Here is a 136673-nt window from a genome sequence, read left to right as displayed (position 1 = left end):
ACATCCTAAATAAAATAAATAAAATATTATTAATTTACTACGTTACACTACTATAAAGACTCAAGTCTTTGGTTTTGACCATATAAAACGTAAATGGCGGGCCCTCGCGCATACGCGCGAAACATGGCGGGCCCTCGCGCATACGCGCGAAACATCGCGTGAACCCTGTTTCCGTTGCAGAATTACAGTTACAGTTACAGTTAGCAGTACGGTTCAATATTACTCCAATAAATATTTGTATTCTCATCTGCACATCCTCGTCAATCCAGACTATTTCCACCGAAGATGCGCTAGAAGAGAATTGAAGATTACCCGTACAAATTTCGACTCGCGTCTCGTCGAGGACTCGCGGTACTTTCGACGTGCAATTTAGCATTAGAAAATATAAATTAACGATTCTCTTCACAGTTGTGAGTGATTTTGCTACTGTCAGGAGAAGATAGTTTTTAAAACAAGTATTAAAACTCAGGGGAAGAGCACTGCAAACACACAATAGTATCTGGAATCCGTTTTGTTTCACCAAAACAGACACTCAACAACAAAAACACCCTCTTCGTTTCCCCGCCCAAAATTTTACAACTTCTACTTCTTTACTAGCCGTGGCCTCTAGCGGCGTAATTAGTAATCATAAAATTAAAATGTCAATACAATTATCTTCAAAACAAATACTTCTAATCATTTTCTAATAGTTCTAATTGCATTCCACAACTTCCGTATTTATATAATTTCAATGTTCAATAATTGACGAATTAAATAATTATAATTGAACGTTATGACTATGACCAAAGCATATTAGTAAAATGTGACGAAGCTCCAAAAGGAACTCGCGGCTACTAGCAGTATGTATATACATGACAATTATGAACTTAAAATCAATATGAATAAAAACAACTATTCAAATTATGCAATGGCCTACAGCATTTTGATAGATACATAACTTGTAATTAAATATTAATTTAGTATTTAAATAATTATAATTTACTACTGATGTTTAATTAATGTCGTTTCAGTAAGATGTGAAGTGAAGATCAGGCTTTGAGTGAATCTTGTAACACAAAATCAAATTTTAAGAACATTATTTCGATTACTCCCACTAGTTCGTTGTAAGGAAGGGCCTTGCCGGTCCCTTAAGCAAAGATCGACATTTATTTACTAAACTCGTCATATAACTCAACTTTAGTTATTCTTCTAAGATAATCACAGTCAAGGAGATCAATAATCATAGAAAATTTGGCATAATCAACATTAAAAAATATATATATATATGTGACCGGTGTTAGTCGCCTGGAGGGGTAATGGCGGTCGTCATGTTGGTAATACTGGTCAAATTGTACTTAGGCATAAATCACATATATAGTCATCAGGAGAGTCATATCCTGAGCATTCAGCGTGACCAACCGTGACCCAAAGACCACATTGCGCACATCTAAACCAAAGCTCATTATGACGTCTATAGTCATAGCAGATAATACACTTGTTCTCCGAGTCCCCTTCAACATCAGTATCATCATCTTCACGCAAGTCTGCCATATCAATACCGGAGTTAGATGATATCATTAATATATTTCATATTATTTCATATACATTTCAGTCAACCGTGACCATGGGACCTAAACGTTAAGGTCCCGAAACGTCGGTTTGTTTGAAAAAACAAGTATACGCGATTTAAATCCGGAAAAATAGTTTCATTTCCTATTAATATATTTGTCTTGTAATACTCTCTTCTTTACCTTTCTTACTTTGAGCGGACATTTTCTTTTTTTTTGTTTTCTCATTTTTAATTTTACTTCCCGACTCTTTTTTACTTTATTTTGCAGCTCTTTTAATTTCTTTCTGAATAACCGTTCCTGTTATAACCGTTGCATGCTGTTTCCGATTCATTGTTTTTCAGACTTTCTTAGTGGATAAAAATGGCACGCCAGTAAACCGCGCTGCTTCCCTTATCGGTTTTCCTTCTTCAACTAGTTAAAAAACATTAAAAATCATTTTGGCCCCATTTTATTTTTGAACGTACTTTATTCGGCATTGTCGACATTCTGAAACAATGACAATCAAAAACTAAATAACAAAATATTCTCAAGAAAATAATTTTACTTATTTATGATGACAATAAGCGAGTAACACCGGTCAACATGACCGGCATCCTCCCTTCTCATCTATACTTCCAAATAAATATTTTTTGACCAAAAACCGTTAGCGTTAGTGTTTAAAATCTATGATAATATGAGAAGGCAAATAACTAAGCATCAATTAGCAATTCTAATAATATAAGAAACACTATAATACTAAAACTCACCTTTCAAATTTAGATGCTGAAAAATAATAATGATTTGGCGCGAAAACTAAAAACATGCCTTCTTCCCAAACGCTAGTTCGGAACTGAACGAGGGTTGATTTTCGTGCGCGGTTGAAGATCGCTCCACTCGCTTTGTATGTGTGCGTGCGCCAAATACATCTTCCATTTCGCGTTGTGTAAACACCGCGAAAAAAAAAGATATTGTGGTGACCGGCACTATCACTTGAATGCCATTACCCGCTTTTACCCTACAGTTCTGTAGACTGAAGTACAACTTTCCTTCCAATTTGTTCTGTTAATAAACAAATAGTTCTCTTCACAGAACTACTGAGATATTTAGTGTTTAGTTTATTAGAAATAATTAGTTTAGTATTTGAGATATTATAGTGTTGTACCTGTAAATGTTGACAATGGGCACATGGTATCGGTTAATATCCTAGTTTCTAAGCTATACAATCGAGATCACTTCAAGCTTGATAATTTAGACTTTGGATCGTTTTCTTATTCGAGATCGATACTTCTACAATTCGATTGTATTAATTGAGCGGATCATTATGAACCAATTTATATAGTTGTAATATATTTCGAAATGGTAGGGGCAACATTGGGCGATACATTTGATGTCCTTAGATTTAATTTAGTTAAATAGTTTATAAAAGTTGTACCTAATAATTTCCATAATTGACAATTCAAATTTAGATTGATCATTATCAGTTTTATATACAGAACCATTAGATAGAGAAGAAACCATATTCATAGTATATTCATTAACATACAGTGCATGGTCACAACCACCAGTTTGTCTTCGAGAAGGAAGGGGTTTGAAGAAAAGTTTTTTTTAATACCTGACGGCAGATGATTCCTCTCCACCTGATGTGACATGAAATGGAACAAGGAATCCAAACGCGAATGTACCTAGTGCAGTGTTGATACAATCACTGCCCTAGCCACCTCCACCCTGCATGCCTACAAGACGCCTCTTCAGGCCTCGTTTGAAGGACCCCATATCGTAAGACGGAGGATACGTGCCATTGATGCGAATAACTGTGCAACAGACGAAGGTGCCACAGGTGCCACCAAAGCTTTTAGTTCGCAATGGAATATGGCGAGTAGTAAACTGGTGACTACGGAGGCCGGCAAGTGTGCTTCGGAGTGTGCTACCTTACGCCGATTGCCATATCCTTTCACCACGAGGGTACGATATGAAGAACTCAATGTAGCAGGTTGATTTTCTTTCCTTCCGAAACGAGATTTGCATTATTTAACCTCACAAACGTTGAGCGATTTTTATGTACCATTTGATTTTTGTAAAAACAAATATGATTTGACATCAAAAGTCTTCCGTCATAAAAGCTAGCATGGACGCCATAAGTTATAAGTTATTTACTATGGATTTATTTAGAGTTATGTACGTAGTGTCTATGAGTTATATTCTCCTTGGATGCCGTCACTAAGTCACAATACCATAGATGCGCACATCATATCATAACCAATTTAAGATCATTGATCATAGAAGCGCGAAATAGTACAGTGGCCAAAATAATTTTATAATTTTTTTATATCAAAATACCGACCTCAATTTTATTTTTTTTCCATCTTCTAAGACTCAATGATAGAGCTCCTCCGGCTCTATCAATAAATGAGAAAACTGAGTTTAATATTTTAATAAACATCTTTATTAAAATATATCCAAAACAAATAACGTGAATAAAACATAACTTGACGTGAAGAGAGTCCTACGAGGTAACAAAAGTAAATTTAAATTTGAAAAAGAATAACTCTCAATGTCACACCGGCCAGTATGTAAAAGATTGCACATCCATGCTCTGACACTCCTCCTCAATTATTTACACCTGGCTTTCCTTATACTATCAAAAAACCTTGTCAGTCATGAACGCTCGGTACATACCCATTTCTCAGCGGCAAAACCCATACTTGCCCTTTAACACTGCTTTCTTTAAAACATCAGCAATCACGCACTTGGTTTCTAAATACTTGAGCTTTATAGTATCCCTTTGTAATGCTTCTCTAATAAAATGATAGCGAAAATCAATCAATGTTTTGTCTCCTGATATTGCACCGGATTTAGGGCTATTGCCATAGCAGATTGACTGTCTGTATGTATCGTGATAGGCAACTCCTCCTTGCCCGTGATTTCATTCAGAAATCGCTGTAGAAATATGGCTTCTTTTGTAGCTTCTGATAAGCTGATGTACTCGGCTTCAGCTGTTGATCAGGCTGTACATCTTTGCTTGGTGCTCTGCCAAGGGATGGCTCCATTTGCCATCTTAAACACGTTGCCGGAATATGACCTCCTGTCTATTATATTTTCAGCGTAATCAGCATCTGCAAAACATTGAATATTTCTACAAGCCACGTCTTTAGAGTATACAAGTCCCATGCTCTTGGTACAGTGCATTTCATCATAACAAGTGCAGAACTGACTCATGAAGTTTACTGCATGTGCTATATCTGGCCGTGAACATACAGCTATATACATCAGTGAGCCTATCAGCGCTCTGTAGGCTAAGTTTTCATTTGTACACTCTTTCCCTTTTTCAAATCGTTGTCCAGGAGCTGCTGTTGTACTAACTGCCTTACAGTTTTCCATCTTGAACCTGTGAAGAAGCTTTTCAATGTAACCCTCTTGCTTGATTGTAATGCAACCTTTTTCTTGTTGGATCTCTATCCCCAGAAATAGTTCAGCTTTTCCAATCCTTCATTTCGAATTTTGTTTTTAAATCTTCCTTAACATTTTGCATCTCCCTCTCATTGTTATACAAAATGAGAAAGACATCTACATAAATGGCTAATACTATTAAGTCTTTTCCTGTAGACTTTCGTGTATACACATGATAAAGCCGTAGAAAATCAAACTACGAAAATTTTCACGAGTTAAATCCATGGTGATGTAGACAACCAGTTTCTAAAATGACACCACAATGTAAAAACAAGTGACAGTCAGATGAAAGAAACTGTATTTCACAGTCAAAGTGTTCCATTTTCAAATGTTGTAATTACTTTTTAAATATTGTTTATGTAAGTGGCCAGTTCCGGAAACTTATAGTGCGCCAATATATAGGTATTAGCCGCTAAGGCACCAGAATCGCACAAAGCGAAGAATTAGTTAACAGTTAATAGAAAACGAGAGAGAAAATGAAATATAATTTGCACTGCAGGACTCACGAACTTTGCGTTTTAATTTAGATACTTGCACGGAGTTTGATTATTACTTACGTACCTTACTTGAATACTAATACGGGTATTTTGCTGTATACGTCGTGTACATCTTAGACTATGGAAACCATTTTTTTTTCACCCCATAAGGTGTACATACACAATGTATTTTTTTTAATAAAATTATGGTCGAAACCATGCCGATTTTCTCTCAATACTCAATAGTTTATTGCATACCATAATGTTATTTAAGAGGTGGTAGGTAACATAAATTAAGTTCATTATGGACCCCGTAAGGGCACAGCAAATAACAAAAATCTGATTAAGTTAATTTAATTCTAACCCTATTCTATTTACTAAAGCCTTAAGATTATTACGGATACATATTGCTCACAGTGCATTTGTTGAGATTTTTTCTAACATAATAATACAAATTGTCTTTTGCTTAATATGATTTATGGAACATATTATCTGCAATATATTAAATATAATAATCATGTATATTATTAATTGGACATATCCCTATCATCTAAGTATTCATGTACTGTACTTTTAGCCATTAGATATGTTTTTAACGCTTCTACAAATTTTGTTTCGCTTGTTTCTGTTTTTATTATTTTTGGTAATTTGTTATAAATTTTAATTGGCATAACAAACGGACTTGATGAATGCAATGTTAACCGCGATTCTGGTAGTATTAATCAGTCGGAAAATTTTCTGCCGGATCAGAGCAAATTTTTGCATATCCCTTTCCTGTCTCTGTATAACATTAAACAGAACCACGAATATTTTCTATGTAGTTTATACTTTTATGTGGAGGTATTTTTAAGGCTTTAGCTCTGCTACTTAATTATCATACTTACTTTATTTTTCAAACCCATGTTTTCCAATTACCGTAGCCTGTCCGGACGCTACCTTTGTCTGCAAGTTTACTTCTCGCAAATTAGTCCGGAATGGATTAGGCCAGTACCATTCAAGATCCTAGGTAGCGAAACACTGCTTATGTAATCACATAAAAATATAATCCACGACGACCGTTCTTTTGACATCTACCATCGCCATTCCTTTTCAAAGTGCGCATCCCTATATCAAGAAATACTTGAAAGTCACTAAGACCTGACCTGAACTTTAAACATTGCATACTATTTCGTGTCAGTATAAAGCATATCCAAACATATTATGATACAAACCAGACTTCTAGATAATTAGACCTTAAAATCAAACCTAATAACAACATTTTTTCCACACAATGAGAAAACAAAAAAAAATTTGAAAATAAAAAAGAGCCCGAAACGTCGGTTTGTTTGAAAGACAAATATACGCGATTTAAATCCGGAAAAAAATTCGTTAGAATGACAGTTAAAAATCATTAAAAAAAGTCTAAAGCGAAACAAAATTAATTTCAAAGCATGGTGTAAAAGCTACAAGAAAAAATATCAACAACACCTATTTCTGTCGCCAAGCAGTAATGTCACCATCATCACCATCATGTGTACCGGTTTGGAAGGGTGCTGGTGAAATTACAGGCACATGTGACTTGTCAACTTAAGTCGCAGGGTAACGCGCGCAGTGGCAGTGCCCCTCAGATCTTTGCGATATAAAGCTCTTGAGATGCACTGGAATTGTTATGGACAGGCGTGTAGCTTGCCATCAAGTGCACGACTTGTTCGTACTTATACAACTCGCTTGGGCAGCCTTCGGCAAATTAGACCACGTGTGCCAGGCAAAAATCCCACAGTGTCTCAAAACCAGAGTAGGCAACCAGTACGTCTTACCAGTTATGACCTACACTTGTGAGACATGGGTTGACTGCGGGGTTGATTCATCGCCTCTAGGTCACCCAGAGAGCTATTTAACGAATTGTGATCAGTCTCTCTACGCGATAAGATATGGAATGAAGCAATACGTTTACGAGTATTTCTGCCGATAAAAGTGCTATTCCGGATTTTTTTTTTAAGGAATTTAGGGTAGTATTTTTAACAATCACTCTGCTGTGCCCTTACAGGGTATCACATGTACATTTTCAAGCCACTGTGCTTAATATAATGTAAGTGTGTTAAGTATGGATAACGCACGGAACGGCGACGGCGATATACCAGTTGCAGCAAGGGGCGCCAATGCAGCGGAACGTGACGACAGCACAAGCCACCTTCACATCAACTTCGGAAACCGGACGTGTGCCATCGTCACTTTTGATTCTGACATCGATCATTAGACATATAATTTTAGTTTAATAATTTTATTGTAATTTTTATTTTAGATTAAATTTATATCAAAGAAAGTTGCATTTTCGCAACTCTTGGACGCGCTTCTCTTAATTAGTGTGACAATGTAATAAATTCAAAAATAAAAAGGTAAATAAATAAACAATTAACAACAAAAAACCTTTGAAATTTTTAAAGAAATATCGGAAAAGTATTTTGTTTCGGTGTATTTAAAACAGAAAGAGTAGAAAATTCAAATGAAACTTATTTATAAATTAAGTTGGTTATTATTTTTAATTTTAATTTTTGTGTTTTCTTAAAAATATTCGAGATTTCTAATTACCGCAGCCATGTAAAATACACAATTTCTAATTACCGATGCCATAAAATATTTGTAAGACACAAATTAACTCGAAAACTACTTACTTTGTCTATTCTAAGGCTATTTAGAGATATTAATAGTTTAACTTAAGATTGTTCATATTTCTATGTTATTGGGTATATAAGAGAGAGGGAAAAAATGGCTACGGTAATTAGGCAGAGAACACCGAATTGTGAGAATGGCCATTGTATGGTGGCGATATTATACCTCCGTACAATTTTCAACCGAATCAGAGTAAGTCTTTTCCGGCAGCCGTTTTTAAAGAAAAAACGCTTATGTGGCAGCCTATTTCAAAATGACGAAAACACTTTTGATCCCCAAATTATGATTAAGGACAGTTGACTGTTACCCTGTATGACATTGTTCCTAGCACCTCCTATGTATCTCTAATAGGTTTCATGTTAAAAGACTGAAATTTGTATGGCAGCCATCTTGTTTATTTGAATTCCGGCGGAAATTCTACGAATATCCCCTCAATATAAAATTATAGTTTTTACAGGCCGCTGATCACTCTTATATTTTCCACATTCACGTCATCTCGTTTTTGTCTCTTTCTCGCTTTGGAACCAATCTGCGTACAACGGTACGTATAAATATCTTTTTTCCACCATGTCAGGAAGTATGCGTACTATTTATCTAAGTGAGTAAGAACTTGTAGCTTTATTATATACACTGTGTTTTTTTTAACTGCGACAGTATAGGGAAGTCCGAAACACAGAAACTGTCTTAGGAAAAACAGTAATCAATTTTATTCATTTTCATGGACAACTCACACTTAAACCATAAAATTTACTACGCCAAAATTGTTCTCACAATTATTAATTTATTATTTTTAAATAATATTTTATTTTATTTATAAATTTAAATTATTAACGGTTTCTAAGACAGATTCCCTGTATCGCCTATGGTTTCTGATTTCCCCAGTGCTAGTTCAAAATTTTTCCCAATTAAAAAACACACTGTATAATGTCTCAATAGGCTTACGGTCCAGATTACGACCTTGAATCAAATCAAATAAAACCTTAATTAATTGACCTACCACTGAACATAAACTGCTTTCTTAGAGGATGGAAAAAAAATAAAACGTTCCATAGTCTAAGACTGCTTTGGTATATTACTTAACTAAAAAAAAAAAGTGACCATAGCGTCATAATCTCTTTAGATACGGACACTGGGAAACAAAAGAATTCGTTGGTTTGATTCTTTTATTTTTTTTTCCATCCTCTAAGTTTGATCCTCAAATTTGATTAAGTTTTTGAGGCATATTTATTCATGAAAATTTTACATTTTTTTTTACACTGAGAACATGCTAATGGAATAGTCGTAGCAGGCAAAGTGTCAAAATGTCCCAAATCGAGCTTCAAGAACAGCAGCAAGACAATACCGCTAGGTTGGTGATGAAAACCTTCTACAGAGTGACGAAAGAGGAAGGAGCGACACCGGCGGACGTTGTACGATATTTGCAATCCAAATTCGGGGACGTTTGGAAATTAGGCGTGTTAACTGACATAGCAGAAGATACTTTGAAAAAGAGCGAGGCCTTGGGTTTCCTATATCGCCTAGGCGACCGGTACATATCGAAGCTGGCACGGAACGCAGCGTGCCGCACCCGACGGAGGAGACAGCAGCGCTGTAAGCGAAGGTGTTGTTGTTGCTGCAAGCGAAGACGCCGACGCCGCTCCCGTCGTCGCCGCCGACGTTGTTAAATACCTTTTCAATTAACGCATCTTTTTAAAATAAAGCCTCAAGTAATTTAAATAAAATATAGAGTGTGTCATTAATAGTCGCACGTGCGATAAGCAGGCGTGATGATACCAACTTAATATTTGCAACTAGCAACGATGCGCCCAAATTAACATTAAGTGAGAATATAATATGTACCTACAGCAAAGGTAGGTATATTTTCCGTCTGTTTGTAGACTCGTACTCTACTCGTACCTACTGCGTCGCTTATTTCCGCGTGGCCATGGTCGAGTTTTTGAAACTTGTATAGTCAGGTATAAAGTTGCCATTTAATAGGTTGCATTCGCATAAAATTAAATTTAATATGTTTGCCGTTCAAGTTATCAAGGGTGTTTTACTACCCACACTGGAATAGGATCTCGAGAACCACAGCTCCTAGCTAGGATCTGATTAACCTGTAAAAAGTGGTAAACAAAGGTAAATAAAGTCTGTACTAATCCCAAAGTTTTAGAATTTAGTAGCGCCTTAGTTCAAAAGATATCGGAATCCAATTCATTTCATGCATTGATAGATACATTTACGTAGAAAAATCGTACACGTCCTTGTGCCAAATGTGTCCATATGAGTGCCACCGCTGAAGCTGTTTGATCCTCGTGAGATCAATGAAGATTTGCATTCGTGGTGGTGATTAAAAAATATCCAACATTTTGATTATTGGTTTTATAGCCGTGTTTGTTACACTTTCTGGTAACTGTACCTACTGTTGTATTTACTTATAAAAGTGCGTTTAGTTTTGGAGTATAAATAAATATTTGGAATATCGATTTCAAGTCTAATTTAACCGTAACATCGATTTGTAATTGGAAATAACTTAACTATGAATGAATTTTCGTCGTGTTCGTAATTATAATATCATTCGGTTGATTTATTCATACGTTTAGGTACCTACAGGTGTATTATTTTTTCTTAGGAAAGTGTGTACTGCAAGCAAGCCACAAGCGTAGCTTTTACCAGTATTTCTTAATAAACAAATATAATTGAATCCATTAACTATTTTTTATTTCTGAAACAAGAATAAAAGCTGTCAGGAATATCATCAGCACGTACCTATATACTTTAATATTAACACCAATAGTTTGTTTAAAAACGATGACAAGATATGGCGGAAGATATGATTAGTAGCTGTAGAGCTCCTTGAGAAGTACTGCCACCTTGCCAATTTCAGCCGCCAAGCTGTAATGGGAGCATTACTTTGTTCCGGGTTTTAAGGGGTAAGAATGCTGCTGAAATTAGACACATGAGACTTGTCAAGTTTAGGGCGACGGAGACACTGTATCTGTTATGGGCAGGCGTGTCGCTTACCACCAGGCGCACGACTTATTCGTCCCGTCGCTTGACGTTATAAAAAACATTCCTGACTGTGTCATAGTACTAGGAATAGTTGAAATGGTAGAATGGAATTTCCTGGACGTTCCTGACAACTTTTATCCTTGTTTTTTGCTGTGAAATAATATATGCTTAGAAAGTTTCAAAGAACAATATATTGTTTTTTTCCCGACCGAAAAATATTATCTATAATCTTGAAATATAATATGTGTGGTCTGCTTTGCGGATAGTTCCAATCAATTTCTACATTTCTACCAAAACAACCACGTGCAGGTACTTGCAGTTTCGTAAGTACCTACCTATACATATAGGTAAAATTTCGGTATTTTTATAGTAGGTAAGTATTTGTTAAAACAGTACACAGTATCTACTTAACTAGCCGGTTACTGTTGTTACAGCGTCTAAATTACACTAAAATTAATAATTGTTTCATTAGAAATATGGGTGCGTGTGTGTGTACCTATAAATAACAGAATTTCTGACGTGTCCTTAGGCACATTATTTTTTCATTGATAACTATATCAATTTTATAGGTGAGTCGGAATTAGTAGAGGCGCCGTAAAGTTGCCTGCTTATCGGTATTCTACAGGATATAATCACGAAGAGTGTGCGATGGAATTACACGATTTCATTCCGCCTTCCCCTTTCCATCATCAGGGGACTAGACGTAGGCTTGGGTTTCACCCCTATGTTGTGGATATTCCAAAGATTTTACGCTTCCAACGCTTCCGAAGCGTTGAGCTTCCACATTTATATGGCGAACGGCTACGGAGTGAAATTTGCCTTGTATCATTGTAAGCTTCTGTATTTACAAAACCACCTTTGTCCAATTGAAGCAAGAAATTACGAACTAAACTCAAAATTTTATATTAGATCTTTTTTAGTTTTGTAAATTCGAACACCTTGTCTTAATATAGTAAATGTGAATGTTCGTTTTGTAAATCTCAGCCTTAGCATCATTTAGACTCAATTTACATTTAAATTCGCCACGAAAAGGCGTGCAGTCGCGGGAACGCTCGAGCATTTCTAAGAACTCCCGTGACTGCGTCTTAAGCCTAGTAGGTGTTCAGTTGGTTGTTTAAGATACCAGTAAGACTAGCCCGACAGGGCGCGACTAGCACGAGAGCCACAAAAAGCGCAAGATACCTACTGCTACTTTCTGTCGCTCTCGCACAAGTCGCGCCTTGTCCTACTAGCCCTACAAGGTGTGCCTTAATTCCAGCGTGACCATGGTCGACTATTTGAAATTTGACTAGAAAGTCGCTATTTAGTCGGTTCTAGTCGCAAATAACTAGATTTAGTCAGTCCGCCGTTCAAAAGTTATAAGGGCGTTTTACTGTCCATCCTGGAATAAGCTTATTCCAGCAGCACCATTGCTCAATCTCGAGAACCACAACACCTAGCTTAGATCTGATTGCACTCAGAAAAACTCGTGAATTAGCCGGTTCTGGTCGCAAAATTAATTATTCGCTCCAAAGCCTACTTACGGACGTTACTTCGCTATTGTCGAGGCCCGGAATTGAAGAAAAGAATCATCAATGATTGAATATTATATTCTAAAATAATATTTACACGTCTTTAAAACATATCCATACAATAGTGATCGAAACATTTAAACATTCATTGGGAGTTTACAAGTTCAAGTAAATATTGCTTCATTTATAAGGCCTTTAGGCAGTCAGCACATATACACTGTCACCAAAATACATGAGCACACTTCATCACAAATCAATATACCTTAATGTAATGAGGACAACCGTGCGAACGAGTAGTTCCCACATTATTAACAGTTTTACTGTACTTTCACATACCACACTTTCAAATTATGTACAAGGTGTTCATTATATTTCGTAAGTAGGTAGGTACATAGCCGAGAGCGAGACCAACTAGAGAGCAAATACATAGTAGATAATTCACTTGCTTACTACCACATTTTTTATGTACTACTGTTTCAATTTACTTAATTATTTATTATGTACAGTCTGCATCAAAATCATTTGAACTTGTTATTTCTTTTCCACAATGGCGGCTACTAGGTTTGGCCAGGGTCAGCCAATTTGAATTTAATTTAATCGATTAACCTACTATTATTTCCTTTATGGCGGCCACTAGGCTCGTGCCATCGTCAGTTTTATAAGAATAATATAAAAATTATGGGATCATCGCCAGTTAATACTGACAAGTACTTAAGAACAAAAAAACTCGATTAACCTTACCATAAATAACTACACATGCAAAGTTGTCAATTCTATCATGAGATTTAGTTTCGAGTTTTGCCAAATATGCAAGTTAAGCACTTCAATAGAAAAAAAAGTGAAATGATTTTGGGTATACATGTACAGGGTCAAAAGCACGTCAAGCTTGACACTTAAGATTGAAATCCAACTCTGTGCCGCTTGCGATAAGAACGTCCAAAGCTCAAAGTGTACAGCTTGATGTGCTCTTAACTGTACATATTGCCGGTTTAATTGACCGTTCAGAGAACTCCAATGCTGACTGTACAGGCGCATAAGTACGTGTAAATCGACAGAAAACTCGTGAAAAATAAACTAGCCACCAGCAATTTTGGCTATTTGACAATAAAAATTTTCACAATTTTGGTAATAAAATTTTCATCAGTAACACAGGACTGCGCACGTTAGATTTCCGATATTTCAATCTACATTGCGTACTAAAATCTATACATTAAATAGACTCGTCTGCGCCTGAAGTCTGTCTGGCTCTCACAACACATAGATAAGTTATTCTCTTCAAAACTTTATAAGTAGTTTTATTTCGTTCCAAAAAACATAAATAATGTTCTACTGACAACCCGCCGTGAAGTGAGTGAGTGAGTTTTTCAAAGAGTCACCGATCGACCTACGACTTCTGTCGTACAGTTTACGCACACGAGTAGCGTGGTTGTGAAGTACCTGTACGTTTGCCCGCTTCTCCACTACTTACCGGGCTTCGGACTCTCGATTTCGAACAGTTTCGAAACTGACACCAGTTCCCGCCAAAGTAGTGGAGAAACACCAACACGTAGAGCAAGAGCGTGAGACGCACAGTGATTTTGGACTGGAAGCACACTTAAATACTTAACACCGCTCGGGGGTCCGTGGTGATGTACTCGCCCGGTCATCTAAGATTCTAGAAACCCCATGCCACAGAGCAGTGCCTGAATACCTCAATTGGGCAGTACAAACTACAGTACTAGTTAAACCAGTCAAGTACTCTAATATACGACTGAAGAGCTTGATTCTAAAACAAATCACAACGTCCACGCTAATTTGTTTTCATCGTATAATGAAAAACTAAATTACTACATACCCTTCAAGACATGCACGCGAAAAATATAAATGGACACAGGTATTTCAGTATAAATAAACTTAAAAAGGAATTGATAAAATTAAATAACCAATATCATAAAATTCCGTAGTAACCTTTTTTGGAAGAAAACATATTGGCATCATGCTTAATGAAAACACTCAATAAACGTACACTGTAAAACTTTAAATAAGCAGCGACACACCAGGCAAAAGTTCCAAACAGTATCTTCGTCGCAAACCAATTACAGCTTTTGTACATGATGCTCCGACAAATGGCGGCGGCGTAAAGTGACGTCCACAACGACACGTGACCGTGCGCATGCCGGAGGAATTCGCAAATCGGTTGCGAGGCGTGTTGCTTCACAAAACATGCCAAATAGAAATTAAGTCTATACAAATGATTATATTTTTGTTAAAAGTAATAATATATAAGTACATAAAATACTAAAAACTCTTACAACCATAAGTATAAACTAAAGTATAAAAACTATTATCTCATAAAACAACAAAATATTGTAATTATTGAAACGAACATAATAACAAGAGGAGACAAATGTGAAGCTAGTCAGCGCTACACATTTAAATAATCTTGAGCAATTTACATTACACGTAAGGGGCACTCTAAAACAGAGTCTGTAAAAAGAGTAGCAGAACCTGCCCTCGCGACTATTGCCCGTCGGCAAGTCGGCGATTGCATTTATGTTATTTTGGCTGCCAATTTACCACTACTGTCGTGTAAACACTAGTAACAAGTTGACAATTGTGGAAGCAGGAAGATTCCCGTTATTCTTACTGCTTTGCAATAATTGCCATTGCAATGATAACGCCACCTGCAACGTGCATCCGAACAGCAACTACATCACCAGTGCTAAAAAAAGGCGTGTGCGCTCTGCTCTCTGTATAAGAAATTTCAAATGGGTACCTGTAATGAAATGTTTTATTTTGTCCAATCAAAAAGTATGTGAGCCGATTACCATCAGTATGTGAGCGTGATAATTGCTAACTTTTATTTACGAAACGCTTGATTTTATTCTTTACATATAGGTATATACATACGTAATCACAGTTTTAAAGTTTTGCCTATGTAACGCTTACTTTCTCAAATAAAAATAGAAAATCGAAACTATGAATCTCATAAGAATTAACATTTGTGTTAAGAGTAAAGAAAGGTGTTACTACACGAGTAAATATCTTGCAACATTAGGTTCGCTACGTTAGGTTTGTTACGTGAGCGCAGCAGCCCGCAACAATTTTTTTTTTTTAACACAGCTACTTTTAAAACGGAAAAAGGATTTTATAAACTGTGTTAATACAATTACAAGCGTAGTAGAAGACATTAAGTTGCGAGTCGCGGTGAGTAGCGTATTCCTGTGGAGATTACTGTTCTTATTCGGTTACGTATTTGTCTGGTAGTGTTGTTAAAAAGGACACTTGCTTCGAAAATGTATTACAATAAAAATAACAAGTAAATTACTATTAGTACAGATTACTCGTTTGCATTCTATATTGTCTTATTTTTGTTAAGCACTGAATTATAAAACATTACAACACCTTCATGTAAGCGCTGTTAACGCCAAGTGTCTCTAGAATCTAAACTTATATTGGACTGCTATAATTTTAAGTTTCATCATTCAAGCAATCGAAGAATTCGGGATAGGGAAAGCGAGGCCTCGTCAACGCGATCTTGCAAAAAATACAAGACGATTACGTTTTTACAATTGATTATATTGATTGGTCTAATTGTTTTGTTTGTTTATAACCGACTATAAAAACAATGAACTGTTAAGGCAATCGATCCAATTTCATTATTTTCAAGAATTTACGTCAATGAATACTTAAATTTTGAATATGGCGTTTATATAGCCAACAGTTATAGAGTGGAATTCCCTGCCTACGGACTTGTTCCCTGAGGTACAACGTGGGCCTTTGCAAGGCGAGAGTAAATAGGCATTATCTAGGTGTGCATGCGCCATCGTACACTTCATCGTCACTTTCCATCAGGCGAGATGGAAGTCAAATGCGCACTCGTATTATATATATATATATATATAACGTAATCTCTAGTGCAAATAAATATGTAATTTAACTGTGTTAGTTTGCCTTCTTTTATCTTATAGATGGCATGCTAGAATGCTTGCAATTATGGTCAAAATCAACCGCTGCGCCGCACTCGCCGATTGTTGCCCAGGGTGCACACCACACGTACGTAATAGGCTCAAAAAAGTTTACCCAATAGTAAATTGATTATATTCCTCGTTATAAATAGTCATAGTAGTCACGCTTCAATGGCCGAAAGAGACTAACGCTGCGAGAGACTTTCTCGTGTAGGCGTTCAAAGATCAAAATAGAAGAAACAAATAATTATTAATTACATGCCATCTTTCGCGTAATTCCCGTTGTCAAAAAATAGATAAGAAAAAAAACAAAATTTGACCATCGTCTTGTCCATATGACGCAGGCAAGTGGTTTGAATAAACATTGAGCTAGCGAATTGGGCATTTCACTGCGCTATTTCTTCATGAATTACGCGTCGGCATATTCATTATCTCCTTATTTACGTTCCGACTTTTAAATGTTCCGTCACTTTTAATAATATACTATATTTTCTGGCATGGATTGTATCAAAAGTGAAATATGACGTCAAGGAGCATGTTCTTGTCAATCATTGACCTTTGGTAGGTCAATGTTGTCAATGCAGATTTATCATTGTAATTCCCAAGCAAACCTCTACAAGTTTACCCTGTTATTGAAATGTTGTTGCTGTAGCAGATTTTTTTTTATTTATTTAGGTATATTAAACTTTTTGACACGACAAATATTTACGGTGATTGTAGGAGCTAATTACGGGCCACGCCGTATGTCAAATGACAAACATTTTGTTGTATACACGCCATTTAAGACAATAATAAAAAGACGTCGTTTAGTAAAATGACCATACCTTTAGTCCTGCTGCTGAATAAACCATTTGGCTGTGAAATATAAATTACAGTGGCAATTCAGTGCTATAATTATCATAAATAATATTATTCCATTACTGAAATATATAATCGAAAACAAATTTAAAAAATAGTGACACTTTGCATGTCAACACGTCCACTTTACTAAAATACAAAACCACTATGAATTATACTAAAATCTAACAAAATTTACAATTTGCTTGATTTCATCGAGAAATTAAAAAAAAATATTGCGTCCTATACTTCATCATCTTTGGAAAACCGGCAATTTGTCACCATGTGGTATAAAAATTTGTTTTAGCTGTTGGAACAGTAAATGCAAACCAACTAACAGCTTTAAAGACTTTGCAAGTATAAAAGTCAAAAATTAATTATGTCACTATTTTCTTTTTAGAAAATACAAAAATAATAAAAAAAACTTTCTCAAAAATCTAATATGTCTACTTGTTACAACGTTCAAGTAGTAACCCTGAAGCAGCATTTATTTGCACTCCACTTCAGACACACAATATCACGTACAACTTACAGAATTATGGCAAAAAGGACACGCGAGGGGAACACTGACGGGGTGGAAGTTATGCTTACACAGATATACAGTATGTTTTCCTAAAATACTCAGCAAATGATTAAATACCAGTTTCACAACTACCAAATACACAATGATTATTATATTTAACGGTAACCTAATGATTATTGTAGAGGCTCGGGACACCCAACCACATCATCGATTGATTATTACGTAAATGATTGCACTATGTTAGTATTGAATAAATAAGTTAAAGTAAAACATTATGAACAACATTTAAAAATTGCACATTACATTTCAGGCTCACAATTACTATCATTGTGATGTTCACAACATAACCTGAAGGAAGATTCAAAACACGTTGGCCTACGTTTAGTGATAAGTCCTTGGAAAGTACTAAAGCTCACTTTATTTACACATATTAACTGAATATTATCAATATAATTATATACGCGTAACTCGTTACGAGTAACGCGCAACGAGTGTCATTGCCACTATCGTTATCGCAACACGTCACCGAGGAAATGTTATTTTGCCAGTTTATAAAAGGAAAGCTTAAAATGATCACAAACTTCACAAGTTACGGAAGGACGCCTTAAAATTACAGTGATAGAATTACATTTCAAACAGACGAAATACTTCGTTTATCATACATACCGAAGGCACATACGAGGTCTAGACGTTTTCATATAATTATGTATCAGTTGGCAACACCTAACTACCATCTTCGCCGACAAGAAGCATAATCTCAGTCATTTTCAACTACTTAAAACGACCTGGGCATCCCAATAAGCACTGCGGGCGGAGAGAGGTCCCGGATTCGATTAATAGGACCAATTCGGGAAACAAAGTTCTAAATTGATTCTGGTCTGGGTGTGCTGAATAGTGCCCCGGAGTTAATTTCGTTGCTCTGTTACTTAATCAATAGTACATGAGGTTCCCTAATTTGACACCATGTAATTACACATGGTTTTTATTTAAAACGTACAGCCAGCGGCTAAAAAGTATTCAAAATGTTCAAAATATCTGAACATTGGTAAAAATCACAAACTTGAGGTGCACAACAATTGAAAACGCTTAAACTCATTGTGACAAAGTTGATTTTTACTAACGTTCAGATGTTTTGAACATTCAGAACAATTGGACGTCAACAGTTCATAGAAATTTGTATGTATGAATAAACATTCCAAATAACAATTTTATACAAACAAAGCGCATTATAAATATTACGTAGAAACAAACAAAGGCCGCCAATATCTACGCTACTGTCTGTAATCGAAGTGCATGCAATAGTGCTAATTTATAACGGAAATATGGTGAAGTTTCTATAAAAAGCATGAGAATGTACCTAGAAAAGGATACATGTAGGAAAGTCCGATTATTATAATATCGCTCATTCCACGTCAAACCGAACAAATTGTAATCGACGAAATTTTGCACACGCGTTTTAGACACAATAATCAATAATCAAATCATATTCGCAAAAATACGATTTTTTTTAAATATGCACGGTTGTAATTGCAAGATGTCACAAAACATGTCCCTCGGGTGAACATTCGGCTGTATTGTTGGTCCCATTAATCATACAAAAAAATGCAAACGGTACATTTTAAGATTTGTCATGAGCTAAATTTAAAATTTGTTTTTGATATTACAAATCTATTTTGTACTAATACGTTTGAGTTTCAATAGCATTTTCAACATCGACTCATAAATTGAACATTCTAAAGAAACAGTGAAAATGTCTGATCTCAAACGAACCAAAAATTGGACCTCAAACGAGGAACTCGATAGGTCTGACGATGGGCTGGTTTGAATGTTCGCCCGCGATCGTCGCGAACTTATGACCACGCAAATCTTCTTAAAATACCTTCAAATTTTCAGGTAGAGGTAAAAACCTTATATTCCACTTCTGATAACCTTTTTTATCTTTGTCTGGAAAAATCAGTCTACTTCAGCGAGAAGTATAAGAAATAGGCGGGTTATAAATCTTACATCAGGCTCTGTTGCTTAAAACGCAGACGCATACAAATTGATATTGTACACGCACAGTGTCGGCTAAATTCGCACACCTCGTATGCTCCATTAATGTGAAGTTTGGAGTAGGCACAACAAAATATTATTGCTAGAAATAATTTTATAAGACAACCATGATTATACCTTTATTTTATAACTAAAAAGGGTCTACAAATTATATTTTAAACTTTAAAGGTCAGATAATTTGAAGAATAAAAAAGGGACGTCGTCCAAAAATAGACTTAAGAGGTTTTCAAATTTAGCAGACGAAGGCTTTATCAATGGCCCTAAATTCAATAAGACCCAAGGCAAAGGTGCATTCCACTATTTGATGTGTAGAACATGTTTGCAATAAAAAATCACATGCACCAACTAAAACAAGTGTTTGGTTTGACTTGGAGAGAGCGACGTTATAAATCGTCATTCTAAAATGCTAAGTGAAATAACACTAAACTGTTACTGATTCGATATGCTACGCGACGAGACGCTTCTCTTTTTGGCTGTGAATTTGACAATATCGGTAGGTTACGGCGTCAAACTAAATTACAATGTCGATGGATACCATCAGCAGCTGTTCACCCAGCATGGTTTGAATCTTTAAGAGGCTTTGTGCCCCATTCATTATTCCTTATTCATAAGTCATATTGACTGAAATTATTACAGATTATCACAAGGCGAGTTAGTGAACACGATGCGACGCGAGGCGGTCACCGCTCACGCTGTGTCGATGTCACCCACGTTAATTCTGTCTTCGGCTGCGGTCACGGAGAAACCTAAGATATTACGCGCGTCGACTTTCAGCATCTTATTCTTCTTTGTTTTCTTGCCTTTGCCCTTCAATTAAATAGAGGTTTAAATCCAAAGGCTTTCGCAACATAGAATTACTTTAAAATAAGCTTAAACATACTTTGACTTCTTGATAGTCCGATCCCGAAGTGGTGCGAGGATTAACGGCTATAGCTGGCGAGCAAAGGTCGTCAGACGGGGTAACCATCCCGACGCGCAGCAGCTTAGACCTGAAAATATACAATATATCTATCACTCATGCCATTTTGGAACACGTCGCGTTTATCCATGATAAACGCGCATGCGCGTCATGCGCGTGTCAAATCAAATCCTTACCTCCTCTCGAGGAACTGACGCGCAAAATCGCTAGAATCTTTGGATTCTCCCAAATAACATTTGACATAATCCTTGACTTCATAAGGCGATTCTATGTCTTTCAGGAAACCAACAAAAGTCGGGACTGAAAAGTGAAAAAAGAAGACATGACGTCTCAAATTCGTTTTTGAATACATTGCACTAGAACCATAACGACAAGAAACGTTTTTAGATTACCGTCAATCTTGGAGCTCCAAGATGTCAGGACAGTGGTGCACCACATCTCGAACTCGGCAGCTGGTGAGGTTTCCTTTTTCGAAGGAATGTTGAGGACCGGGAGGTTGATCACCGGCTTCTTTATCATCATTTTAGGAGGTTCCACGACCTTCGGTACCTCAAGTGGTTTAGAGGTTGGTGTCGGCTGCGGGTCCCAGAAGCCACCTACAGCAAATTAGTGTTAATTAGTAAACCTTTACATTTTAATAAACTCTCTCGAGGAGGACATACATATAGAACATTGTGCATATAAATATTCCCTTACAAAATGTACCTCCGTTTTGGTTATTTCCCCAAGGCACGTGGTTGACGGGCAGCAGTGGTGTAGCTTGTGCCTCTTCCAGGGCTTGAGTAGCTGCCGCCGCCGCGGCCGCTGCTTGCTTTCGAGCTTCCACCTAACAAAATCACGAACCAGCTTATTAGCAAACAACGCAATCCGCACGTTAACATTATGCTATTTGCCATATGCTTATAATAGAAGCCAAAGCAAATACGTAATATACTCTCACCTGGATTTCTGCCAAACTCTGCCCTGACGTAGGTCCTTTTTTCTTTGCCCACCCAAGGCCAGCCTGCATTTCCTGCGACACGTGACATACACTCGTTAGATGTCCAACCACACATCACAGTTACTTTTGAGTTAACAAGGTTAGAAAGATAGGACCCTCCATGTTGGAACACTTCTGCCGACGACGTAAAGATCGCAACGACGTGACGTCGACGCTCTAATTAGCTTAAATAATCCTTCCCTTGGAAATATACATAATAAGATTAGATTACCTGTTCTCTGGCCAGTGCAGCGGCCTGCTGTTGAGCGATGATCTGCATCATTTGCTGTTGTTCCTTTATTTGTTCTAACTTCTTCTCACGCTCCAGCCTTTGGATCTCGGCGAGAGTGAGTCCGGCCATAGAGGTGGCCTGCAGTGTCTGGTTGGCCGCTGCCGACCAAGGCGCTTTCTTCAGGGCAGACTCTGCCACTTGGCGCTGCTGTTGTACGTCCTGTCAATGACAACCGAGTTTATACATTCCCGCTCTTATCGATTTTACGGAGTATTTTAAAATTAAATTAAGCAGGTACCTGTTGCTTTTTATGTGCTTCAGTCTGTTTCCTCTTCTTCTCTTCCTCTACCGCTCTTTCTAATTCTTTCCTGTGAACAGTATATTGTAATTCAAATACGGGTTCATGGCATAGGCAGCGCGGTTTATATGCATAATAATACGGCTACCCCATAACAAAGCCTAGTAAGGGCTTAAGTCAACATTTCACTTTATTATTTCACTTTATTCAACTCTTTTTCGAGCGCCTAGGGAAGTTAAGTCTCCTGTACTTGCACGCTATGCTTGTAATTTCTAAAGTTAAAAACTAAAACTTTTCCCTGAATTAATGATTTTGACAACACATATCAAATGAGAAATAATCAATTGGATTTAACAAAAAAGGTTGAACTGTAAATATCCGCGTAAGCAAATAATATTTTTATTAGCCTTTAGAATTAATAAAAAAAATTGAATGATATCATTTTTTACATTTCTTGATATAGTTGTTTGTTATCAATCTCGTTTACGATCATCGACTGAAGAACTTTTTGTAATAAACCCAATGTACCTTTTACGCTCTGCTTCTTCTGCAGCTTTCATTTCTTCTGCCTTTTTCTTGAAATCCTTGGTCACACTCCTTTCGGATCCTTTTACGATAGTGAACCCTTCTTTGATCCATTCCTATAAATAAATAAAAAATAAAATACAAATCCAATTGTTCCTGTAAAAGTTGCTTGATAACGTGTTCACCTTTTTTTCTTTCTCTAATTCTTTCTTGTTCACTTTATCTTCTTTCTTGCCTTTTACGGGCGATACATCTTCCGATCTTTCCTGAAATAAGTCATGTAAAATACAATAACCTGCAAAAGCGTTTATCTGTCCCCCAACGAATCAGTGAAGCCAAAAGAACCAAGTTATATAGGCCATTTAAAAAAAAGTTAAAATTGAAAAAATTAGCGACCAGATTCCGCGCTGTAACTTTTAAATTACGCTCTTTCTCGAGTTTGACACACGAAAAGCGACAGCGAGGGTCGGAGGCCAATTTATTTTACCTCTGCCCTGGTGTCTTCTTCCTTGGACTTTAACTCAACTTCTTCCTTCCTTTCCTCTTTTACTTTCTTGCTCTTAGTTTTCGTGACATTATTCTCCTTATTCTTAGGCAATTTCTCTGTTTCAACTTTAGCCTGCTGCTTCACTGGTTTACCCTCAAATGCCGGTCTGCTTTGAGCTTGTTGTATTTTTGAATTAATGGTCTCAGCGGTCTGGTCAGCTTTCATTTTGTCCTGTTGTAAGAGACAAATAAAATGAATATTCCATGTGATTGAATATGTCAAAAGACGAATGTTATATATGTGATTTGTAAGGCGATAAATTTTGGCCATAAAGTGTATAGAGCTTTCAAATAAAGTGAACATTAGTATAGAGAAGATTGAACAATCAACAGTGTCCATGCACGGGGTGAGCAGCCGCCTGATTGAGGCATTGCATAATTATATGTGGTTAACTCCCAGACGAGTTACTCGTAAAATGGTCGTTTTTCGCCGAATTCGCCAGACTCGCCAGCAGCGAACACGGCATTATGTATTTGTTATTGCAGCTTTTAAAGGAAAGCGAATATGTTGCGAGTAAGACGAAAGTTGTTGATTGCAAGGTAGAAATGTAACAAGAAATAGTTTATACAGTTCTTTTTTAATGCGACAATATTTATGGGGGAACGGTATTATCGGTTGAATAATTCACCATAGTTTTATTGTATCGGATTATTATTTCAACCGAATTCGTCAGAACCGTGTCTAGTGGCGATAGTTTCTGCCTACGTATGGAAAAAAATAAATCTCCATATACTGAAACGTTTTCTCACGATAATACTCAAATATTAACACTTTAGTATTGAGTTGCATGATGTGTTGGTAGTTTAAAAGATTTAATATGTAATATTTATTGACTATCACGATGTGTACTACTATGATATTCAATTGTTTTTGTGAAATTACTCCACTAGTTTGTAATAATTATGAATACAAAGGTTTAACATCAAGAAAAATTCTTTCGATCCGGCTGGACTCGAACCAGCGCCTTCAGCATACCGCGCCGACGTTATCCCAACTGACCTACGGAAAGAACCAATGCCAATTACAATGAAAAAAATTAGTGTGATTTAAAGTTATTTGGAGGGTGGGTGGAACCTGACAATCGAATATGGTTTTAAAGTGCTTGTGGGCAGCCAGATTAAACAGAATCAGGAGCGTGCTAGTTCCAACGCGCTGGAGAATCCTTTAAGTAGGTACTTAATTTTTGATGAAGAACATAAAACAAAGCTGTACAAATATGTGTGTGGTATGAGCGCAAAAAAATACGAGAAAAATAACAGTGTAATAAGAGCGGTGTATCATGACATGAAAGATATATTAGCGGCAGTGCAACGAATACTGCAATGACTTCGCCTAATGAAAAGGATACACTTGTCCAACTAAGATATACGTAACAAAAAAGGCGAACTGGGTTACTAGTGGCAGATGCAGAGATAGGAGTGGCAATATGTATATCATATAGTTTACCTGGTGCTCTTGGCTCTCTGTCGACGCTTCTACAGCTGAACTAGGTTCCTTCAGGGTATCTTCTCGGATTAGTTTCTGCAACTCTTCCAAATTGGGCGTCATACCAACATTGGGGGGGAAAACATCATCTTTGGGTGGTGGTGGTATAGGGGGACCTGGTTCCCTGGGTAAAGGTATATTCTGCAGATTTATGTTTTGCGAAGCTCTGAGTTGGGCCAAAATCTCATCTTCAGTTTTCATTTCTTTCGGCATCTCCTCAGGTAGAAGAGAATTTGAGGTGATAGCCGACGGCTGGAATGATTTACATTATTTTTGTAGTAGCAAGGTGTAACCAGCCATATTGTTTGCCTTTGCAGAGGTGTTCATAGTGTGGTTAACTATATCTAATGGAGAATGCCTTGACGACTAACACGAGGCGGGGTGTATCAAAGTAGTGCCGTAATGAAACGTGGTTAGTTAGCAAAGCCCGATATGTTGTGTACAGAATAAAATCGACGGTTAATTCCTCTTTAAAAATGTAACTCTTTGAAAATGTAAACGTCTACGTACTAGGTGGTAAAGGAATTTGTATCCTGACTCCGTATTCTTATAGTGAAAGATAACGGAGTAAGGTCTATGTTTAAAATGCAACAACAGATTATGATTTGTTTAATGTTTATAAATTTTCAAACATTTATTTCGCATAAATATGTTACAAGTTTTATGTTGTGGCACATGAAAATAACAAGTAATAGCCCTAGTGAAGAAATAACTTAGTATGTAAAGAATATCAAATAAAATAGATAACAAATTTTCTTAAATAATAAATTATTCAGTCAGATACGATCAAATCGCTAGAGCTTTGCAACAATGATATCCTTTAGCCTTTCAATGATATCGATTAATAACACGATGGCTGCGATATGGCCTTACTTGCTGGCCGAATATAAAGCCGACTGGCGCCCTAGTAACCCGGTTAAATAAGACTTGTAGCGATTTTTAATTAGTTTATTTTAGTATGTATACATACTGAAAGTTTCAAGTTAACGAGATAAGCGTGATTACGGGAGCCCCGTTTTTTGTTTATTTCCATTACAACAGGATCTTGTGGGCCACCTCGCAACCCGCTTACCCCGGCCGTTTCCTCATGCTCCGACTGGTAGAAGCACGTGGACTAATATGTCCTTATGCTCCTACTGACGGACCAAAAGGACAAATATGTCCTCGTGCTTCTCCTAATGTACTGTCACCTATATATATTTCTATCATATAAATATTAGGTAGGTGCTGGTGCTGGAAGGAATGTCATAAGAGGGTACAGTGGTCAACTGCTTAAGTCAAAAAAAAATTCAAAATGGCGGTCAAAGATATACTTGCTTCGATCCGGCAGAAAATTCACATGGTCTTTAGGTGTCCTTAATCAAAATATGGGGTCAAAAGTTTAATTTATCCATTTTTTTATATGGCTGCCATACAAGCGTTTTCTTTTTTTTGTTAAAAATAGCTGCCGAAGGGGACTGATGATTCGGCTGAAAATTGCCATATGGAGGTTTCTAGAAGTTTCTAGTTTAAAGAAGACAATAATTTGTGGTCAAAATTTGTTGTTTGCCGTCTTCAAATATGGCCGCCATAGACGCGTTCATAGGCGACAGAAAAAAAAGTTGCTCTGATCCCTTTGAAAATTGGCATGGGGGGTCTCTAGGACTGCTTGATAATCACTTGCGATCATAATTGGTTTTTCGCCATTTTCAAACATGGCCGTCATACAAGCGTTTTTTTTTTGGCGGCAGAACAAAGTTTGGTCTGATCCCTATGAAAATTGGCATGTGGGGTTCTCTAGGAGTACTTGATAATAATTTATGATCAACATTAGTTTTTCGCCATTTTTCAATATGGCCGCCATACAAGCGTTTTTGCGGCAGATAAAAATTTGCTCTAATTCGACTGAAAATCGGCATTTGAGGGTCTCTAGGAGTGCTTAATAATAATTTGTGTTCAACATTAGTTTTCCGCAATTTTCAAACATGGCTGCCACATAAGCGTTCGTTGGGGGCATAAAAAAAATTGCTCTAATTCGACTGAAAATCGGTATGTCGGGGTCTCTATGAGTGTTTAACAATAATTTGCGGTCAAAATTTCTGTTTTGCCATTTTTCAATATGGCTGCCATACAAACTTTTTTGGCGGCAGATAAAAATTTGCTCTAATTCGACTGAAAATGGCGTGGCTTCAATTTCGGGCGAAGCCAGAAGCGTCCGCATACCACCGTACGTAGATAGTATGCGAGACTCTATTACGAGAATAAGATTTCAAAATTGTTCAAAGTGTAAGGCACACTTACTGATGTAGTGGAACGAGATACTTAGAGCGTTGTTGTATCTCGATTGTCTCTGTTAAATTCCAAGAGAACTTGGAAGCTATGCCAGAGAGAAGTATTTAGGGGAAAAAAATGCCAATCACACCAAAATTCTGGACTCAAATAAGGGAATTTCCTGTAGTATGAATACCAGAACAACGATCACTCTATCACAGAACACCCAGACTAGAACCAACTTAGAAATATCCGTTTCTTAAATTGACCCAAATCGGGAATCAAAACCCGGAACCTCCTCATCAAGTGCCCATAGTACTAACCGCTGTGTCACCGAAGAGCAAAAGCGCACCCTGCAGTCTAAGCCCGACCAAGCGCCGCATACCGAGCCCGACCCCACCGTACGCGTACAGAGCTCGTATTTATATGTAATTGATCAATATCAATTAGTACTCGTCTAATTACAATTAAGCTATTTAAAAAGAATACGAATACTTTAAGACATAAAAACTGCGAGGTTGATTTTCTTTAGTTACTTCCATAGTTTATGACTTGGCATTTTGCTTTGGGGGTATTGCCGATATTAATAGAATTTTTATACAGGAAACATGTGTTGTTAGGACAATTTACAATCTGGGCCCCTGAGCGTCTTTGAGAGATAAGAAGAACAGCAATAGTCTCTTTATGGAAAATAGTGACAGACATACTAATTAATAACATTAATAAGTGGAATAAAAATAAACAAGTTGTTCTTGATATCCGTTTTCACAGTGTCACAAATTCATTTAAGGGGCAAAGTATACGCTTCTATCTACGTACATAATAAGATTTCGGTTGATTTTCAAACTTTGCCATTAACAAGGTTTAAAATTATAGTAAAAGAAAAACTTTAAAAAAAGGGTTATTATACAACTTCTGCGTAGGTTCTTGGATGACAAAAATCTATGGTAGTATGTACATTTAAATTACTATTAATTTTAAAGAGCAACCCCAAGAGTTTCTTGATCATTCTTTTCTGGGGAATCTGCCTTACGAAAGAGCGCAAAGTGACGTTTTCAAGTGTAATTTCCTTCTTACGTACGAAATAAAGACATTTTAGAATTTTTTTTTTTTGATATTTTTTTATTCTAGTTCAGTGTACTTATTAGATACAACGTCACGGCAGTAGAAGCACGAGGAAACTGCCCTCACCCCATATGTTTAGTACGTAAGATTGTTAGTGTCCACCTCCTAACAATTGCAAACCAATCCAGTGAGGTGAGAAATGCTAAGCTGGCTATTGCAACTCTAGACCCATTTTTGAGCAATAATTGGCTGGGCTATGAGCGATTGTGCCAATCGCTAACGTCAAATGATTAAATGCAAACTTAATAGTTTTGTAGATCTGCCTGGCGCTCCGTGGAGCTGAGTGAGCCCGTATTAAGTTATTTGTTTTTCATTTCATCTTTATACAAATAGAAACGTTGGGTTTATAATTGTTTTAGAACTTTGACCAAATGACCAATGTTTTATAAACTTTCTTCAAAGGGTGCTCACTCAATGCACACACACGCGGACGCGACGCCGTCGCACCTGTATCGCACGAGGCCACGCAACGGCTGCACAGTTAATCATCGATATCTTCACAAAGGCTCAATACTAAACTAATCAAAAGATAACTTACACTTTGGTAACTAAACAAAATACACACAGCATAACAACCGTTTCGAATTGGATTATATTAATATCCATTAACACATTTCCAGACTTCCAAATCACCATTTACCTCATCAGTCTTTGGCCACAATTTCACAAGAGCGCTTAGTCAAAATACTACATCTCTTACGTTACGATCACAATGTTATGTTACATTACCTTTGTTTTAATGAATGGTATTATAAATAAAAAAGAAGTTGGCAAAAACTCAAAACAAGTGTATAACAATTATATAAAAAATACACTTTATTTCGCTATGATGTACAAACAAATATTGCTACCGCAACTTCAATCCATATCTATCCTCTAAGGCTCAACTCACACTGGCGCAGAGTCGAAGCGTTGCGAAGCGTCATGTTTTTCGCATTAGCATATTCATCTCTATTTTCCCATCATTAAGGTACAAATTTGTTTTATGTGAACATGGAATCGTGAGTCGACGCGCGACGAAGCGCCATCGCGCGTCGACGTATGGTCGAGCGGACCACACTGTGATCCAGGCGCGCTAATGCGAACGTCGTCGCAATGCGTTGCAGTTGAACAAAAGGACCCGACGCGACGCTTCAGCTCTGCGCCAGTGTGAGTTGAGCCTAATTGAGGCTATTAGCACAAAAATGGGATACAATAACAATATTATTCTTTTTTTACATTTTTCTATTATACTATTTTCATGTATAAATAAAAATATCTGTAAAAAATATATAGGCGTTATTCTACATTCACTGATATATATGATAATTGGTAAGAATGATAAGTTATAATATTTGATCGTGATAGCGATAATGTGATAAGGTAATAGACGGATTTCATTGTAAAAGGAACATAATGAACGTGAACTAATACGATTTACTCGTACATTAGTATCATTTCAAGTAATATTGTAAAGAAAAAGCGAATGTTGTTTACACCACTTTTGCGCTGATAGCCTCAATAATTCAATGAAATTTCGGGTGCATACCGATAGAAAACTTCCGTTTAGTACATACACACGTCAAAAAGTCCAGTTATCAATTGTGCCGTTTATAAATTAGTATATAATGTATGTGTGTGTGTATGATACATACACACACACATATATATATATATTAAACCAACATATACGAATAGTGAAAATAACCAAATAGTAAATAAGAAGGACATCGGTAAACTTATGCTTACCCAAGAACGAACGAGAGAGAGGGAGAGAGTTTACACGGGCATGCCTGTTTTATTTTACACCCTCTTCTAACATTATCCTCCTCTCACTCTCTCCCTCCTCCTCTCTCTCTCTCTCCTTCTCTCCTCTTCTAACAGTACATATTATAAATTATTACAATAGTTTGTTAATTCATAAAGTTTACTATAAAATGGAATTTCTAAAAAATCTAAATACCTGTTAGTACAACACCTAATACTCAAAAACCCTTTAAACATTTCTTCCTTTGGTTCAAAACCAAGGCGTAACACGATCAAAGCAATATTGTAATCTCTTAAGAGATAGTAACTTTGACAAAGTACTTCACCAGACCAGAATATAATATGCAAATGCTTCATTCGTATACAGGATTCCAGTTTAAAGATTTTTAAGCCTCGATGTAAAATCGGGGTTTAAAAATAACTAAAATCAAGCATAATGATTTTAGTGACTTTTTTTAGTTAATGTGCATATTTAATCATATACTTGAATATTTCAACTGTTACATGTACTATAACGCTACTTGCATATTAAACTCAACATTCTGCATAATTCTAATCCGGTTCGTCGACTTACAAGCAAATACTTAAATGAAAAGCAAAATACAACAACTAGCATTTCGTCAATGACACCTACTTTACGCCGTACCTATGACTAACTTAAACTTGATACCTACGGTACACACGGTAACAGAATTTTATCAGCTCCAAGGCTATAAGCAGGGGACCCAAAGCATTTTTAACTCAACGACCTAAACATGTTGAATACGTCATTTTCAACAACTTTGTGGAGTGACCCATGAGAGATTGTCAAAAAAACAAAATTATTTCAATTTCTCATACAAATCGAGAGTACACTGAGCAAATACATTGGCATCTTCAACCGACTCTTGCTCTACAACTATAAAGAAAATAATAGACAACTCGCTTTTAAAAAAAAAAGAAATGCATTTTTTTTTGCTCTCTCTACAAACTAATTTGAAAGAGCATACAAATATACAAAAAAGTCTAAAATAGCAAATAGTGTTTTCTTTAAGAATGCGTCCTGACTGAAAATTACACAGACATATATCTATATAGACGCCGCCATAAGTGCCCAAAGTAAGTGAAATTCACTTACTTGCCGCTGCTACACTTCTGAACGTGCCCGACCGTTATTGTAGATAAACACGAGTCGAAAACACGAAAAATGCATAATTGTGGCAATATTAACTGCAAAAGCATCGTAACTGTGGGTAAACGGGTTAACAGAGACGTTTGCTTCCACGAGCTAATGATTTTGTAATTAGAAGATGCATAATTTATTTGAAACACAATTATTTTAGTTTTGTATGAATTTCGCAATCAAAAAAAAAACAATCGATTTAGAGCGAGCGAAGGAGGTTTCCATCACTAAATAGTTCTTCTTGTGACGTCATAGTAGTGTCACGCTTGGTTTTTATACAAATGGCTGTACTTGCGGCGTCTATATAGTTATGTCTGTGGAAAATTAGTATTTCATAAATACCTGAGATCGATAAACGCAAATAAAAACAATGTACGATACATAGCGAGCAATCAAAAAAATAACCTAGTGGGTACAAAACTGCACTGTAAGAAAAACCATCCCCTAACCTATACTTAATTAATTAAGATAGAGTAAATGCACAAGATAAATCTAAAACGCGAAACTCACAATATCTAATATTTCACCTTAATAGTGAATAAATATACAGTGTGTTGATTTGCATGCTCGTCATACTTAAGAAATTAATAATAGAAATAATGCTAAATCATCTAAAAATATTTAAAAAAAAATTCTGTTCAATATTCTGGCTAATTGTATCTAGTAAAGTTTAGTAAAATTGTCCCCAAATGTATTCACCGCGGAGGACAGTGACCCCGCCACTCGCTTTCACCGAGCGATACGTAATCTTTCTCAATCGCTTATTTACCTATTTAGGTAGGTAAATAGCTCATTTACGTACCTAAATTGTGTTTATGTACTAGTATTGTTATAATTTCCAATTATTTAAATTAGTTTAAAAAGTTGACTGAAAAAAGATATTTGTAACTCAGATTTGGTACTTACCAACTTTAGGTTACACGAAAATAGTGCTAGAAGAACCCAGCTCCACAGCTGGTGGCAGGCTCCGTACCGGACCCAGTCACAGATATGCAGTTTCGTTTCAACTTAGCACATTCTTCACAACAGAAAAAGCAGAAAGAAACCAGAGACGATTTTTGTACGCAATTCTTCGACACTAGTAATCAGTTTAAACTAAACGTTTCACATCATGCCATAAGAACGCACTTGATGGTAATCCAAGGTCTGGTGAACATGGTAGCGGTTTTTTTTTGCACTAATTCTTGTTTGCATACCAAACAACTTTGCATTTCGTGAGAAACTATAACATATGCGCGATGTCAGCGGAACGTAGACGCTATACGCAAGGTCGACTGATGATCTACCAATCACGCGCTCGATAACGATACTCTCCCCCGTCCCTGCCCGTACCCTACCACCAAATAGATCTAAAATGCACATTTTCTGCGCACAGGTCATTGTTCAAATGGTTGTCGGTACCTGCGGCACGTGTAGTGCAAGTCAATGACCATTGGTTCAAGCATGGTTACCGCAATTAAATTAAAAATGTAGGAAATTTTTATTTCGAAATATTTTTTAAGTGTTTTGGGTTCAGTTTCGGATATAGTATGACCTCTGTAAATATGGCGAGAATGCAAATCAACACATTGTATAATTAAAGTTAAATAACCTAAGATCCATTATCCATCAAAAGGAAGACGAGACTTGTGTTTAAACATTACTTCTCCTCTACGTTTTAGGAGATAATAGGCCTAACGGGCCTAATCCTGTCACATGTAAAGGCACATGCTGCATGGATACGGATCGCGTTGTCTGCGAGTTGCAAGAACACTTTCGCAAACCAAGTACGTCATATTATACGATATGAAAATACAATATTCCTTGCAAGCGACATATCCTTATTTTAATTTTAATTTAGTTAATAATAGATTCACAATAATCCACGTTTAGTAAGTTTTTCTTGTACCTATGTAAGCACGAGTTGTTATTTTGTTCAAAAAGCCTTTTTTAACAGTGGTTGAGATTACCTTATCGAGAGAAATACATGTACCTGGTTTGCACAAGATTACTTGCGATGTAGCTAGACCTTGCAGATGCGTCTTTACCGCTGGCTGATCTTAAGTGGAATTCTTCGCCGTTCGCGAGCGGTACAAATGTCAATGTTACTTCAATATTCACCAAAAAACACTTGGAGCGTCAATAAGTTATCGACGCCAATACGGGGCGGGGTTTCCCGTCCGTCCTTAACAATTACTGTCAAATAATACTCGACCACATCCAAGATAAAATGTCAAGTGCGAAGCTTCATTCGCTTCATGCCTCTTTTAATTTGGTCGTGTATTATTTCTAACAGAAGTTGTGAAAGTGCAAGGTTGAAACTAGTGGCATCAAAATTTAGCTTTCTAAAATACAGACCATACGAATCGAGTACTAAAATACATATACATGAGATACGTATTCGTCTGTTTCAAGTATACCAGTGAATGAACCATGAATGATATCTTATTTGCCACATAACCGTTTTACATAAGGTAGTACACAGTAATAAGACAGTCCAGTCCGTATTCTTAAACGACATGCAAATCTATTTTCACATTTTCCAACTAAATAATTCTAAAGCAAATCCAATAGATTTAAGAGAGTTCATGTTATTGTCATGTCGATGCTTATCAAGAATAGTGACTCAAGGCAAAATAGTACAGTACTTATTTGTCTTTATAACACCACTGCATTTAGAATAGGTTAAATTTAATTATGAAAAAAAAAAACACTCCCGGTTTTTATAAACACGGTGGAATTTCACATAATTAATTGTTTTTAAACAATCTTTCTGATGAATTAGGTTGATTTTGAGATACGCCGCCATTCTAGAAAGCCCTCGATGCCATAGATAGGTAAAAATTATAAAAAAATGTGTAATACATTTTTGTTGTTTATATATTTTAAGGAGAAGATTTTTATCCATTAGTCATGACATCAGCTTACGTTTATATAGAAGATAATAACTGTTTATAATTGTTATACTAGAGGGTAAGGCATTATATATAATTATCAGTGATCGGAATAGGTAGTTTTTTCGAGGAAATTTTTTAGGTCCTAGTTCTTTTCGAGATTCGGGAAATCTTATAAGTAAGTAAGTATTAAAAATAGACGTTACTTGGTATAGATAGGTAGACTATATTTATCTTATTTTTGCGACAAGTTGTAGCAACACCAATTTTTCGGTAGGAAAATTCCGACAAAAAAAATCTTACTTAATACATGTATTAGAATTATTAAGATGTGTATTTGAAACATACATTTATTTATTTATGTACATTTATGTACATTCCCTCGGGATCCTAAAACTATCGCATTGACTCTGCAGTTCTAAGCATACGTTTTAACTTTCTGACTGGACTTTCACGTCATAATTAAAAAGAAGAACAAAGAGAACAATGGGCCCTGGCTAACAACTACAGTAAATGATATTATACTTGTTATTTATTTACTGCAGACTCGGTCGTAAATCATCGGAGCGAGACAGCGATATCCAGACAGATCAAGATCCAGTACCTGAACAATATTGTCGTAAGGCAGTCTCCATATTCTGTCTATGGTCCTGGAAGTTTAGGCAAAAAAAAAACTACCTTTTCCGATCACTGATAATTATATGTATCCTCAAATATCCCCCTATTGTTTCTTGTAGAAACAATATATTGTTTCTTAGTTTAGAACCGCTAATCTGTCTAGGATAGTTAATTACGTTTCTGACTTACCGTATGCTACAAAAAGTTACTATTATTGTTTAAAACATTCAATGCTACGAAAATTTAAGTACAGGCGGCGTAACACAACATTAAATAAAGGTTTACACGATTCTCGACGTCCCACAAAGTTCCTCTTTTGCTTGCTAAAAATAATTTTTGAATTTCCCATTACAGCAAGCCAACATTGAAGTAAAGACGCTAAATACCTTTAAAAGGCTTCTAATTATAGTTAAGACTTCCTAAACTTTACAAATTTAATTAATTGAGATTTTCAATAATAACAATAGCAACAACCAAGATCTCACTAGGCTCCGACCTACAAGCTCAATTACATTTTTAGTTACTCCTTTCTTCCTTTACCGACTACGCGAAGCCCTGAAATAAAATCTGCCTGTAATGTTACAATCAACTTGCCGGGATATCTTGCGGCCCTACAAGGACGATCCTTCACTACGGTTATGTCTATAAAGATGACATTTCTGTTTTGATCCATGATTTATTGTATCTGCACTGTCTTTGATTTAAAGGCCAGTTCCATGGTCATCTATAAACGATGACTGTGCGATCGGCCTAAAACGCTGTGCAAACAATTAAATTGGATCGGGTTCAATCACAAAAAATAGGAAAGATAACAATTACTTATTAGTGCAGTTATGCAAAGACAATAAGCTCTTTCATATCTTCAACAGCAGTCAGTTTGATCCGTTTATATATCCTGCAATAAACCATACGGTTTATTTAGGCAACAGTTAATGGACTACACAGTACCTAGTTAACATTTCTTGATTAAATCTCGGTTTACATTATCTCAATAAGACTTAGGTGTAACGAATGAAAAGACTGTTTCACGTTTTCCTTCAGTTTTTAGTTTTATTTTTTTATCGGGCTCCATTTTTGGTCGTTGACGTACTTTATGTTGGTGACAAGTTTTTTTTTTTCTAAAAATAATTAATAACGCGATTCGCTCACGTACTAAGATAATGTAAATCAAGCTACGATTCTATTCGTGTGTATAGGTATAACTCGAATACATTCAGCGGCTACGCCACGCGGAAGATCGCCTGGTACCTTTTTATGATGCGAGATAAGTGTAGGAACAGTGCTAAGTTGAATAGCCGTTGAATATTGCAATTCGAGTACACCATCGGTGGCATTAAAATCGTCCCTACGCCTACGATGCACAGAACACTGCGAGAAAAAGCAGTCGTGAGTAGCGAATCCAAGGTAGCTGTCTGGCTGTGCCACACATTCAAAGAGAGCGGGTTACATTTTTTTTTTTTTTTTCAGTTCATTAACTGACATTAACTTTCCGATGCACATCGTAAATTCTTCAAAGAAATCGTTTCACTTCATCGTTTTATTGTACTCATAGCAAAAGGCTAGTCCTGCCGTTCAGTGGTTGTCCATCGATCCATACAATTGTAGCCAAGCTTTAAAAAACCGCGCCATTACTTTTATAATTTGGTCATGTTCGTCTCAGACACGGTGATAAAAAAGTGTAATCTCAAATAAGGGGCAATAAATTAAAAAAAAGAAACTTGAAATATCATGTGGGACATCATTGAACTGGGTGTCAATGAAATAAACAGCGTTAGCATCAGTTGCGTGATCCTCTACAGCCAAATAGATTTAGGATATCCAAAACGGCGACATTAGCATAAAGAATGAAATTATATTCAAATTATTTCGAATTGAAGGCCTGTTACTTAACGAATTAATGCTGTCCATGCAATGTTGGTCCCCGTATATTTTCGTCCACTTCACATTTCAAAGATGGTCGGAACCAACTGCGTCGTAATTTTGAAAATCGTTCCGTTGGAATCTACGGAACCCTAGTAATGCATGGCTCTGTGGTAGGCCAGGCTCTGCGCCCATTTTTGCATACTATATTCGCTTGTTTGTATGAACCGATATCTATGCACAAACCCTATAAAAACGGAAGTTTGAACAATTCGCTGCCACGACCTACCGCAAAAAGGAATCATGAACTGTAGCAACAATTTTCACTTTGACATGTAACGTAGACCGAATTACTATTATAAAACATTTATAATCGCAAAATTATGCATAGGAGCGCAACGGTAAGCTGACCACATAATTGTGGAAAAATAAAGTCATTGTTATATTTCATCTCGTTCGGCGAAACAACGGGGATTGCTTTTCACAGGCCACAACCTCCATCGTGTCTTTGCTCGAGAGCTTGAAAATTCAGTCGCGCGTGTTCTCGTTGCACCCCTAATTTAAAATATACGTACAAGCAAATCCTAACATTCGTGAATACAAACAAACTTTACTTATACTATAAGTTAGTATATTGGAAAAAGAAATGTTGACTTCCGGTAAATCGTTAAAGCAGCTAATGTAACACATACAAAGTTCCTCGTTAGATGTGAATATTTCCAAGGCCATGATAATAGAATTCAAGAAAACAATTAAACAGGAAACCGCTAACCATTCCTTCCGGAGAAATCATTAAAAATCACAATTGTTATGATGCAAACAAATGGCCCTGAGAACAACCGCACCTAACGAGGAGAACCCCACCAAAGTATTTTGGGTGGATACTTGAGATGGAGCAGTTCGAGGATTGTCCTAATTGTTGCAGTGGCAGTCTTATTTCGCTACGTATTGTATGGGAAAGATCATTTTTGTTATTTCTGCTATAACTGGTACCACAGTCTCAAACAAATAGAATCGCAGATACAGACTTGACTGCTTTCATTGATAGTTTCATTAATTAGAAACCAGTAAAATGACAAAGAACAGTCTCTGAATACGAAGATTACTTCATGTACGTTATACTACAACTTTCAATGATTCAGGTAAGTAGTCATCCGGACTGCCCGTCTCAAGTTTCCGTACAGTACAACAAATGAACGGAACGGGTTCATAAAGTCACATTTAACCTTTCTAAGACACCCTTGAGGATTGTGAAGACAATTTGCTATATGATGAAAAACACAACAGACATTTCAATTTCTGTATATTATTTCTCTGTTATTATTTTTTGACGGAGTTTATTGTAATGAAATACAATAGAAACCAAAATGTCATTGGTGTCGTCTTGGCTTGACGGATCGCTTAATAAGGTCACAGTGTTGTTCTGACGTAGCAGCGAACGTAAAATCGCTTACTATTGAACTTTGTCAGCCGTACTAGATCGAGGTTAGTCCTCCAAATGTAGAGAGAAAATATGTGTTTTAGAATTTTTAGTAATCTTACGTTTTGAGTATTTAAGCCTTTTTATATTACATGTCGAATAAATAAACAGGAATGACTCAATACAAGGACCCGAACCCATGAATTAACGAATTTTATTTAAATTCTTAATCAAAATAAGGGAAAACATACTTGTTTTGAGAAGGAAATGACACTACGTTATTAACAAAATACCCATGGATACATCACTCTCGCCGCTGCGCTGGCTGCAATGCGTGCGAGCGATTTGTATGCACTGAATGCTTGCGCTTAGAGGCGCATTGAGAACGTTATAGCAAATATTGTTTAAAACACCCATTACTCTCTGTTGCCGGTGCTTCACAGTCCTCTCATCGGTAATGTCAATGAAATCGACGCCAAAGAAAGGTTCTTTATGAATGAAATCGACAAATCCACCGCATGCCACGACCCACCACGTTAGACGTTCAATACCCCTTTCGATCCTGGCATCAATTTTATAGACAACCTGTATGCAGAAACTACGCGTAGAACCCAAATAGTAGATAAATTGTCAACGTTGACGTTCCATGTACATGTACCCTTAATTTAACAGGAAAACATTAATTCGATTAAATATAAACATATGGCTTGTAATGTAATGACACAATAATAATAATAATAATAACACATTTAAAAGTAACAGTTAAAGTTACACTTTTAGATAAAGCTACATATATTAATTCTATTAAAATAGAAAAATATTTCTAGGAATCAACCGCCGATTATACTCAAAGCAACAGTCACATATTAGCGACCAGCAAGTTCACTCATTCCTACTAGGTTTTTCAGTAACACCCAACGCACAGCTATGAAGTCCTAGTGTTTAGATGCTTATTTAACATCAACTTCAATCAGATGCAGGAGGACAAGGAAGCTAATTTTGCCAATTCTCTCATAAAGGAAAACGTCCACAAATGTAGCGTTTGATGCTGTTTATTAATTCTGTCGAGTAATGTATTTTCTGGTGGTCCACGAACAATGTTACCATATTGGCGTTGGTTACGATATAGATATTTATGCCATTTGGTGTAAAGTGTATAATATTTATAATATTGTGCCAGACCACCACACCAATTACATGGTCTACAAGAATAGAATCCCCTGTACTATATAAGAGTGCCAGAGCAACAAAATTCAATCCCGGGCACTTTCTAGAATACCCAGACCAAAACAAATTTAAGAAAGTGAATTCCCAAATTGACTCTACTGGAAAGCACCCAACCGTTGGTGCACCGATGCCGTCACTATGGAAGTAACAAGAAAAATATAAACAAATAAAAATTTTCAAGGGCCTTCAATAAATTCTCGTACATTACAATACAGAATGATCACTGTTTACTTTAAAAACAATTTAATTGCCTAAGTTGGTTGAAGCTTACAATTTAGGTATAATAAAATGCATTTAGTCATTTGAAAGTAATAGCTTTTTTAATTTCACAAAACCATTTTCGAGACTGGTTTCGGATATCTGTTAAGAATGTTTGTATACAGACGTGGGAAACAGCCCCATACATTACAATTGCAATGACCTGCTTTGCCACATGTAAAATAACGCAAATGTTATATGGTTAAGAAAATTAATATGTACTAAGATCACCGAAAAGCTAGAAATTGCAAACAGACAGATTTAAATAAGAACAACCGTACAAGTTTTGTAAGCTTTCCAGAAATTACTTTTCAAAAAACTTTATAAAATATTATGATAAGTTATTACCAGATATCGAAATAGGCAGAATATGTTTACCTACACTTCGACGCTTATTCCCGGTTGTCACCACTGGCTTTGTTGCCACTAGCGACAAATGGGAGGAAAAATAGTCCCATGTGTTACCAAGAGGTGACAAACGGGATAAAAAAATCCCAGTTGTTGTCAGTGGTGATTTCTTCTGGCGACAAGTGGGAAAAAAATCCCATACGTTACCATGAGGTGACAAACGGGATAAAAAAATCCCAGTTCTTACCAGTGGTGATTTCTACTGGCAACAAATGGGAAAAAATCCCATATGTTACAAGGTGGTGACAAACGGGATAAATAGATCTGTAATATATATACTTTTATCATACAACTCGAATTTTATTTTATTCTATTTCGGTGGCCTCAATAAACTCCCGTTAATTGAAATTTTTTATTCCATTTGTTTTTTTACCACTGGCAACCTACTGAGATATTTTAAATTCCATTAGCCGCCAGTGGCAACAACAGATCTTTTTATCCCGTTTGTCACCACCTGGTAACACATGGGATTTTTTTCCCATTTATCGCCACAGGAAATCACCTCTGACAACAACTGAGACTTTTTTATCCCGTTACGACCTAGTAACATATGAGATTTTTTTTTCCATTTGTCGCCAGTGGTGACAACTGGGAAAAAGCGAACTTCGAGGAAGCAATACACATAGCACTGGATAATGCAATGAAATTCCGTAATTGTTGTATTGTATTTCATTCCTTATTCATATGTAACTGCAAGAAGTTTCGTAATTAGACGTGAAAATATAAGCATTTGTTTTTATACCTTTTATATTTAACAAGTACGGCATTACACATTCTATGTGTATTATTTGAATTTTAGGTAAATATACTCGACCTATTCCGATCACTGGTTATTACGTAATTTCGGAGACTTGTTTTAGTAAACAGGTTAAAACATTTAGTAACGCAAAAACCCCTTAACAATAAATACAGTTGTGTTACGTTTTCGTAGCCGTCACAAAAAGTGCTACGCCTCTTTTATGTTACAAGTGGCAAAATTAGTTACCAAAACTTCGAATGTATGATAATTGTACACTATAATAAACATAAATAATAAATAAATGTGCCAGCAATTATAACAATCTGGTCTAAAAATAAGGAAATCCCCATACGATGAATGCCAGAGATAGGATATTAAAAACTCCTCTTCTGGTTCAAATGGAAATCGAACCCAGGACCTTCTCATGTAGTACCCAAGCGCTCCACCACTAAGCCACTAATATTTAAAGTATAGTGCATAAACCACGAGCTAGTAACGTGCAAACGGGGAGGAGTATAGCAGTTGCGCAATAAAATAATAATATGGAACATACGCAAACCAGTGCAACGCTAGTAGAGTATTTGGAAAATAATACAATAGAATATATTTCATTACGCCACGGAACATAATCGGGTGTACGCCTTTGTAGCTCGACTAAAAGGAATCATGAAAGTATTTGAGGGTTTTACTTACAGTAAAACTATTGTACTGTTTGGTATTTCTCCAAATATACATACATATAAAATAACAATATACACATAAACGTACAGTATAATTAAGTTATAAAGCCATGATCAGCGAGAAAAATGCAATTTGCAAACAAAAACCTATGTTACATTCTGTTGCCTCGCGACACTACTGTCATGCGGCACAAGCACGCCAGCCACATTCGTCGCGACAGTTGTAGTGCAACATTAAATATCAATCAGGTATAAAGCTACCAGCAACACACGCCTCACTCGATCCGTCATCTGCCGCCTAAAGCGCGTGGCTAAAGCAATTTCACATAACACCACAGTAAAAAGTATGTCGTACAGTCGGACGCGTGCGGCGGGCAACCAGGTCTACGTGAAACTTTACTTTACTACTAATTAGTAAGTACAGTTTTTAGTAGGCCACGTCTACGTAAATACGCAAATGAAATTGTACGGTAGAAAGTAAAAAAAAAGAAAATATTCCAACAACCATAATATGCATACATAACTCTTTTTATGTTACCGTAAACCGTAATAAATTACCTTCATGAAATTGTAGGCGAACGGTACAAAGGCACCGATCAAATGTGTAGTGAAAATTAACAAACTTTCAGTGTGAAAATATTATGAAATCGAACTACTGGATGTCATTTTTATCGCTTCTCATGACACTAGATTTTTTCAACGGAACTAATGCATGCCCATGTCGTTCATGATTCCTTGTTGCTTGGGAAGCGATATTAAAAAGCAAGTAAGCCTCAGTGTAGTTAAGAAACAATGAAAAAACATTTGTGCTATTTCTATCTGCAAATTAATCAGATTGTTACATCGCATCGTAGGGCAAAAATTGTGTAGATAAATATACGCAAATAAAAAATATCAATAACATTTTTACGTTCAACTGCCCTTGAAATAGACTAAGTCATTAATTTCATACAACATTACAAATTCAAAATTGATATTTTTTGTTTGAAATAATCATATCGACAACCCATCACTCCGAGATTAAAAATATTTAAGAACATAATAATTGTCCACATGATTTGTAGATTATCGACAGTGTTTTACGAACTAAATCACAATCGCAATTTGATTTCGGGTCGGCCTCCACTTGTGATCACGCTTCAACATTAATTATCACCAAACATCATTTACAACAAACTTTTAGTAAACACGGTTCTGAAGCGTGCTGACAAATTGACCCAACCTGTATTCATCTCTGTTTTCGTTAGATCTTACCTGTTGGTCCCAGAAAAACATTGGCAGATTGTTGACTCGAGTCTCGTTACGCGCGTTCATCGCTTGCTGCATCCACATTAAATCTGGAGAGGGAGACGGCTGGCTCCATAACGAATCCTGGAATAGCAATGACGAATGTTGGGCAAAGGACCATGGTTCATGCAATAAATTTGTATAAGCTTAATACATTTTATTTTAAGTAGATGTGAATTCAGAACAACAAAATTCTTATATTTTGGGAGTTAACGAGGGGTCGCCATATTTAGGTTGTTTGGTTTCTGTCCAGGACCCCGATTCAGAACTCTTCGATATTTTAACCGAATCGTTCGATTGGATATCGTTCTCGAATCGAAGGGCGCTTTCCGAGCTATTCAGAACATTCGACTTAAAATTTTCGATTCGGATATGATATCGTTATCCAACAACGTTTATGGAGTTAGTCGGCGAATATAGATTATAAGAAAAATTAAATTTAATTATATGTATAAAATTTAAATGTTATATACATTTTTAAGACTTTAAAGGCCTAAATATAGGAATTCATTAGTCTCGTATTAAAACAAATTAATAAAATTGAACAAAATCCAGATTTTATTTAAAATAATAAAACATTTTCTTATTACATTCTTGCTTTGTAAACAATAGTACATTCGGTAACTTTCATTCGATAACAGTGTTCTGAATAACGTTTCTAGCCTTCGCCGGTCGAGAAGTACGAGTAATTTAATCGTACGGGTGAGGCGTCATTTCGATTCGGTTTCGAATACGAAAATTTGACGTTCGATTCGGTTATTGTGTAAAAGTAAAAATGAAAAGAAATCGTGCTATATCTCATCGAATCGGTCGACAACAAAGTTATCGCAAGGTTCTGAATCGACCTGCTGAACTCCTTACTACGAACTAATTTAAAAGACAACGGTCGGCTAAACACAAGAAAATGTTATAAGGCCAAAAATGTCGTACTGTTTTGACATTAGTATTTGTAGTAGAAACACTAACGTTTGGGCAAATTCATAGTTTTATAGAAAACACGGTTATGTTATACAAAACACCAATTCCATTTTTAACGATTAGCAGCCGTGCTACGGCTACGGTGTTACATCGCATGCTATATGATAAAATGTATCAATCTCCCGTGATATGTTTATCGCAGTTGATAAAGCTATATTGCCATTAATAATTTTTATTTTTTTTATTGCGAATATTTATACATTTTGAGGAACAATGATAACGGTATGAAATTGCGTATATAACTATCTTTGTCGTTTGATCACCTCCACGAACATTGAAATTCTTTTAATTACATCGTTGTAAAACGACAACACAAAAAATGGCGGGTTCTTGTAGTTACATAAATAAAAAATTTGGTTTAAGATTATTACGTTTTAAGTTTCTTAATTATTTGGTACCTGTTTAAGCTGATGGGTATATAACCAATGCTCAATAAATTAATAATAAAAACGACAGAAAGCTTTCATACGCTTTCAAAATTTGCGAATGCCACACACAAAGTCTTTGTGAAAAATAACGGAAAAGTCCATTTCGGCTTATTTTATAATTTTCTAAGCACTCGATCCTCTTATCCTCTCGACATTTTCGCTGAAACATAATATAGAACCCACACTAGACAATTTTAGATTACATTAGCTATTATTTACGTATATCAAATTACTTTCACGTATAAAACTGTATTAAACATGTTCTCCTCACCTTTTTCCAACAAATAATATATAACAACCTGTTTCTTTTTATTACTTCTGTTTATGTCTGTAGGTTTGTCGCGCTCAATTATTACGTAGATAAAATTACTGCGCAGAACTGTCAATATGTTTTAAAATGAGCTGTGATCTTCGTTGGTCGGAGACATTGATCGCGACACGCGCTTTGCGACGAAAATGTGGCCTCACGGTGCTCGCCATGTTCGCTATCGCGATAAAATTTCAAAATGATAGCATACTACGGGTGCAGGTTAATTACAGAATAAGAATGAACACCACTGTAAGGCTAAACGGTTTTGATAATTTACACCTGATTTGCCAATGAATAGTCGTACGTAAAACTTTTGACAAGTACTAATGTTTTGTTAGCCAAATATTAGAGTAGATAGTAGAAAGTTCGCGACTTTTTATACAGTAGGTAGTATTTTTTAAATAGAAGATTACAGCGGGCCGTAAAGTAGAGAGCACTGGGCGGCAACATGCACTGCACTGTCTGCCACCATGCCGTACACGCACTTTCTAGGGGAGCTTATACGGAGGTCACAATCCGCGACATTACGGCCACAGTAGCCTATGCCTAATCAACTTAACACCAAGTCAAGCCCAATAAACATATTTATGATAGATATAGAGATAGAGCGGTCAAAAGATATATATAGAATAGGAAGTTAACAATATAGGAAAAGTGCATGAACCTTTTCATTGAGAACATACGAGGGGAGGTCCAAAAGTCCGCGGAATGGAGGGGGCGGGAGCCCGCTAATTACGCTTGCTTGATGTGGTACTAATCAGATACTCATTAGGGGTATATATATCAAGCTTCACCCTTTTAACTTCATTAGTTTACGAGATATCGCCCTACAAACAAGTAAATCCGGAAGAAAACTGCAAATATGGAGCAAATCGAGTTTCGTGCTGTCATCAAATTCCTTACCAAGCAAGGAAAACCTCCTCAAACCATTGTGAATGAGATGGAAACTGTTTATGGGGATCAGTGCCCTGGTAAAACAATGATTTACAAGTGGCACGGTCTTTTCAAACATGGCAGAGAATCAATTGAAGACGATCCTCGCCCAGGACGGCCAGTTGAGGCCACCACATCAGACAATGTTGAAAAAATCGAAAAATTTATATTGGAAGATGCCCGTCTGAAGAAGAAACAGCTGTTTGCATTAGTAGGAGTATCAGACACTACCATTTTGAGGATCCTACACGATCATCTTGGCATGACGAAAGTCAGTGCAAGATGGGTGCCGAGAATGCTCACGCCGTCTGAAAAGCAATAAAGAATCGATGCATCAATGCACTTCTTGGAGCTGTGTGGCGCAGAACCTACCCCAATTTTGGAGCAAATTGTTACTGGAGATGAAACTTGGGTTCATCACTTTGAGCCCGAGTCCAAACAGGAGTCAATGCATGGCATAAAAAGGGTACACCACCCCCTAAAAAGTTTAAGGTGTCGGAATCGGCTGGAAAAATCATGGCTACGGTTTTTTGGGATTGTGAAGGAATTTTATTGGTTGACTACAAAGAAAAGGGGGTCAATATAACGGGAGAATATTACGCAAGAACATTAGAGAGACTGAAGGAAGCTGTCAAAGAAAAAAGGCGGGGAAAATGGACAAAGGGTGTGTTGCTTTTGCAAGACAACGCACCGGTTCACAAGAGCAATGTTGCGATGGCTGCTCTACACAAGTGTGGCTTTCAATCGCTGACCCACCCACCTTACAGCCCGGACCTAGCCCCCAGCGATTATTATTTGTTCCCAAATTTGAAAAAAGAATTACGTGGGAAAAAATTTCGCGACGATGAAGAGGTTAAGGCAGCAATTTTAGCTCATTTTGAGAGCAAAGAGAAAAAATATTTTTTCGATGGCATAGAAAAGCTAATTTCGAGATCTAAAAAATGTATTGAGCTCACAGGTAATTATATTGAAAAGGAAAAATAGCTTATTGTTTTAATTATTTACAACCCCTCCATTCCGCGGACTTTTGGACCTCCCCTCGTAGTTGACATTTAATTAGATATGTTTGTAACAACTCTCGGCAACGAGGTAATTTACTACGCATTTAATATTAAACAAGAAATATTAGACAACACCACATTGACCCCGAAGTAAGTAACTAAAGCGCTTGTGTTGTGGAAATAAAAAACGACGTCGCTACAACAAACACCCAGACCGGAGACAATGTAGAAAAATTAAGTGTTTCTACATCGACATGGCCGGGGTTAGAACCCAGAAGTTCCGAGACACCATGAAAACCAGTGTGCAAGTCACTCATCGAGAACAACAATTTTACCATTTGCTGCTGGCCAAAGGATGGGTTTCTCATTATCCCCACTGTGCCGAATTGCATTGTATCAATCGCGGAGTCGTTCATGCCAGACATCACCTAAAATATAAATAATCAACCTTTATCATCCAATCAAATAAAATTCAGACTAACATGCAGATCCACTCACGTACGCATTAAAAGGATCTAGCGCTTCCACGAAAATATCCAATGAACTATCACTGAGCGCTGCAACTTGTTTCACCAATAAGTGGATTGATTGGCACAATCCATGTTTAAATTTACAACACTTGGCGAAAATACTGGAGACAGTCACAGCTCCAAAAGGCCTGGACTTGTATAAGTCCAGGCCTCAATTTCGATTTCAAGTATTTGAAATCGAATAATAAAGAACTTTAAAATATATATATTATAGGTAGTATAATCATAAAAAGGTTGCACATGGGCGAAAGTTATTATTATAATTATGTTTATTCCTTAATAATAAGAGTCAATAATAGTTATTTATGATTAAAGCACAATTACCAGCGGACCCCGCACAACGCTCTAGGCTTGTATCACGGAATCCAAAAATGTGTGGAGGTGTATGTGTATAAGTGCGCAATAATTGTGTTCTTTTTTAAAATATCAAGTGACGGGACGAATAAGTCGTGCACCTGATGGAAAGCTACACGCCTGTCCATCCTGTGTTATGCAATAGTGTGGCAAGATTTATTTATTATTTAATATTAGATCCTCAGTTTGTTGATAGTCAGTATCTAACAACCAATTTTCTATTTTTTATTTAAATTGTCGTATAATCAGGTTGTAACTTCAGGAAGTTTACGGCAAATAGTGTTGTAAATTTGTGGAAGTAAGTGAAATGGGAGTCTTTGGGTGAGACTGGTTTTCAACTCCAGAGTGTGAAGTTTTTATATGCGACGTTTTAGGAGTGTTTCATATTCGCTCAATAACAAAATATAATATTATCTCTCGTCTCTTACTTCTAATCCAAGTCCTTGTTGTGAATTGAGCATCGATTCGTGGGGGCCTTGATTGTGGGATTCGAAGGGGAAAGACAATAAATCCTGGAACAAGCAATAAATTTGTTACCCAACCAATCATACAATTCATTAATGTGCATCATATTTATCTTACCATCTGAGCAAAAGGCACTACAGCGCCGTAAGAGCCCAAAGGCCGCATGACTGCGTCACAGGCCCTGCGTACCATTAGGCTTGGGCTAAAAAACCCAGCGTGATACCAGCTATACATTTCCTTGGAAGAAAATGGACCCTGAATAGTTTTCTTTGGATCTTCGTAGTACCATTGTTCCGCTAGATTCTGAGAATTAGGAGCTGGAGGAGGAGGAGGTGGTTGCTGAATAATGTTACTGTAAATGGAAGAATTAAACGGTGCCTGGGCTCCAGAGTGTTGCAGTCCATGCATGGGGAAGAGGGTATTAGTTTGGTTTCCATGATTTGGCATTGGTATATCCCCAGATGACTGCATCTGAAACAAAGGTGTATTTAAAAACACGCCCATACCAGTCTTCCGTCAAAAGCCGTTGGTTTTTCAATATAAAAAAGTGCTCAATCACAAAAATGTACCCTCTGCTGTACAATGTACTTCAATCTTCTATAAAATTCCAATATTTAATGTTAATTGGAAAAAAAAGTACTTTTAAACAAGTAGAGAAGCATTCATTTTTGTAATATTATACAAAGCATGTGTTTAAAGTGGCTAAATGAAAAACTAAATTTTAACATTCCGATTCGCTATGCGGGCGTGTAACTATCTGTGGTAATCGAGGCATTGTCATTCCATAATATTTCAAGGGGACTTACAGCGTTACTATTACTTTGACCTATATTTGGCCCCATAAACAATGAACTGTTAGCGACATTTGCATTCGACATTCCTGGTAAATTGCCACCTGTAGGGAAACCAGGAATTCCCATCCCTCCACTTGGAACTCCTGTGGCGCCCATATTTGGATTTATCATTCCTTGATTAGGCATAACAGCTTGCGGAATCCCCTGAATTGGAATCATGGTTTGTCCCATCCCACTGTTTGATGGACCAAGTGGTTGTAAGACGAGTGGCGTGTTCAATACTGAGTTACCAATGCCAACGGATTGCATTCCTGGATTCTGGATTCCAGTTGCTTGCATCCCATGTGTAGATAAGTTTGGCTTCTGATTCATAGCATGTTGATTTGGAAGAACGGGACTGGCAATTCTCAGCTGCATAGGGGAATTAGGCATTTGAGGCAAGGAGTTCACAACTGTTGACATTGATGAAGGCAAGCCTGAGTTAGAAACCATTGAATTTGATCCAGCTGATGGCAAATTTGCAAGCAACTCTTTATTCTCCAAATTTAAATCAATGACATCTTCAACCAGTTCTCCCTCAGGGGTAATTTTCATCTGCTCACTGAAGTATAAATAAATAATTATATCAGCATAAAATCACAAAAGAATTTAGTCAAATATAACGATGGCATTGAAGGGAACATCAACTAAGCTTCTCGCTTGTTCTTCTCGGCGAAAACAAATTCAGAATGAACGCAAAATATTAATGAAGCAAAAATGAATCACATTTTTTGTCTTACCTGTCCAAGGGCTGATTAGGTGTCTTGTTTTGTAGGAGCTGGAGTAATCCGCCTTTACGATTTTGGTTCTTGACAGATGATGCCACGATGTTTTGGTGTTTTTGACGCAAGCTGTTGTTAGGCGTTATCATGACTGATTGGAAATTGCTTCTCTCGTCAGTGGATTCTTCTAGATTTATATCGGATCTCATCATCGCATCAAATGTTTTACTCTCGGCAAACCTGACGCTCTTTTTTGAAAATGAATCCTCAGCGCCAAGTGAGTTATCTGGCGGTTCGACATTCGACGCAGCTACATCAGATTTTTCATGTGCCTTTTCATCTTTGTTGGATGTTTTAGAAGAACTCGCACCAGGCAAATCAGGGATCACTGCACTCTGCTAAAAGAGACGACATGATAATTTGATTAACTTTTATCTCAAGTTTAAGGTGTACCTCAGAATTCTGGGTACCGAATACCATTATAACAGGACTGAAATTAAACTGTATTGCGAGTATTTACCTTTTTAAACTTGAGGTCACTGGTATCAAATCTCTTTGGAGACAATTTCTTTGCTTTTTCAGAAGCCCACCACTCTTCTGAAGACTCCTCAGATGTTCTTGATCTTGCGAAGCTGCCATGTGTGTGCGACCGAGTGAGAGCTAGAAAAGGAATATAGAACTAAATCATTTCAGAAAAGCGTAAAATGCGTCACTGTATCCATGTGTGCATACTAAAAAACACACATTCATATCAATTCAATTCAATATCATGTCCCTTACACAGAACACGACACAAACACGACAATTTATAAGGTGACGGCCATGCATAAATCCCATATAAGTCAATAAGGGGCATTAACATAAACAACAAAATGTTATGTGAAGTCATTAAGTGTACTGGTTTTCAAAACATTATTTATCGGTGATGAAGCAATACTACAAGAGCAAAAAGAAATCAGTATTACGTAACATACAAACGGAATAACATCACCAAGGTATAATTTCGTGCAATTACCCATTTCAATAACACCAAAGAAAAGTTTATTGTAGGACTATCATCAAAAAGAATGTACGTATGCAGCGAAGCAAAACAGTATCCTTTTACATTTACCATATGCAGAATCTTGGCTCTTTGGCAAGTTAGTGTCATCATTACTGTATCCATGGAAAGCTCCTGAGGAGTCAAACGTTCCTCCATGAGGCGCTTCTGCGTTGTCAACAGCCCTTTAAACACACAAACAAGAATTTCACTTAAAATACAAATATTGATCTGTACAAGGTCATTTAAATATTTGTAAACACATATACTGTGTGTTGATTTGCATTATCGCCATATTTAAGAAATTAATAATAGGAATAATGATAAATCAAATAAAAATATGAAATAAATATTATGTTCAATATTCTGGCTAATTTTATCTAGTAAAGTTTTGCAAAATTATCCCTAGTCGTATGCACAGCGCGCGAGCAATGACAACGAGCGATACGTAATCTTTCTCAATCGCTTATTCACCTATTTTTTATTTACGATTATGTACCCGTGTTGTCATAATTTATAATTTACTAGTTATTTACAATAATTAGAAAAGTTGACTGAAAAAAGTTTTTGTAGCTTAGATTTGGTACTTACCAAATTTAGGTTACATGAAAGTATTGCTGGAATTACCTAGTTCACACATGAATTGTGTTTCAACTTTCTTAGCACATTCGACTTCACAACTTCGAAACCAGAGACGATTCTTCGACACTCGTAATTTCCTCCGAGTAAACTAAACGTTTCACATCATCCCATAAGCAATAGTCACGCACTTGCACTTGATGGTAATGCAGGATCTGGTGAAACTGGTGGCGGTTCTTTTTTGCACTGACTCTTGTTTACATACCAAACCACGTGGCATTTCGTGAAAGACTAGCTAGATCACTTGAATTGTGGCAAGATCGGCTATCCCACATAACTCTTGTGCGCGAGGGAGCACACTACTTAGGCAGGCGCGTGCCCTTAATGGGTTTGAGAAAAAGATAGCAATATTTTCTCAGTTCCTGCGGCTGCGCTATAAAGTTTGGTAGCACGTGCTGTGCAAATGAATGACCTTTGTTTCATACAGGATCAGGCGATTGTGAATCAATCGCAATTAAATAAAAAATAAGAATTTAGGATATTTTTTTCGATTTACATTTTTGTGATTTGGGTCCAGTTTCGGATATAGAATGACCTCTGCAAATATGGTGAGAATGCACATCAACACATTGTATGTATTATAATTCAAAAACTTTCTTCGACCAGCAGTGGAACACAAACATGGCTATATAACTAAATATTGTAAGGCACACTTTTTTCGTTTTTAAATGCAAGTAGATACAGCCAATTAATTAGGTAAACGCACATGTAAATGTGAATGTTTGGCACACTTACCATTCGGGTAAATTGTCTTCATTTTGTGTATCACCACCCCAACCCCGGCGATTTGAATTCCAAGACTGCTTATCTTGCGGTGGCCTGTCGCCCCAATCTCTCTCTACAAGCGATGTACATAATTTATTGGCTAGTCTTCTTTGATATAAGTAATAAATATCTCAAGTCAATATTATTTTCAAAATATTTTTTTTCATGATGCCAAATGTGGGACGAACAAATCGTGCACTTGGTCATATCACTCCTTATCACATACTAATAACGTCAATACTAACCCCACTGCTGTTGTGAGCGTGATCTGTTTGTATCTGACTGACGCCACTCCTCGTCATCACGGGACGACTGCCTCCAATTGGTATTAGCGCCGGGACGTTTACTGTGTACAAAGTAAATTACATTGACTAGACGTAGTAATAATTAAAGACGTAGTAATTATTAACACCTATCTTATTCTCGATGTTACGAACAAAACAAATAGTACAAAATTTGAAAATTGTCCATACTTTCTAAACATTTTATTTGAGGCCCACTCGGCCTGATCCCCACTGCTTCTGTTGGCGGCATTCCCTCCATTGCTGTTATTCCAAGACCGTAATGAAGGAGCGGAGTCTTCGTCTGTCCCACCACTGTAGCTGGGCATTCTGGGTGCTCCCAAGTGCCACGAAGTGGTACTCCTGCCGTAGTTATTGTAATTCAATAGATGTAATTCAATCAACTCTTTTTAATTGGAAATAGAAACTGAAGTTGGCTGGTGCTTACCTTCCGGATGACGGCTGGCGTGTGAACGCCATGCGAGCCCCACGACCACGCCCGGATTCGTTGACGTTAATTCCTCTGCCCATGCCACGGCTCATCCCCCCAAACCTATCCCCAGGCGGCATTGCCCCAATCGGTGGTCCTGTTCGCATAGAATCTCGCTAAAAGCAAAGTATAAAATTTATTAAAATTAATACTCTTTCACCAATAAAGCAAACTTAAAATTGTATGACCCACCATCTCATCTTCAAATGAATTATTTAGCGCAAACGGGGGTTTCCCCGTAGGCTGGTACAGTATGTCAATGTACTTTAGTTCTGGTGGAGCTTCTGATGTTCTATCATATAAAGCCAGCATCTCTTCTCTACCATATCTGAGTTTAGCCAACTGAACTTTAGGAGTTGTGTTTGAAGTGTTTGTCATTGTGGATGTACTGGTGGCAACTGCATTCGACGCCACAGCTCCAGAATTACCAGGTCCTGAAGCTGTGGTAGCGTTCTGACTGTTATTGCCAGAACTTCCAGCATTGCGCTCTCGTGGCAAATTACGGAGCCACTCAGGTCCAAACATTATGGGATTGTTGCGGTCACCCATGGTATCAATGAGTGGAGGATAATCAAGAAAGTACGCAGTAGCAGGCAGCGACTGGAAAAAAGTAACTTATTCAAGTATGCAACTAAATTATGAACATAATAATAATAATAACATTCGCCCATGCACTACAATAAGTCCATCCGTATTGAGTGCACACAGAAACAAATTGCAAGATGTCGAACCGTTATTGTAAACATTAATATGAAACAATATTCTCCCCGAACTTAGTTATACATAATCAAGTTGTTCTAAAACATATTATAATAGATAAATGGAAATGATATTGTGCGTGTTACTAATCCTCGGACGGCATGGGGCTGCTGGGCATGTCGACTAGTGGCAAATTATTTATAATTATTAAATTAAGAATTTGTAAATTAAGCTATGCGATGGGATTTTGTATATATAAATATATAACGAATGATTATTTATGTTATTTAAATATAACGGCCATTGTCCAGACAATTGTTCCACCTTTAATTATTTGCGGTGTTCCATTGAGGTGCGTAAAGCAATTTGAAAGTCTTGAGCTCAGAGACACGAAAAACTTAAATGACAACCTAAACATAAGAAGAAAATACACAGCTTGTCATCGTGTAGCTCAAATATATACACAAGCAGTCTGAAGGCTCACAAGTCTTACGCATTCTGTTCAAAATGTGTTGGCTTATAATAATGGCTCTGTTTCGGCTTCCTCGCTACTGTAAGGCGTCCGGCATGTTTGCCGACGTCGCGTCGGTGTAGCCGATTTTTGTGCATTGATGCGAAAGAATGTGTGCATCAGTGACGGAGTGAAGATATTTGTGTTTTCCATCCGTTACTCTCATCTCTGGACTGTATTCGCACTTTCCATCAGGCGCGGTGCAGTCATTTTGCCGAGTCACAATAAAAAATAAAAAAAATAAAAAATCCTGTCTACAAAGTGTAACAGAGCTCGAAGAGTTTTCAATAGAATAGATATTTTGGATTCTGTTCTGCTCGCAAGGTTTACTAAACTTCACGTACTGGGAGCTCAGTAATCGTGGCAAGAATTGTGTCCTGTTCACTTTTTACTTACTCTTCTTATTATTTGTTTAATTTCGTAATTAAGACCCACAAACAAATTTTATGTAATTTACTAACAAAGTGAACCTGATATAACCTGAAATAAAACATTTCTGTTTTATATCTATCTATCCGACCGTGTTCGATCAAGGCGACCACTTCGACTCCTAGTTGAGTTGGCGTTGATGCGCTCGAACATGACTAATGTAGCCAATCTTCGTGGCGAACCCTCGTGCACATTGAGAGCACGTGAGTTCACCGCCAACGTAATTACTGTAATAGCGGAAGGTGGGCCCCTAAACGCTTTACGCCGCTCTTCGAACTTGTGGACTTGCTTCTTCATAATCCCCCGCCATTCAAGGCGCAGTGCAGCCAAATCTTCCCATTGAGACGGCTCGATGTTGCATCTTCTCATATGTCTCTCCTGACCATCTTTATACCTGAGGAGTCGACCTGCCTGCTGCCCTGCCTTCCCTCCTCGAGTTCAGAGTAGTAGATGCGCTTCGCCAGTGTATCCTCCGCCATACGTGATACGTGACCGCACCATCTAAGCTGTCGATGCATTAGGTAAATTCAATGCCTTAAATATTGGCTCGTCTCAGGACTTCGGTATTACGCACTCGACCGTACCATTAAACGTTCGTAATGGAGCGCAGGCATTTAAGGTGGAAACGGTCTAAATTGAGAATGTATCTTCTTTCATTCTCATTATATTTTATATATTACAAAAAGGTAAACAAATTACTCTCATTCACATTTTTAACACAGCCTATAATCATTTGTAGAGGACAGACGGACAGACAGATTACGTGCAGAGCGCCTGAAAATAACATGTCTATCGTAACCTCCGTTTCTTACTTAGATAAGCGGAGTACTTGCCTTTCTAATAAATCTCTCCTTAGAAACTGGAACTTTCCAGATAAAACTCTCAATCCCACGGATGACCATTGCACAAAAAGGGAGACACTACAGACATTACTAACTACAGACCTATCACTTTAGATTCCAGTTTTTTCAAAAATATTTAAAAAGGTCAGGTACAACCAGCTTTTATTAAGATTTAATCGTTTCAAAATCATACAAGATTATCAACATGGGTTTCAGAAAAACAATTCAACAGCACATGCAGCGTTTTACATAGCTGAGATTTTACAAAATGTAAATAAAAACCTGTACACAACGGGCCTATTTTTGGGCATGCCTAGGGCTTTTGATTTCGTTTCACACGACCTATTATCGATTAAATTAGAGCATAACGGAGCATAACGGCACTAAGCTGTTTAAAATTCTACCTAACAAATAGGTTACTACACACACTGTAACCTGTAAATAGTATTAGTAATAGTAGAAATAACCCAACTTTCCGCTGTATCTTAAAGTCTACAACGTTAAGTAAATCCTCTAAGGCGAGGTCAACGAGATACTTGGTCCATGGAATTAGCTGCGTAGTACCTATTCCTTAACCCAGCACCATAAACTGTGCGGCATCACCTACCACTCGCGATTCTCGCCGACACGCTTCCTCTCCTTCCAGTTATCAGTTGGCAGTTCGTTTGGCCGCACAAGTAAAAACTGATTAGGTGCGAGAGCCTCTCAATAGTTCAGATCTACCGACATGCGAGGGAGCAGACGCGCCTTTATCTGTTTTACGCCTTCGAGAGCAGGATAAGCAGTCAAGAGCACATCAAGCTCGACACCTTGTTCTTTGAACTGTTCTCATCGTAGGCGGCATAGAGTGGGATTTAAGTCTTAAGTGTCAAGCTTGATGTGCTCTTGACCCTGTACCACTTCAGCTTTGGACACCCTACCGTAAAACACAAACAACGGAGAACGTAGTTCTCATTGATCATATTAGTTGTTTCAACGCGCCTGTCTGGTTTGGCTGGTCAGAGTCGATGTCATCAAATCTTCATGTTATTGTGACAAAGCAAATTCGCTGAGTTCGAGCTCCCATTCTCTCTCTTACAGCCGCTCGTATTCTCTTCTTTGGTGCTCTTGAAATTCGTATACATGAGACGCAGCCAGCCACGGTTCGGTCCGTCTCCACAGAGCCATTATGACGGAGTGCGTGGACAATGACGCGGCGTGTACTATGCGAAACGCGCGTGTATTCAGACACGTGAAACTTACACCCCAATTCTTCTCGCAGTGCCTACCAATCATACGTGAGGCGCACTATAAGTTTCCGGAATGAATAAGAATAAAATGCTATAAATGGGCAGAAATGAATTTATTGTTTCTCAAAATATTCTCTATTAGCGTTAATGCACTTTTTCATATGAATGAACCAATTTTGAAAACATTTATGTCACTCCTCCGTGACAACCTCTGAAACACATTTTTCATACTCTTCGACAGCCTCTTTTGGTGATGAAAATCGTTGGGACTTTACGCGTGATGGCTCATAAGGTCAACGTTGTTAACTTTCAAAAATTCATTTCTCTCTCTGGCCGTGTGAGAACTGGCATTAATTGGTGCAAGATAATACGGCGTTTACTGTTATTTTTACGGAGTTTGTCAATAACCTCCGGCAAACAAATGGTCGCGTACCAATCACGGTACAAAGATTCTCCAAACGTATCCAGTTTTATTAAAAAAGAAGCAATCATCCGATTAAAGGCACTTTGTACGCGCGCCACTTTGGTTGTTTTCCTCTCATCTGGAAAGACCCATACGCACGATTGCTGCTTTCTTTTGGGATCGTAACCATTAATCCATGTTTCGTCACCTGTTATTATGTCCCACACCAAATTTGACGCCCCTTCGTTGAATCTGGTAAGCATGGCATTGCACCAAGTGACGCAATCCGTTTTTTGAGCCTCAGTCAAATTGTGTGGGATCCACCGAAAGCACAGCTTTTTCACACCCAAACATATGTGTAGTATTGATTGTATTTGACTCATGCCTATGTCTAAAGATGCCCGAATCCCATGGTATATCACATGCCTGTCTGTTTTCATCGATGTTTTTGTTGTTCACAGCAGTGGACGGGCGACCATCACGACATTCGTCACTGAGATTCACACGACTGCGTTGGAATTCTGCAAACCAGCTATATAAATCGTCTTGCATGGTGCTTCATCGCCAAAAGCAGTTTGAAGCCGAGTGAAGCTCCGCTGAGCTGTTCAATTACACTTAAAGTCGTAGAAAATCATGTCAAATCAAAATTTTCTCGAGATAAATCCATGGTGACATAGACAACCAATTTGTAAAATGACGCCACAATCTAAAAACAAGTGACAGTCAGATGAAACAAACTGTATTCCACAGTCAGAGATCCATTTTCAAATGTTGTAATTACTTTTTAAATATTGTTTATGTAAGTGGCCAGTTCCGGAAACTTATAGTGCGCCCTATGTAGTAGTGATGAAAGAGACTATTCTTTTAAGGCGTTTTATAGACTTACAGGACTCGACTCTAAAATTAAGACTCGAGGTTCGAGTTTTTATTAATAAGACTCTGTCGTTATACTAAAAGATTTAAAAGACTTGAAACGACTTATACGACTTAAACGACTCGAATTGTTTGCAATGGACTTATGTCTATTTTGTCTTCTTAAACTCGAAGTTTATAAATAAAAATGACGTAGTATGTAGTAAATAATCACGTTTATTTACTTATAATAAAAATTAGGACTCAAAGAGTGGTTTAAGCGATAAGTACGAGATTTTAAGCCCTAATTATATAATGATTGCATACAATACTTTTTTCTAGTTTTTCCTAGTCTTCAGTTTTGTTTTAGTGTTCTGACTCAAGAATCGAGGGTTAAAAGACTAGACTACTCGTGAGGCGTTAAAAATTAATCGAGGTTTTTTAAAAGGCCTTAAAAGACTCAGTCTCTTTCATCACTATATCATAGTCGTCTTAAAACAGAAAGTTATTCACTCCGCAATTCATTGTTAAATTGTTAAAGGGAAGGCACGTTCCTGAACCGGCACGAACGACGTACTTTTAGTCAAGCGGCGTGAGTTGCGCGCCCGTGTACCAGTGTGAGTGCAGGCGATCGTATACGACTGATCGTAAGCATAACTATTACGAGCTCCAAATAACATTATTTTCTCTTAATAGCCTAAGACGTTCAGCCTCCCCCATGGGCCCTAGCGCGACGCGGCTCGAACGCTAACGCTCGAGCGGTGGTTTTAATCGGCCATTAGAAATGAAAGAATCGCCTTATATCAGCTCTAATTTGCTATACTCCTGCTCGTTCGCGTATAACGTGGTAATCACGTCTTCGATCATTCAATTTTATAGAACTGCGAGCCCTACGAACCATGTGTCAACGTGTGATATACTAATGCGCGAACCAGAGTTTTTGCCGCGGCATGAGTCCTTAATTACTCCATTCCTATACGTTACAGTTGTGTAGTTTAAGTTCTCGCTGGTGACAGTCAGCTCTAATACGGCCCGATATAACCAAATATGTCAAATTTGTATTTTCGTCCAATAGAGCGCCATATGTAGCCCGTGAGCACTACCACATTGACTAAACAGACTATTGAGTCAAACCGATTTATTTCGCGAAACGGCGACGTGTTAAGCGCCGTTTCTAGTAATTGCACTGTTCAGCAGTCGGTCTATGCAACGTCACGTGGAGTGGATGATAGCATCATCATAACCTGCACCTAAACGGCCTACCTCTATACCGCTGTAGAGCTGGCACGGTAGGGCGCGACTAGCACAGAGGGACCTTAAGACCTCGCGCTTTATGTCGCTCTCGCGCAAGTCGCGCCTTATCGTGTTAGCCCTACTGGTGCTCGTCGAGTAAGCACTTGTAACACACCATCATCCGACTCGTCTGTTTTGTACATACTAAACTGGGATTCCTTGAATAACCCATGTAATTAACACGTAAACAATATTTTGTTACATAATATTGAAACGGTGAAATTCGTGGCAGAACTTTGATGAATTTAATAGTGTGATCTACTATTATTACTCGTGGCCTACAGAAACACTGCTCCAAGGTATTCATAATCAAACCGGATTTTTAGCCGTCTCAGGAGCGCGGCGACAACTGCCATTGTCTCGCACCTAGAGCTAACTGGTAAACAAGTTGACCGCATCTGAACATTTGAGGATTAACATCGGACAATGGAGACCCCGTTTGTCTGGAGGATCGCGCGGGTATCACGTTACAGACGGAACGCGTTCGGGTTTACTTACTGCGAGGTCCAGTATTTTACCTAATCCGAACTATCACTTTAGCCCGTGTCTATTTGAGGACACGTTCGTGAATTTTACGATTTATTTCGTCGGCTTACTTGCTCCAACTTAAGATACTAATCTTATACAGAGAGATTCAGGAGATGGCAAAACTTTATATTTATTTTAAATTTCTTATCAAGAGTGTTAATTTGGATGCATTACTTTAAGAATAAGTAAAAGCGACGATATTTAAGCCTAACCTAACCTGGTGGCCTCTTATCGCCACGTGTTAACCCTAACAGTTACGATGTAACAGGGATATGCTCGACAGAAGCATGGAAAGCTGTAGGACATATAGTGCATCACTCAGCAGAGCGATATGTATGCGCAACGTCGCGGTTGGCGAGTACGGTGCCTTAAAAAAAGCGACGGCCACTGTGTTTGATTCGGTTTCTCCTTCTCAAATGTTCGTCGTTGTCATGGCATCGTTAGTCATCATGACAGATTACTTAATAGTTACTGCGTAACAAGTACACCATTCTCATACAAAACAGACTATACCGACTATATAATAGTCTGCTAGATCTTACTAGTGACAACAGGCGGTCACTATCGAGGAAAATGGAATCTAAGCACGCGCTCATAGAGGTGAAAACAAGGTTGCCCGCCGTGTGCAATCCTGCAGAACTAAATGCGCAGGAGTTGTACAAGGATTGCAATGTAAATGAAAGACTTGTCTGAGACTGAGACTTTGAAATACAATTATGTATTTAGAGAACGGTTGCCTCTCAATTGGAGGACGACGGTTCGATTCCCGGTTGGACTAATTTTCGAAATGAACTTAAACTGACTCTGATCTGAGTGTTTTGGGTTGTGCCCCCAAGTGAAATTATTTACTCTAGTACTCATTGTACAGGGAATTCTCTAGTTTCATACCAGGTTATTGGCGTGGTTGTATAGCATTTTAACCCAATAACTTGTATTATTATTATTATTTTTATTATTGATGAATATTATGACGAATCTATTAGAGTATTCTTGATGGTTATTAGATTAGTCAAGTTTACTTACTACGGCAATAAAAAATACATGAATAAAAGCTTTTAGGTCCTTATCTAGGTTAGATACCGAGAATAAAAAGTGGGTAGATACAATAAAAACAAAGTAGAATGATAGAATACAGAAGAAATAAGTCGAAAGCCGTTTGCTTCAATCTCGCTTACCTACACTAAAAGTTAAATAATTAAAAATAACTATGTATTTTCTTCAATTCGGCATAATTTTAAATATTTAAAAAGCTTATAATTCGTTAATCACAACCTACTAACTAGTTGATGGCACAAAGATTGGAAAATAACGATATAGTAAAAACACAAGATTAAACACTTAACTTTCTTCGTCTTTCGGTAATGAAAAAAAAATGATAACTCATTGACAGGTTACCTATATTTACACTCATCCACTGAACAATAATTACGCTATTTTGACATTGCGACGACTTTTCTTACGAAACATTCGCATGCAACACCCCCAGAGCGCTTGCGCCGACGTCGGCGCTCTCACTGGTAAGCACGTATCGCCTAACCTTGAGCGAATGACGGAAAACGCGAACTAAAACTTAGGAATATGTTCTAGAGATGGTGTCGCGGACGATGGCTTCGGCGACAAGGACGTGATGATTTCCATGCTTCGGCTCATATAAATAATATTTTGGTGAGGATTTTGTTTCCACAAAATAGTACTTGCTACATAGTGGGGATTTTTGGAATGAACAATTTTTTGTTTAATTTTACATAATGTACAATACACTTAATAAAAAAGCAAACAATTCGGCTTATTAGAATCTATTCCAATTCGACAATGAAACTGTTATTGTGGATTTTTGTACAATACTTTAAAAACATATGGCCTCGTCTTCTGCAGAAATATCCCGTCAATTTGTCTTTCATTCATTCTATTCATAATTTTAAAACTACAACCAACATCGACTACAATTCATTAAACGACGACGTTCTTAGTAAATGGAAGGATTTTTCGCGCTGAAGTTCAGGCTTCACATTTAATATTTGCATTAAGTACTTGACAGCAATTAACCGACAAATAGAATTTCTGCAATTTGATATTAGGTCGTTGAATAAAATAATGGCTTTAGAAATGAACTGCCACATTGGAAGGACTCAAAAATAATAATACAGTACACCTAAAACAAAATTTTTAATTACACCTAAACTCTCTTAATACGACAATTCTGTCTATAAAAGGGACGTCATATTTTATACGCGCCGTTGACGCGCTGTAAACGCGCGTTAGTGTCGCGCATTTTGATAAGAGATAGTTTTATCTCATGGGTAACTTTGGAGTCAAAAATTGAATGATCCAAATCCTCGAGCAGATTCGATTCCCTTGCTGGATCCGACGCAATGTTATCGACTCCACGGAGTTATTAACTCCGAGACCGGGTTTGGTACATTCGGATCGCAACTTTCTTCGGCTCCTTTCGGAAGATTGGTTCTTTCGTTGCGCCTTCCTTTCGGTCAGCGGGCGAATCGCGAGTAGTTGTTAGAGTGAGACGCTATTCGCTAGAATGCATGGCAACAGCATGTCAAATGAAAGAGACAAATATAATTTTATACTAGATAAAACACTGTGCTGCAAGCAATTTTCGCTCTTCCACTCGAGCTCGTTCATTCGTAAGTGTAGTAATAGCTCCTAAGATCTTAAGATCTTAATATTGATTGCTCGCACCTTTTTTCCATAGATATAGAAAAAAAGGGGAGATATGTAATGACGCTATGTAAGATCGGGTGCCGATGTCGCCACTTTTTAGCTTGTGTGCAATTCAAATTTTACGCTATATTATCTACTACCATAACTTAAAGATTTTGATTGGGTAGGGCTTAAAACGTGAAAACGACGTAAAACAATTTTAAAATTTAACAAAATTAAACTTACAGTCACCTGAATAGGAGTTATATTACAATATTTCAGTATTTTTTTTTATCCTGGTTCAGCCATTCACCGACAGGTGGCGTTTTAGTAAAAAATATTACTAGTATATAATAGCTAACTATTACACGTTAGATGGCGCTGAAACTCATTTTTCGTTACACTAAGAACTCACGGAGCGGTTTTCACCCGCGTCTACCGCGGGACCGCGGCATCTGTAGACTAAGTATGTAAGATTAGTAGCACATTTCACGGCGCGTTTTACGCCTGTAGTGGTGACGGTTGCTCGCGGTTGCCGCGGCAGGGTACTAATAGAACCGCGCAAGACGCGATGACCTGCGCGCTTGGCGGCCGTCGTCGCCCGCACACTTTGGCGGTCGGTTCAGGCGCAATGTGATGCAGGCGCACGCAGGGTAAATTCTCTATTAACCACGCGACTTGCAATAACTCTCACTAACTTCGCGGTCCGTTCCGCAATCGCAACGGTTTCGTGCCCGCAACCGCAGCAGCTACGTGCCCTCACAAACTTGCAGGGTCGTAAGTACTGAAATAAAACCGTTGCCTAGCAGCACCGACGAGTGCGGATGGAAACTGCTCCGTGAATATAACCTTATTAACCTTAAACTGACGCTACTCAACGAAGGATGTGGTCCTACCTAATCTATAGTTGGAAACCATGTGGCTGTTCTTAATATTATATAATATAAATAAAATATAATATAAAAAAATATTCCATTTTTCATAGGTACTATATCTATGCTGGTACTGGTGTATTGTTAAATGAATATATTAATATAAATTATTATTATTTTCTTAATGGCAGCCACTAGGCTTGGACCAGTGTCAGTTTTATAAGAATAATATAAAAAATATGGCGATCGTCGCCAGTGTCAATTTTCCATTATACGTTACCACGGGTTGCTGAAGCTGTCACTGTCAATAGTAAACTCGAACCATCAATGAATTTAATAAATTAAATTACGTTGTTTTTTTATGAAGGATTTATGTAATTTTCTATAATTGTTTCTAATTTATTTTGCATGCACATGTAAAATAAAGCCGATTTTATTTTATTTATTTTTTAAATGCATTTGCTATGGAAATTGAAACAAAGTCGGAAATAGTAATAAGAAAACCAATCTTTCGATTTTCCTGCAGAATTTACTTTATATATTTTATTTATTATATTTATTTTATTTATTTTATTTATTTTATTTATTTTATTTATTTATTAATTTAATTTATTTATTAATTTAACTTTTAAATTTACAATTAACAAAACAATGCACTTCCACCTATAAAGATTTTTTGCATATTATGATTGAACATATGCGTCTGCATCTATGTAATCGCCTATGGACCGCAAGTTTCGCGATGCAATCGTGCGTTTGTTTGTGAGAGTAAGAACTAAAGTTGTTTTATTATTAAAAGTTTTAGTACCAAAAGTTGTTACATTTTATTGTTAGTGCTGTGGTAAAGGAAAAAGAATTTCTTTAATTTTGGGAGCTGGAGTTTACAAAAAAAGAATCGATTGTTGATCAACAAATAGCTTTCAAATTAGTTGTTAAGCATTTAGGCCTCCATGTTTGATAGCGAAGCATTACTATTTCATAAGTTGTTCCACTCTTCTTCTTAATACTAGTTGGTACTAGGCAAATGGTTCATACTATATGTAATTTTATTCTAAACAATCTAAACTGTTAACATGCAAAACTATACACAATCACTCACTGTTCCACAAATTATTGTTTGCCAAGTTGGTGAAATGTACAGAAACAGAATGGAGATTATGTCTTTTTTCCCAAACAACAGACTGAATTCAAACTATTTCTTTTTTTGTCTATACCTCAACTCACACATGACCATAACTTCATATGAGCTCAGTTCGTAATGTTCACAACACTGAATTAAATTTTAGAATTATTTCAACACACAGTTATTATATACAAATGTTTCACTTTATAAAGTAAGTGTTAATATCAATCACACAACACTTTATATCTTTAACTTTGTAGAAAATTAACATAACACTATATATAAATTAATTGATATTGACAATAACGGCTGCTCCATTACTCATGTATAGAAGTAGTTTTCACTGGAAGTTAAATATGGTGCATTTTAAATTCCAGTAGAAGGTGAATATGGTGAACTTTTAAGCCTTTAAAATGTAGCAAGCAAAATTAAGCGGTACTGCAACAAAGTCACAGTTTAAATGAAATGTTTTATATAGGTTTTTTACGTGTCACTACATTTGTATTGGTTATCTCCAGGTATTTTTTGTGGTTTTTGTATTAACCTGACATCCATTTGTTGGCAGGTCAACGGTTAGCATAGGTCTATTGCCACACAACCAGATATTTATGCCAACTACTTATAGTAATACAAATAAATGAGAGTATTTTCCTAACGTCCATGTTAAGAGCAACCTCACAATGATAACTGAGAAAATAATATAGGTCACAAAAACCCAATTCGAAATATATCAATATCTAATGCTGATAGGCTAATCACATTTAACGAAAGTCTTATAATGGTTAATAATGTTTGAAAACAAAAAGTCAAGAAAACAATGTATTATAATTATACTGTTATTCAATGCATTTATAAGATCTAACATAGAGTATGCATCCACAGCTTGGAACCCCAACTATAATAAACATGTTGAAATGATTGAAAGATTGAAGTATAAATATTGTAAATTTAAACCTACAAAAATCATGTCAATTATTAATAATCATGTTGATTCCACTTATTTCTTAAGCCAAATTTCATTTAAACGTCCAATACCCAACCATCATCCGCGATGCCCATTTGCAATACTTAATTGTTGCACTAATTATTTAAAACATAGGTTCCTTTTATGGGTGTGTACACAATTTAAAAGCGAATATCAAGAAATTAATACATTTGATAATAAGCCATTCCGGTTCAAATCTGCCATTAGAAAGCTTTTATTTTATTAACATAATTAGTAGTTGATTGTAGGAATTTTTCTTAGTGTTTGATCGATATAGGTAACAAATTAGTGGAGTGATTTATTATAATTGAATATCATGGTGGTTGAACATCTAGATATCCAATAGATTTAAATTATAATTAAAAGTGATTTCTAATTTGTTGTTTAGTGGTAATTATTATATTAGTTGGTTATAGCTATGTACAAACTATTTTAAACATTAGTGGAAACTGTTTTGGCTTCTGTTTATTTCATATTTGTTAAAAATAAAATGTATTATATGATGCTGTATGTATCCCAAATAAATAAAATAAAATAAAGTAGTATTCAGAAATCCGACCCCATCACTGAAATCTTTCTAATATGTTTCTTCACTTACAATTGGTGCAATGAGACACATTAGATTCGGGATAAAAATATCCTAGCAAATCCAGAAACAGATCTAGGCCTTGAAATTTACAGGATATGTTGGTTGAACAGAATACTTTCACCTCTGTACCTTCAACACAATTTGTTTGATGTTTCATCCACCTTTGTCAAAAAAACCAAACCAATGTGTTCAAAAAGTTCGCCACAGCCAATTCAGAAGAGCTTCTTCACTTTACACATTTAGATAAGAGGACACTTCTTTAAAAATATACAAAACCATGTAAATAATGTCACTTTGCAGATATGTGTATCACATCACAATCAAACCCAGTAAGATTTAAAGCAGATTCAGCATTTTTATAGCTACAGCTACACACAATGAACGCAACTAAAGTAGGTACCATCATAATTTCAATTCTATTGTTTTATAGATACGCGTTAGATACATACGTACTTCAATTTTACTGAACCACATAAACTCTAAGGATGGAACGAAAATACATTATTGCAAAATACAAATAAGACAAAGAATATACGACAGTGGTCTAGTTTACCTACTCGCCGTTTGATACAATTTTGATTGCCACGTATGTTATTCAGCGGATATCTTAACATACCTACTGTCACAGTATATACACGGCGGTGTTCGGTTGGAAGAACCTCGTGTGATGTGACTCCTCCAGGTTGAAACACATAATCCAAGAGTCAAGGTGGCAGTAAGTACAATCACAGCAAGATTGCTTACACAACAGGAACAGTATTAGGAATAAAACGCACTCGCTTACAAGTCTTTGGTAACAGTAAAATAGTAAACTTTAAACGAAATTAGGTCATAATTACCTAAGGGCTGGTGTGATTCAATCTCAAACGCACGCACGGCGACAGAGCAATATGGCCGACAGAAGTGAAGAAAACTTTTTGATGGAGCAAACGCAAAGTAGACCACAACGAACGTCAAATGAGAAGCTAGAAGATATTAAAAAAAGTAAATCATAGACAACACGAACAAGAGCAGCAATGATGATTAAACATATTCACCGACACTTGCATGACCAATTTTTTTACAGAGAAAGTTATGTATTTAGACGAATGACAAATACATATCTTTCTTTAATTTCAGCAACTACTACATACACATAATAAGCAATGTGTAAATCAAAGGAAGAATTCACTACAAACATCTTGACTAACAAGTTGGACGACATGTTGGCCAATATTATGCAGCTTCGTTTTGGATGCAGCGAATGTCATGTGATCATTGCATGTGATTAATTTAAAATTTGTAATAGCTTACTTGTTGATGCTTAACCATAACCCTTAAATTTAAGGAAAAACTATGTTATAAAATTTTTCAGGAACTTATGTTCATTCATTCTTTTTATGAATCAAGATTAGAAATTAGTTTTTTAAACAATGCTGAATCGGTTAGCCAGTTGGCGGATGTAACAGAGACGATAGTATGTAACTTTGAATGCAATCAACGAAACAATAAACAAACAATTATTAAGTAATTGAGTTTTAAAAAAATACAAATAAATTGAAATAAATATAAATTTTATTAAAACACTATACAGGGTGTAAACGTTAAGTGTGCCCAGGCGATTATTCCATAAATACAAGAAATATAAAGCTTTTAACTGATATCGAAAGTATGTACGTTACCTAATGAGTAACACAACATAACTTTTCAAAAATAAAACTAGAAATATCCGAATTTTTAACATTAAACACTCCCATACAATTGATAAATTAAAAATATGTATTGTGAGTTTACAGTGTCACCCAAAGCACTCGGAATGTTAGTCCTAAGTACAAAAAGATCGGCAAACAACGTTCAATAATAATAATCAAACAACGATCAATAATAATAATCAATAATGATAAGTACACGCTATGATCATGTAAAGTAGTTAATCAAAAAAATGTCAAAATTACTTAGTAGTTTCGATAACTTGTTGGCGAGCACAATGGCATCACGGACCTCTTCAAGTGTATTGAGCAAGACAAGAGCTCGAGGCACCACGTGGGGAGTTGCGGGCGTGTTTCGTGCGAACACCGTCTGGGGACGACGCAAACAGTTGAAGTCGGCGTCGAACACCTAATCGCGTACAATTTTGAGGCACATACAAACGAATATATTGAAGTACATCACTTCTAAGAATCTTACTGTGACATTAATAGATTTCGTTTTCGCCTAAACTCTAATGTCTCACACTATATACTTTCTGTTAAAGATATACCTACAGTGCCTACAGTACTGCCTCTGTATCCTCTCCAGCAAAAGTTCATTTTTTTGTCCCAGGGATCCCAAGCTACAGAACTGTATTCCAATCGAGAACGTATAAAAACGTTATACGGCATTACGGCGATCCTGGAATTCTGGAATTAAAATGACATTCGTAGGGCGGCTTTGGTTGACCTACTTTAAGAGGTAATATTTTTAGTTAAATTGAATAAAAAATATAATGGCAAAGTCAATTATTTGGTCAGAGTTGTTCATATAAATGAATAAAATTCATAAAAATATTTTTTTGGTGCTGATCGACTCGGTTTTATGTAAGTATAAATCATTTCATTGCATGGGACTAAAAAAGGGGACAGCAGAAATTGATCAAATTTGTTAAATGAAACTAGTTTTCCGGATTTAAATCGCGTATATTTGTTTTTTCAAACAAACCGACTTTTCGGGCCCTTTACAGGTCCCATGGTCACGGTTGGTCAAATTTAATAAAATGTTTTTCATACAAATTGAAAATAAATAATTAAAATAAATTGTAATTGTTTATTTTAAACTAAACTGCCTCCGTGGCCGAAAGGTTACCATACTGGACTGCAACGCAGCGAAGAAATATCTATTTGTATGATTGTAGGACCTACATTTATTTCTCTCGTGAGTTTGGATGTAATTTGTGGTTGTCTATGTGTGTGTCCACGGCGCCCGCGATACAGTGTTTCCCTAGTGCGGGTAGTTATAATATTATAATTATTATTAATAAAATAAATTTAAGTTCTAATTTAAATGGCAAAGCAAAGTATTCAATACTTTTAAAATAATTCTACGGACAATTGAAACTTATTACTATTTATTCGTGTACGGGGACAAATAAGTAGGTAGAAACAAAAATTTAAATACATAGAACATGTAAAGCGCCCGAAACTGGTTTGTTAGAAAAAACAAATATAGGCATTTAGACACAAAAAAATAGTTTGTAGCTATCGTAAAATGCAGTACTAGTCTAGGCACTCGCGGTTTATTAATGTTAAATAACAAACTCAATAAGGAATAATAAGTAAGACACGTGCGTGAGAGTTGGGTACGTTCAAGTGCGACGGCACTTGGACGCGCCCATCTCGCACCTGGAGCAGACTCCAGGCGCTAGACGGCAACATGTTGGCGCATGCCCAACCTGACTCTCTGAGGCAGACAACCGGTACAATCCGTCTGATGACGAGTCTGGGGTCTACCTCGACTTGTCCTATGAGGAAGTCTGTCACACGCTACAGACTCCCCCTTGAGTTCATGAGGACGCTCATTGGGCGACCACATGTGGACGACCTCTATTCCTTAAAGGCACTACGGAAGAAGGAACCACGTCATCCCTGCCCAACACCTCCAAGGGTGAACTAAGATTAGAGACCAGGTAAGTTATAGGATTAACTTTCTTTGTGACCAGGTAAGGACTCACTTTGGAATAAATTTCTCCGAGATTTTGTTTTTCTTTTTTTGATTAAAAAAATGCGCATTAGACTTCCGGTTTCACTGACACTTGTCAAAATCCACTTCGCATATCGAGGGTACTCACGAAGCAGTTTCGCTTTATTGACTGGACGAGGTCGTCGATCAAGGGCATCGAGTAAACATCTGTCTTCGTGACAGAATTGAGCCAGCGATAGTCCACGCAAAAACGAACCTTACCAAAATTGGCCTTGGGCAACAAAATAAGAGGAGAACCCCACGACGATTCTCATTCATCTATATAATGTCGTCCGCTAGCATTTTCTCGATCTCCACCCGCATGACAACCTTCTTGGCAGAGGTGACGCGATAAGGCGCCACGGTAACAGGCAGGTGATCGCCTGTGTAGATCCTATGCTCGACAAAAGTAGTTGATCCTGCCCCTGGCTCAAACAAGTCTTGGTTTTCTGCGAGGAGCTGTGCCAGCGTCCCGCGTCGTTGAGCGCTAAGCAAAATAGCTTAGTCCTCCCTATGTGCCTCAACAGCTGTTAGACCTGAAGTGAGAGGTGACACGCTTTCAAAGTGTACTTCTGGTTACTATTTTTCACTAAAATGCCGGCTTTTTTTATAAAAATATAAGTGCGCATTGTCAAATCCTCCATCTCACCTGATGGAAAGTGACGATGAGGTCGACGATGTAACATGCACACCTAAATAATACTTATTCGCTCTCGCCTTGAAAAGGTCCAAGTTATAGCGTTCGGGCAATAAATCTGCAGGCAGGGAATTCCCACTCTCCAGCCGCTCGCCATTTATATGTAGAGCCGAAACGCTTCTTGCAAGTCCGGGGGATATCCACAACTTAGTGTTGGAAACTCGTAGAAGTGGTGGGTCCCCCGGACAGGCGGAATTAAATTATGCAATTCTATCGCACACTCTCTGTGATATATCCTGTAGAATAAGGAAACAACTTTACGGCGGTGTTCAAGGCTCTGCAGCTTCGCTTCTACTAATTATTCCGAGTCACCTATAAGTCTTCTGTCACGCTGGTCGATTGAGTCCAAGGTAGCCAATTGGTATTTAGCAGAGCCGTCTCATAAGTGGCAGCAGTACTCCGTACACCACCGGCCTTGTGCTTAGTACAGCTGAAGCAACTGTCCCGGTGTGTAATAACGCCTCACCTTGGAAAGGATGCCAAGCTTCTTGGCTGTATTTTTGGCCATGGATTCAATGTATCTGCCAAAGTTCAGATTGGACGACAGGTCCATTCCAAGCTATAGACGATCGACTATCGGTATGGATATATCACGAAGAATCGGAGTTAGATGAAAGGAACTCCGTTTTGTGGAGAATAGACACGCTTGCGTTTTGGTAGCATTAAATTTGAAAGATTGGCATAGCCCTAATCAGAGACTGCTTTAAGTGTTAAATTCAAACGACTGGATTTCTTCTCCACTGACCCTTGCATTGGTCAAGTACCTGTCCACAACTGTGCTGTAATTAGCATACCAAAAGGCACCTGGAATGAACATATCGCCCGACGTTCGGAAGAGTAACCATCTAAGTCGAGTAGACTGGAATCGAACTTCCATTAAAAAAAAACGAAATCCAATTGCAAAGGTCAGTGGGAAGCCTATGTATAAGATGGAAGCCCATAAGAGGCAAACTTGTTTAAAAGGCTTGCATGTCAGACCCTGTCAAAGGTTTTAGAAATATCTAAAGACACTGCAATGGCTTCGCCATTCTATAGCCTCGCTCCATAAGTGAGAAGCGTACACAAGAAGATACCCAGTAGATCACCCTCTTCGAAATTCGTACATTTGTTTTTCAATTTTTATAGCTGGATCAGGATGGTATTAGTCTTTGTACTTGAGCTTTGTGTTTAAATCGGATACTTTGTAATCTAAGTAGATTTTCATTAATTATTATTATAATAGTAGACGTCGACGTTCGGCCAAAACCGATAGATCTCCTGTTAAAACAGTAGACCTGCCAAAACTAATAGCAAGTGTTGCCAGATTAGGCAATTTTTCACCATTCAGGCTATTCCGATGTTTAGAGCCCGCGCACACAGAGAGCGGTCAGGAGTTCTGAGTTCCGAGTTCCGCGTTCGGCGTTCATTAGAATGTACCTAGTCTATAACAACAACGCACACAGCGGGCAGTCAGACCGCGGCGGTCAAAGCGGAACGTCGCGTTCTAAGAGTTCTTTTCCCGCCGAGACAGGGAACGCCTGAACGCCGCGATGTCTGAGGTTGAAAACACGGAAAAGTTGATTGAATTGGTTAGGGAAAGGAGTTTATTATACGATTTAAGTGATGCAGAATATAAAAACCGCGACAAAAAAGCCGAAGCTTGGCTTGAAATTGCCACAGAAATGGGATTTGGAGAGAGTAAGTAAAATATCACATTGTAATAATAATTTTATATTTCAATCATTTGGATGTCAGTCTATCAATTGGTATATATACCTACCTATTGATTAAAATAAGCGATATATTCGTCCCGAATTGCATACGCTGTACAGTTGGTTCTGTTCATATTTGTTCGTTGAAAAGGTTGAAAGGCGGCACTGCGTTGATCATTTATGTCTGGCTCATCATCATAGATGTGACAATCTCCTTTTACTCTAAGGTAATTGTGTAAACAACACGCTGCTTTTACAACATCAACGACAGTGTCTACATTGAGTTCCAATGGCTTAAAAAATACCCGCCATTTTTGAGCCAAAATGCCAAATGTGCTCTCTACTATGCGTCTTGCACTACTCAGTCTCTTATTATATGTCCTTTTTCTTTCATCCTGTATGGTTACATTAGTTGGGAAAGGTCTCATCAAAAATGTTTCTAATTTGAAACCGCCATCTCCAATAAAAATGTGAGGCACTGACTTTTCTCGACCTGGTAACGGCTTTGGCCCGGGAATGTTCAGCCGATTGTTAACAATTTTTTGATAGAATGACGTCCTTTGAAAAACCGTACTGTCACTATCTTTTCCATAGCTGCCAACATCAATCAAAATAAATTTGTAATCTGGATCCACCACTGCAAGCAACACAATAGAGAATCTTTGTTTATAGCAAAAATGTAATGTTCCCGTATTAGGTGGGCATTTTATATAAACGTGTTTTCCATCGATACTGCCAATACAATTTGGAAATTTCCATTTCTCATTGAAACCAGCTTCTGCCTCCTTCCATGTTTTTTCAGTCGGTTCTGCCATATACAGTGGTTGTAATGTTTTCCATATTACTTTACTTACTTCCTTCACTATTTTACCAACAGTTGTAAATCCCATACGGTATGAATGGCCAATTGTTTTAAAAGTATCTCCTGTAGCAAGGTACCTGAAACATTTTTTTTGTTTTTAGGTAAAGTATGGATAGCCAAGTGGAAGAGTCTGAGGGACAACTACAACAAGTACAAGAAAAATAATGAATCTTCTACAGGCCAGGCTTATAAAAAGTATAAGTCATGGCCATGGGCTTCGCACTTGAGGTTTTTAGACGATTTTAATTTTAGAAGACAAACAGAAAGTAATAGTCAGCGTTCTCCAGCCAACAATCATACCACTGTTACAGCCGACACAGAGAACTCTACGATGAATGAAACACAAAATTCTACACAGTCTGAGGCTTCTGTATATGCAACTGGACCAAGCAAGCAAATTACGAGAAAACGAATAAAAACAAGGGCAGATCCAAGTGATAGTGATAAAATACTAGAATATTTAAGAAAAAAAAATGATCAAAAAGCCAAAATGGATGGAGTAGATCATTTTTTTTAAGTTATGCGCAATCTTTTAAGACATTCCCCCCTAGAATGCAAAGTATGCTAAAGCTAGAAATGGCTTCTCTATTTGCCCGGTACGAACTACAAGTGGCAGAAGGGAGTTATGCAAGTGCTTCTGGAGTTGCACCGCAATCAGTCAATCAAGGTCAAGGCAGTTCCACACCAAATTCGGAGTCGGTTCCAAGTCCCTATAATCAGAGTTCAAGTTCGTGGGCCGTTCCTAGCCCTGTTTCTGAACAAGAAAATAGGGTGGTTTACGTCCTTTCACCACAATCAACTCCAACATTTCAAACAGCTAGTACACCGCAGCCGCAGGCAACTGGAAACCTAACAGAATATTACGAAAACGTGTCGTATTCGTTACATAATTTGATTAACAAATGAACCTTTCGTATATTTTGTTATTATTTCTAAATACTCTAATGTCTTTTCTTATCCTTAAAAATAAATACATACCTTAAAAATACAGCCAGCCTTTCTTTTGATGAAACACAGTTCCTCCAGTTAGTATTTTGTTTTTCGATTTCAGGTTTTATAATGTTATACAATTCATTAAAACTATTAATCGACATTCGAAAATAAATATAGAATCGTTGTTCATCTTTAAGTAAATCCTGAAAAATACTACTAAATTCGCCTTGTTCTTCTCGCGTTGTGTTAATTGGGTGCACCCAATACTTCCTTTTCTTTTTAGAAGCTGCTAAGCTCCACAAGAGCAATAATTCTTCATCGGATGATGAACTTTCTAGTGACATGTTGCAAGTGCAAAGACCGAAACGAAACTAGAACGCGAGAATTTGAACGCCGCTTGTGTGCGTTGGAACTCTTGAGCGGTCAACGGTCACTAGAACGCAGAACTCTGACCGCTCTCTGTGTGCGCGAGCACTAGGCTATGTTTAAAATAGGAAAAGGCGATTTTAGGCTACATAATAAAATGACTGGGGAATTACAAATTTGATTGGGGATTTTGTGGGGAATGGAATTGTAAAACAACTCATTTGGGGGTTTGAGTATTTGTACGTGTGGGAATTAGGAAAGTAAAAAAGTTCATAATCCCTAATGTCAAGCAGCAAGCATAATTGTAGAATTGTTCTCCTTGATTTTTAGGGATTTTATGTCTTGGGGGGGACTATCGGCTACTTAACACATATAAATCGGCGAATTAACTTCGCAAAAGTCTGGCAACACTGCTTCACTCACATCGTTTGTTGCGTATGCTGACTATAGAATTTCCATCCTATAAGCGTATGTTCCATCTGCCTGTTTTGTAAACTGAGACATTTCGCCTGTTTACTGTCATTTGGTCAAAATGTTCCCAAATGAAACTTCGCTTCTTCAGCATCCACTTCATGATTATTAGTCCGTACCGTAACAATTTGTATAACAGTAACCATAAAGTTTAAATAGAAAATCGAATATGCATAATGTTTACGAATTGTAAGTTCATTTACACATAATCTAAACATAACACAAATCTAGTAGTGCACAATCACAATTCGTCCAATATTTACACAGACCAATAAGTACCTACGTGAAACATATAAAAATAAACATAAATTAAAACTCCGGGGCGCACTTAAACTTTCGCAAATTGTAATTAAGCTATCGGTTTCCAAAAACTCAAACGTAAACAAATAACGACAAAATTATAATGTAGTTGGAAAAAAGGTGCGAGCAATCAATATTATGAATTACATGATGGTCTTAAGATCTATTACAATATTTACGAATACGAACGAACGGTCGCGAATGCAAGAGCGAAAATTGCTTGCAGCAAAGTGTTGTTATATCTAGTACAAAATTATATTTGTCTCTTTCATTTGACATGCCGTTGCCACGCAATCTAGCGAATAGCGTCTCACTCTAACATGTACTCGCGATCGAACGCTAATCGAAAGAGAGGCACAACAACGAACGAACCAACAGTCTTCCGAAAGGAACCGAAGAGAGTTGCGAGCCGAATGTACAGTCAAGGGCACATCAGACTTGACACTTTTTATGTACTTTAAGCCGTTCTTATCGCAAGCGGCATGAAGTTGCATTTAAATCTTAAGTGTCAAGCTTGACGTGCGCTTGACCCTGTACCAAACCCGGTCTCGGAGTTAATAACTCCGCTGAGTCGATAACTTTGTGTCGGTTTCAGTAAGGAAATCGAATCCGCTCACGGTTTTGGATCATTCAAATCTTTGCCTCCAGAGTTACCTTGGACTAATTTTTTTCCATCCTCTAAGAGAGTTAGCCATGTCTACCTTATTTATGTCTACTATTGATAGTGTTTTGTTTGGAACTGTTCGGGACTTGTAATTGCGGTGAATGTTCAAAGTCGTTGGAAAAATATGTAAGGTTAGTATGTGCAAGAGTAGGATGGGGTAAGTGTGGCTGCTCTTCGTATCACGAAAAATAATTGACCTTTTCATTTAAGTGCCATCTGTGTAATTAAAAGTACTAGTGATTCACACTTCCAAATCTAGATAGCGCTGTTAGGTACTTTCGTAACTATCGTTATTTTCAAATGTCACTCTTTTTTTTAGTATGGTCTCAATCAGGGTTGCCAATTTGTGGGGAATACCCCAAATTGCGGGAATTTCAACTAGATTAAGGGTTTTTGTGGAGATTGGCGCTTTGTGGAGAAAATGTGGGGATTCTAACATTTTATGATTCTGTTTAATCTATCGATTGCTTGCATCTATCGATGCATCGCTAGTTTGATCGTTATTGTTAGAAACACTTTGACATCGATATAATTCATCGATGTGTTTTTCAATATCGCATATCCCTTGATTTATTAACAAGCAGCTTAAATAGAATTATTATCAGATCGTCTTGGTTCGGAATTGTAACATGGGAAATATTTAAGTGCATATCAAAAAACTGAATACGTATAAAATTATGTTCATTATTCAAATAACTTGCACATCTAAAAAAATATTTAAAAACATGTATCAAAACTAGACCTCTGCTAATTTCTCAGTGTACAACGAAAGTGTTCATTTATTTACAAAAATATGGTTTACATAACAAAAATACTGATTGCACATCAATTTAAATTAACTCTAAAGAAAATAACAATTCTTTTAACAAAAATACCGTAATTTTTCTAAAAAAAGTTGCTCCATAAATTATTTTCGTTTATACAATGAGTCACATACGACAAATATTATATTTGGAGCTCATTTTCTTGTAAGCAATTCATAATATTGGAACTAAATTGTACCTTTACTTGCAAATACAAAAAAATTACTACGATTTTCAAGCACTTTAATTTTTTTTTGTTGATCTTATTGTTTTGGACAAATTGTACAATTAGACCATTATGTCATATAAAATGGTGTTTCATTCCGATAGACTGATGTATGTACCTTTCAGTGATATAAATATGCTTTTTCTCATAAATTTTTGGTCATACGTTGGTTGTATGCCAGACATATTAGATACCTATGTATTTAGATGTTTGATAATTATGTATTGCGATAAAATGTTATGCTTTAATTTTAGTACATAATGCTAAATTAATTTTCTTTTGATGTACGGACAACGGGCCATCAGATTAAACATTTTTGTTCGAAAATCGCCTCCAGTGTAACGGAACAAGATACGTCAATGTGTAGCTGATGTGCTGGCGTGTACATTCGGTACTTTTGTTGTGGAATTGGCATATTTGGTTGTGAAAAACTTGCTTTTTTGTGGTTACATACTACCCTTGTAAAATTACCAGTCGGTGCGTGTTGAGTTCTTTCTCCCACTTAGGCCCGTCCCCGGTATGAAGAAAAACGAAATCAGCTATTGATAAACAAAGCCGAAGTTGGTACTTCCACACCACAACTTACCACTCGGCATTCGTCAACTTTAAATATTAAATATAAGTCGAAACTTAATTAACCGACTTCAAAAAAAGGAGGAGGTTCTCAATTCGACTGTTTTTTTTGTATGTGTGTTACGCAATAACTCCAGTATTTGTAAACCGATTTTCATGATTCTTTTTTTGTTACAATGAGGGTACCTCCATAGTGGTACCATTTAATTTTGAAGAAAATCGTCCACCTCTGAGGGTGGCTGATCACGCATGAACATTCATTTTTATAAATAGCGCCTAAATTTTACTTAAGGAGCAATTATTTTAATGGTTGGTTTTGCTATTCTCCAATTCAAGGCGATTTTCTCTCTCAATATACTTGAGAACCGATTTTTATTATCTCCTGTGTCAAGTCCTATATAGTGGCGCAATAGGGAATATTTCAATAAAACTTGGCATTTGCATTAAATGGATGTAATTCCACGTACTTTTGAGGTCGGTTTTTTTAGTACTCTGTATTGAGATTATTTACTCATTTATTTTTTCTAACATTAAACATAGGGTCACCGTTTGGTGACACCAATTATGCTCCCTGGGTGACACTATGGTTATGGTGCAACAAAGTTACTTAATTTTGTAAGGCATATAAAAAATGATTTTATGTTGAATCTCATTAAAATAAATAAACGATTTAAGGTAATTTAATTATATAATTTGCTTTACGTTTTACATTCACAGAAACCGTAATAGATGGTTACATTTTGAGTTTCTTAATTCTTTATTATAATTATTCTTAAGCGATGTATTTGTAATAAATAATGAAATCTCGAGATGTGGGGAATTTGAACTTTGTTCTTCCCAAATTTGGGGATTTTAACCGTGATTTTTGGGGATTTCGAACAAATATGGCATTGGCATTCACATAGTTTGTCCTCATTCTCAGAATGTTGCAGTGCCCCCACGAGGTGTTACATATTAAGTACCATTAGCATAAGAACACCTGTTATATAGCCATGTAACTTGCAAATAAAGAATATGAATATTCTTAAAGCATATAGGACTGGAGGCGTCATTGATAGGCAATCCCCTCTGTCAAGGTACCTACAAGTATAAAACAACAGTTGCACAATAAACACTACTTTCAAATCGATGTTTTTTCATTTGCATTATCGAATTTACCGCGTTAAGTGATCCATGAAAATGTCGTCTGCAAGACGACATTTACACAGACATACAAACTTGCAAAAAAATCTTTGCTACATCCAGTCTAGCCAAGGATGGAATTACATTCCATTTATACGTCTATTTTTTACATTAATTACTTGTTTTCTATTTAAACACATTTTTTTCACAATGATCACACTGAATAAATTTGTCGATTACATAGAAAATATTTGAAAACATTAGAACATTTGACATAAGCATGCCTATGAAGTTACTTTATTACTGACAGGCAACCACCATGCAACCACAGACAAAAAAATGCAATACTTCATGAACGCTGTTTTTTCGTTATAGAGAAGAGAACGTGCTTTTTAGCTCCGATTTTTATCGATAGATTAAGTAGCGAGGTTTATTCAAATTGATTTCTCCGTCGTATTATATATTAAAATATAATGTAATAAATTATAAATAATGAAAATAAATTGTAATTGTTTGAATATAAATCATCATAAATCATGCCGTAGTGTAAGAAAAAAAGAAAAATAAAAAAGTACATATACGAGTATACATACTTACATACAATGCACATAAATTACAAAAGCAATCAAAATAATCAAATAGCTATCTGTCCTTATCCTACACAAGACATTCATGCGCAAAAAACAGAGAGACCCGTTCCGTCAATTTCAATTTTCGAACCACAACAACGATTGAAATATTTAGATTTCGAACAAAGAATAGAGTTGATTTAATGTTAATCTTATTTTTTAAATGGCTTTTTGTTAAATTTTAGTAATAAATAACTAACAAAATATTGTTGTATTCGTTTTACTGTTTGGAGTTATCAATCAGAATACATTTGCCCGAAATAATATTTGCTTGAATTTTTGTAATCTCAAAGGTATTTTTTAGATTATTTTAGAAATGTTACAAAACAAAGTAACTTAATCTTCTTTTTGTAATAAGCAATCAAAATTCCCTGAAGGCAAAACTGTTTTGTTATAAATCGGTTTTCGAGATTATGAAACTTTGAGTTTACGTTTAGTTGGAATCTAGAAATCTGAAACATCGATACATTTCTTACAGCACGTCAGAACTACCAACAGAGAGACACAGCTATTTTCACATTTATAATATTTAAATGTACCTATAAATCTGCACACCCACAACCCCACCCACAACTCTTAATACTTGAGGTGAATTCGTATAAAATTCAACATAGTACTATAAAATTAATTAACACTGACATTAGGGGTCGTATTCTAGAACTCTACTCTATGCTCATGTCAGGACTTGAGTATGATTCAAAGCACTAGAAATCATACTCAAGTCCTTGCCATTAGGGTCGTATTTCCAGTGCTTGAAATCATACTCAAGTCTGCTCAAATCCTGACTTGAGCATTGAGTACAGTTCTGGAATACGACCCTAAGACTACTCCATCACTCTCGTGTTCAAGTAGTTTTCCCTAGAAACTAAAAATGGTGCATTTTGTTATTTTCAGTAGAAGCTGAATATGGATAATTTTTGGACCTTTAAATGTGGCAAACAAAATAAAGCAATACTGCAATGACTTTACAATTTAAATTAAATATTTTAGTTTTTTTTATTTCTCGGTTTTTAACGTTACTCCAGCCATGCTTGTCATTGGCTCCAACGCCGACCGCGAAAAGCCATAAACTGAAAAAAAAAACTGCTAACATTTTTTCGCGGTTTCTGGATTAGACTTTGGATTGTATTTCTTGTCATCCATTTATTGGTAAGTCAATGGGCAATCTCCTCTGGCAAATACAAGTAAAACAATACCACTGTTACACTACACACAAAATTGGAAAAAGAAATCCTCTACGTCCAGTCTACCCAAAGGTGGAATTACATTTTTCATATACGTGATTAACCAGTACGTAATACATATCGACACCGTCACGTCGATAACTTTCCGTCTCTAGTATATGATCATGAGAATCGATTTATTTTTATAGGCCTATTCTAAAAGCACTTAAAATGTTATATTTTGGACAGGTGCTTTTAAGTAAGTTAACCAAGTTCTTTGAAATTGCGAGTCCAAATTTATTATTACCTTCCAAATTAATAATTAGGCTTAGAATAACAATGCATAGAATGATAGTTTCACATCAAACGAACTGTCACAAGTGAGGAAAAATCAAATTCATGTAGGCTAGTTTTAGTAGTAAGTTAATTTTCGGTTTTAGTAAATATTTATATAAAAATACAAGTTGAAACGCGTTACTTCCTTGTGGAATGTGATGTTAGTATCTATTTTATGTTTGTTTGACGTATTTTTACACTCGTTTACCGCACATTTCGTCATTTTTAGGTGAAATTCTTGATCTGTTCGCGGTGCAAGTTGACCTTAAGCACTGACGGCCCGCCCGCTCGTGTAGGCCCATTGGGAGCGCTTCAATTTGCCTCACTTAGCGTGTGCGGACTATGTTTCTATACGTTATTATTCTAAGTAATTAGGTATATTCACTACGTAGATAATATTTATCGGCAATAGAAATTGTTTACTAGCTCACGAAGTTATGGCGTCTCATTATATTGATATAGTAAATCTGTATTATATATTACACTGCACTAAATAAATGAAGAAAACAATAACTTAATGAGGCTCATACATAAGTTTCGTAATGAATAAATGAAAACTATATTCAAATATCAAAGCCGTCTTAGCGCGAAATGGCTCGCCGACAGCCTATTGTTGTGCTGTCAATGTGATCGTCAATGTGCGTGGTGTGGTGCCGTATCTAAAGCTAGGGATGGGCGGAGAGTGTCCTTCTCGTTACTTTTTTGTTCTCTGCTACCGGGACACAATAGGTAGGTAGGTATTAGAATTAAACACAATATTGTCACAATTACTTTACATAATTATTAAATCGAATTTCTTTTTTACAATTACAAAAAAATCTTTTACATACATCGAACTTATACCTGGATAAATATTGGTGAACTTATTGCCACCAGTGTAAATAAATTAGGCTACCTAGCGAAAATATTACAAGTACATGATATTTTGGTGTTTGGGGATAAAGCCACAGAAACGTCTGCAGGTGCGCAGCGCAAGCGAAGAAGTAACACATTTAGGCGATTTGACCATCTTCTTGCCATACAGTCACTAAATAATTGATAATCTTGTATTGATTGCCAGCTGAATTTGATACTGATTCTTTTAATTGCCCAATGTCTCTTTTCTGAGTATTTCGTGTTCAAATACAAATTTATTTTAGATAATTTGGCAGTGCATTGTTATAAAACTTGAACAATACGTTAACATGGTATTACATTGTATATATACCTTATATTGAAATCTTATATTGTTGGGCATGTCTCGATATAAAGTGTAGAAAACAAGTGTCCTTATTTGTATTTTATTTTACTTCGGTTGAACTAAACATTTGCATGTAATTTAAGTTGTGGTGCCAAATGTAAAGCAAATTACAAATATACTTACACTGCAGTGTTACAGGATCAAACAAAAATATTTATCGAATTAGTTTTACAAAGCAATAAAATGTAACTGCTACAGTTATGAATTTAGCTCATATGTAAAACCATAGAAAAGGTATGTACAGTCCGCCTCATAATCTGAAAGATCAAACTATCTTAAAGTATAGTTATCTACACAGCCTAGTGGTAAATCTATAATACATCCAGACTCCTTGAAATATCTGTAAAGTCGACTGGACAAAGAGCAGCCTCATCATAATGAAGGTGCACACTCATACCCTGATTTTTATAAATATAACAAAAAAAATTCTTTGCCACCTGTCAAGCAAGCTTTAGGATGCAGTACAAAAGTCAACTACCCATTGATTAACAAAATGTGAAAACATTTAAAATTTGAATACTTGCAGGTTAATTTTGAAGTTGGAACACTATACAAATTATAATGAATACGAATATATAAATATAAAAATCTAAATAATTATCCATATAATAAAAATTACACACTATATTAGTTTTTGTGTACTTAATATCCTGTTACATAAAACTATTGATACCTATTAATTAAATATAATCTAAGTGTATCTTATGGTGCATGAACAATTAGATATTATGCTATATTATGGCAATAGCATCAGATTTTTGAAAAAAAATTAAGTATAAACATCATAAGTGTTTCTTTTTCTAAAACATTCTCTAATTTGCAAGGGATGTCTCAGAGTCGCAGCATTGAGTAGAGTTCTAGAATACGACCCTGAGATCAGTGAAACTAAAATTTAAAATAATCAACAAAAATATGAGGAATTCTTTCACATTATGTTAGAAGATTTGAAGTTGATACCTAAAAGTTGAGAGACTTTTGAGACGTAGTTTAACCGCCGTATCCTGGGAATCTCATGTGTGGCCGGGTTACAAATGGTGAAGTACTCAATAAACTAAAGAAAAACGTGGAGCTCATGAAAAGCACTAAGCGCCGGAAGATAGCCAGCTATCAAAGTTATAGGCCGTGTTACGAGGAACGATAAGTACAAATTACTCCGGCTTATCGTCTAGGGCAAAATCGTCGAAAAACGAAGTGTTAAAGAATTTGTGGGAATGGTTTGGCTGCAATACCACCTCGCTCTTAAGAGCTGCAGCCTCCGAAGTCGGGATTGCTATGACGTTGTCCAACCTAAGAGAGGATCCCCAAAAAGAAGTCGGAAGATACGCAGTGTCCACTGCATTTAGTTATCAGTACATCCCTATAATCAAATCACGCTAGTCAATGTGTAGTGCAGTGCAGTTCGGAAACGAACGCGCTCCACTACGCAGTGAGAATTATTATTATAATTCGAGTTTCAAGCAAGTGGCAATGAGTTCCCAACAGCTCTTAACAGCTACGTAACAGCGCTTTTGGCGTTTATCCAACATACCATCAACACCATGGACGAGGTCAGCATTGTGCACATCTGCAAATTCAACTACAACGAGGATGAGATTTGCAGTGGCAAGATGCTGACGTTCCAGAGTTTCGGTAAAACCGAGCTGATGCCATGTCGCCGAGAGGATGGAGGCGTGAAGAGTCTCCAGGATATAATCACACTCCTGAAGGAGACTGACCTGGATGACGTGCCTACATTCGTGGCGAAGGAGCTGCACAAGCTGCCCCCCGTCACGTTCAACCACGTCGATATCACCAGGCTGCTGAAGATGATATTACTTCCCTGAAGTCAAGCCTGGCCAAGTTAGTGTAGATTGGAGGCTTCAGATAACACCATAAGTGAGCTGCGTGGCCAAGATACGTTATTAAGCAACACTGCTTCTGTATATAGGTCACCAGAAGCCTCTAATCACGCGTCGTGGGGCGCACAATGCATCCATCAACAGTGTCGAGTCGGCACAAAGGGTTGCGTCACCGATCGCTTCTGCTATCGTGCGTCATGTGCCGCACCCTGCTTCCCGCCCCTTCGCTCTGGCAGAAAAGTCACGTGTATGCCAGCCCCTGCACGTGCATACGCCGCTTTTAAACTCGACCCACCACTTCGAAACTTGACCGGCGGCAATCGGCTAAGAGCAAAAGCAATCCCCGTGTGTCTGTCTTCGAGTTGCAAAACCACAGAGGTAGACGGACCAGGGTGACGAGGATGGCTTTGCAAAGGTGGTGAAGAGGAAGAGGAAACCCGCCAGCCGTAACTGTGTGGACAGTACCGACAGGATCTAACTTATTGCTGCGTCCGGCCATGCCGATGACGCTGCTGTACCTGTTGCGAGAGTACCGACTGAATATCTGTCGACCTTCATGAAGGCCGAGTTTTGGCCGAAGCGTGTCGCGTATCGGTGTTTCCGCGGCTGGTTACCTGACACCAGATTGCACCACAAGTCGCCGACAAGTGCTTTTAGTGTAGAGTAGTTATTTAGTTTATTAGTAGTAGAAAGTATGTTAGTCATTAAGGTATATATTATACGGGTCATGTGGCCTGAAATAAATGACTAAATGAAAAATTAATAAATAAAAAATGTGCGCAAAGGTGTTTGAATGTTGTATAATATACAATTATGATATTACCCCTCTTATACAAACTACTCAAATAACAAAAACAATAAAATTCAAAACAACTAAACTTTTAAAGGCCATTAGGTTTTGGACTCTTGTCTCTTTGCGAAATTTGCAATTATTTCAACGGTCTTACTTAATTTCATGTAAAACGCTTAGCTGTCAAGTCGTGTCAAAGTTGAATCAGAAATACACGAATAAGTGCACTGTTTGGTCTAATAGATGCAAAATAACTGAATCAGGGGATGTGAAGTAGATGGGAAAAGTAGAGCGGTGGTTTCTAATGGCGCATTTAAAGCAAGTCGACAGGCGCCGTCGCTTACCCGCCGCACAGTGTTTTTTTTTACCCCTAAAATCGGACATGCCTGTGTTAACAAAAGAGTCAGAGGAAACGTTTCTTTTCGAAAGCATGAGTAAACCTGCCTTGAGTCTCACTACAATAGTTTTAGAGAATATCTTGACCAAAGTTTATGTTCCGTATTTAGTATTTAAAAAAAATGAAACTAGTGACCAAATCGTTGGTGCTAAGTAATTCGTTAGATTGTTTTTTGAAAGGCCTTAGTTGTAGGCATATTACAAACGTTTTTTGACCGCGCTGGCACATATAGGCTGCAAGTGAATCGCCATGTAGCCAATTTTTACTTTATTTTTTTCTGGCTTTATTATATGCTAGTTGGATTTGCAACTTACTTTAAAACCTAGCTGCACATAAAAACTAATTCCGCAATAAAAAATCAAGTACCAACTCCGCGTAATTTCCGAAATAACAATTTTATAAGTTTTCGGGACGTTAAAGTTTTCGAGACATCACGGATTTTGAAGTTATGATTTTTATTGAATGATAGGTAAGCTTAACTATTTACTCTGTTATAAATATGTAAATATTACCCCATTTCTAAGTGTCTGTTACCAACTCTTATGGATGAATACCCGAATTTCTTTTATTTAATTGAATTCTAACGCCATCAATAATATATTTTATTTATTCAACTTTTTTTAAATTTAACATGAGCTATTTTAAGTATTGCTTTGTTTGTTGATAGACAATATGATGCGGGAAGGAGTGCATCATTATTAAATTGCTAAAACCTTGCAAAAGTACATATTGACTCAATAATCAAAATAATGTGCAAGTAAAAAAGTCACACTACAATTGTATGATTACACAGAAAGAGATAACAGCAAAACAATCCAAATGTGCGAGAGAGACAGTTATAGCTGCATGTGTGTGTGCAAGTGCAAGTGACCTACAACCCAATAACGTGCGATTTTTGCAAGTGTTCTTATTCGCCTTGTGTTTGTCATGCGTTTGGGTGTTATTTTGTGGTTTTCTCTATTCATTCAGCTATAACTGTCTCCCTCACACATTTGGATTGTTTTGCTGTTATCTCATTTTGTGTAACGATACAATTGTACTGTGACTTTTTTACTTATTGGATCAATATGTACTTGCAAGGTTTTAGCAATTTAATAATGATGCACTCCTTCCCGCATCATATTGTCTATCAACAAACAAAGTAATACTTATAATAGCTCATGTTAAATTTAAATAAAAATTGAATAAAATACTTTAGTGATGGCGTTACAATTAAATGAAATAAAAGAAATTCGGGTATTCATCCATAAGAGTTGGTAGCAGACACTTACAAATGGGGTAATATTTACATATTTAAAACAGAGTAAATAGTTAGTAAGCTTGCCTTTCATTCAATAAAAATCATAGCTTCAAAATCCCGGGGATGTCTCGAAACCTTCATTCCCGAAAACTTATAAATTATTATTTCGGAAATTATGCGGAGTTGGTAATTGATTTTTTTTTATGGAATTAGTCTTTATGTGCAGCTAGGTTTTAAAGCAAGTTGCAAATCCAACTAGCATATAATAAAGTCAGAAAAAAATAAAGTAAAAAATGACTAAATGGCGGTTTACTTGCAGCTTATATGTGTCAGCGCGGCCAAAAAACGTTTGTAATATACAAGTAAGACCTTTCAAAAAACAATTTAACGAATTACTTAGCTGTAACAATTTGGTTACTAGAATCTTATTTAAAAAATACGAAATACGAGACATAAATTTTGGTCGAGGTTTTCTCCAAAACTATTGTAGTGAGACTCATGGCAATTTTACTCATGCATTCGAAATGAAACGTTTTCTCTGACTCTTTTGTCAACACAGGCATGTCCGATTTTAGGGGTAAAAAACGGTGTGCGACGACGATCGGCAAGCTACCGGGTGGAAATAGAGAGTCGTCTGACGACATTAGTTCGTGGCCGAAGTTGCCCGAAGCAACTGAGTGTAAACGCTATGGGGATCACGGTCGCCTTCGGAAAACGACAGACTGTAGACCGAACAGGTTTCAACAAGTCCAAGGCTGTGGCCCCGCGACAAAAAGAAGGCGGCAGGCGACTCGCCTTCGGCAGCACGAAGTAGTCTGCCGAAGATGGTAGACGAGCCGGTATAAATGCGCCAAAATGGAGTAAAAAACATCATCTACCTCTTCGATGTATTATTTTCAGAAAGGGGTTACTATATTTAATGTAGGGTTTTGCTTAACTCCCGTTAAACACAACTCGATTATCGATTTGAAAAGGAGGAATTTACAGACAAAATGTATTTGGCAAAACCACTAGCAACTGTTTCCCAGCTATCAAAGTATAATATGCACTTAACAGAACAAGAACTAATTTACAGTACAGTATATTAACATGAATAATTATTATCCCTGTAAGTTTGCGTAATATTTAAAAGCACGCAATTACAATGACCGAACAAAAGTTTTCAATAATGAGTTTCACCAACCAATTCATCTGGATGGGTAATAAGTTAACAATCTGTTCAGGCGATTTCACCCTGACTGTACTTTATTTGGGAAAAAATGTGAATGTTTAAGATATTTATACAAGTTAATTGAGAGCTTTGTGAATAGTCACATAAAATCTGTTTTATCGCCATGATGACAGGGTCCAAAAACCTTGCTAGCCTTTAAGTTAATTATGGAATGTTTCGCTACAAAATAAACCAAAGGCCATAAATATCTTTGTTCAAATAGGGCGAAGAAATATTAGCAATAAAATCCTATATATGTGCCTCCACAGCGTAATTAGTAAAACTTAACAACACTTTTTATCATTTGGGAAAAACAATACATATATTATAACCTTAGCTACACGCTTGTAATGGGAGTTGAGCAGTTAAGATTCTACGCAATATTGAACAGCTGCATGCGTAAAATGTAAATTATAGTAACTTATTAGCTATTATACTTTTCGTGAACAGTGTTTAAGCTGTACAAATTTCACTTATGTCATTAAGACTCCAGTGACATCGGGCACAGGCTACACAATTCCACCAAATCTTCTGGCATGTCACCTAATCAAAACTCGACATCGAGCTAAAAAGCTGAAATTCGTTATAAACACTATGTAAGTATTGACTTATTGTTGTAATTTTTATATATTTGGGTCAGGCCTAATTGTTCATTCTCAATATCTATAATATTAGCTAACATTATAATATAACACTTATGTACAATTTTGATAACCAGTATAGGGCTATGTTACAGTGTATAAGAATTCTGCAAGTTTATGCTAATTATGTACAATCAAAGTTTATTTCATACAAAGTGCAAAGAGAATGATAACCAATTTCGACAAGGTTTCTGTCGTTTCTATAGTTTCAACAATATTTCGTTATTATTATACATAAATAACTAGTTTACTCAATTTCGTAAAAAGTAAAGTAGTAAGTAAAAATCAGTTTTTTTTAAATTCGGGACGTGCTGATAAATGATAAAGAACATTTGCAACTGTTCAAGACAGATTCTACTCATAAATGTGGACATTCATTTTATGCTATATTGGGAGACCATAGTTATTTAAACTTGTGGGTAGAATTATTTGTTATATATCGACTACATAATTGGTATCTTTTTGATATTTCTAGTATTAACAAAATATAACCCACTGCGAGATAATTGCCTAAATGTGTTTATACAGAGTGACTGCGGTGTCGTGATCCCGATCCATTGCTTCGAATTCAGTAAGAATAGAACAGACATTTATTGCAACACCACAACACATAGATACAAGCAATGGATTAAAAATACTCACAGACAGACAGACAAAGCAAAATAAAAGTAATTAAAAACCAAAATAAGAAATACAAAACAAGAAAAAAAGCAACATAAGGTAAGTAAGGACCTTGGATGTGTGTGTCGTAAATAAAATAGAATAAACTACGTAAATACTTGTCTATGTGTTCATTATGTGTTATTTGTGTGTTGTATAGATCAAAATATTGCAATTAAGTAACAAAAAAATACAACTCGATTGTTCCGAGTCGGGTTGCGACGCAACAGGCGTGGTTGGACACGCGGGAGGGGACGCTGTGCGACAGCTAGCACAATGCAGATTGTTTTGTCTACGTTTCAAACACGCAGTGTCCTATAACGTAACAGTATGTAGCTATTACTAGTTTATTTTTAAAAAAACATTGTATTGTACAATGTCATGCTTATAAATAAAATAAAATTATACAATAATGGACAAATTGAAATAAGTAGACAATTAAGAGATTAGATTAATTTAATTAGATTATATAAAAAAAAAACATTTTTGGGTTGCAATGGGGATATTGACTACCATCCCTATAGGCTCCCGAACGACTGTTGACTAACCAACCAAACAGGGGAGATTGACTAACCTCACCTGTTCGTGGTGCATCCTGTTAGTCAACGAACGTAGTAAACTATAATGGGCCGCAGCATTATCGCCGAAATAAGTTTCCAACTGCGGTCACCAACACGCCTGTCCAGCGCGGTGATTAGGGCATTACCCCTAAATGAGCAGCACTACAACGTCAAAATGGCCCCCAGTTCTCGATAGCTTCGTTATTTCTGGTCATTGCGGTGGCGGTCACGGTAACGGCAGGGGGGGCGGGTTGGTGCTAAGAATCCTCGGGCTACGGAGGGCTGCCAACTGCAGTCAACTGAATCTGGCTACGTATAATGGACGCACGCTGCGGCAGGACGAGGTCAGATTACTTTATTAGGTAGGTTAGGGCTCTTCATGATGAATTCCTTTTTCAAAAAGAAGCCCCAAAGAAAGGGGACGTGGCGGAGCTCTTATGAGAGGACGAAAAATGAGATCGACTTCATCTTAACTAACAAGCGATATATGTTCAGAGATGCCTCAGTGGTCAATAGGTTCAATACAAGTAGTGAACACCGAATGATATGAGACACTCTGAATATTAACATTAGACTCGAACGAGCGCCTTTGATGAGGTCGACTCTTCGGCCAACACTACTCCAGACGGAAGTTGGAACCGAAAAGTTTCAAATAGACCTGCAGAATCGTTTTGCGTTACTGGAAACCCCTGATGAAGTCAACGACGCCACTAATAACTTGATGAGGCACATCCGCGATGTAGGATATAAGCACTTTCGACAAACGAGCAATGGACGAAAGTCGAAGCTCTCCCGCGAAGTAATGAGGGAAAGACGTGAAGCTGTTAATGCTACCGCACTAGAACGTCAGATACTTGACAAAGAGGTAAAGAAATGTATACGGCATAACATCCGCCTATACAATGCAAAGATTATATATTCATGAAGCCATACAAAATAACAAAGATTCATAGTCTTCGCAAAATCTTCAATCTTTACTTGTCACCTGAAAAGCTGACAACATCTCAGGGAAACACGGTCACCTCTAAACCAGAAGTACTCGCGGAAGTAGAAAAATTTTATGCGGACTTACATGCCCAGAAAAGATGGGTCTTTCATCACGTCATCATGACATCGACGTGAGCGAGATTAGGATAGCACTCATTAAAGCTGGCCGATCTATTTTATTAATTTCAACTCCGTTCTCAACACTGGCACTATACCGGAGACATGGAGCTGGAGCGCGGTGGTCCTGCTTTTAAAAAGGGGGACAAGACCTTTCTGAAAATCTATCGACTCATGTCGACCTTGAGTCATGCACATAAGCTGTTCGAGCATTATCACGAATCGTCTTGACCGAAAATTCGATGATTTTCAGCCGACGGAACAGACTGGATTTCGAAAAGGCTTCAAGTATTATAGACCACATACATACCTTGAGACAAATTATTCAGAAGACCGAAGAATATAACCGATTCTTGTTCCTGGCTTATGTGGATTAGGAAAAAGCGTTCGACACCATCGAGATCTGGGCTGTTCTGGACTCCTTGCAGAGATGTCAGATAAAATGCCGTTACTTCGAGATAAAAATCTTTACGCTATAGCGACGATGACCGTCCAAGTACAAGGACAGAGCATAAGACCAATAAACTGCGTCGTGGAGTGAGACAGGGAGATGTCATCTCTCCGAAACTGTTCACTAACACGTTGGAGGACGTCTTCAAGGTGCTCGAGTGGGAGGGAACGGGGATCAACATCAACGGGCAGTACATCTCACACCTTCGGTTTGCAGATGATATTGTTATAGATACTGAACGATTCTTCACAGTGTAAGATGAACTTGGACAAAACGAAAGTTATGTTCAATGCACACGTGACCCCGAGACCTGTAATCTTAGGTGGAGTTACTCTTGCTTGGTAAGCACAACTTCGAGAAGGAAGCCGACAGGAGAATTCTTTAGTTGTTATTCGTTCGAGCGAGTAAGCTGATGATTGAATATTTTTTTAGAACAGACACTGGAGTACGTACACAAAGGCGCATGCCACAACTGCCCAATCCCGCAACCGCAGCCATAACGATGATTATGTCAGCCGCCGTATACCAATGCTATGAGTCTAAACCACCGCGGTATGTGCACAAGTAAAATCACGCTGTTGTGATTTCAGTAAGTAAATGATTATGATTTCAAGAATTTAGGGATTTTTATAATAATTACAGCAAAAGGTATTATTAATAAATTATTAGAAATCCCAAATTAATACTGACATTATGGACACCTTACATGTTACGTTTAAAATGTTTTTGAAAACAAACCGATCAGACAAAAGTCAAAATAACAAATAAAGCAATTTGATAAAATTTCAGATGACCATGATCGTAAATAATAACTAAATATTTTTTATTTGCACGAAAAAGTTATTGCCTTCACTCTTCCATATCTATTGCGTTGTGGTCCTAATGGGATAGCAAGTCATAATTAACTAACTGTATTGCTATTCAACCCTACAGCCACCCAGTTACGGAATATGATAGGGAAAGTCGGAAATAATAGGTAGGTTTAGCAATTCATATATTCATACAATGCAAAATCAATTATGCATTCATTGATTCAAACAAATTTCACTTTTAGACGAAAGAACTAAAAGAGTTTTAATTTTATTTGGATACCAGATTTTATTGCTCGTCCGTTTGGCATTTATGTAATTTGAATCGTAGTCACAAATAGGCAAGGTATTAAAATTAAAGAACCAGGTTTTTTTATGTTTGTGACCATAAACACCCATTCTTTACTTTAATAGCTTGCTTGTGACCATTTCTCATTTAATACTTGGCCTTACACATATTATGTTAGTCTTTTCCATTTTGATTTTCAATATTTTTGTAGGTAGATGAGAAAATAAGGGGCAGCAAGATAGTCCATCATCCCTAGAGTAAACTTTCAATACTTAAACACGTAAATTAACTTACTATTTCAGATACTTTTTCATATTACTAAAAGAAAATTGCATATTTCCACTGTTAGGAAATATTCCCATTTATCGGCGATATGTTTTACTTACACGTTCCGTAAATATTGATTCAAAATAATAAACAATTTACTTTATTGCAACTCTTGAAACAAACTAAGTCAGTCAAATGGATATTGAGAAAAAGTAAACATAAAAAGTAAGTGAGCCTTGAGCATAGGACCCGTAAAGGGCCCGAAAACTAGGTTTCTCTGAAAAAAAAAACAAATATAAGTGATTACGTTAATATTAGCACACTTATACATTAATTAACCAACTTCGCAATGTTCAACAGTTAATTTAATTGAATCATAGTACACCGAATCATTTTGTACATTACCACACAAACATCTAAACTATAAAAGTAAATTATTACTTACTGGAGTACGACAACACTAATTAACTAAACATGACCTGTTGTGTCTATATTGCACTGTCTTTGACATTTGTAGACGATACTAAGCACTTAAGCAGTATTGTATAATCTTCTCGTCGAAGGTAATGCTTGCTTTAGGGCTGAGTACCGCCTGGAACGGGCTAGGTTACTGCACCAACCAATTTTCCTTTGTGTTTACAGATGAAGATAACCTTTTCGGTGCTGGGTCACTTAAGATAGCTGCGGAAGAGCAAGTGCGAGTGCGCAGTATCGCGCTCCTGCTCTAGGAGGAACATCATGTCACGGTGGTTGATGCGCTTCAACCGCGTCCGTAGTGCCATCTGACTGCGGCTCGTCTACAATGAAAAGTATTTTCAAAAACGACTGTACAAATAAACATGAATTTCGCATGACGTGCGAGAGGGCGTTATCTCAATTTTCTCTCTCCTTTATTTATGACTCGACATCACACCTCTCGAGCGCTTACCAAAAATGGTCACGTCGCTGCAATTTCAATGCATCATTTATTACTATCAGCCGCCAATCATCTGTTGGTCGCGATTACGCCTTTTTTTATTCTTAATGAGTGCACATCAAACATATGAAACACAGAAGGGCGTAGCAGTGACGGGAGGCAGAGACAGAACGAAGTTTTAATCTAATGTATTCATTTATGATGTATAAGAATTAATCATTAAAATATTCTTCCAATGAGTAAAAAGATCTGTGATAACTTTCCTAAAGTTTGTATCATATTGCAAATTTTTTTATTGGGCTACCGCTGTGTAATTTGAATTTGGGCTACCGCTGTGTAATTTTAATGTTGATTCTGTTATAGTAAAACTAAATTATTGAAAAAAAATATTTTATCTCAAGCGTCGTGCTTGGTCTTTTAACTCGTGTAAAATTGAGGATGCCTTCTTACAAAACCTACCTACCTACTACCTTCTCTTAGAGCATGTACGAATTTTCATAATCTGGTTTTACGTGTGCTTTCCAATTGACATTAGAATCAATATCGAATCCCAGCAATGTAACTCATCTATATATTTCGAAATATTCTCGAAATATTTGCGACACAAAGACAGCTTTTTCACATTATCCATTGATATAGAAATGATTAAAGGTACTTACAAAACCACTTGCTCCATGATTGCTTCCACTTGATACAGAATCTCCAGATCCTCCTGGCCCATCTAATCTAGACTTTTTGCGAGGTCCAATGGCTTGTAGCGCAGTCAAGTTTGCTTCTCTTTGACGGAGCTCTTCCAGTTCAGCTCTTTGCATTTCTTTGGCCTAAGATATAATAAAGTTTATGTTAAAAAGTTAACAATATTGTTTCAAACCAATAATGCTAGGTTTTCGTCTACTTCACTTACTTTAGCCTTCAGCTTAGCTTGTTCAGGGTCCTCAGTCTTAGATCTGGATTTGGCTGCACGAAGAAGCATCTCCCTCTCGGAATCCTCTCGTCGCTTTTTGTCAACGCGATCGAGTTCTTCGAGGAATTTTAGTTGTCCTTTTACATCTTGACTGACTTCATAACGGGAATCAGTCTGTAGAAGATATAATCCCGAATGAAGAGACAATACAATTCATTGGCACTATTAAATCAGCAGTATCAAACATTTCAATTCTTCTTTCATTCAAGTTACCCACAATCATATCAAAGTATTTTTAGCTCACAGTCATATAAAATTGTATAAACATTACCCTGCTACAGCACGTCACATAAAAGGAATATAACAGTTTGGCTACAAGACAACGGAAATTTTAAAAAAATCTATACAAATTACAAAGCCCCCACTGCCAACACATTTGTTTCGTTTAGTAGTCAAATTAATCTCGGAAAGTACGTTCCGTTGAACAGACTCATGTGGTCATACAATGAAATTGACTGTGACCGAGACGGTGGCATAGACATCTTTCATATAGAAAACACTAAGCAGTTGATTCGCATGTGCAAGTAATTGTTTTGATTCTTAAATCCCCTGTAATTAGTTATTGCAATTAATTAAATTACAATTTTAAATAGGAAATTAAACTATTCTTCCGTTTCGGGCCCTTTACAGGTCCCATGGTCACGGCTGACTGACCTGACTGACATGGGACCTGTAAAGAGCCCGAAACGTTGGTTTGTTTGAAAAAACAAACATACGCGATATAAATCCGGAAAAATAGTTTCATTTCCTATGTGTAACAATCGCGAAAACCTAAGAACTCGATATGTACAATTTTAAATATTTAGTTACTTTTTTTTGTATTTTATTCTAAATTATTAATGCTGTATACACCTGTAGCGACGTGGCACCTTGTTTTCAGAACGTATGTGTATAATTTTCTAAGATTGTTTTGTGTTAAGTTGGTATACAAAATTACATTGTCTTTCATGCGGTACATACATATAGGAGACAGTAGACAGGTACAGTTATTAGAATATTTTGTTATCAAATAAGCTTTAAGGTTAATAATACTAGCTGCTAGCTGTCAACTATCACTTTCTTGAATTTGTCGAAAATATACTTGTATAGTTCGCGAAATATTATCTGAGTATAAGAATATTATCAGCTAGAACGACCTTGTTATATAATAACGTAATAATAACTAAAATTGTTTTTGCAAAAATTTAAACAAAGTAATCATATAGATTTTAAGACTTTCGTGGTTATTCACTAAATGATTATCACTAATATCAGGTTTCTTACCACGGTATGATCATCAAATATTGAATAAATGAAATATCGGGAAAATAAAAAGAAGTCATACCGTGGTAAGAAACCTGATATTAGTGATAATCATAAAGTAATCATACTTTGTTTCAAACCCATGGCTTTCAACTCATGTAGTACCCAGAAATTTTACTTAATTTTTATTATGAAGTAATCTTAAATGTAATTTCTTATGCTAATTGTAACCTTTCTATGAATAAACATCTTTTTTTTACAATAGGTATAACCTAATATTCATGTTGCAATAGTAGCTGTGCACAGTAAACGAATGGCATATTTCTCAACAACTCGCGATTGACTCTTTTACACTTTTTTTTGTCCTTCGCCAAAGATCCCTCACTAACATCCGAGTCTTGCACTCAAATCTCGATTCGGTCCACTACCACCTTGAAACCGACAAACCGCAGCTGCTGCTCCTCACAGAGCTGCAGATCAGATGTCGGACTAAAGCAGTGTACCTCAGATACCCCGGGTATACTCTGGGGCACAGGTTCGTACCTCGTGCCGGAGTCTGTGTGTACGTTCGCGACGACATTTGTGTCAAGAGTCTCAAGAACCTTGAGGCACCGAGTTTTTCTATTTTATGGCTTGTGGTTGCCACAGGAGTTACACAAAGTGTACTGTTGTGTCTACCGCTCGCACAGTGGAGATCAGGAGACGACCATGTTGTTCCAATGTCTGAGCGAGACGTCTGATGAGGCTCAGCTCAGGTACTCAGCGGCGCAACTAGTCATTTTGGGGGACTTTAATGCACACCATCAAGAATGGTTGTTCCCATACCAGATGACCGACCACGCTGGGAGGGAGACGCGTAAACTTGCGTTAACGCTAAGCCCTTTCCCAGCTCGTCAGTAGCGCCACCAGGATCCCAGATGTTGAGTCTCATACGGCTAATTGCTTGGACCTTCTGTTAACAACTGATCCAGACTGCTACTCTGTGATTGTGAAGGCACCACTGAGTACTTCCGATCATTGTCTGGTGAAAACTGTATCCGTGTACTCCCCACCCAATCAGGGCCCTAATGGTATGAGACGGTTGTGGCGACACAAGTTAGCAGATTGGAACGAAATGCTCCATTTCTTTGCGTCATATCCTTGGCACGCTTGTTTTACTTTATGAGACTCGTCGAGCTGTGCTGATGCTATAGTCGAGGTCTAGCGTTTGGGTATGGAGTATTACATACCATACTCTGATGTACCCAATAGACCCCTAGCTCGTCCATGGTTTAACGCTGATTGTAGTTGTGCTGAAGCACATAAACAGTCCGCGTACCAAGCTTGGGCAAATGCTCGACTACGCAAGCTTGCCTCTTATCCAACAGGCAGCAAATCCTTTTGGTCCGTGGCCAAAGCGGTCGAATCTAACTTTTGTCGCCCATCTTTGCAATCTCTGCTGAGACCGGATGGCTCGCTGGCTCATACTGCAAGAGAGAAGGCGCATCTCTTTGCCTCACTCTTCGCTGAGAGTTCGCGTCTGGACGCTGCAGGGATCCTACCACCTACTTTACCTCAGGCTGTCTGCACTATGGCGCCAGTTCGCATACGCCAAAATGAGGTACTTAGAACTCTGCGAAATCTAGACGTGAATAAAGCTAGCGGGCCAGATGGAATTCCAGCAATAGTCCTGCGTAACTGTGCGCCTGAGTTGTCTCCTGTTCTCACTCGCCTGTAACGCCTCTCACTTGAGACTGGTGTAGTTCCCAGGTCGTCGAAGCTTGCAAACGTGCAACCTGTGCCAAACAAGGGAAGTAGAGCAGACCCTGTCAACTATAGATCTATCTCAGTCACTTCCTTACTCTGCAAGTCTATGGAACGTGTACTCAACAACCGTCTCTTGTTGTACCTTGAAGACAACGACCTCCTCAGTGATCGCCAGTACGGATTCCGACGAGGGCGATCTACTGGGGATCTTCTTTTGTATGCCTGTCACATATGGAACGAGGCTATAGAAAAGCAAGGCGAATCACTTGCAGTGTCTTTGGACATTTCTAAAGCCTATGACAGGGTCTGGCACGCAAGCCTTTTAAGTAAGCTTCCCTCTTATGGACTTCCCACTGACCTTTACAATTGGATCTTGGATTTCTTGAGCGAACGTTCGATTCGGGTGGTCTTAGAAGGCTACTCTTCCGAACATATGGCGATAAGTAGATCCTCAGGGTTCCGTAATAGTTCCTCAGGGTTCCGTACTGTCTGCAACTCTCTTTCTGCTGCATATCAATGGTATGTTAATTCCAGGTACCTTTGCGTAATGCTGATGACAGCACTGTTGTAGATAGGTACTTGACCAATGCAAGGGTCAGTGGAGAGGAAATCCAGTCTTGTCGAGAGTCCATGTTTAGCCGTTTAGATTTGACACTCCAGGCAGTCTCCGATTGGGGCAATGCCAATCTTGACTAATTTAGCGCTACCAAAACGCAGGCGTGTCTATTCTTCACAAAGCGGAGTCCCTTTGAGCAGACTCGGACTTTTCGTGATATATCCATACCGATAGCTGACTGTCTCCAGCTATTTGGAATGGATCTGTCGACCAATTTGAACTTCGGCAGATACATTGAATCCATGGGCTAAAATGCAGTAAGGAAGCTTGGCATCCTTTTTAGGGTGTGGTGTTACTTTACACCGGGACAGTCGCTTCAGCTGTATCAAGCACAAATCCGCTCGTGCATGGAGTACTGCTGCCACCTTTGGGATGGCTCTGCTACATATCAAATGGCCACTTTGGATTCAATTGACAACCGTGCCAAGAGGCTTATAGGTGACTCGGAATTAGTGGAGGCGAAGCTGCAGAGCCTTGAAGAACACCGCCGTAAAGTTGGCTGCTTATCGGTATTTTACAGGATATATCACGGAGAGTGTGCGATGGAATTACACGATTTAATTCCGCCTTTCCCTTTCCATCTCCGAGGGACTAGGCGTAGGCTTGGGTTCCACCTCTATGTTCTGGATATTCCAAAGATTCGCACGAAGCGTTACGCTTCCACATTTATATGGCGAACGGCTATGGAGTGGAATTCCCTGCCTGCAGACTTGTTCCCAGAACGTTACAACTTTTCAAGGCGAGAATGAATAGGCATTATTTAGGTGTGCATGCTCCATCGTCGATCTCATTGTCACTTTCCATCAGGTGAGATGGAGGTCAAATGTGTACTTATATTTTATAAATAAAAACAAAGGTATAACACATGATAAAATTTGTGACTGTCTATGTGTGTGTCCATAGCACACGCAAAACAGGGTTTCCCTAGTGCGGGGCTGTGTTGAGTGTGTGCGTGTGTGCGTTTATATAATAAAATTGTATTATTTCTATAACTATGGAATTTCCTTATTTTTATTGATTGCCACCAAATTATAACATCATTAACAGCCCTGTGATTTCAGTTGTGTTAAAATTAGGTCAATTAAATTGTGTAACATAAAAATATAGTTATAAAAATGTATGCAATTTCAGTTCCGCACAGCGCCGTTTTTTTTACAGTCAAAGAAGAAAGCAAAAGACAGAAACAATGGTGATTTGCCGCTATTAGTGATTATTGACTAGTTGTGAGCTGCCCTTTGCAAAGAGAGAACTGAAAATTATCGTTAAGTTTTTAAGTAACTTAGTAACTATTACTATGAACTGCTAGCGTGCTTTGTTGCAGACAGTGGCAGTTTCTATCAGACTAGGAAAATCTATTGGAACTGCGGGAAGCGAACGCGTTCCGAGGCGTTCCACACAGCAGTTCCACGCAAAGTTCGCGGCGCGAAGGCGGCCGCTTTGACCACAAAAAGAGTAACCACGCTTCATTTTCAACACAGGGTCCATGTTAGTTACCAAAAGTTATCGATCGTTGGCTGCGTTGAATACACATCGAAGAATTTTTTAATTTGTAATTATCAGGTTTTCTATGCGTATCCATCGTGTCACAATAACCTGAATTTTAAATCCACAAGCTTTGAAGAGGTCTGTCTGTTGAAAGATGAGTACAACAACAATATAATTTATTCGAATTAAATATACAATTATATACATATGGGGCGTCCTGGTTGCAAATAAACCAGTCTGCAAGGAAGTTCCGAACAAGGGATGGATCACAAATGAAAATAGGATTGCCGTAAAAAAGAAAAAAATAGCTGATAGAAAAAGCAAACTACTTCCAATACAAGCTACTTTTAGCGATATTTCAACATTTAGCAATACTGAAACTCCATTTGGCGCCATACATAGGCAGCCCCCTCTGACGAAATACAATAAAAAAAAAACCACTTATAAATTTTTTTTCCATTTCCACTATCGAATTCACCGCGTCAAGTGCTCCACAAAATGTGTCATCTCATGCCGTACAAACGTGTAAAAAATCTGTCAGATCCAGTCTAGCCAAGGGTGGAATTATATTCCATATAAAAGTATATTTTTATATTAATTACTAGTTTCATTGACCTACCAATAAATGGACGTCAAGTCTAATACAAAAACCACGAAAAAATGTCAGAAGTTAACCTATACAAACGTAGTGACGTAACGAAGTATAAAAAACTAAAACATTTAATTTAAATTGTAACGTATTTGCAGTACTGCCTAATTTTGCTTGCAACAATTGAAGGGCCTAAAAACACCACATTCAGCTTCTACTGGAAACTTAACAAAATGCACCATATTCGACCCCGCTTCGACTGAAAATTACTTGAACACAAGATCAATGGAGTAGCCTTTATCGTAAATATTAATTAATGTATACAGGCTGTGTATTTGAAAGTCAGACATACTTATAGAGTGCGTTATTTTCCTGACTCTGAACCCAAAAAAATAATAAAGTAATGAACTTAATCTTTATTATTATCTTTATTGTTATATATATACATATATATATATATCGACTACTACTTATCGAAATCTATGCACACCACTATTATTGCTCCGAAAGACGCAGCGGCGAGAACAAAGAGACAGTGCACGCGACCTTGGCCTAGCGAAGACACGTAAATTATTTGTACTTCCGCTCGCCCGAACACTGCGCCGGCGGCGAACACGCCTGTCGCCTGCAAAATGGATATTTATTCTAATGTCGAATTGACTGAGATGGTGCGACTTTACGCAATAACTGGTGATAGTGTGAGGCGAGCTATTGAAATGTTCCCAAATTGGAGTTTACGTGGAGGAGGTGAACAGTGTTGAAGTTGTTGCATGAGGGGATTATCTCAGCATTTTATAGTGTGAGACAAAATGTGTTTGTGTTGAACAATTTAAAACAAAATTTAGAACGACGTGCTAGACATTGTGGAAAACGGTGGACATTTTGAACACTTGCTCCGTAGCACGTAAGTGTAAATAAACTGTAAATAACTAAAAAATCAATCGTGTAAATAATTTGATTTCACATTTTTAACTACGCCCAAAACCTCAATTCTTATTAAATGATAACTTAATTATCGTTTTTAGTACATAAAACATTTCGATGATAGTTCATAAGTAAAAAATAATTAACATAAGCTAAAACGTAATCATTACGATAACAGCTTTTTCATCACAACATAAATGAGTAGAGAGAAGTGAAATCATTGTTATTGTTGCTGTCTCACTCGGCGCTCGCTTGGTAGTATTCCCAATGCACTCGAAACCAAGCTTAAAGGGAATCGGTTTATTCCTATGTACACTCCAAAACAAATTTGTTGATTTATTTTGTGTTCTATACCATATCCTAATTTTATATTAGTGTATGTTAAGTTGTAGCATGATTTACTATGACATGCATAAATATGTGTCACTTTCAAATATACAGCCTGTATATTTATGTATATTTATTTATATTAGTTGGAATAACGGTACATTTCTTATAGCACACGCTTACTTTCATATTTATAGTAATATTTGTATGTGTGTATCTACCCAACTCCTTATTATTCCTTACCTTACTCATTATTATATCGCACCCTTAGTAATATAAGGGCACAATCCAAAAAAAGTAGATTTTTGGGAAATTTGGGAATTGATAGGGACTTAAATAATAAATGGGATCAAACTTATATAGCTCCATATTTCTGTTATATTTTTTGTACTATATGGGTCTAACTTGAAAGTGTTTTTTTAACTTGCTTGAAACTTATGGAATTTATTTATATTATTTTTTTTTATTGCTATTTATAATACATTTATCAAAGAACAAATCTGCCAAATTTCATATTTATAACTTAAATAATAAGCATATTATTTGAAAAAATAGGTGTAATGTAGGAATCCAGAATCTTAATACGCGATTTCCCAAAAATCTACTTTTTTTGGATTGTGCCCTTATATTACTAAGGGTGCGATATATATTATAAATATCCGTAATTCCGAAAACCAATTTATAATAAAACCGTTACGCTTTCGAGTAATTTTGATGCTTTTCACAAAGACAAAATTAGCTTTTGTTTTGTAATCTTCCTAAAAAAAAAATACATTTGACATTATGAAAATCCGAGCTAACGTTATTTCGGGCAAATGTATTTTCTGACTTCTGATAGGTAATCCCAAACCGTAAAACGAGTACAACAATATTTTGTTAGTTTTTGCTAACGTTTAATAAAAAAATCATTTTAAAAATAATATTAAAACCAAAGCGACTCTATAGTTTCTTTGTTCTAAATATTTCAATCGCTTGTGGTTCGAACAATAGAAAATGACAAAGAAGTTTATATAAGCTTCTTGAAACGGACGTAATGGGTCTCTTTTAACCTTTTGCGCATGCAATGAGTAGAAAAAGGACAGTTAGGTATTTGATTATTTTATGTGCTTTTGTATTTTATATTTACAAGGCATTTATATATAAATTAAGTACCATAAAACTGTACAAAATAACACTTTTGAATAAGAACTAAGATAACACAATATATTTGTTTAGTGAAAATATTATACAAAATCTCGTTTTACACTTTACTGCAATAATTTTTACAAGTTATTATTATATGGTACTGCATGATTGACAACCGCGCTGTCAGTCGAACAAACGAAGACTGTTGCGCAATTGACGCTCTGTATGTAATTTTAACGCCCCATTGATGCGGACACTTTTTAGCGCGAACCCGATGTCCATTTATTGGTAGGTCAATGATTAGTTTTCTATTTTTCCGGTTAGAGTATAAAATTATGAGAAACTTTAGCCATAATTTCAATAAACTGTGCCTTACTGAGAATAAAAGTCACATTAAGGCGAGCATTCAAAAATAATCTATAGCTTTTTGGCGCTATATTACTGGAAAATGTGGTAATTGTACTTCTATCCCATCAGTGATCATCCATCCCACAATTGTTTGGGAATCATATTGCAACGACCTACACGCGATGTACAGCCTAATGCGACGGTGACAAGTTTCTTTCAGAATATTCAGAGTTATGATTTGGTAACTTGTCACAAGTGTATATCTCTGAGAAGGAAGTTGAGAAAGGCTTAGAATGTTGAGAAAGGTTCTAAGGCCGCCGGCCCTGACGGAAAACAACCACTATTTTTCAAACTATGTGCGCCAATTTTGGCTCTCCTTTTAATGCTAATTTACAATAAATCTCTTAGGGCGGTGTGTTCCCTCGGGAGTGGAAAAAGGCTAGAATAGCTCCTATTCACAAAAAAGGAGATATTAGTGACCTTAAAACTTATCGGCCCATTTTTATCCTGTCTTGCCTCGCAAAGCTTTTTGAACAATTGATGCGTCATATTGTGACAAATTATGTAAATCCCTATATTTCTGCACACCAACCTAGCTCCAGAAGTGGTCGTTCAACTCTTACGAGCTTAGTTAAGTTTGTGACTGATGTGATGACCGAGGTTGATAGAGGTTTCGAAGTTGATGCCGTGTTTACGGTTTTTAGTAGTGCCTTTGACAAAGTCAGTCACAAACCATTGATATTGAAATTGAAACGCTTAGCTATACATGGCAGTCTGATACAATGGTTTAGCTCTTATTTAGCCGATAGACTACGAGTTGTGAATATTAAGGAACATGTATCAAATTACTATTGTGCCAAGTCATGGTTCCTCGGGGATTGATCTTAGGTTTAGGATCTTCCATTCACAATACTTGTTAGTGACATAGCTCAAGAAATACAGCGTTCGAAATTCTCTATATATGCCGATGATTTAAAACTTTACAAAACTCTAAGTTGATACAAACAGATTTAAACAGAATTAAACGCTGGTGTGACGCTAATTGCATGGTGCTTAATACAACTAAAAGTCCACATATTAAATTTACTAGGAAAAGACTTCCGTTGCTACTAATTCTTATATTAATTGTACAATGTTGTAAGAAGTGACACAAATGCGAGATCTTGGAGTTATCATTGACAGCAGGTTGAAATAGTAACCTGTAAAGCAGCAAGGACGTTGGGTTTTATAAAAGGAACGCAAGAGGTTTTAGGTTTCCGCGACACAAGCAACTCTTGTATGATTATTTGGTTCGCTGTAACCTGGAATATAAAAGGTTTTTCAACAAGAACTTTGTTTTGTTAATGAAAATAAAAGTATAAATTTAGATGACAATAATTCAAATTTTTCTTGAATGAAAAAAAGTAAGGTACGCTATCGAGAGATGTTAACAACTCAATTTTGACCTATTATGAATGATATGTATATCACTAACACGTGGTATCAACAAGACGGTGCCACAAGTCACACAGCCACCGAAACAATGAATTTATTGCAAAGCAAATTTCCCGATCGCATAATTTCACGAAATTCAGCCGTTAAGTGGCCAGCTCGATCATGTGATTTAACACCGCTGTCAAATCACATAACATAATCATGTTTTATGGGGTTATGTTAAAGACAGAGTACATACGGAGCCAATCGAATCGATTGCAGCCTTACAACTCAAAATTCGTGAAGTGATTAACGAAATAGACCCACCATTTTGTCAAAAAGTGATTAAAAACTTCGATGAAAGTATGGACATCTGTAACTGTGGTCGTGGTGGACATTTATCAGATATCATTCTTCATTCATAATTGACAAACCTTATTTGTTTTATTCCAATAAAAATTTTAATCATTGTCATCTAAATTTATTGTTCTATTTTGATTTAAAAAAAAAGTTCTTGTTGAAAAACCCTATACTAGTATGGTTAGGAATCCGTTGTATAAATCCAGAGAGCCCTCACCAAATATGTGATGTCCTTACAACCAGCGATTGGCCCATTTTAATTTAATTAGCTAAAGGGAGAACGTGAACTGCAAGATCTTGTATTTTTGCATAAAATAGTAAATGCCTCTACTGACTGAACGGAAGTTTTAGGTCGAGTGAATATCTCGGTTGCGTCTCGTGTTCATCGCAAGCCTTTGTCTCACATTTTTAAAACAGCACGTAGCAGAACTAATTTGGGCACTCGTTGTCCCCATATGGGGAGCTTTGTAGTAGTTTAGTTGGAGAAATTGTTACTCACGCATTTGGGACGGATAGGGGTTGGTCAACCAACAGATACTAATAAAGGTTTATAGCGAAAAATAAACCAAATCTCTTTGCTTGATGTACTTGTGTTGTTTATATTTTTTTAACTAATGTAGATAGGAAGCGCATACCTTTAATTCGTGAAAGTAGCAAATCCTTTAATTCGTGAAAGTAGCAAATGGGTAGCAATTATTGGTAATACATACTTCTGGAAAATCTGCTCCCTTCATGCTGAACAAAGTGGCGACTAGCCATCCTGATATCAGAATGACTGGTCTATTTTTTTTAATTTTTTCAGAATATATCAAAGGTAGCAAATTGTAGTAAGTAGGTAGCAATTTGTGAATATACACTCAGTGCCAGACGCCACAGGCGATCAGCCATCGTGACGGTCACAATGGATGCGGCTAGCACAGAACCATGATGGATGGCACAAACTTCGGGAGGCCTGTACCCAGCAGTGGGTAAAATCAGGCTGTGGATGATGATGATGATGAAGCAAATGAACGAAAGATAACGAATTGTTAGAGATTTAGAGAAAAAGGAAATTACGTTAAATCGCCAACATTCGTTTATCAATTGCATCCGAAATAACCATCGCGATATACAACAACGTAATCCATACTCGCACATTTGACACGCAATGTAATTTAGCCAGGATAACGACTCGTGCGTTATGTTAAGGGTCAACAACAAACTTTGTTAGTGCATTATGTAAAATTCTTTTTAGACGCTAAGCATGTAACCAGAACTAGGCTGCCATCGCATTACGCATATATTATGTAATATTTATATTGCGCCAATATTTGAACTAAGACCAAACTTACAACTTCAAGCACGTCTACATCTAGCAATCAATATGTATAAATAATCCCTGTTTCTCTAAGGAACACAAGCTTCTTCCTCTCCTGTGGGCTGCATTGTGTGTGACCTGCATTAGGGCACGTAAATACGACGCGTACTCACACATCACAAAATGATGATAACCTTGTTGTACATACACAGAGCACCAAATTTTGCTGTCTTTGCATTGTAGCAATATTTTATTCATTCGAATTTAACCACATCTCAGTGGGTAACTACTATAAGTTAATTTGTTTGTGAAAGAGGTCAATCTCAAGTTGAAAAGTAACTCGCAAGCAAAAGTCGTTTCCCTCACAATGTACGACACATTCACGTATAGCCAAAGTTTGCTAAGACATTGTAGTATTTCTACAAACAAATCGAAGGGTCTTTTGTGCACTTAATGAACTTTTTCATCACACTTAATTAGTCTGATTGCATGTAGGTTAACTTGACCATAATGCCCCAAATAAAACCCACCATTATACATAGGGAATTACGAACCTCGACTCCGAAAACCCTCAGTCTTCTAATTCCGCCTTCCAATAGAGTCTCGTTCGTAATTCTTTGACCGTCCTTAATACACAATGCATTATTATATGTCTAAGTGCCACATGTCTAAGTGATTGAAATATACAAAGTGACTCGTAAAGTTTTCACCTTGAATGAGTCGAAATTTTACTATAAGGACCCTTTTGAAATCGCTTAATTTCATACAGAATCGCAACATTTCGCCTTAGCAGCATATCATATATCAGCAGCAGAGCATATTTACACCTTATAGCATACCTTATATATTGAATTACCTTAATGAGATCGATTCTATGCTGGGCTACGACAGCCAGTTTCTCTACTAGATTTTTAAGTCTCTCGTGAACTGCGTGGCTGATTAACCCTGCGACTTCTGCTGATGGTTCTTCTAGATCGTGCTTGGCAGCAGCAGCCCTTAGCCGGGACTGCATTAGGCTCATTGGTATTACGTACTCGTCCTTGCACGATCTGTAAAAGATACACTCGAACATAATAGATGCTAAACGCAAGGTGTTAATTTCTATATTTATATAAATGAATCAGGCACCAATGTTACCTGATTTGGGTGCCTATCATTTCAGTAGAACCAAGAATTCGCTGGGTTTCCTCTGCCAAGTTAACACCGCCCATAGCAGCAACGTCGTTTATGTCATCATCTCCGGTCATCTTATCGTCGGCAAACGGCTGCGATGAGTACTGCATTGATTTCTTTTCTTTCTCCTTCAGTAAAGACTTTCCGGGAGTGAGGACCGTGGACAGAGCAGCTGAGGGCGCTGAAGGCCGAGGAAAGTTAGCCTTATTGTTCACCGTCATGGGCTTGCCGCTGCTGACTTTGCTTACGTTGATTTTTGTTTGTACCGGAATATTCTGGAGAACCGCTATCGTACCGGATTTCGTTGTTTTTGGCTAAAAACAAATCAATTGCTAAAGGTTCAATTCTTGAAACAAACATATGCAAATTGCACATTATTCTAGTTTTATTTCCCTGATGTTTGTGAAATGTTATGTGTTTTATGGCTGCTACATATGTTGTAAGTTGTCAATGGATATCTGCTTAAATGTATGTATGTACACAAGCCTACTCTTTCCAAAAATTGGATAGACAAATGTTTTTACCGTATCGACAAAATAGCCGATCAATTGGCAGTTCCATGTATTGACGCGTAAACCATAGTACAGTAAGACAAGCATGGTAACTTCATACAAACGTAACAGCGCGACTTGTATGTGTGTGCGCCGTGTTCACACACAAACGCATAATCTCGCGATGCACTTGCGTTGCATAACACTGGTCGCCTTTAAGTATTTATTATTTAGATACAAGCGTAGCAGCATGAATTGTATGTGCGCGCGCCCACTGCGTGCATAATCTCGCGAAGGATTCGCGTTGCACAGCGCTGGTCGTCAGACGCGCCTTTCATTATTTTGAGAATGTGCGCGCTGCTACGCTTGCATGCAGTTACCATACTTGTCTTATTACACTATGGCTTTGCGTCGATATACTTTTAATGATCGAATGAGCGAAACAGACATTGTGCGTTTCGCGACGACAGTTATTGCATGACATAAAGTTTCTTCTGACCCGACTTAAGTCGATTCCGTGTTTATAAGAGTTTTGTCTCCATAACTTAACTGTACATTCTAGGTGACAATGTGAATATGCAGCAGGCCTTAAAACGTATTCCATTCTTCGTAGAATATAACGTAGGGCTACTATAATAAATGTAACCACTAATCGTGATCGCCGAGCGCATCACAATATCCAATGTTTTTTCATCCAAACGAGAAAGGACTCATTACAACGAACACTATTGTCACGTGAAAGATAAAAGTATCTCTATACCATGTACCTACTAAAATGTATTATGTAAATATTAAACAATGACGCCCCACTGGAAGAGGCAGCATTAATTTGTGTCGGTTTCATCTACTATATTATGGATTAAATAAAACTGACGATATACAAGTATTATCAAAACATGCAAAGCGACACGTTCTAATCATGCACATGGCAGATAGGACAGGGAATAAGAAATAATGGATAAGACACAAAGATATAAACGTTGGACATTTTCAACCGCCCATGCAGAGCTACTTCTCGAACATATCGCTTTCTAGGGCTAATAATTTCAGTCAAAGTACTCGTTCGTACGTAGTAATGTTCTTTCGAACAAAGGTACACGTTTAAAACGGCAAATATAACTGAACGTTTTCCTCGCTTATTCGAACGGGAAGGAAAATGGCCTGGCGCAAGAGGCGACACACATTTGTAATTAGTTCCAGTAATTGTACTCTAGTTATTAGACAACATCATGCATTGACATCGAGAGCTACGCAAAATAGAATTAGTGCAACAAAAGATGTGATAACATCCAATATTATGTACTATCGTCACTACCGGAATAAGATCTAACTTCGCCTTCGAACGCCTAAACTATGTTTCCATGACTAGGTATGCAGATGAAAAAAATAAGAGAAAATAAGATTTTAAGTATTTCAACGAAATGAGTTTGATTGAAATAATAGATCGTATGCTACGACGACGCAAAAAAACGCAGAAAACAATGAAAATGCAGAAGCAACATATATTTAGGTAGATTACACGACGGGGGTTCACAAACCTGCGCCGTGGTTGTGGGCTGCGCCGGTACAACATTAATGGTTTTGTGCGGGGCTACGATAGGAGGTGCTAATGATACAGGCAGCACCGGTGGCAGAAGAGTCGTCAGAGTCGGACTCGACGAGTCTTCGTCATCGCTGAAGTCCTTTCAACATTACAGCGGGTTTTAATTCTAATCATAGTAAGAACTAGCTGCTAAATAATGAATAGAAGTTTGCTGTTAACCAAAATCAGATCTAAGAACATCAGTTGACAGAATAATGAAGCTGCTGTAAGCACGCTCGAATAGTATTGTGTCAAAATAGCGTGTAGAGCTTAAACTGATGCAATAGTACTTAAACAAAATTAACTCTCTCGACTATGGGTCTTCCACCGTAAAAACCAAGTAGCTCAAAGAATTAGATTGGCAAAGAATATGAAATTGTAAAAAAATGATCGGCTGTCTGGATCGGCGCAGCGTCCTCCTCTACCATAAGTCAATTTGTTTGTTGTTACACACGACCTAACTTATATTTTGAACCATTTATATAATATAACGTATCGGTATCATAGATGGCACCTAAGAATAATAATATTATTGTTGACACTCCCGTTTTGGGCTTGAACATAATTGACATTCATACGACAAATTGAATCAATATTGATGATGAATAATATTCCCGTTATACACTTTATAAGGAAAAATAGGTTAGTACACGCCTAACTCATATCTTATGCAACCACATGGAAACGAACATATTTTGTAGAATTCTATTGTAGTCTCAAACATTATTACTTGAGGAACACAGTACACGGAGAACATACTTAATTTGTTAGATATTCGAGAAGGTTACTAATTACTTTTGCTGATTTACTATGTGTGTTGCTGCACACAGTTTAATAATTAGATATACTTACCATTTGCATGTTGGCAGAAGTAAGGACTGGTTGCACAGGCGAAGGCATCGTGGAGAACGCCACATGAGGGGCGGGAGGATTGATACCCTCTATAATGAGCTCTCTCGTGACTAGAGATTGTCTCAAAAGAGGCAAACTTTTCTGAAAGTTACGTTTTTTATTACGACTACGAATGATATTGATTATAGTAAGATTTTTTGAGGTTTAAATTATGTTATTTGTAATTTGAAATTATGAACACGTTCCTAAAGATGTTTGAAGAAAAGGGTAGGCTTAGAGTTGCAACTTTTTTTTTAAATTAATAAAAGATGCAAGGAGCTTTGGCCATGAGCAAAAGCCATAAATACTAACCTTTAAGAACCCAATTAAGCAAGGTTGTGGACTGGCATTTAGCAAACGTTCTAGTCTGTCACAGAATTCTTCTGGCTCTACTTGAGCATCAATGAGTTCCTGTATAAGATTACGAACATTTTGCTCAACAGATTTCGGCTCTTTACTGGACAGATCCAGGAGATTGGCTAAAAAATTCCTGCATTTCTCTTTTGTATTATCCGACGGTTTCTGGTAAAAAAAAAATTACACATGTAGTCATCGTTGAACCATTGTATTTACTAAAACATGACATGTAACAATTAAATGCATGGAAATAATTTAAGGTAGATTTGCCCTTTTTCCTATCATAAATGTGTAACTGAAGGAACTTTAGTGACATGCTTGTTTATGATAGGTAATACAGATACATAGAACCGTGTGTATTTAGAAATACAGTGAAAAGTGAAAGAATTGTACAAAAATCGTGTCGCTAAATAGACAATGACTAGAAATTAGTGACTGATTTAGATCAAACAAATACTACACAGGAACCCCCATTAACGTTACAGTAAAAGTGTCTATTTTTAAATAATTATGAAAATGACATCTATTTGCGAAGTAAGGTCATTAGTTTGTAATGTTATTATACCATTACAGATATTTTAATAACAATTTAACTAATGTGAATTATTTATAACGAAATTCCTGTTGTTTATGGAAAGGACAACTTCATTATTAATTAATATCTTTACTAATTCTATTACTATAATACAGCTTAGTAATTTTATTTGAAATTATTAATTTTCAAATATTTTAAAATTTTATTAGTCTTTACCATTAAATCAAATGAAAGGGTTGTTCTTTTTAACAAGATTAACATTATGTATGATATAAAATAAGATGAGAACCTTTATATTTTATTATGACACCCAGTTATTATGGGTGTCATAATAAAACATATGGGGTGGGGCAGTGTAACCTGTAACATTTATTGCAAGTTCTAGTTTTGTAGTACCTCATCCTGCCTATTTAAACCAAAAAGAAGACTAGAGCTGGATTGGACTTCCTAAGCAACTTAGTACACCTTAGTGCAATAGTGAATCGATGGACATCAGCTGAAACTTACATTGTAATTAACTAGAGTGACTTACCTGTGTGGTTACCGTGGGTGCTTGAGGCGTAGTCGTAGCAGATGCTACTGAAGCAACAACCGGAGTGGCCACGGGGCCCTGCGGTAGTTGCGGTGGTAACTGACCCGGTGACGCCACACTGGTAGATACAGTTGCCACACCGGGATGCTGAGTAAACAAAAACAAAAAAACGACAATTAGCAAGAATCACAGTAAGGCTCAATTGAGTACTACACATGCTTTTCAACTGACCTGATGTCAATGCTACAAAAAATCTAACTGAAAGAATCTAAATAAAATAAACTTGGAATTATCCAGGTCACAGAGCGAATATATATCTAAACCACTACATTCACAAGATGCAACATTGACTCTGGCATTCACAAAGGGATTTAAAAAATGTTATACATCAAAAGCGAGAGTACACATATTGCCGATAATATCAAAGTGATGGCAATTTCAAAATCTGCATAAGAAACCTAAATTTAGTCTATTCTACAGACATATTAGTAACATCAATACAATGAAGTCAGAAAAATCTGGGCTAGAACCTTACCTTACCTTGTTAATTACCTTTGAAACATGCACCTCCACCATATTTTACATGCATGATAGACCATTTGAAACTGGACAAACAATATTATGCAAAGAAAGTGCTAGTAGAAGCTCTAAGTGTGAACTAGTTCATTGACCTTGTTTGATTGTCCAATTTCAGAGACTTGTGGGTGAGCGGATTGGTGCCTACTTACTGCCGGCACGGTCGATAACCGGATGGTTTGACCCTGTGGCGCCGTGAGAGTGCTGGCCGCGGGCGCGGGGCCCACCCTCAGGAGCTGGTATTGACCGTTCTCAGTCTTTAACAACAAATGACCCTGCTGCCCCGGTTGAAGACTCTGCAGAGTTTGGAGCGTTATCTAAAAATGAACGCCTTGTTTGAATGTACTAACTCACAAGCAATCTGTGCAGCTAATTTACAATATTAATTTTAATTATTTTTAAGACTGAAATAATGAATCTAAAGCAGGTCATTTGTTAGGTGTACACATAATGAAAAATACAATGAATGATAAAATGTGCAACATCTAGATACACATATCACTACAGGCTCTAAACAACTTCAGCTTGATTGGTACATAGAGTTTAAACCACCATTGATTCTATAATTTATTACATTTAATTTGCTCGTTCATACAAAGATCAACACGTTTACACTTATCCCAGTAATACTTACACAAAGAATGAGTTCAAAGCTAACACTATCTTCATGGGCTTCATTTACACAAACATGGTGGAGTATATAATTTTTTTTATTTAAAATATTTCACAAAACATTATAATGATGATACATTCCCAAGATTAACATAGGTTTGTATTCTATAAGCTTTTGAAAGAATAAGCAAAAAATCAATAACTGTGCATATCTATCTCTGTACAAAGTTTAATATGATTTACTGTGGTGTATACAATTTTCAACAAGGATTTACGTCAACAAAACATATTATGCAAAAATCAATAACGATAACAAGTGCAACAAGTCCAAATAAATGTTCATTTACAAATCCTGACATCTGTATCACCATTATAACACTGGTTAAAGAGAAAAAGTTGATAGTCAAGTATAACACAGTTCATGACAATGAAACATACATTTAGATCCTGGGCTGGAGGTCCTTTGCATTCAGAAGGGAACAATATGCAGGAGATATTATTACATACCATACATGCAACATGAATAGTACATGATCATGGATTGACAGTTGTTTATGTGTAGAGGAACTAGTGATGTAGAGTTGCCACAACAAATATTAGTATATGTGGAATTTAAATGTTCTTACAGACCAGAGCGGCATTGTACAAAAGCATGTGTCCAATATATACATTAAGATTGCTGTGCACCAAAAATTTACAAATAATGTTAGCAAATAACTTGAGAAATAGCTCTACAATATTTTTTCATTTACTAAATTTTGATGCCCAACAGATGCAGGCCAACACCAAAGACTTTTTTGCAGTGACCTTTAGCTCAAGGTACATTCATTGTAACAGAATGTCTGTTACTCCACGAGCTTAAAAATACAGAAAATACTCATTTGTTATTTTATAATTCACTTGAGGAATTGAATGACCTTGATTATAGCAAATGTAGTCTCAAATGTAGGCCTACAAGATCGAAACTGAGGCTATGTGACTATCTTATCTTAGTAACAGAAAGTATGATTATGCTACATAGTGGCTATACAACAGCAAATAGAGACAAAGACTCACTCCAGGTGCTGCCTGCCTTGCTCCAACCACTTGCGGTGCCCCGATGACAACTCGTGGCGACACAGTTGCCACAGACTTTTGAGCACTAACAGCCGCAGGAGCACCAGGCCTCATGTTCAGTATCTGAACATTTGGAATTATAGTAGGCTGTGCCGAGCCTATATTTTGTGTGGTCACTACTACATTCTGTGGTCCAGGCTTATTGATAGTCATTACATTGGGTATAGACGTAGGCATATTAGAATTCACAGTCATCGGAACAGTCACCATGCCTGGTTGAATGCCTACTTGGCCAGTTGTAGTCCCCTGTTTTATCACCAAAGGTGGTTGCATAGTAAGTATTTTGTTGGCAGATTGTGGTACCACTATTTGGTTTTGTGATCCGAGTCCTATGCAACCGTTCGCGATTGACTGAGTCGGGAAAGTCACACGATTAGCTGAATTTGGCAGATTTTGTGGAGTTTGTGAGTATATTACTTTTAGTGCTTCGTTCGAACTCGCAACTGATCCAGTTATACTATGCGGTAAAACAGTTTGACCAGAGCCAGGCACATTAAACGACACATTAGCGGCAACACTGTTAACAGATTGATAGTTTCCACTCTCCACACCACTGATTTGATCTGTGTTGTATTTTTGAACGCCAATAATAGAACTTGCAGACGAAGAGATACACCCTAGATGACTTGGATTCACATTCACTAAGTTGTTTTGTGACGATACCGAGGACACGGACGTAACTAACTGGTTTTCGAGCGAGCCTACGATGGCGTTGACTGCGTTCTCATCAACGTCTGTGGACAAAGCCTGCTCTAAAAACTCGGCTGACGCCATTTTATACAAATCGACGGATATGCGCTAGAGTACCCCTAAAATTTAACGATGGATATTCCCAACGCAAATTTAAAATAGCGGTTTTTAAAAGACATCCAATGATCTCATATACTTAGGATGTCTAATCAATATCAGGTACTTTATTTTTAACTCGAGTTACTCCCACAACGAATCAACTCGAGCTACTTTTCTTAGAACTCGAGCTAGTTTAGCGATGGTCGAGTCGAGATATTTTTCTCGATTAACTCGAGTTACTCCCACAACGAGTCTTTTCTACTTTTTTTTTATGAACTTGAGCTAGCTCGATTCGGTACCCAACCCGCGCCGAACCAATACTCATTCATACAGCGCATCGGCTACTCGTTTTCACTCGGTCGGTTCGGCGACTTTCGGAGCATACTTCAGTCGCAGTCTGCTAGAGATGGGTCGTCGACGCGTTTTCCGTTAACGAAACGCAACCGCCCATCGTCGGCGATCAACTAGTCGGTCAACTAGTTTTTGTCGACTAGTCGATCATTCAACTTAAGTTGATTTTCGTTCGTAAGACGAGTTTAACTGAATCAACTAAAGTAGCTTTTGAGAATATGAACTATAGTTTTGGAAATTAATTCATTTCCAATGTTTATCATGAGCGCGGGTATCAACGCTTTTAACATACTGCAATAGAGTTTAATTCCGATAGATTCAACGGCATTGCGTCACAACGGGCCAACGTCTCTCTTTCGTTCTAGCGAATTAACTACACCGTCATCCTTTTTGTATATTGAATGCACTATTGCAATAATAAATAGCATAACAGACTTATCTTACTTCATCGCACATATTCAAAGATCAACTTACACGTACAGAATTTAAAGTTCAAAATATATTTTCTATGTAATTCTATGTATAATTCGACTAAGTCCGCACGTCGTCTCGTGACGCAGAGCGTTGATTAACGCGTGGACTCTCCGTTTAACCGTGTACGAATTCTACTAGTTAACCGAAGAACGGTAGGCCGTAGACACGTCAATTAGACGTGAACAGTTGATTCGACTAGTTCGTCCATTCAACGCCCGCCTCTACAGTCTGCCGCCTGATCGTGCCCAACTCGGTGAATCGTAGGTTCCAGTCCATAATGTGAATATAAGCCGCATCGCTCTCGCCACTCGCGACTCGCGATTGCTCTGTCAGACATCGAGTCAAGTCAACTCGAGTCAGCAATCACGTCAGCTCGAGTAACTCGGGTTGAAAAAAATACAACTCGTCACATTGCTAAACGAAGACATCGATTATTGAATTTGAATTGATGGTAATTGGTTCGTAAACAAAAGTCGTTGGACGTTACTCGTATCATATAAATATGTGGACTGAGAACAGTTAGACCGTCAGACCCCGTCATCCGATCCAAGATTATTACAATAGTATTTTATTTGTAGGGGCTGACTCGGATAAAATCAACAAAACACCGTTCAATGAAAAGGTTTTATAGATAAGTTGACCACTTATAAATTACACAAACTGATGCTCGATCGCTATTGAACTCATGGTTAGTGTACTGATATAATATTGCTCATACATGACGTATACAGGTCTATCCACACTTAACCGGGCTGTGCCCGAGAAGTGGACGGGCCGTGCTCTGTCAGGGGCTCAAAAAAATATCGTTGCGTATATTTTGTATGAACTCGTTCACATATGTCCGTGTCCGGGCCGGCGCCGGAACGGCACCGCAGTTCATACAAACTAGTACGCCCCATCCACGCCCCGTCCACTGCCCTGATGTGTGTGGACAGTCCTTTAACGTAAGAGCTCGTCAAGCTTGACACTTTGTACTTTGGACCGTTCTTAACAAAAACCCCATAGTTGGATTTAAATCTTGAGTGACAAGATTGACGTGCTCTTGACCCTATACGACCTTAGAGGATGGAACAAAAATAAAAGATACGAACACACTCCGTCCGTGGGCGCTCGTAAAGTGGAAACTGAGATTAAATACTCAGAAGTCAAGCCTTTTAAAGATCTTTTGTAAGCGTTGCTGTTATACTGAAGAAAAAGAGAAACTAATGATTAGGCAGTATGGCCTTTGACGTTCGCCTGTTCCAAACGGAACGAACAAAAAAGCGTTGCTGTCATTTAGACGTGCGGCGGACGTGCGTCATTGCTGCGCGTTCGCTTGCTTTGTTTCGCGCCATATCGCCGTATCAATCACGCCATTTCGGTTATCGAAAGTTACTGTTGTTTGTAAGAATTATTACATACTTATTCTTGTGAATGGTCAGAATCGTGTCCCAAAATGCACGTCCGAATAAGAGTATCTGGAAAGTCTGACACCATAGTGGTAGTGGAGTCGAAACTGACTAAAATTGAAAATTTTCGACGAATCATTAAAGACAAATTTGACATCGACGTAAAATTACAGCGATTATTCTACGGAGGAAAGTTGGTAAGCATCGTCGTCAGGTCCTTCACATTTTAACCTGCAATAGTAATAATTTAGTGTACTTTGATTTTTAAATTTCTGATTTTTTACATTAAAATACTCCCCATGTGTATAAGCGGCGTATGCGTCGTTATTTGGAACATATTTTATGTTTATTTCATTATTATTGTTCTTCTCTGTAGCTAGAGGATGGTTATACATTCCACGATTACAATATTAAGTTGAACGACGTCATACAACTTATGATTAGAGATGCACCACAAGGAAAGGCCGAAAAAGAGGATAATGATACCTCAGCTTCAGGCAAGGTGGAGCAGGATAATCAAACATTTGACAAAAATATTATCCATACAGGTAGGATTTTAGCTCTTGTAAGCAGTTTTTAGAACGAATTTTCAATAATTTAGTAAATTCATATACCATTTGAACTGATTTAAAAACTCATATAGAATAATAACGCGTAGAATGATAGTTTCATATCAAACGAACTGTTAGAAGTTGGGCAAAAATCAAATTCATGTAGGTGTAAGCAACTTGTATTAATGCTCGTCGGCATGCACACAAATATACTAATAATGATGCTACGGAACATTTCCATCAAAAGTGGAGAAATTGTCTCTTGCTTCACTCATCAAGTTAATAAATACTACCCAATTTTTATTTAATTCATAGATGAACAAAAGCCTAAAAGCGAGTTTAAGTGTGACTATCAAATTTGACTTTACTTCATGAAAATTTGGATATATAAATAGCCTGATAATATCGGTGGATAAACACGAGAAGTACACGATAACAATATAGAACCTGAAAGTTATTTATACGCTACTTTGGCGAACTGATGATGACTTTTTTAGTCAGTGTTAGATCCCTGAAATAAGTTAAGAACTTTTAAGTTTGGACAAGAAAATTTTTTTAAATGAGTCCTGTATGATGAACAAGAATAATAATTTTCACATGAAACGAATGAGGGCAAATATTAAATATATTCTGTAAAAATAGCTTACATTTGTAGAAATTATGCAACTGTAGCAATATTGCCTATTCTAAAATTTTATGTAATATAATTAGTTTGAAACAGAATAGCAAAATGGGGAGAAAAAACCATTACTTTGCAACATTTTCGTGTCTTGTTGCAACGAAATTAGTTTTCTGTTTTAGTGAATATTTACATAAAAATACAAGTTGAAACGCTTTACTTCCCTGTGGAATGTGATTTTCTATTTTATGTTTGTCTGACATATTTTTACACTCGTTTACCACACATTTTGTCATTTTTAGTTAATGTTCTTGAGCTGTTCGCAGTGCAAGTTGACCTTGAGCAATGACAGCCTGCCCGCTCGTGTAAGCCTATTTGGGTCCCTACAATTTGCTTCACTTAGGGTGTGTGGACTAGGTTTCTATGCGTTATTACTCTAAGAAAACTCAAATTGCACACAATTGAAACATTACTGCAAAGTTCACACATGGTTACTTCATTTGATACAAGGAAGTGTCATAGCAGATGATATAGGCAACTGATAATCAATTATGTGAATTGATTTACAGATGTAACCAGCCAATATTACATTGTTGGTGACATTATTGACATGCGAGATAGAGAGTATGGTGCATGGTTTGAAGGGAAAATAGTCAGAATAGTGTTGGAACCTAAAGCTCAGCACAAATACACAGATATTGATCATCAAAAGAGTGAAATTATAGATTTGAAAGATGAGAGTCAGGGAAGTGATTCTGAAAACACTCCTCCGGGAGAAATTGTGAATGAGGAAAACCCTAAATCTAAAAGAAAAGGAATTGCTAAATATTTCACTAAAGCTGTTAATAAAAAGAAAGAAATTCAGGTCAGCAGTAGAGTCCATGAAGATGATCTGCTTTTTAAAATACAACTTGACGATGAGTAAGTAATTTGCTCCCTTACTAAGTTGCTATGAAATATAAGCTTCCTTATATTGCTCTTATTCCCATAGTCTCTCTAGTGGTTTCTCTGATACATTCTCTTGTAAACCTGCTTATAAGACCTTAATTCAGAATTTGGTACAGCACTGTTCAAGTGCATCCAGCGCGAAAGCCCTGGTTTGTGGACGGCGCACTTTCTAGAAATGTATTGGTCTTGGCATTGGCTTTTAGACTACATACTGGCCACTAAATAAGTTCTACCATCTAATAAAAAGATTGGAATCTCCAGTATGTAAATTCTGTAACAAACTTAAAGATATGCTACATTTAATGGAAAGTGACCATTATGTCGCTCTGAGAAGCCAATTTCAATTAGGGGATATTTGGCAGGTTGGGGAGTTAAATGTAGTGTTGGGTGAACTGTTGACGAAGAGGGCTAAAACTATACTCATATGTGAGGTCTTGTCTCGCGACAAGACTGGCGACATGCCATGCGATGGCGACAATATATATTACAATAATATAATACACAGGGATTGACGTCACAAGGCCGACATTAACACCCAAGTGTCTTATTAATGGCCTTATTAAAAATAAGATTATTAAAAAAAATAAAGAAAAATGAAGGCCCATTTTGTTTTTAGTTATATTTCTGCATATAGCGGCTTTATTGTGGCCACATGAAGTAGCTTTAGCTTTATTTATTAACATTATATTAGGGGTTAAAGTATGAAATTGCCGTTTTATTGCAATAGGTTCTTTGAATTTTCGTAGAATCTTCATGGTTTGAGGTTTTCGAATGAAACTTTTTTCAAATGGTTTGTGATTTTTTTTTTTAAATTTGAAACACATGAATATCGACTTTCAATTGTTTTTGTTATTCAATTTAGACAAGAAAGATGGATACTGCGAAAATTCGAGTGATTTTTGAATACGAGTTCCGACGCGGAACTAACGCGGCAGAAACAGCCCGCAATATCAATGCTGCGTTTGGAGAGGGGTCTACTAATGAACGCACCGTGCGATTTTGGTTTAAACGCTTTCGTGATGGAAATTTCGACTTAAAGAACGAGTCACGAGGAAGACCGCCCACACAGGTGAATAACGATGAATTAAGAGAGATAGTGGAAGCCGATCCTAGTCAAACTACCCAGGAATTAGCGGCATGGTTTAACGTTACCTTACCCACAATATTGACTCACTTGCGTCAAATCAATAAAATAAAAAAATACGAAAAATGGGTGCCTTATGATTTGACTGATCTGCAGAAAGAAACGCGTGTTGAAACTTGTGTTGCCTTGTTGAACCGGTACAGAAATGAAGGAATATTGGATCGAATTGTAACATGTGATGAAAAGTGGATTCTTTATGATAACTGGAAAAGAAAAATGCAATGGCTGACCCCAGGTCAAATGCCACAACAGTGTCCTAAAGCAAAACTTACCAATAAAAAGGTAATGGTAACTGTTTGGTGGTCTCAGCACGGTGTTATTCACTATAGTTTTCTCCGATCTGGTCAAGCAATAACGGCAGATGTCTATTGTGCCGACCTCCGAACCATGTTGACAAAACTAGCAGTAAAACAGCCCCGACTCATGAATCGATCTTCACCATTATTGCTCCACGACAACGCGAGACCTCACACAGCACGAGAAACCATTTTGACCCTTCAGGAACTGCAGTTAGAAACCATTCGTCATCCTCCGTATTCACCAGACCTTGCTCCAACGGACTACCATTTTTTTCGTGATTTGGACAATTATCTACGTGACAAGAAGTTTTCTTCCCAGGAGGCAGTACAAAATGCTTTCACACAGTTTGTGCAGTCTAGATCGTCGGAGTTCTATCGCAAAGGCATTAATAACCTTCCCATTAGATGGCAGCAATGTATAGATAATAATGGCAACTATTTTGATTAAATAAATTTGTTAAAAATTTAAAAAATAAACAATTTAGATTTTCAGTACAAATCGGCAATTTCATACTTTAACCCCTATTATATTAATTTACAAAATATGTGTGTTACATGTACTACAAGCACAATATTTCAACTTTGCAGCGAAGAAGACTCTGACATTTATTGCAAATTAAAAGAAATTAGACCTCGGGCACGCAATGTTGTTGAAATGACTGACTTGAAAGAAGGACAAACTGTTATGATTAACTACAACACTGACCATCCTCTGGAAAAGGGTTACTGGTTTGTAATTCTATTTCTCGTAAATTGCTAAGTCCTTATACTTACATTGTTCTTGAGTAAGATCATAAAACCGCAAAATAGCAGTGTCGGGTTGTTTTCCATGCACAATCTGGCAAACGTGAAATGGAAAATGTTTTTGATTTCAATGTTAAGATTTACTCTATTTTTGTCACAAGAAAATGAGACCAAGTAAATATTTTTTCTTTCTGTCCGTCCAAGTAGCGTAAAAAAGTTTTATTGATTTATTCACCACATTCTCTGTGTTTACAATTATGCATAATAGTTATGTTTTATTGTATTCTACCCATTGACTATGTAAGTCAATGATTCTACCTGTAAAACATTTGTTTCTTAAATTACTTTGAACATTAGTTCAACGTTCCCATTTCAATGAAGGGTCTATTAGGCCGCAATGGCCGCATCTTAATGTTGTCCTCTTCTTTTGCATTGCATAACATAATGTAACAGCTGCATGTAAATCGCTGTATATTCAGGTACTGATTTGAAACAGACTACCAATTTACATTTTGTTATTATCCACAGGTATGACTTCACCTTAAGTGAAATAAAGAAAACCCGCACGACCTATGAACTTGTAGGTACTTTGTATTTGGGACCTGAAGCTGTACCCCAAAATGAAACACAAGTGAAAGTTCACGATAAGATTTTCAACATTGAAGAAGTAATTCCACTTGAGAAAAGATCTGAAGAATATAAACGTATGATGGCAACACTGCCTGAGAAACGTAAGTCTTTTAGTATTCTCACAATTTAAAGTATTTGAAGGTCTTACACAAGCAGGCTAGGGAAAACATACTCTTGAGAATCATTACCTTAGTGTCCATACTGTTGATTTATAAGATATCTGTGTCAGGATCATCTCCTCTGAACTGTTTGACCTGCCGCGACAATGAAATGACGCCGTGCAAGGATTGCGGGTGCTTTTTGTGCTTAGGAAAAGAAAATCCTGAAAAGGTTAGTATTGATTTAATTTTAAATATGTAAGTTAGTTTCTATAATGTGTTTTTATTTTTTCATCATTATGGTTTCGGAAACGTACATCAGGAACACTTAGAATGAAGAGAATGTCTGAAGATTTTTTGCATGGCAAATAAGAGCTGGCCCTGTTAAACATCTTGATAATCTTATGGTGATTGTTATGAAATTTGCAGATAGTGCTTTGTGACGAGTGCAACAATGGTTACCATATGAAATGCCTTATACCACCACTGAAAGAGCTTCCTGAGGAAGATTGGTACTGCCCGTCATGCAAACGCGACCCTACCGATGTAGTGGCGCCAGGTGCTGCTAAGCAGACGAAAAAGACAACAGCTTCGAAGAGTAGCAGGGATTGGGGAAGGGGCATGGCTTGTGTAGGTATGGTCATCGCTTCACCTGTTTCACATGGTAGCCTCTCAAAGTGAAAACGACGCAACTTCCACAATTTCACCCTTATTTCAACTACCTTGCATACATGTATAAACTTTATTTGTGAGATGCCAGCGAATTTATTTGTACTTGTGTTTATGAATTACAAAATCGTAGTCCGTAATTGCTTTACCATTTTCTCTTAGGTAAAACAAAAACATGTGCAATGCCGCCAAATCATTTTGGGCCGATTCCTGGCATTGAAGTAGGCATGTGCTGGAGGTTCCGCATACAGGTAAGCGTAAAAATTTAATTTTTCAATATTTTCTTAACAATTGTCGGATGTGATGTGTCGCGCGCCCTGTAGATAGCCACTGCACAAATTGATGGGGAATTGGATCAGGCCGGTTAAAAAAAACATTCTTTGGTCATAGTTGTATTTAGATCTTAGAGGATGGAAAAAATAAAGAAAAAGAGCTTTTTGTATTTATGCATTGGTGTAGAAGTAACCTAATTTACCACTAAAGCTAGTGCTGGAATTGCATTATCATGTGATCTGGTTACATTGAAAGTTGTGTTAAAATTTGATTCTTCAAAATGAATTGAACAAATGAATATGATCTTTGATCTAATGTTTACATTCGGCAGTCCTACAATTTCCAACCACTCTTTCTTTCTGTTTTCATTTGTAGCTACCTTAAAAATAACAATAATGAAATAATAAGAACCTCGCAGTGAATTGTTTTAATAACAGAATATCGATAATACATCTGCTTACTAGAACAACACTATCTCAAAATAATCCTTATCAACAATCATCAAAATATACAAACAATCTGAAGTGACCACAGCAAAATTTGGCAAGATTTATGAATAAACTACTTAAATAAGTGTAATTACGTGAGATGTTGTGTATTGTGTGATTTATAGACAGAAAAAATAACACATGCCAGTGCAATGTAACATTCGGTTGATTTTAGCTTTTTCTAATACCACACCATTGAATGCCGCAGCGACTCATTTTTATTAATACCTAATTGTACTCACTGTCAGTATTTTAGTCCATTTTATTACAATTCATGCGAATAATTCAATAAAATACTTGGTGAAAGACAAATGAGTTACTTTTTTTCTCTTGTTTACTAACGAAATACCACTGACTCCGAGTTTTAGTTTTTAATCATTCTTAATGACTACCGTGTTCCATGTTACGAACTATTAATAACGAATTCAGAAGTAACTTGTACGGTTTTTGTACAAAAAACTTCAAGGCTACTATCCCTAGGTCCCCTACATCATTCATTTTGGGCATGGTATCATACAGATCTCTAGAAGTAAGGCGAAAATTGGCACTTGTCAATTATATATTTTGCCTAATAAGGGGATATCTCAGTAATCCCATTCTATTGACTCAGATCCCTTTTTTCTATTCCGCCAATAACACAGTACGTTCTACATCAGCGTCGACACCCCCCCTTCGCTGTGCATGTAATCCGCACGGAGGCACTACGCCGGACACCATTCTACGAGGCTCTAGCCTTGATAGAAACTTTAAATGGTATTAATGATACTGATGTGTTCATTAAATCTGAATCGAAATTTCCGACTCCCCGCCCGAAGCTCGGTGATCGTAATTCCGCAGCTTGCTTTTGGGCGGTGATTGACTCGACCCTTATTAGTCAATAAGTGGCTTCAGTTATTATTACTGTTATAAAGTTGTACAATATGAATAAATAAGTAAGTAAATATTGATGTCATCCGAATTGTACCTAGATTAAGAGCTGAAGAAATAAGTTATTAATTCTAAGTGAAGATTTCAGATTGTACTAACAGTGTTTGCATTAAATTTACTTTTATGTTAATGTTAGCTTTCAGAATCGGGCGTCCACAGACCTCCGGTGTCAGGCATACACGGGCGCGATGTAGAGGGTGCATACAGCATTGTGCTCTCGGGTTTGTATTATAGGATTTTTAGTTGTGTTTAAGCTCGGTAAGAACTGGGTAAAGAAAATTATATTTAATTTGCTATGGTTGTGTATTTAGGCGGTTACGAGGACGACGTGGACAACGGCGACGAGTTCACGTACACAGGCAGCGGGGGCCGGGACCTTTCCGGGAATAAGAGAACTGCTGAGCAATCGTGCGACCAGACTCTCGCCAGGGAAAATAAGTGAGTATTTTAAAGAATACAATATACTAATTTACCAGATAACCACAAAAAATGACCTGGATGCAAAAAACTGGAAATCCCTTTACTATGATCACCAGAAAAGAATAGAAGATTTAATGAAGCCTTAAAGGTATATTAGCGCTATAAATGAATACATTCCTGTATCAAATATATTAAAAGGCATGCATGTCTATTCTCCACAAAACAGAGCCCTTTTGACCTGACTTCGACTTTCCGTGATATATTCATAACGATAGCGGTCGGCTACTTGGAATGGACTTTGTGGTTTTTAAAAATATCAACTGGCCACCTTGGATTCACTTGTACAAGTATTCTACAAGTTTTCCAAGAGAGTGTGCGATGGAACTGCACGATTTAATACCTTCCTGTTCCACCCCTATGGTGTGGATATTTCAAGAATTCGCCCGAAGCGTTACGCTTCTACATTTATATGGCGGTAGGCTACGGAGTGGAATTCCCTGCCTGCAGACTTATTGCCTGATAGCCGTAACTTGGGTCTTATCAACGAGAGTGAATAAGCATTATTTGCATATTGGTGTTCATGCTCCATCGTGGACCACATCGTCACATTCCATCAAGTGAGATGGAGATCAAATATGAACCTTTTTTATTTAAAAAATGTGATGTTGACTTAGGAAACCAGTTTAACTTTGGAGTCACTACTCAGAACACTAACACTTGGACCACTAACTAAATAATAAATAATATATTGAAATGGGCTTCTCCGGATGTCCCACCTAGGATCAACGCCTTGCTTTGTACCAAAGTTCGTAATAGGCAGAGTATTTACCTAAGGTTGAAAAACGTAACATACGTACAATAAAGTGGATAATATCTCCCTGTGAAATTAGAAATTATTGTATTGTATTTTTTAACCGACTTCAAAAAAAGGAGGATGTTCTCAATTCGACTGTATGTTTTTTTTGTATGTATGTTACGCGATAACTCCGGTTCCTTTTTTTATTGGAAAGAGGGTACCTCCATAGTGGTCCAATTTCGTTTTGAAGAAAATCATCCACGTCTAAGGGTGGCTGATCACGCATGAATATTCATTTTTATAAATAGCGCCTAAATTTTACTTAAGGAGCAATTATTTTAATGGTTGGTATTGCTATTCTCCAATTCAAGACGTTTTTCTTTCAATATACTTGAGAACCGATTTTTATTATCTCCTGTGTCAAGTCCTGTGTAGTGGCGAACTAGGACCACCTGTGAGAAATGTATAAAAGTTTTCTTCACTCAACCTTTACAGCTACCAGACGTCGACAAGAGATATCGCTTTTTGAATTGTAATCTTATTTTATTGAATACCATGATGTTTTACGAGCTTGATTTTTATTTGTATTGGTATTCATTCCATTATGTTTTGGAATTATTAAATTTTATTTTTAATCGTTCCGATATTTCGGAAGGAGATTAGGAGGAGGTTATTCACTCTACGTGTATATTCATCTATTTCGATCTCAGCTTATTACGGTCACGTTTTTAGGGCTCTTGCACGGAACTGTGCGGTGAAGCAAATCAGCGAGACGGGTGGCGACGCCGGGGATAACTGGCGGGAAGGGAAGCCGGTTAGAGTCGTGCGCTCCTACAAAATGTTGAAACATTTCCCCAAGTATGCTCCTAAGGCAGGCATCCGGTGAGACAAGTCATATATTTTACTTTACATATGTTATGCGTGTTTACGGCAGTGGTAGCAGGACTATATTTGTCGGAGAACAGTTGTATCTCAATGTAGAGGTTGACTTGTCAAAACTGTAATGGCTTTAATTTGTTAGTTACGCACAAATGGCGACGCGAAATATCGTGATAATCGGTAATTGGATTATGACCTTTCTAAATAACATGAAAAACTCTGTTTGATTTTGTCATTTGGAGCAAAAGAAGATGAAATTGCGGCATAGTAGTATACCTCATATTGATCGTTAAAAAATCGAAGATATTAGTTTTCAACAGTAGCCACTGATTTTTCAGTGTTCCGATAATAGTTTTGGAACTTTTCGTGCCGTATTACGAAATATTCATTGTATTTATTTCAGTTATGACGGAATATACAAAGTGGTAAAGTATTACCCAGAAAAAGGTTTGTCTGGCTACCGTGTGTGGAAGTACTTGTTGCGACGTGATGATCCCAGCCCAGCCCCGTGGGAAGCCGGGGCAAAGGAGTATTCTCTTGTTGTGAGTATCTAAACCCGCACGTAGGTCGTCGCACAAACGCAAGTAACGACCATTTTTTGCGTAGCCCGTACATGATAGATATACTTTCTCATTACATTATGTGCTGGGGGATAGTGATTTTGGGATAGTGGCTTTGTTTTATTTCTTTAATAAAACTATTATTTTCTATTTGTTAATTAGTATCCCGATGGCTACCTCGAAGCAGAAGCTGAGAAACAAGCGTTAAAAGAGAAGAACAGCAAAGCTGCTAAAGGAGGCAAAAAGAGAGCTCTTCGGGAGAGCAACGTCTCCGAATCGAATGGCAACGCTTCTCCGCCAGGAAAGAAACGAAAAACTGCGAAGAAGGGAACTCCTGACCCGAAAAATAGCGGTGAATGTTCGTATCTTTTGACATTGAAATGATATTATATTCTAATATCTATACAAGGAAATGAGAATAAGAGTACGTTCACGTAACAAGCGTTTGACGCGTGTTCAACGAGAATTGGGTTTTTATGTAGTGTACATATCGCACGCGCTCGTCGAATAATATCTATTTGTTACGTCCCATGTTGCAGGACGTTTCTCAACTTCGCCTATCAATCGTATTAAAGTCTTCTGTACCCGTTTCTACTAAAATATTTCCATCACAACGCAATCGCATAAAACCCGCCTCAACGCCTCGTAAACGCGTGCTCGTGTGAACGGCAGTACGGCAAACTTGATTTCAAAGAGCCCATCAACACGCGCTGACAAGTTCCCGGCGTTAGCAGCAGCGTCAAACATGCGTTTACTTAAAACGCTCGTCAGCAGGCACCTACGGCTTTTTAAAATTTTCATATGACATTCGGAACGCCCGTCATGCGTACGTACTCTAATTACTATAAACAACAAACTATTGATGAATGAATTAACTATTGATTTCTTCAACTGTTTCCAGTTTCTAATAGCACCAATGTGAGTCCAAAAACAAAAATACCAAGTATGTTCGCCGGCCGGAAGAGCACAAAGCAATCACCGGTAAAAGTAGACAACGCTTTAACCGACGCGGAAACACTGGCCATAAAAGATGACGCTCTCAATAAGAAGTTGTGGGAGGAATGCTTAGAAGTGTGTCGCAGCAATGGCAAAAAGGTTTGTTCGAGAACATTATCTTTAGCCTTACAAAGCGTTTACTCGAAAATGTACTGATTTATAATTGTGCAGGCGAATTGAGCATATTTAAATATTTCAACTTATCCACAGTGAAGAGTGTGAGTTTAATATATGTTATATTCAACATCGACAGTACAAGCCTGGATGTCAGTTGGCAATGCTAGTTGCCAATTTACACTTATCATATTGCCTGTCATAAAATACTTGTATTATTGACAGGGACTAGTCGACCATGTGACACAAGTATTCTTATGCATCATATGTCAAGATGTGCCTGTGGGTCCGGTCACTACACCGTGTTTACACAATTTCTGCATGGTAAGGGTTCTTCATTATGCTCTTGTAAAACAAGTCCAATGCAACAGTATATGTGTGTGATTGTATAAGGTCGCAACAGCGCGTACACAAGTTTTTAAGTTTTCGCGATTGTAATGATCGCGCCTGTAAATGCCTCTAAACGTTGGTTTGATTGAAAAAAGTAATATACGCGATTTAGACCCGAAAAAATAGTTTCATTTCCTACAACCAAGTTTGATTTTGTATTAAAAAGGCCAGATCAAAAGTACCAAGAATTAACGGGCATAAATGTGCGATAAGACTGATTATTATGCAATGTCGTTCTGTGACCACACCAGGGCTAATTAATAATATTTGTATGTTTGCAGGCCTGTCTAAAACTAGCGTTCAAGTCGACTGGCGTGCGGACTTGCCCCTGTTGCCGACAGAGTCTGGTCAAATACGAACCAGAACACAACGAAAAACTGAGAGCTGCCCTCCAGTGCATCATGCCTGGTTACGACGCAGGAAGAAAATAGACCCGATATCTCGTGGTTGTAATAAATTTGGCTGTAGCTATATGACACGAAACACTTGAATATAAAAAGATGGTCTTTAAAAATATAGTACTTGTCTTCATTATGGTGTCATTAAAATATAACTCATCTGAAGCTGTGTTCAAGCATTTCTGTAGCTATCTTGATTAAGCTGTCAGCGAAGTGATATTTACTGGTGATCAAAGCGAAATCTGCATTTGCGACGTACTTCATTTTTTGTAGAGATGCACACGTGCAACGTCATGTGTTACTTTTTTTAGCACGTTTCAGTAAAATATTATCGAACTTTACATAAAATTGCCACATTTCCAATTCGAATGACCTTCTATACTATACAATGACTTTAAATCTACCTCAGTGGCCTTACGGTTCCCATGCTGGACTGTCACGCAGAGGTCCCGGGTTGGATTTCCGGCCGGGAGAAATACTTTCATGGCCTACATTTATTTCTGTCGTGAGTTTGGGTGTACTTTGTGGTTGTCTATATGTGTCTATGGCACACGCGATACAGGGTTCTCCTAATGCAGAGCTATGAGTGTGTGCGCGTTATTGTTAAGTTGCACTCTGAACAAAAAAGTGGCGTAATTCGAAAAATAATTATTGGGGTAAATGAAAATTACAGTCGCATATGTTAAAAATGTGTTGTATATGAAACACTATAATTATATTAACTTTATTTTGTACGTTGTTTTTTACATTTTATTTGTCATTTTCCCAAAAATGTTGATTTTCGAATTATTATACGTCTCATTGTTAGTGAGCTTGTGAAATTTACTTCAATGCGGCCGCACGGCCCGGCGCAGTGCAGCAGTGCGCGTGCTGACAAATATACTGCCGTCCACTAACTTTTAGTTAGTGGACGGCGAGGCTAAGTAACAAGTGCTCAAACATCCGTTTTAAACAGCATAAGATAGAACTCAAAATTCTCTATTTAAAAACAGTTAAGTCATTTAGCGAGTCGGACATATCGGAACTTACCCTAATTATATACGTATCTAAAATATTGAACAATTTCAATATTCTAAAACTGAGTTGTGGTCTTTTATGATATCTCAAAAATTCTTTTGTCACATACCGCGTTATACTTAACGTACGGCAGTGTAGCGAACGGATAGTTCGTGCACGAATATTAAGAAAATATGTAAACGTGCACTTTTGACTCGCACACTAATATGCGCCCTGGCGTGGCGTCACTGTCACCATTGATGGATTTTACAGAAACTAACAAACGATGTAATTAGTTCAAGTTCATTGATTGGGACGAAAACGTAGTGTATTTCGGAATCTTGAATGTAGTCGTAAGCGATTTCGTTATGCTGTACCGTGATACTACTCTTAACATTTAGCATTAAGAATTGTGATTGTTAGAGCTGTACCAATTGAATTGTATTTATTTCTCGAGTACACATTTTTCTTGCACGCCGTATGCTATTGAGATACGGTATTTGTTTTACTATTTAATTTTAATGTATTTGCTGTGAGAACACATCAATCAATGATATTATTTGGGGCAATAGTGTTGAAATTTTCTTGCCGTACAGCATTGGATGTCTATGAATTTATAGTACCACTGGATTGATTGTACAGTTGAACTGTCTAACTAAATTCGGCAGTATATATTTCTAATTTGTCAGACGACTAAAGGACTATTTCTTATACTTCGTTTCAATCCATTTTCAACAAAATGTAAACAAACAAGTCACTGACCCGACCATAGACGGTTTAGTGATGGCCAATTGTAATGCCGACTACCAATCGATTAATTAATTAAATGAATCAATTTTTTTAATTGAGTCATACTAGCGGTTTTCACAACATAACCTATTAAGCATATTTAAAATTTCCGAAATCTTAATTTTAAGTTCTTCAAATCCTTAACTTAGATACTCGTTTAATTGCGATTGAAATATTCGATTTACTAATCGGTTACAAAAACTAATTGAATGAACCTAATTTTTTTTTCGTACAGCACTATGCAACTATAGATAAGTCATAGATGTATAGATGAAAAATAACCTCACTTTTGGAATATCATTTTTTGAATACAATTTTACGATGCTATTGAAATAAAAATTGTTGGAAAAAGTGATATCAAGTGGAATTTTTCGAAATGTACGTGAAAGTGTTACTTATTCGAATTATTGAGTGAGTGCTTTAGAATGTTAACCAAACAGTTTTGTTTACTTTTTGTTGAAAACGGATTGGAACAGACTATAGTGTTTTTGCGTTGAACCCGCAAAGACTAGCCCGAGACTTCTCTCGTATAAAGTTTAGCGAAGATATTAGAAAAACGCCTTGTTAGGTTGGCCCAGGCTGCGCTATCACCCAGTGACCGACGACTGGGCTCGCGTCGTTTCACGATTACCAGTTATTGTGATTCACGGAAACTCAATCGAGGGAGGTCTCCAGTTGTCTTCAATAGGGTTTAAATTAGCTAGTTACATAAAATTAAGTCTCTCATAAAGAACTGGATTAGACATCGTCCCCGGTTTCAGTGTTATTTATATAACAATGTGCCTCAAGTTCATGATTATAGTAAATGTTTATTTTTTCGAACTTTGTGGGGTGGCTAAGATAGCCATGATGTGGTGTCCCTTAAGCAATCATTTGACCATCACGGCAGCACATCAAGCGAAAAAGTAATTTTGCAGTAAAGTCAACCCACTGTCATCGAAGTTGTTGATGAAGTAAAATGTCCATGTCAAAAGCAAGAAGTAAACTCTAATTTAATTTAATAAGTAATTTGACTTTGTTTTTGTTTAATTAAACAATTACAGCCTATAAGTAGGTCATGTCTTAGAATAAATCCATAGTGACAGAAAAAAGTATAATTCGCTGTTTGGGAGTGCTATTTTACCTGCCCAAGTTCACTCGCTGAAAAGCCCAACGGTGTAGCCGAACAATTAGTCAACTATATTCTGTCTTTTTCGAAAACTGAGTAAAATGACACTTGGTAGGGTTGCCAGTTTTCATAAATTTTTAAATAGTTACGTAGTTCTTGTCCATAGTTTTCCCGATAGATTGTGAAAAAAAATAAAATTTTGTTAAAAATGACTGATTTGTGAATGTTACGGTGTGCAGCCGGATTTGATTAACTATATTGAATTAAAATAATAACTTTAAAATTAGTCTCCTCTTTGTATGTTTCCTAAATATAGTTCTATAAATACAGTGTATGTATGTTTGTATAAACTTACAATAATTGACAATTCAAATGAACTTGTGCTCAGTAATTGTCGAGGATGGTTCAAATTAAACAAGTTCTGTTATTTATTCCATAAGCGTGTCCAATATTCAATCGATAGTCGATAGAATATTTATCGACTGCCATCACTGTGTCACTAAAGCGGGCCTCACTTTTGTGCAATGAACTGTCATTTTACTCTGTCTTCAAAAAATACAGACAAATTGCCGCAGACGCTAGTATATGAAACATCAAAATTATGACAATTGAAATTATGAAAAATGAAAATTATGCCAAGCGTCTTCTGTAATCTTACATCGGTTAATAATTTTATTACGTATGGTTTATAGTTATTTGCACAACGTGTTGCGATGCAAGTAAATAAATAATTAAAATTTTTAAAATGTCAATAAAAATATTTGTCAAACAAGGTACATTGTTTTGATTACTTGTTTTAGTCTTTGTCTTTTTTTCTTTTATACAATTGTTAGATTTAACATGGATTTAACAAATAATAATTTTTGAAAAGTAAGTTTATGAAAACAAGATAATATTTTTTTAAATATTAAACTTGACGATGATCCATCATATGTTTGCATTGTGACACTAAAAGCAATTTTAGTTGTATACGAGTTAGAACTTGTAACTTCATCATAGCATGCCCGCGAGTTTACTTGCTTCACATACTTGCATCTGTAAACTCCAGCGCACGTTACTCACATAATTATGTTACTTGCGTGTCGAAGGTAGTAAACCACCTCGTTTTCAATAATTAGGGATAACGTATTTTAAGGAAATCATGTTACGTCATAGTGAAACATGTCAGTACAAATTAATGGTTTTTTTTATTAAGGACTAATTATTAATTAAGGCTGCACGAACTGGAGTAAAACCTGCTGGAAATCTCCGTAGGTGGCGTTGACGTGTACTTTTTCTTGTTTCATTTATCTCCTTCAGTCGTTACATCGTTTTGACTCTCTTCACTTAACCATAATATTACATTATACGTTGCGGCGGAACGGTATGGAAGCGAATTTATGTAACGTTATATTGTACGTAGCGTAACGAACTTTATGGTCAATTGTGTAACGTACAAACTAGATACGAGCCATGCATCGCGTCTTCCGCGTGTTCGAGAGGGCTCGCGAAAATTCCGCAGCTGCTGTCGGCGAAGACGCCTGGCGGTGTGACGTCAAACGTCTACGAAGCACTACAGCCTCAAGGCGCAGTCGCGCAGCGAGGCGAAATTGACGCTTCCGTTCCGCCGCAATGTAAATTGAGCCTAAGAAAGTCAATACGAATCCCGCGCGGGTTCCCTTCAGTTTCGTGGTTTATTATTGTAGTATTATTAAAACCTCACTTGTTCACGGGTAGTTTGTTGTAGGCTTAACATTAATGTTAGAAAACGTACAGTTAAAAGCACAATAGGCTTGACGCTTTGGATTATAGACGTTCTTATGAATAAAGCAAGGTGTGCTGTTGACTGTATAGTATTTTACTTTTGACGATTTAAATCAATAGTTTTACTGTACGTCTATGTTCTTAATATCTCTCGGCAATCTTCGTGTTTTGGCTCTCGTTGGCTTGGTATATTATTAAGGAGCAAATGTTATAATAAGGGAAATTGTTTTACGGCTCTACAAGGTTCACATGGAAATAAAAAACAAAAATAACTTACGTAAATAATTACGTTAGTACATTATTAGTACAATTATTAAACCGACTTCTGTAGACAGCCGCCTGTATAGCTGTAAATCTACAAGACTGAGTGAAGAAAAACTTTTTATAGATTTCTCATAGGCGCTACGGCAAAAAGTCGTTAAAAACTAAAAACATTTGAAATTCAAATTAGTACAGACGATAAATCTAATAATTACTATTACCTATGGTTATATACTCGATGCCTAGACACAGACATTTGTATTCGGGTACAGGGTTTAGTAGTCGTAGAGCTCCTTGTAAAAGAGTTCGTCCAGGGAAGCACTGCCAATTTGCCTATTTCTACCGCCAAGCAATAATATCAGCTTTACTGACAACATTATTAAGTGTCAATTACAAATATATAAGTGTAATTACATTCGGAAATCCGAAATTTACCGAGAGAAGTTAAGAAAATCGTTGCACTGTTGCTGTCTGTGCTTTTATTTATTAATAATTGTCTTAGCTCTAATTGTTTATGTGCATTGGCGTTTGTTTACAAACAGATGTATTTTTATAAATAATGTATTATTCAATTTTCTATAATTAATTTTATAAGTTGCTATAATTGATATAATTATTTCTTCTATTTGAAAATAATTAAGGGGACCAACTCTCGTACGGTATTTCGTTTTAATCGATTGTATGTAAAACATAATACCTACAAAATGAAATTCCACTTAAATAAAGAACTGACAAGCCGAATTTGTCGTTTCACTGTCGAAATGAAGACTGACTCGAATACGCGCGCGACATTCTGACGTTTATTGCCTCTGACAGATTGTGACAATGTCAGAAACTTTCCATTTTTCTATTGGCGAGAATTGGCGTCCGAGACGCTACAGCACCGTGCCCACATTAAATAACATTAATTTATGAAACATCACTATATATCAACATTAAGGACCTAACCGTCTAACTTGCATCCTTTACATTACGGAACACATTATCTGCGTTTCATTTTCTGAAGTTCTTTTTCTTTTTCTGAAGGGCTTTGAAACTGAGAGGCTTTGACTTTTCCTTCTGAACGTAAGACCTTCAACTAAGGGGGCATATGCCGATGCTCGTTTGCTACACCACAGACCTCTAGGAGGTCACGCATACGTGTAAACTCTGCGATTAATTTATCTCTCTCTCTCTCTCTCTCTACTTATTATTACGAAAGCACAATACAATGATTTTATGCACGAGACACTTAATTTGTGGTTAGATTGACCATAACACATCTTATTTTTTGTTTTAAGAATTGTCTTTGAATTATACCTAATATGTTTACAAAGAGCCGTTATTGAAAGCAACATCATCATCTGCAGCCCATTGCAGTTCGTTGCTGGGCATAGATCGCGCTTTTCGAGTGGATTGGTGACCGCTCGTAGGATATTGGATATGTATGCAGCAGTGGCGTAGCGTCTATTTCTACTGCCGAAGGACAACTTTAATTTTGCTGTCCCCTCTGTTTTCACGATTACAAAAGCACATAGTCCGGGAAGGCTCGTTTTTTTATTTATTTATAAAGCATTGGCTTAAGATATACATATATATATAATATATATATATATATATACACACACACACACACACACACACACACACACACAATTTCTAGAAGTGCGGCAACCGCGCGGCGGCCGCGAATTCGCGTTGCAGTCACACTCGATTGTAAAGAGTCCCTTGTCACGGTTGCAGTCACGGTTAGTGAGGTGTACATGTTAATTATCCAAATTAACGATGATGGATGAAAGTCGAATTGAAGAATTGCTAGACAACGTAGCACAACACTCTGCAATAATGGGATAGTAGTTCCGCCAGTTATTCCAATCGACCGGATAAAAAAAGCATGGGAAAATTTTACCAAAATTTATTGACGACTTTGAAACTGAAAGTACAACAGAAAAAAACATAGCAGGTGAGTCATTTTTAATACCTATAAGCTATAAGTGAAGTGTGTGCCCCAAGAACTAGGTAAAAGTAATGTTTCTTCGTCAGAATCCATCGCGAAACTGAGTCGAAAGATAAAAAAAAACCGTTGACTATTCCTTTATTTTTTTGCATCCTATACTCGTTTAAATGTTACCGCCATTTTCTTTTCTTTTTTTAAAGTAATCGGTACAGGTAGGTATTTTTAACTCTCGCAACTATGAACACTGGGCAGTTGGCTGTATGAATTAGTATGTAGGTAGTTATAAAAGTTTACGGAAGAGTACAGTAATGGAGGAAGGGAATTTCATACATATCTTGCAGGCGTTGGCCGGGAACAAGTCGCATCTTTCCGTGTTAATTGTTTGAAAGTAATGCAAACATTTCCGAGATTGTTTGAGAAAATATCATTTGCACACCGATGAATGTTATCTGTTGGAACGGCTTAACCTTTCTATTACAGCAGGGTAATAAAACCATTAACACTTCTTTTACTTAAAGCGTGTGGATTTTAACGATCTTGGTTCATCGTGCCAGTCATGGGTGCGACACATTTTTTTCTGTTTTTTAGTTTTTAATTATTTCTTTACCCAACACGTCGCCTTTTTTTTATAACCGTAGGTACTTCGTAAAATACCAACTGTCTCTCTAACTCTTTTCTTACTAATTCAGAAAGTTATTTACGCATAAATATTATCGAGTTTAGAATTAAGTGGCAATGCGTAAAAGTGTTTAAACTAGTTGTTTGCAATATACATACGGCACGTGCGTTACGGAGACGGTTCACGCTTTCGTCTTATTGTAGGTACTCTAAAGATGAAGCGACGAGACGAATCAGTGCAAATAATATTTCGTCTACTATATTAGTTTTACTCATTGCACACAATGTGACTTTCAATAAAACCTTTTCTCGCTATGAACTTTGCAACAATGTGCAAGCATTCATAAGGAAATAAAACACCAGATTCAACGTATTTTTTATTTACATGGGAATCAACCCTTAACATCTCTCTGAGCACAATATCACTGACGTGTAGAACACATCATAAAATAAAATAGCTAACCGAAAAGCACATCTAATAATTTAATTATTGTGCCGTCTACATTATTACATCACAGATTATTTCAACAGTAAACATGAACATGATCTGATTGAGTAAAAGGGCGAGTGGAGATCTTCTGTTTCTGCCTACTGCGCTGAGGCCTATTATCCATCCAAACGGAGGGGGGCAGAAACTACAAACAAGTAGGATTATGTTATGTCGCAATCCTACAGGTTATTTAAACACATTACCTCTCCTTTCCGCCTTAACTGGACATTGGCTTAAGAGACAGGCCCGCCACCTCCGACCCCTCACAGGGTCTCTACCTAGCTGTCCAATAAACAATTTAAAAATATCAACTATCATTTTATAATATCTTCTTGTAACAAACCAATATAGTCATTTTTTCTTCTAAATAGTAATAAATAGTAAAATCTGCGAAATCAGAAGCCTTTGCTTCCATTTTTGTGGTTTATTCGTCCTAGATTATTTCGCCATTTGGGATATGAGTGTCTATCGGACATGTAGACCCCAAATGGCAAAAATAATGGTAAAAATAATAATAACAATATCAAAATAGAAAGAAATGTATGTTAATAAAATTATGGTTTTCATTCACTTTGAAACTAAATAACAGAGTCTTGTAAAAATAAGTATAATAAGAGAACTTGTAAAAATATCAAAGGATAGAAAAGTTTCAGCAGCGTTATTTACGACGTGTAAATAAAATTTTAAACATAATACAATTTTGAGGGTCGAAGACAGGAAAGGTGTAACATCGTCGGAAGAGTTTCTCGACATTCATCAACAATATCTCTTATTTTATTCAATTCCTAACGGCTCTTAAGGGTCCTTTACTTTGTAACGAATCGCCGTTAGCAAATGCGATGAGATGACCGTAGAAAAATATTGTTCCTATTCATTTTGATAAATTACAACGATATTTTTGCTTGTACTCGCAACTTAGATTACACTTAGCCTAAAGAAATGCCTCGCTTCACTTCACATAAAATCTCACTGTCCCGAACTTAGCTCGACACTAATTTAAGGCAAACAGGCATCACTTACCTTTATGTGAATTTACTCCTTATAATGCTTTTGTACTATGGCACCGATATTAAAATATTCATATTATGTACTCTCACCTTGATTTCGCAACGCTCGTCTCGTAACAGCCCTCGGATTGCTAAAACTAAATTTCACTTACTAACT

General features: G+C 37.0%; 4 protein-coding genes and 1 pseudogene across 8 annotated transcripts in view; 2 read left to right on the top strand and 3 right to left on the bottom strand.

The window, feature by feature from the left end:
- Positions 1–15655: 15655 nt before the first annotated feature.
- On the bottom strand, positions 15656–66380 carry LOC113239218 (GRB10-interacting GYF protein 2-like). 4 transcript variants are annotated; one of them, XM_026476117.1, is made up of 26 exons: positions 66221–66380; positions 52561–52968; positions 52327–52484; positions 52071–52241; positions 51843–51943; positions 51568–51670; positions 50260–50378; positions 49675–49814; positions 49173–49552; positions 48406–48994; positions 47717–48070; positions 47563–47646; positions 46586–46678; positions 42568–42684; positions 24909–25199; positions 23403–23633; positions 23101–23181; positions 22919–23031; positions 22391–22460; positions 22093–22311; positions 21822–21893; positions 21578–21707; positions 21274–21477; positions 21058–21181; positions 20843–20951; positions 15656–20769 (listed from the first exon to the last, which is right to left on the bottom strand). In XM_026476117.1, exons 2-26 carry the CDS (start codon positions 52915–52917, stop codon positions 20650–20652), a joined length of 4530 nt encoding a protein of 1509 aa, XP_026331902.1. In that variant the 5' UTR covers positions 52918–52968; positions 66221–66380; the 3' UTR covers positions 15656–20649. The 4 variants fall into 4 exon arrangements, with proteins under 4 accessions (XP_026331902.1, XP_026331905.1, XP_026331903.1 ...); XM_026476120.1 differs by having other exon boundaries at positions 21587–21707; XM_026476118.1 differs by having other exon boundaries at positions 49173–49549.
- Positions 66381–71300: 4920 nt separating this feature from the next.
- On the top strand, positions 71301–73230 carry LOC113239173 (annotated as a pseudogene).
- Positions 73231–86002: 12772 nt separating this feature from the next.
- On the bottom strand, positions 86003–113397 carry LOC113239191 (transcription initiation factor TFIID subunit 4). Of its 2 annotated transcripts, XM_026476067.1 has the most exons (11): positions 112564–113397; positions 111048–111212; positions 110320–110466; positions 109208–109417; positions 108857–108997; positions 107961–108104; positions 105896–106245; positions 105615–105807; positions 93227–93400; positions 92982–93143; positions 86003–92203 (listed from the first exon to the last, which is right to left on the bottom strand). In XM_026476067.1, exons 1-11 carry the CDS (start codon positions 113395–113397, stop codon positions 92075–92077), a joined length of 2649 nt encoding a protein of 882 aa, XP_026331852.1. In that variant the 3' UTR covers positions 86003–92074. The 2 variants fall into 2 exon arrangements, with proteins under 2 accessions (XP_026331852.1, XP_026331853.1); XM_026476068.1 differs by lacking the exon at positions 107961–108104 and having other exon boundaries at positions 90630–92203.
- A 2195-nt stretch (positions 113398–115592) lies between these two features.
- On the top strand, positions 115593–128400 carry LOC113239202 (E3 ubiquitin-protein ligase UHRF1-like). The gene is made up of 16 exons (XM_026476094.1): positions 115593–115822; positions 116002–116173; positions 117365–117716; positions 119775–119915; positions 120459–120661; positions 120790–120890; positions 121088–121292; positions 121490–121578; positions 123152–123236; positions 123327–123453; positions 124964–125113; positions 125514–125652; positions 125833–126028; positions 126572–126765; positions 127006–127104; positions 127452–128400. The coding sequence occupies exons 1-16, from the start codon at positions 115673–115675 to the stop codon at positions 127599–127601; spliced, it is 2553 nt and encodes an 850-aa protein (XP_026331879.1). The 5' UTR covers positions 115593–115672; the 3' UTR covers positions 127602–128400.
- Positions 128401–135384: 6984 nt separating this feature from the next.
- The window catches only part of LOC113239208 (proton-coupled amino acid transporter-like protein CG1139), a 43791-nt gene continuing 42502 nt past the window's right edge, over positions 135385–136673 (bottom strand). Inside the window, exon 8 of the mRNA XM_026476101.1 lies at positions 135385–136673. This exon is cut by the window's right edge and continues 694 nt beyond it. The gene's annotated coding sequence lies outside the window, so the exon portion shown is untranslated.

This window comes from Hyposmocoma kahamanoa, unplaced genomic scaffold (genome assembly GCF_003589595.1).
Source record: "Hyposmocoma kahamanoa isolate Upper Pololo Valley unplaced genomic scaffold, ASM358959v1 99702, whole genome shotgun sequence".
Taxonomy (NCBI): Eukaryota; Metazoa; Arthropoda; class Insecta; order Lepidoptera; family Cosmopterigidae; genus Hyposmocoma; species Hyposmocoma kahamanoa.
This window is presented reverse-complemented; position numbering and strand designations above follow the sequence as displayed.

Coding starts and splice junctions, on each gene's coding strand:
- LOC113239218 (XM_026476117.1), bottom strand. CDS start 52,917: ATGGGTGACCGCAACAATCCCATAATGTTTGGACCTGAGTGGCTCCGT. Junction 49,815..50,259: donor AGATTCTGCATATGGTAAAT/GTAAAAGGATAC, acceptor TTCCTTTTCTAG/CTCTCACTCGGTCGCACACA. Junction 23,032..23,100: donor AATTAGAGAAAGAAAAAAAG/GTGAACACGTTA, acceptor ATTTATTTATAG/GAATGGATCAAAGAAGGGTT.
- LOC113239191 (XM_026476067.1), bottom strand. CDS start 113,397: ATGGCGTCAGCCGAGTTTTTAGAGCAGGCTTTGTCCACAGACGTTGAT. Junction 93,144..93,226: donor AAGCTAAGCTGAAGGCTAAA/GTAAGTGAAGTA, acceptor ATTATATCTTAG/GCCAAAGAAATGCAAAGAGC. Junction 92,204..92,981: donor ATCATGGAGCAAGTGGTTTT/GTAAGTACCTTT, acceptor TTTTCATTGTAG/ACGAGCCGCAGTCAGATGGC.
- LOC113239202 (XM_026476094.1), top strand. CDS start 115,673: ATGCACGTCCGAATAAGAGTATCTGGAAAGTCTGACACCATAGTGGTA. Junction 121,579..123,151: donor GCTGGAGGTTCCGCATACAG/GTAAGCGTAAAA, acceptor TGTTAATGTTAG/CTTTCAGAATCGGGCGTCCA. Junction 125,114..125,513: donor GCTCCTAAGGCAGGCATCCG/GTGAGACAAGTC, acceptor TATTTATTTCAG/TTATGACGGAATATACAAAG.